Here is a 133,358-nt window from a genome sequence, read left to right as displayed (position 1 = left end):
GTGCTTTGGTGGCCGCAGCGGTGGAGGGGCAGCTCCTCCCGCCGGCGCTGTGTGCCGGCCGGTTGCTGCTGCCCGACCTGCGCAGCCCCCGCTGCGGGGCGGGAACGGGAGGAGTACGCGTTGGTTTTCAGTTGCCTTCCTATGCCCCCGGGACGGCGGAGGAACCGCTTGCCGAGCGGCATGTGTTTGGGTGGATGTGTCCCCGGCGGGAAGGGCGGGGGGCCGGGCACCTGACGGGACAGGTGTGCTTCTGCCAGGGGGTGGTGGCCAAAAGAAGGAGCAAGCCACGGATTCATCATTCCCACCCTCTCAGCATTTTTGCGGGAAGAGGGCAGGAAAAATATTTTCCTCCTTAGGTGGTGCAAACTAGACACAGGACTTGCTCGGGCTTGGGAAGTGCTTGGTGTCTTCAGGTCCCAGCAAGTCACGCGTGCTCGGGGCTGCCTCTTTAGATCTGGGTGCCTTTCCTTCACCTCGTGCTGTCTGGGATTGCTATTTTATTTGCACGAGGAGAAGCATGGCAGGCCTTTGTAAGAATGAAAACCAGCAGTTTTCACAAGTGAACACAAGAAGCACAGACAGCCCATGTCAGCCCACAGGCAGCCTGTCACCTGTACAGCACTTTCAGTGGCCACCCTGGCCATGCAGGTGAAAGTGTCCATTTGGTGTCACCACTGGATCGCTCCGGTTCTCAATTAACTGGTCCTCACCCCGACCCTCTCCCTGGGGCAGGGAGAGTGACCCCATGCCATGATGGGAGCTCCCCAGCCTGCAGAGCTCGGTCTCTAAAAGCCAGCAGGCGTGGAGCAGTGAGGTTCCCTGTTTTTATTTCTAAAGAGCTTGAAAGAGAAGTAGAATGTATTGGTCGTTTGACTAAACAAAGTTTTAGCACCCATCTTCTTTCAATATGCTTCGACAGGGAAAGCAATGGGGTAAGGAGGCAGCTCAGTGGGTTTAGAGTGAAAGTGGTAAACAATATACCGGGGGGTATTTAGGGAACCTGTAAACCACCCATGCCCTTGGCAAGTCTATCTCTAGTTGCCACTGTGATGCCACATCGAGGCTTGCAGCTCTGCCAGGCACCAGCTGGGGCTGTGAAGGGAGTTCCTTTACCCTGCCACAGCTTCTTGAACGCTACTAGGGCTGTGATATTTGCTCCGCTCTCTTTCATCTAAACTCATAAAGACCCAGCTACATGGACCCTGCAGAACATTTTGCCCTCCTTGAGCACCCACCGATGTTTGCTCTCTTTGGAATTGCCTGCAATCATGAGTGGGCCTTGGCTGTGGCCACAGCCTTCTCTGCCCTGTCTGTCTGGGCTACAGCAAGAGTGGAGGTCGCTGTTTCCAGCCTCAGTACTTCAGCTCAGGGCATCCCTCAAAGGTGTGCCAGAATCAGGGAACACTTCAAGGTTTGGGTGTGGGCATGTTCTGCAATGCTGTACACATTTGTCCCTTTCTCATTAAATAAATAAATTGGTAGGCCTGGATTATTGCCTCAAATCCTCTCTCAGGAAAGAAGGGTGGGAGCAGAAAGTTTGTAGTTTGGCAGAACACATGATTGCAAAGAGGATTATGGTTTGTGAAAAGCAATACATTCCTGTGCTAATAAAGGAGGGGATTAACTAGATCTGAAACTATATGTGACTCTCTGGAGACAAGCCTCCTGTAAAGCTGCTTCCAGGCAAGACGTGCTAGTGGACCAACCAACTCTGTTTGCTGGAGGTTTGAGCCAGGCTCCAGCACTGAGGTGCTCCAGCTCCGTCCATCATGACTGTAGTGATGCCAGCAGCCATGGGAGGGACACTTGGTGTGTGGTTGCTCTGTGTGTGCCTCAATGGGAGTCACAGGTGGGAAAGGTTCGGATCCCTATTAGATCAGTCCTGCAGGCTGGATTCTCCGTTCATTTGTCAATGCAACAGTCTGGATGCGGCCTGCTGCTCAGGAAAGTATCACCTGGGGAAAACAGCCCCAGCCCTGTCCTGTTTATTGTGTTCCTCCTGGAGTCCCCCTCCAAGCCTGGGTGTGTGCAGGCTGGGTGCACTGTGCCAGGCACAGGGCTGTGATCCCCACTGGCCAGCTCCACCAAGCAGAGCACTGTTTCTGCACTGAGGTGCCACCAGAGGAGGGACACCTGCAGCAGAGCTTAGATTTGGGAAGTTCCTGAGAACGATGTTAAACTGCAAGCCAGGAAAGGGGCAGCCTGATTTCTCTCTGTGGCCTCAGTCTGCTCTGTCTTCCTCCCTGCTAGCAGAGGAGGTGCTGTGTGCCCTGCTGTGCCAGCCCTGACCTGCCCTGACAGATACTCACTGCAGGTGTTTTCTGTTCGCTCTCACAATATGTTTGACCATGTGCTGAGCAGTTCTCCATTTCTACACCTGCTAGGAAAAAAAGGAAGCTGACATTCTAGAAACTCAGATATTTTTGCACTCTTTTTTTTAAAAAAACCACCATTGGTATTGAAATACCCTAAAACAAGGTTTCTTCAAATGCAGTGTGGTACCCAACAGCAGCTGAGTGCCCTTTACCTTGCACTGGGTGCAGACAGGGGGTGGGAGCTGGCTGGCTACCAGCTGTTGGTAGCTGTAGCCACCTCCCTCAGGCCTGGTGCCCATGTTGTTGCAAAAGTGGTGCCTGTATTGTGGGTGATGCTGAGCCCGGGTGCTCAGGCTGCCCAGCTCAGCCAAAATTTTTTGCAAGAAGCAGAGACAGCCAAAACTGGACAATGGCCAAAGGGGAATGAGGGTTGGTGACTGCTGACTTCTGATCCCTCATCCCAGCAGGATGCGTGGTATCTGTGTGCACAATTTTAGCCCAGTTGAGGCCCACGAAAATCAACAACCATCTCCACCCACCTGGAGATCTCTGCCTGGATCCCAAAGTCTGGAAGCATTTAAACTGAAGCTGCCTGCAGGAGACTGTTGTTCGAGCCCTGCTGTGTCATGCTGTGGGCATGTGCAGCTTGCACCAAGTTGCTGCTTGCTTCTGCCCACTCCACTCCTTGCCTGGCCCGGCTCCTTGCCTGGCTCAGCTCTTCCTGCCTGCAGTTCAGTGCAGGAGGCTCCATGCTTGTCCTGACATCTCGCTTTAGCCTAGCTTCCATCAGGGTTCTCCTCCTCATTGCAGCATGGTATTTTAGGAGGTATTTGTCCCTGTTTCCTCTGAACTCCTGAGGGGCTTGTGAGTCCCCTGACTCGGACTCAAATGACTCCACATTCCTTTGTGCAATACCCCATGATGCGACAGTGTCCCTCTCACAGGATTAATGCTGAGACATATGGGAAGGAAAAGATGGTTTCACTTCAGTTTTGCAGTGTGCCTGACTCTCCTGTGACCGGCTGTCCTACCCACATTTTGGGAAGGCAGCTAAAAAGCAGAGGGAAAACAAGCCGCAGACAAAAACAGACTGGAAAGGATGACCTGTGGAGAGTATTTTAGTCTCCCTGCAGTGAGGAGACTCATCTTTCCCATCACTCCCACCACACACGGGGGGATGTGGATGTGGTGGTACTTGTTACCACTGCTTTACTGCTTTACTTGCTAGAGTTGGCACAGAGGCCCAGCAGGGAGGCCCATGCTTAGACACTGCTCCAGGGGGTTAAAACAGCCTGGCTCTTTTGATGGGGCTCCCTTGCTTGCAAAGACTGGGTTTCACTGGGATTTAAACCCCTGAAGTCCTGAAGACCCCTCTGTGCTCCATCCACTACCTGACTCTGCCTACAGTGAGGAGGGCAGGCAGTTACCCCCGCTTTATCCCTGCTCTGAGGCTGGAGATGAGGCAGCAAAGAGCAAGGCATTGCTGCCTGCCCTCAGTTTAGCCTTTTGGCAAGAAGCTGGCCCTCCATGAGGACAAATCCTTGGCATGTGCAGGGCTGATACCGCTCCTGCCAAGAGACGAGGAGCCCTGGCAGCCGGGGCTGGTGGAGATCTAGCAGGAGTTAATGACCTGGAGCCTCTGGTGGCATGGGGTCAGCCTAGCCAAGCTCCTGCTATCTCAGTGGCTGCACCATGGGACTGTGCCCTTTGTCGTTGCACGTGAGCCTGGCTGCTTTTATCTGGCAGCCAGGGTGGCTGTTGCTGCAGCAGGGGGGCTGGGGGCCTGGGATGAATGTACAAACAAGCTCAGGATGTGAGCACAATAGCCAAGGATGGGCCTTTGAAAAGCAGGGGACACAGTGTGGCCACCCGGGGCACATCAAAGGTCCGTCTTGCTCTGTGCTGCTGAAAAAGCCCATGTGTTTGGTGGCTACCCATGGATCTGCCCCAGCATCACCCGTAGGGCAGAGGGTTTGAGCAGTGGGAAGCAGAAAGGGAAAGATGGCAGCAGGGAGGAGACCCATATGGGAGCTGGGACACAGCCCTGAGGGTCTCTGTCTCCAGATCATGAGTTTCTCCCGAGTTTCTTCAGTCCCCCTTTGTTCTGCCCCTCGCTGTACCTGGTGCACAGCACACAGCCCCTGCCTTTCCTCCAGTGCCCCTCGGGGCAGGCATTTCGGGTCATTCCTGCAAAGTGCTTTGCGTGCAATTTCACACACACTTTCCTTGAATCAGCGATTGTCACACGTGGGGGCTGCTGAGGTTTTTCCCTTCCAGACTTGGTGGTTTGAATCCTAGAAAGCCAGGAATGCCCTCCACAATTTGTGGTGTTTTGATTGAGAAGCTCATGAAGCCAGAAGGAAAAGTACTGTTATCCAACAGCCTTGGAAAGCTGAGCTTTGATGGATGCCTGGATGGAGCCACGAGAAGACACAAAGATATGATGAGAAGACTCTGTTTTGTCTGCTGGACATGTGCCTTCCCTACGGGGGTCCTGCAGCACCTGCTGTACCTCTCTATTAGAATCAGTCCTTCAGGAGTCCCGCTGTGCTCGCTCCTGTACTCCCAAAAGGGCCTGGCAAGGGGCTGGAAAACCTGGGGAAGTTTTGCCTCTGATTTGCTCTGCAGTGTGTGCACATGCTGCTGCTTTCAGATAAAGGACAGCCTGAGCCTGCTGGGTGGGAACCACCCTCCATGATAAGGGTACATGCTGGCACAGGAGATTAGACCTGTCCACTATTTTGTGTCTCTATGAAGTGCATTTATTTACAAAAGAGCAGCCCAAAGGACAAAGAATAATAATTTAAAAAACCCAGAAAGAAACAGCCATACCCTGTGCAGCTTTACAGGCTCTGTGTGGAAAAAGTGTCCCCAAGAGGGCTGGATGATGGTTCTACTCTTGAGAAATGCTTGAAACCTGCAGGCACTGAACCCAGGCACCCAGAAGCTGGGTGAGCCAGTGCCTACTCTGTGGGATTTTGATTGCAGAGCTCTCCTGGCCTCGGTGGCTTTTCTGCATTTGAAGCCATTGTCAGGGTAATTAAACGCCCCCAGGCAGGTGCTGGAGCCTTTTACAACTTGAGATTCGGCATTGTCTTGTCTGCCTGCTGGAAGTGCCTTGGTTTAGGGTGGATTAATCTCTCGCAGCAATATCTGAAAGCAAAGAGAGGCTTTTAATTGGGGTGGGATTAGCACAGCCCAGCTGAGCAGGGAGAGCTTTCTGCCACCTGCTAATTGCCCCTTATCAGCGCTGGCAGTGGCTGTGACACCTGCCCGTGGCTGCCTGTGTGCCAGCTTTGTGCCATGGGGGCCCAGTCCATGCCGTGTGCTGTGCAGGTTTATTTACAGAGCAGTGGGTGAGATGTGATGTTCAAACCAGGGGAGCCCAGTCTGCCTTTGGCAGCCAGAGGATTTGGGATGCTTTTGGTACTCAGGTGCATGGCACCCCCTTGGGGGGGTTCATGCCTTTCCCTTGGGCTGTTGCAGGGTCCCAAGGGCTAAGCTGAAATCTTCAGGCTGCAGTTTGCAGCCAAGCCCCTGCCCCTGGGCACAGGCAGGCAGCAGGCACAGCCGATTTAAACCTGAGCCCGGGGTATCGTTTTCCCCAGGGTATGTGAAGCAGGTCAGTGCCTCAAGGGCTAATCTCCCAGGAGGTGTGTGACTGGAGAAGGGTATAACTGTCCCAGCTCTTGGAACCAAGAAATAAGCAGCCCCGTGCCTTGGCTAAACTGCTGACCTTCCCATCCCTGCCAGTCTGCCCTGTGACAGGCTGCCTCCCTGGGCAGAAGGCAGATGGTGGGCCATGCAGAGCCACAGCCTTGCCTGTCTCTCTGTTTCTACGGGCATCCTTTGGGACCCACGCACAACAGGGCTGGGCCCTGTGAAGAACTGGTCATCAGGGCCCATTTCCAGCACCAGCCTCTCCTTTAGCCCTGCTTGGCTCACTCTGTCCACAAGAACTGCCCCGGGGGCTGCAGAGCCCACTGTGCCCGTACAGACACCCACCCTGGCTCCTTCCTTGGCTGGGTGCAATTGTGGGTTTTGTTCCATGTGATCAATCCCCTCTGGAGAAAACACCTTTCTTTGCCTGTGCACATCCCAGTGGCTTTTATGGCTTCATCCATATGTGAATTCCGAGGTTTTATTTATTACCTCATGATGCAAAAGGGGCAAAGGGGTGCATGGTGATGTGCACCTCTCTGGGGGAACTGGTGCTGCCCCAGCCCTCTTCTCACCACTGGAGACTGGGGGTGAAACACCTTGTCCCTGTGCTTCATTCGTCAGCAGGGACTTGAGGGAGGAGGGGAGACCCAGGAGAGAAGCTGGGCAGGGCTGAGCATTGCTTTGCTGTCAACAAGCAAGAGCCTGTGATGCTGGGCTCCTGCCACCCTCTGACTTGGCTCCCTGCACCTCACAGGGTGCTGTGCCCACAGGGGTGGATGCCAGCCAGGTGGACAAAGCCACATGCACCTAGGCATCTGTGTCTCAAGTATGGACACACACACAGCTCCACACATACACCCTGATCCACATTCACACCCTACATGGGCACCCGCAGTATGTGGCCACATGTCTCTAGGCATGTCCACCCATCCCTCCTCCTGCTTGCCTGCCCAAACAAGAGGGAGCAGGCAGTGGGGTGGGAGTGCTTGCCCAGCACCCTGGCATGGATCCGGCACTGGTGGAGGCAACAGGAAGGGAGGGGAGGTGTTTTTCTTGGTTCCCACTGAGCTGCATTTGGAATGCTTTCCACCTCACTTCTGCAGTGGGGGGCAGCATTGCTCGGGGACAGCCTTGACCTGCTGAAGAAGACCCTCTGAGGGCTGAAGGCTTTGATCCGGTAAGAAGGATGGCTCCCTGTGCCTAACCCATGGCCATTCTGGGTGTCCCCGTGTGGTGGCCAAGGCTGGTGGGTGGATGTCTTGGAGCTGAGAGGGCTCGGGGCCATCAGGGGAGCAACACCCCCCCTTCCACAAACACGACGAGTCTCTGCTGGGTCTCTGGGTTGGTCTGAGGCAGGGCTTTGTAAAAACCTCAGCATCTTCACCTGCGAGCTTCTTGCAAGAGACAGACGAGTATGAAAATAAAACTCTCAACCAAAAAAAATGCCCGCAGCCCACGCTGAGTGTGTTTTTTCCTCATAGTTCTCTAAAAGCAAACACCAGTAGTGACGTACAATATTTTAGGTGGCCGTGGCAGAAAAAAGCTCCTCTGTTTTTCAAACAAGGTGCCTTTTCATTCAGAGGTTGGCGGTGGCTCTAAGAAACCAGTGGTGTTTCACCGGGACACCTGCTGGAAATACAGACGTTGCCTTGTGGCAGCAAAACGCTTCTTTGCTTCCGAACCCTGGGAGCAGGGAGGAAGTGGCGCCTGCGGGTGTTGACTGTGACATTTCCTCAGGATCCCCCTGGCTGGGTTGGGGTCTGCCGGCCGTTTGTTTGTTGTCCCCTTTGAAGGAGACAAAGCCCCCACCATGCTGAGCCCCACGGCTTGGTCGCTTCCGCACTGGCTGAGCGCAGCACCGTCGGATGTGGGGCTGCTGGGAGGAAAAGCAAACAGAAAGGAGCCCAGAAGGGCTGGGCAGAAGACAGGGGTGTTATCAGGTGCCTCATCTGTGAGGCTCTGTTCAAAAGGGAGAAAGCCAGAACCATCAAAGCTGCTCTGATGGCCTCAGTCCAGGTAGGAGAAGGGTTTCATCTAGCTTCTGATGAGCTTCTTCCTGCTCATGGTGGGCTCACCTTCCTCCCAGGCCAGGGACAAGCCCCATCCTCCTTCTCTTCTTCAGCTGGAAGACAGACCCTCAGGGTGACAGTAACAGGATACTGGGCACTGTGAAGGGCAGCACCCTGCCCTGGGCATCCCCTTTAGTCAGCTTTGGGACTAGGGGGACCCTTGAGCAGGAGCAGCTGGGCACTGGTTTGGAAGCGTGATTGAGGCCACAGCTCTGGTGATAAGCAAGCCTGCAAGGACGAGCTCTTCTGCTCCTGGGGGCATACCCACCCCAGCTCACCACAATTTATATACACTACATAAAATCCTATGCAGTATATAAAGTCACATACCTCTTTATAGGTGCATGTGTACACATTATGTATGCCTTTCCCATGAAAAAAAAGATGGTCAAACAGTCCCAGCAGTCTTGGGAAGAGGCATTTTGCTGACATGAATTGCAGAGCTGGACTGCTGAGGGCCTGCAAGCAGGTTCCCTGGATGGACATGGTGATGCTCCTGGTTGTGCCAATGTCTCACTTCTCTCCCCAGCCTGGCTCATCACGGGAGCCTGACTGAGGTAGCAGCACCTGTGATGGCACCCAGACCCGTGCAGGGAGAGGGCAGGCAGATCCCTGGGGTGTCACCAGAGCTGTGTTCAGAAGCCAGCCCCATGGCCACAGCTGGCCATTGTTTCTGAGAGCTGGGCTGGTGGGGAGTGGGGCACGGGGAGGGATTTTGCCCATGCACTCTCTGCACCACTTCTGCCTCCCGAGAGGGCGAGGGAGGGGTGACGAGGCATCTGGGGGCTGGCTTTTCCGTGAAGTGACGTGCTGCCCTGGTTAGCAAAAATCCCCACCTCTCCCTTGCACTCCCGCGTGGGGGGGATGGGTGACACAGCCCTCCCTATGGGTGACACCCACAGGTGCTGCACACCTCCAGTCTCGCCCCACCATTGCTGCCCCATGGCCACCCCACTGACGTGTCCCATTGCCCAAGGCTGTGCAGGGGGCTCTGGGCTGAGGAAGGAGCTCACTTGGTGTGATAAGTGGGAATGATCCTTACCCCCTGGTGCTGGGAGAAGGGGGATTTTCCCTGTCCAGGAAGGGAAGGTGAGGCCAGCAGGAGTCTTACCCTGTCAAGCCTCTCTGAGGACAGTGTGTCTCCCAGTGACCTTGAGGCAGAGGCTGGAGGCAGCCGGTTGGCTCTGGGCGCAGTGTGTCCTCATCTGAAATGCCAGCTCGGTCTATAAATAACACCTGGCACAGGTCTCTCCATGGGCATCAGAGCGATGAGAGGCTGAACCCTCACTGCCCTTGTGCTGCAGGGCTCTTGCCCTATTTTACAGGTCTGAAAATTGAGGCATGATAGGGTCCCTGAACCTGCCTTGCTCAGAGCCAGTGATGCAGCCCTGCACCTTTTGTAGGGCACTGGAAGGTCTTTTCCAGTGGCAGAGGGACTGCTTCCCACTGTGAAAGGGGAGGATTTGAGGGGGTCTGATGCTTTGCCAGCAGATGGTACACACTGTGTACCATCCCAGCTGGGGAGCCACTCCCTGCCCAGAGAAGGGGACTTGCAGCCTCACCTCCCTGCAGCAGCCCCCCTGCCCTCCTTGCTCACTGCTTCACTGCTCCCTCCCAGCCATATCTCCCAGGGATGGTGGCTCCCACCCCACCAGCTGCTCCCCAGGGCAATCAATGGGGAGCACATGGGCCTTATCTGCGGGTCAGCCATGGGCAGGGCTCCCTGCCATCCCTATCAGCAGGGTGAGGGGAGCCAGCCCCATCTCTGCTGTGCAGGGCCAAGGCCAGGGGGCATTGTCATGGCCCCAAGTTGCCCATTGCAGGGGAATGCTCGAGGGGCCTGGGACCCCACTCCAGCTGAGGCAGTTGTACTGGGTGGTTGGGTGTTGTGGTGAGGTGTGTGAGAAGGCAGATGGTGGCAGCAGCCTGGTGTGACCACCAGCAGGATTCGAACCCCCATCCACTTCCACCAAACTCCCAGCCACTCTTTTGGGGGGGGGGCAGGTGGGGCAGGTGGGCTGGGAAAGGTTTTCCTGTCCCTTTCACAAGCCTGGTTGACCTTCAAGTTTTGTTTCTCTTGAGTTGTGCCAACCCTCCTGCTTCCAGTGGCTCAGCAGGGTGCTGCCGGAACACCAGCAGGGTGGGGATGCCACCTCTCCCCTAAACCTCTGGTGTGGGGGGTACCAGGGTCATCTGTGGTCATGCAGAGCATAGGCATCCCTATGGTGAGGGGCCCATGGATTGTGGTTTCCCCCAGCACTGTGTGCCAGGTATCTCCTTGCTCTCAGGGTGCTGGTCATGCCTGGCACAAAGACCAGGCAGAGTGAGGGATGACCCTTGGGAAAGGGAGTGTCTTGGCTGCTCTGCGCCCCTGAGCAAGGTCTGTCCCTCTATGTCTTGGGACAGCAGTGACCACGGATTGCCAAAAGCTTGGGATGAAGACTTTTATTGTCCACTTATCTGGCTAGAACACAGTCTGAGCTGTGAGGTTCTCACTCCTCAACCCCCTCACTGTCCGCCATGACTTCAGGCTCTGGATGGGAGAAAAGTGTGGGTAGGAATGCATTTTGGACTCCTACAGCTCCTACTAGGGCTTTGAGCAGGGATTTTCCTTCCACGTCCTGGCCATGGGAAGGCTGGTGAGCCCTCCATGCCCAGGGGGTAGTCAGCCCCTCTGACCGTAACCACAGAGAATTAGGGACTGGTGGAAAACTGGCTAAAAACCTGTGCAAATATTTGCACTTTGAGTGCTTTTCCAAGTATTGGGGAACGCTGACAAAGCAGCCGCGTGGGCGATGCCTGCATGCCAGAAGGGTCTGCTTGGCTTTTTCTTTTGGGCCGGGTTTCAAACAGTTTTGCTTAAAATAAAAAAGCTAACCAAGAAAACAGGGAGATCAGCCACTGCTGGCCCCTCCAGCAGCTCCTGGGGCAGAACAGCCACCCTGATGCCGAGGGGATCTGGAGCCTTCAAACTGCCCCTGCTGGGTGCTTGTAGGTGCTTGGCTCCTATATCTGTGCTCCATTTTTATTCTCTGCTGAAGGGGTTTTGGGCAGGGAAGGGGCTCCCTGTGCCCAGTGCTTCTCTGCCCTGGAGCATCCTGGGAGTCTGGAGCTGATATTGTTCTGGTGGGGCTTTCCTGGAACCTTGTGTGCTGCCCCCCATGCCATCCAGCCCATCCAGGGGATGCTCACCTGCTTTTGGCTCCTTCCTGTCTTTCCAGCTTTCAGCCATGGCAGCAGCCTGTGTGGAGAAGGGTGCCCATGGAACCTGGTGGCCCCTGAACCACACATCCCAAACATGGACAGGGGCTGGAATAAGGGGAGAAGATGGGGGGGCCCTGTGCTATCCCATCCCACTGCTTTTCCCCTCTCTGCATCCATCTCCGCCACCTCCCCGGGCAAGTCAGAGAAAGCAAGTTGCAGGCATGTCCCATTCTGCTGGCACAGGGAGGGCTCAGGGCCATGGGCTGCAGAAGTAAGAGTCCTCCATGTCCCTGTGGGCAGCTCTGGGGTCGTGACTCCCAGCCCTGCAGCACACTGTTCACAGCAGGATGGTGTGATGGATGTGTCCTGGTCCCATGCTGGGTGGACTTGGGCACAGCGATGGGGCTGGGGGCTTGGTGAAGGTGGAGGTGAGTCAGTGCTGCTGGGTGTCATTTTTTCATCCAGCAGCAAGAGGGGAAGGAGGGGGCGGAATATGTGCAGTGATGGAGCTCCCTGTGCATGCATGTGTGTGCATGGTTGGACCAGCTCATGCAGAGCATTGACATGTGGGGCTGCCCCCCTGCTCTGGGCTTGAGGTCCAGCCATGTCCTGCATCCCCCTCCTGGGTTGGCAGGATGCTCCATGCCCCGCAGCTGTACCTGGCACCTTGTGATGTTCTGTGCTTGGAGGACACAGGGTTCAATCAGGCTGAAGTAGACAGTGGCAAGGAGGGTCATCATGATGCTGGAGCATTTTGTCAGGGACAAACAGTCACAGGTGTGCTGGGCAGGGGGACCACCATGTGCCTCCATACAGTGGTCACCCATGGGTGGTGCTGGCCCTGGGGCTACATGCAGGCAAGGGAATAGGCTCCTGCACGTGACAGCCTGGGTGCTGCAGCATGTGCATGTGGGTTCCGGGGCAGGGCTCTGCCTCCCCAGGCCAAGGATACATGCAGATCATCGCTGTGATGATGGACCACTTGGGGACAAGCACTGGGTAGATGAGGCAGGACAGCAGGACCATCGTGACATAGCCTGCAGTGACCATCTTGAAGAAGCAGGCGCAGCAGATGTAGGAGCTGACGTGTTCCTTCAGCTGTAGGTAATGCTAGTGAAACTGGTGCAGCACAGGGGTGCTGGGTGCAGGGAGCCCCTAGGTCCCATGCACCCCATGGGGCTGGGAGCACCCAGGGCTGTGGACACCCTCCGTACAGTGCTGCATGCAGGGACTGTGCTTGTGCAAGGCAGGGGGGAGTGTGTCTGTGTGTGCAAGGGGGGTGCCCAGGGCTGGGTGTGCAGCATGTGGGATGTATGGGCAGGGGCATGAGGTGCAACATGGAGAGCTGCGTGTGCTGAGCAGGGCTGGGGGCAGGGGATGGTGTGTGGGGCTGCAGGGAGAAGGGCTGGGTGTGCAAGGGGTAATGTATAGGGATGGATGTATAGGAGCTGAGCATGCAAGCTAGAGCTTATGGGGTGCAGCATGCCAAGTTAGGTGTGGGGGAACAGTGTATGGGGCAGGATGGGGGAGTATATAGGGTGTGGGGACAGGGGAACAGGGCTTAGTTAATGGGGTGGTGGGGTGGGCTGGGTGTGTGTGGACATGCACAAAAGCCCCAGGTTCCCAGGGTGCCCTGCATCCCTCACCTCCACGGAGCAGTTGCAGTCAGGGTAGCAGAGGAAGAGAGGCTGACTGCGATGGTGGCACCCAGATGGGCAGCGCCCTCTCACTGTGCTGCAGAGCTTCAGCCTGTCCTCACGGGCCATCGCTGCAGGAGACACGTGGGGAGACTGTCCCCTCCAGCCTCACCCCGTCATGGAGCAACCCCTGTTCCCCTGTCACCCCACCTAGCTGGAGGAGCTCCACATTGTCTGCACTGAGCAGGACCAAGCTGATGAGAACCAGGAAGAAGATGATGGTGGTGACACTGGGGACCAGTAGAGTGCTGTGCAGAGCCAGCCAGCTGAACCTGCCGTGGGGAAGATGGGGAGAATGGGGCTGGGGTCAGGGCCTGGGGCTGCCGTGGCTGAGGTGGAGAGCAGGCAGAGAGCCTTGGGATGCTCAGTCCCAGGGGCTGCTGGAGTGGGGTGGTGGGGAAGAGGACACAGATCCAGACCGTTTGAGCTGATGCCTGGCTGCAACATCTCCAGAACACTGGTGTGAAACAGCAGGACTGCTGCCGGATGTTCCCGGGATGGGGCTCAGCCCACGGCTATGGGAAGACTTACAGGAAGAAGATGAAGATGACCAGTGAGCTCAGGTAAATGATGTTGCTGAAACAAAGGAGGATGTGAAGCTCCATGATTGGCTGGGCAGCTGCAGGTCTCAGGCTTCACAGGACAGATGGCATCCGGCTCCCATGGCAGCCACAGTAAAACAAATCCCTGCATTCCATTCCCATGGCAACCACAGCACCCCCCTATCCCATTCCAATAGCAAGTGCAGCATTCCTCCCATCCCCTCCACCCTGTATTCCATTCCCATGACAACTGCAGCATCCTGCTCCCACAGCAGGGTGCAGGGGACACATTTGGGGTGCAGGGGACACTCTGGTTTCAGCAGGAGCCCACTGCCGAGGGGGGAAAGGATGGGGGGGTTGAAGGTCTCAGGAATCCAGTACAAACCAGTGCTCATTTTCCTTGGGGTGCTGGGAAGACACTGCAGGCATCTAGGACCCATGAGGATGCTGGGATACATCTAGGACAAGGATGCACTGCTCCCTATGACCAGTGTCCTGCGCTCAGTGCGACCCCGCCAGCATCCTCCTGCCCAAGCCCGGGGTCTGCTTCTGTCCCAAGGAGCCGGGTGCTGCTCTGGGCGCGGAGCGTTGGGCCAGCCCTGCCCTCTAGTGTCGTGGGAGCCCCTCTCAGCAGGGCTCAGCCACCTGCCGAGCCGTGCGGGGTCTGGCGGGCCCCCCAAAGCCCCACAGCATCACCTCCCACCCGGCCGCTGCTGCGGAGGGGACACGAGGGCGCGTTCCGGACCCGGCCCGACGGCACCATGGGGACCCCGGGCACCGCCAGCCCCTCTCCGGGCTGGCCAGAGGGTGCGGGCAGTGTCACCCCAGCACGGCTGCCCTGCTCCCCGGGCTCTGGGGACGCGCAGGCGCGACAGCGCGGGTGACAATGGCCATCCCGGGTCGATAACCGGGCGGCCGAGGCTCTCGGCAGGGCCGGGACGCGGGACACGCCAATGGGCAGCGGCGGGAGCGGGAGGGGAGCGCTGGAGGCTGCTGGTTAAACAAGAACAAGGCGCGGCGGCCTCCCCGGTCCTGCCCTGAGGACTCTGACCCCGCGGGCAGGCGAGGGAGCCGAGGCAGGGCCCGGCAGCCCCACAGCCGCGGGGACGGAGCCGGGGAGGAGCAGAGCAGGATGGAGCCCACCCTGGAGCTGGCAGATGATCCCAGGTAGGTGCCAGGGATCCCTGTGTCAATGTGTAGCTTGTCAAATCCAACTTTTTTGGAGCAGGATTTTAGGTTATTGCCTCTGCAAAGGAAGGGAGGCACTTAGGGGGTAAGGTGAGGCGGACAGGTGACCCCGGGGATCCTGCAGGGCTGGGTGCCCTCGTGTCCATGGTGGCCCCGTGCAGCACTCCCCTTCTTCTCTGCAGGTTCCCACGCCCATTGGTGGAGATGCTGATCAGGAACTTCAGCGTGCCAGCAGCCTGCTTCTCCCTGCCGCCCACCTCCCGGCAGCTGCTGCAGCGTAGGTCCAGGGGATTGGGGGGGGGGGGGTCCCTCCTCTTGCCCCTGGCAGGAGCAGGAGGGTAGGAAGCAGGCAGGGAGCAGCCCCGAGGAAGGGGGAAGCAGTGGAGTGCTGCCCAGCTCTGGTAGCCCTCCCTGCAAGGATGGAGGCAGTCCAGGGAGGGCCAGCACGAGGGCAGGTGACATGGGACACAGAAGCAGCAGGGCAGAAGCACCAGATCTGGCTCAGCCAGACACGCCAAGGGGCTTCCCAAACCTGTGGAGTGGTGGGCTGAGTATCAGCTCCCTGCCCTTGCGGCCCCAGGGGAGACAGGAGGGGATAGAGCTGGCTTCTCACCTCTCCCTGGCAGAGCTGGACATGGCCCAACTTGCCATCCTGGGCCTCGCCACCATCATGACACTGCTGTCGGTCGCAATCTTCGTGGAAGAGGCTTTTTACCTCACCCGCAAGATCCGCTGCCCCATCAAGATGAAGACCCTCCGCTGGAGCAGCTCAGCCCCCACAGTGAGCTGGGGTGTGGGGGGCATCACCCTGGGGACCCAGGGCTACCAAAGAGGTGCCAGCCCATAGGAGGGGGAAGCAGCACTGTGCCAAGCTTGTGTGTCCTCCAGGTTGTGTCTGTTGTCAGCTGCTTTGGGCTGTGGATCCCACGCTCCATGATGGTGGTGGAGATGGCTACCACGGCGTGAGTATCACCTGCCCCGGGGCTGGGGCACTGGGGAGCCCATGAGGCCTGACCTGCCCTCTTCCTCTTTCACAGGTACTTTGCTGTCTGCTTCTACCTCCTGATGCTGGTCATGGTGGAGGGCTTTGGGGGGAAGGAGGCAGTGCTCAGCACCCTGAAGGATGTGCCCATGGTGGTCAGCACTGGGCCCTGCTGCTGCTGCTGCCCCTGCCTGCCCCGAATGACCATGAGCAAGTGAGGGAAAGCTGGGGTAACCCCCTGTCCCTGGGGAGGGCTTTCGTCCCCTGCTTCTGCAGAAGTGGAAGAGAAGACCTTGGGCAGGAGCTTGGGGACCTCAGGGTGCTACTGGTCTCTGTTGCTGTGCCAGGAGAAAGCTTCAACTGATGATGCTGGGGACTTTCCAGTATGCCTTCTTCAGGGCAGTTGCTGTCTTCCTGGGACTGGTCCTGGCTGCCGATGGGAACTACAACCCTGCCGATGTGAGTGCCAGGGCATGGGGATGGGCACGTAGACATCCTGGACAAGGATGTCCACCAGCACCCCCCCTTGCCCAGCAGCTTAGCAGCCCAGGTGCATTTTCTCCATGTCCTTCCCCAGATTTCGGCAGAGAGCGTGGCCCTCTGGATCAACACTGTGGTCGGTGCCTCCACCCTCTTTGGGCTGTGGGCTCTGGGCATCCTCTTCCGGCAAGCTCGGCTGCACCTGACTGAGCAGAATATCAAGGCCAAGTTCCTCTGTTTCCAGGTGAGCTCTTGTCCTGCCTGGCTCCCCCTAGGTGAAGGGGACTCCTCTGGTGCAAACATGGTGAGGAGATGTGGGGGGAGATGGTGGGGCAGGAGCCAGTTCTGGCTGTGAGAGAGCGGGAAAGGCAAAGGACAGGAGCCTGGCAGCAGTGTGGCCCCACCACCTTGGCGGTTGGTTGCAGATCCTCCTTGTCCTGACGGCACTGCAGCCAGCCATCTTCAGCATCCTGGCCAACAATGGCAGCATCGCCTGCTCGCCGCCCTTCTCCTCCAAGGCCAGGTCGCAGCGTAAGTTGGGAGATGGGGAAGCAGCGCTGCCTGCTCCCAGAAAAGCCCCTCCATTGCACAGTGGGGTGTGGGAAATGGTCATGGTGGATGAAGGTGGCTTCAAATTATTCCTCTTCCAGAGATGAACATGCAGCTGCTGATCCCACAAACCTTCATCTTGGCCGTGGTGACACGGATGTACTACCGCAAGCAGGATGACAAGCCGGGCTACCAGCCTGTCAGCTTCCCACCCGAAGGCACCAACGTCAAGGCGTGAGCAGGAGGGAGCAAAGGGGGTGCTGAGGGTCAGAGCGAGGCAAGGGGCTGGTCTGCCCTCTACAGCCTTCTCCTCCTCTGGCCCTGGGGAGCTGCCGACAGCAGAGGAGGCAGAGGGGGAAAGGGCACCTTGAGGTGGGGTGAAAGGGTCTGAAACTTGAAGGCCACAAGCCAAAGGGATCCACGAAGCCACCTCCGGCCCAGGGGGCTCTTGTCTGGCACTGAATAAAGATAAATTTGTACTCAAGTCTTGTCTTGGTGATTGGCCTCTGATAATCTCCTGCCCGGGCTGGCAGATGAGGTGGGAGATGACTCCACACAGCAGGAGGACACAGTCCAACACAGCCCTGGCATGATGCTGTCATGGGGTGTCCAACACCAGCCATGACACTGACCTCTGGGTGCTGCTGGCCAGCGTCCAATGGTCAAGGCAATGCCAGGGCAGTGGTGTTTTCTTTGGAGACCCCTGTGTGGGTCTGGCTTGTCCCTGGGGCACATCCTGAGAAGAGAGAGAGCATCCACACCCCATCAGCCTGGGGTCATGGAACAGAAGGAGCCATTAAGCACCTTCATTACTGGCAATTAGTTAATGCTCCCTTAACCAGCCTTGTCCAGGATCTGCTCCAGTAGCAGTACCTGCCCAGCACCTACAAGATGGACATCAGGAGTGATGATGACTTGCAGAAATCTCTGTGTTATCTTCTTCCCCCGACTGAACCATCTTCTCACTCAAGCTGCTGCTAACACTGCAGATCAGGATACCACTGTGGGAGCCAGCTGTGCTTGGATGGGCGAAGGGATCTGGAACACACTGAGCAAAATGACTTTGTGTTTATTTGGCTAAACATAAAAGCCAAAACCTGAGCTCCAGAACAAGCCAGTAAGACACATGGTGTGCACACCAGCACAGCAAACACTGGAGGTGATGCCATGGCTAGAGGTGGGCAGCAGATGCCAGACCATCAATGCTAAGATCAGTACACAGTCATCACCAACACAGCTTTCTAGGTACCAGCAGGAGTGCTGAGGCCCAGCAACCTCATGGTTTTGCCAAGAAGCAACACCCCAGCAAGCAGCAAAACACAGGACTCATCCTCCCATCAGACAACCAGACCCAGCTCCTTACCTACAGCAAGCAGGAAACCCACACCTTCACACCAGGGAGCCCCTGGCAGTGAGAAGCCCACCCTGAGGGCAAGGGCCAAGACACAGGGTCTGTCCCACCAAAGTCACTGCTACTGCCAAGTGTATTTGCTGCTCCACCACCTGGCTCTGGTTACGGGAAAAGATTGCACAATAAAGTCCCAACCCTCTATAAAATGCACAAAATCATGTCAGTGCACGTGTGTGCCGTAATTTCCTCAAGAGATGAAACGTGTTCTCCTGCAGCTCTACACTGTCCCATGTTCTTCATGTCTTCCTTCCACCCAGCACCTCTGGCACCCTTCAGCTTTGCCCTGGTGTTCTTTGTCACCAGAAAATCCTCTTCCCGGGTCTGGCTGCTGGTGCCAGCAGCCTCACACCCCAGACCCACAGAGGAAGCAGGTAGGGCTGTTTTGGAGGAGTCTTGCCTCTGGATGTAGCAGCATCAAAATCCACACTTTCTTCAAGGCATGCTAGTGAAGTTTTATTTTTCCACTCAAATGCTGCATGTTTAATTCAAGCATGTCTCTTTCAGATGCTTCATTTGAAGAGTGTGGGATGGGTTAGGGGTGTGCAGGACAGCCCTGGAGCAGGAGGACTGGGTATATCTGTGGTTAACAAGATGTTCCTGGAGAACCTGGCTCATGTGTTTTGCACAAAGATCAAGCTCTATCCTACTCCTGAAAGGACAGGGCAGTGCTGGAGATGAGGCTGGTCCAGCAATCCAGGAGGAAACAAATAAAACAAAGGATAAAAAGTCTGAGATTTGAGTGTTCAATTTAATTTAAGTGCAAGGAGGAAGCAGGAATTATTGGTTACAAGAAACAGCTCTGTTATTCCAAGCTACATGTAAAACCATGGCTGGCTTCTTACCAAGCACCCTGGGTTTTGCAGACACCAAGAAATTCACCAAGGTCTCTGCAGAACAAATCAGCATTCAAAACACCATTGTTACCCAAATTTACAGAACACTGTTGCATAACTTGTGTTTAAAACAGTAGTAAGGCTCTAAAGCAGCCTGGCCTTTGTGATCCAGCTCAGGAAAGCAACACAACACCCATACTGAGGGAAGGGTGAGGATGAGGGAAGAAAGAATGTGGGTGATGTAAATGAAGTGTTCTAGCACTCATACACCGGGGGGGATTAACAACTGGCTTGTACCAAGTCACCAATATTGCTCTTTGCAGCTTAAAATCCATAGCAGCCAGCCACACTCCCAGAGCTGTGCACATCCCTGCTAAGAGAGGTCCAAGTGGCAGATGAGGAATCCTCAAAATACCCTTTTCTGTATGGGCTCTGGCCTTAACAGAAGCACAGAGTCTCTGTCAAGCCCTTTGGGCAGTATGACAAAGGATCAGCAAGATAAAAGCTAGGAAGAAGTGGCAGCCTGGTCCTACCACAGGGCCCCTGAATCCCCTGGGAGCATCACACTGTGCACAGCCTGAAGCAGTGCTTGATGATTTGCCTCCTTGCACCTACTGCTCCTCAAGCCCTGTATCCAGTTCTGAAGACTTTCCTGCAGTATTGCTCCAAGCTGTCCTCCTCTGCTCTCAGCATCTCAGGAGGATACAGGCAACTCAACCCAGCAGCTCCACCCAGAGACAACGGATATCATAGGCAAACCTGAACAGAAAAGCAAGAAGGAGCTTCACAGCTACAGGACAACAAGACCAATCCCTCCAGCACTGGCTGCCATGACAGGGCATAAAGCTCAGCAGCTATTACAGACACAACAGCAGCACAACTTGGACCATGGTTTCAAACGAGCAGATTACATGTTTAAAATATGAAAAAGCTGTAGTGCTCTCTGGTGCTCTTCCTGACCCACCTCCAGGAGCAGAGTGGGTGGGCCCCGGGTTGTGCACTGGCCATGCAAGCCGGGTAACTGCCCCACGGGGCGGGACCCTCGCAGGGGTAAAACGTGCCCTTCACCTGTGCAGCTGCACACACCAACAGGGACACCAAACTGGCTGCATGAATTCATGGTTTGTCCTTATAGCAGCGACTTCACGGCACCAGTGCCAAGGGCTGCTCCAGCCCTTATAGCACAGCAACTGAGACACAGACAAACATGCACAGAGCACAGTGTTGAGGGGCCATTTGGACAGACAACAAAACTTACTACACACCAGAGAATGGGACAAGGAACTTCTCAAAGGAGGACACACATTCATTTCCTACCTGGGCTCTCACACACCCAAGGAAATGCAGAGACAGCAAGAGCCCTGAAGCAAAGACTCATTCTCTTCTCTCCAACAGCAACTCAGGGCTGAATTTTAGCTCAGCATGTAGCAGTCTTATTAAGGTTATCTGGAAAGGCCTTTCCCCTGCAGCTCCCATACAATATGGAGCTGAAAATTCTCGGAGCTTACGGGGTGTGCAACTCTATGGTGCTGTGAGTTCTTCCAGGGTGTAACTCCTGCGTGCTAAGCTGGTAGCCCCCTACTCAGCACATCCTCACAGCGACACGCTGGGAAGCTTAGCTAAGAGGCACATGAGCACTACAGGGTCTGCTGGATAGATTCCTATCAGCTCCAGCACAGCAGAGACGTCCGTCTTTCCTAGAAGCCTCCCCACATCACCACCTCCTGCGTGCTCTTGAGGAACCAAGGGGTCTTTCCTTTGGCAGCGGCACAGGTACTGCCTGGGGGTGGAGGGAATAAGACAGAGGAGCTGAAGGAAAGAAGAGACAGATGGGGTCTACCCACTCTCCCTCTTGCCTGGAGGTTTAACAAGGAAAAAAAACCAAAACAAAAGCCACGCTTGAGTGCTATCCTTTGCGCTTTAAAAGAGTATTTTCTTAAAATATAAAAACCATCTTCTCGCTGGAAACGACTAGAATGTAAACAATAAAAAGGGAATTTGGGGAGGAGAAGGGAGAGGAGGTTTGAATGTGCTTCCAGGCAGCAGCCCTTGCTAAGAGCAACGGGTACCTCTAAGGCCCTGTGCTCACCGTCAGCCCTGTTCCTATGGCTCTCTTGCTCATTTAGAGTTCCCCAGTGGGTCTGGACTTAGGATTCAGTGATTAGCAGGTCGCAGCAAATCCCGGCTGGCAGCTTAATCCTCTTCATCCTCACTGATGTCATAGGTGACTGCAGACTCGTTCCTGGAGCGGTTGGCGGGTGAGGAGGGAGGAGTCTTGGTTGAAAAGGGCCAGCGGAAGGAGGGAGACGGGGAGCGGTCGTGTGTGGGGCTGCTGCTGGGACTCTGCTTGGGGCTGATGGCCTGCAGCATCCGGCCCTTGCCCTCCTTCAGCATGTGCTTCTAGGGATGGAAGCAGGAAGACAGTTAGCAAGGCTCAAACAGCAATGGAAATGGACACTACTCACCGCCTGTGCTGCGTTTTGGGTTGTTGTGTCCCTTCAGGGTTTCGTGCAATGTAAGAACAGAAAGAGCCCAACCATCGGTTGAGGCTCTGCAGTGTATTCATCACCCATTTTCAAGCACCTCTAACACAAACTGCCTCAGGTTTTTTCCCAGCAGCACAGGAGAGCCTGGTAAAAACGAGTAGCTTCAGACTCATCCCAAGCCAGTGACAAAGTGACTGTCAGTCCCTCTTGGCTGCTCAGTGGCCCGTGTGACACAAGCTGGAGTTGACACAGGCTGGCCTGTGGGACATGGGGACTTTTCATGCTGCAACCGTCACTGGTGTTTTCCAGCTGGCAAGGGTGAGGGCTCCCTGTAAACAGCCTGCCCATGCCTGTGATAACCTCCCTGGAGACTGGAAGCACATCAAGCACTACAACAAACTGTAAACCTTTGCTCTGCAGACCACAGGCTCCAGAAGACCTACGATGACTGCCAAGCTCTCTGAAGTCCCCTTTCCCCTTTTCCCAGACCAGCTCCTTACCAATGCGCCTTCTGGGCCAAACATCTCCAGGAAATTGCCAATGAACTCTCGGGACTTCTCTTCCCACTTCTGTATGAGATCAATACTCTTCTCCTCCACTTTCTGGACAAATTCCTTTGACTTCTCCTCCACGTCCTTCACCCTCTTTTTCACCTTATCCACACGCTCCTGGAGGTGATATTTCTTCTCCTGTACAGTAAGAGGTGGATCAGAATACAGCTCACCAGATCTGAGCGGTGACCACCTCTGCTCTGTGTTATTATATTGAACTGCTGCTTAAGAGTCAGCATCTCCATCAGTCTTGTGCCACTTCTCCTTCGCTTCAGTGACACTTCCTCTCTAGACTAAATGGCAGACAAAGCAGGGCTGAGAGATGCTTTGTGGCAGGCACTGGCACAGGACAGAGAGAGAGACTAAACCCAGAGATAAGCACTATCTAATAGGAGTGCATGGAACAGGGAAATATTTATACAATATACAGATTAGATTTGAGTGACCTGCTGCATCTCTCTTTGAATATCACAAGTCTTTTTGCTGGGTGTTTTTAAACAGAGGCAGAGTTACATGCCAAAGAGAGGTCAAGCAGCCATTACCTCTCCTGTTTCATTTTTGTATTTGACTGTATTTAAAAATATTGGCATCATATCTGAGTGATAATAAAAAATGTTTACTACTTCACTTCTAACATCAGAAATGCCTTCTGGCATGTACTCTGCTTGTAGGCTGCTCAGCACAGGATCAGGGCATGTTCTTCTCTCCTACCCAAGCATTGCTGCTCCTGCAGCTCCAGGAAGGGAATAGTACAGTGAGAACAGGATCAGATTTTATCCTAACAAATGACTACCTTAAGAAGGTGGCTGAGGGAACAGGAAAGAGATGAGACACAGGAGCTGCTGCCAAGAACAATCCACACTTCATTCAATTCAAGAAAACACACATTTTGTCACACACCCTGTCTCCAGCTCTTTCAACAGGTAAAATGTCACCAAGACATTTCTGACAATGGAGCAGTATTAGCTAAACCCCATTTCCTCTGGGTGGGTCCCAAACACAGTTTCAGGGGTGGAAGAAGTCCAATTTCTACTCCAAGGACACCGGTTTGGTGCAACAGCTTAGCTCTGCAGACTGGCCATTTACTGGCATACAGCAGAACTGTGCTACCACTAGACTTGACTCCACATCTCCACACTCTGTAAGATTCTGCTTAGGGCAGCTTCTGATGAGATACACTTCAACTCACGTTGATGAAGCTGACGTTGAGCTCTTTAGCTGTGTAACCCCGCTGCAGGTTCCGTCTGGCATAAACATCATAGTCCCGCACAATCCGGGTGATGATATCCGATGTTGAGATCCCCTCAGTCCTCTGAGTTGGTGCAAACATGCCTAAAGTTGGGGAACAGGACCCAGGACAGCTGTAGCAAGACACATGGCAAAAAGCTGCTGCCACCTCTATTAGGAAACAGTCTCTCCTGTCAAGAGCTCATCTCCTAAATATCCTCACATCAACACATCTTTGTCCTTGAACGTACACCACCAGAATCCTCCTTTCTGGGACTATGAGGAAGGCCTAAGTAAGACAAAGCACGTCAAAATTGTGTCTTCTAAGGAAAAACTCTTCACTTTAGCTGGTTTAAAGACCATTGGCTACAATCCACTGCACATATAATAGTCTGGTGACAAGGACAGGACAAGGGTTCCTACACTTTAATGGGTGGAAATATAACAAGCTCTGGTGGCTGGGTTTGGATAGATTTAAATAAGATACACCCCCACTGAGCTTTACGGTAAACAACTCAAGGAGCAGGTTTGCTAAGTTCATGAGATTCTCCATTTGTGAGAATCTGTAAGCCAAACTGTAGCTGTTAATTCCATCACAATAACTAGACTGGAAGTGGGAATTAATGCTGGGCTATGCGTGGCCTGGGACATGGAACATGGAATAGTCCCAGCCTTATGAAGTAGGGCCCAAAGTTGGGCTTCTCCCTGCCCTCAGAGCCTCCTGGGCAGACCTTGCTCCCACGGGGCCACTGCCACTTCCCCAGTCATCATCCTGCCACACAGGGGGCACAGGAGACACTACAGCAGATCATTGACCAGAAGCCCTGGAGTATTTGACCCAGACCCACCTGCTTCTTTTATATGCTTATAAACATCATCACTGCCAGCAGAAGAATAGGGGATGTCGTCGTGTGCAACAAAATCGATCTGAAAATTAAGAAAGCAAAGCAAGTCACCGTTTTACCTTGGACATGCAGGTCTCTTAGAGGATGGTAACTTTTTGCTCAACACCTCCACGCAGGGGTGTGATAGAGAACAGCAAGACACTTTGCTCTTAAAAAGCAACACAGAGCAGTCCCAAGTTCTCACTGGCAATTGCTTATCAGTTGTAAGCACACACCAGAGGGAAAAGGCTGGGACCAAGGACACAGCTGTTTTAAGCTCCACAGAGAAATGGCTTGTTAATGGAAACAAGAGTAAACTAAGCAAATGCCCCTGGAGACTCCTTCACCTCCCAAAGCTGTTTAACAGATGTTAGAGACTCCTTTCACTTTATCTTACCAACTGATAAAAGACTCTTGAGACAGCTTGCCTGGTCTCCTGCTGCAAGAAGCTGATCTAAGCTACTCCTGCTGTAAGCAAGGAGTTGAACCAGATGCCCTCCAGAAATCCCCTCCCACCCATGCTGTCCTCTCCCTACTGCATTTCACATTCATTTGTAACCAGCATCAACTACTCCTGGAACAGTGAGAACCCACTCAGGCTTTTTCACCATGTCACAATCTTTACCTTATTTTAACATTACCTGCCAGCTCAGCAAATGCTTCTAGTCTCCCAAGAAACCCACTTGATTCCCAATACCCAGCTCATTCTACATTTAAGGAGTTTCAACAGAAACTGGTTGCTCAGGCAGAGGTCACCCCGATGGATGAATTCCTGCCGTAAATAGCAAGCACAGACAGAGGCTAATCACAATTCAGAACAGATCAGATGTCACAAATTACCCTGTGCTCTGCCAGGAACTCGGGGGTGAGTGTCCACGGCGCGTTCCTCACCACCTCATCCACGTAGCGACAGTGCTGCACAGCGTCGTACCGCTCGTTCTCGTTCATCACCGTGAAGCCCTTGAAGTTGTGGGTTAGCTCATCGCTGCAGACTGAAGAAAGAGGCACAAAGAGTGAGCTTGAGGTACTCACCCCAATGCTTTACAGCCACAGGACCTTGCACACACTCCCGCTAAGCCAGGCAGTTCCAGCTGCTGAGGGAGGCTGGAACTGGCACTTTCAAACTCAGCTCTTCCCACCACAAAGCAGCAGGAACAACTTCCTGAACCATACCAGGCAGGCTGTTTGGGGTATTTCTTCCCAAGCTGGAGACCTACACCCCAAGCTCTCAAGGTCTCTGGAACCTACAACGCTTATCAAGAAAACCAGCAAACACAGAAGACAACCCTGCTGTATGAAATGGCACCTGTGTGCCTATCGGTCAGAAATCTGCTTTTAAGCCCATGGATGTCTCAGGCTTGGAAACTGAAGCCTATGAAAAAAAAAAAAAACACTGCCTAAGTGTCCAATTACATAAAATGCCATACCACAGTCTAGGTGTTGGAAAGTTGGATTAAAACAAAAAGTGAAATCACAGTAAATTAAGTCAGCTTAAATGCTCTGAGAAAGCAAATGGACAACTTTTCATGATCTGCAATGTAAGACACTGAGAAAGAGGGAGTTTTATTTCGTTATCAGACTCAAAAGTAAACAGAGCATTACCAGTCTCACTGGTATTGGATGTATTTATGTTCTAGAAAACAGATGATAAAGACTGGGTGAGATTGCTCCCAGCTTGGAGCTGATGTTCACTTGGGCTGTGGCCTCTCATCTCTCTCAGTTCCTGGTGCGAGGGGAGCAGTTCATTGCCCTCCATCTCCTCAACAGTCTTCCAGAGGCAGTGAGCATGATTACACCTTGCTACATAAACATGTTCATAGTTTAACCCGAAGTTGCTTTCCTGTCTGATGCACAATTACATATATGGGGAATGTTCTGCTTCCAAGTTTCTAAGCTCAGAGGGTTTTGCACATTCAAGCAACAACTTCAGCTCTCCTTCTTCCCCTCCCCTCAAGAAACTACTGTAGCACACACACAAAAAAATGCAGAAGTACCACTATAAAAATGCCCTCAGCAGCTAATGAAACTGTGATATGGACCCAAACCGCACAAAGACGTTAGGACTGCTCTGTTGCAGGGTTACAGTTTCATTTTGGTCCAGGAAGTGAACGGCAGTTGAGAGAACTAGTTGAAGGTATTCTCAGCTCTGATACTTCAACATCATTATGCAGCCTCACCAGAGGTCACCTCCTGATGGACACCATGCACAGCCTGACATGCCTTTAAGGCAGGTGAAGGTACAGGCACAGAGGCACTGCTTGGAGAAGGGCCAGCACATGACAGCAGTCAGAAGAAATGGTTTCTTCTGTCTCATTACATTCTTGCAGGAGGTCTGGCTGAAGCACCTCTGCTAGATCCCCCCAGGCAGTCAGCAGGATCCTGGTATAATTTAAAGATAAAATGGGGAACTTCTGTTTCCAGGAATGGGACCAGGCACAATGCCCAAGGAACAACATGCTTCTAGTGAGACCTGTTTGGGATTCACCACAAGGAATCCCCAGCAGAGAGCTGGAGTTGGGGAGGGAGGAGGATTTGGAGGGTGACACAGGTGTGCAAAGCTCAATGAGCCAAGGAGGGACTGTTCCTTATTCATTAACAGTCTCATTCAAAAGCCAGATGTTCAAGTGACCCAAATATATTTTGATACTCAGATGTGAAACTCACCAGTGTCTGTCACAAAACAGAGGGGTCAGATTAGAACGTGATCAGAAACAATTTCCTCAAGCACCCATTTGGTACAGAATATCTTTCCACAGACATATTAACTCTCAGTATGTTGCAATACGGCTCCAACAATGCAATGAGAGCCACTAAAGCCATGAAGACAAAAACTCTGCCCATGCCATCTGTGTGCACAGCCACAGATGGAGGTAAACTGTACTCTTATGACAGCCAAAGTCAACAAGGTGACTCCTTACCTCCAACAATGAGGTATGTGTTTGGGAAGAGGTTCTTCGCTTGCATCAAGGCCCGGGCATGTCCAGAGTGAAACAAGTCAAATATTCCATCTGCATAAACTCTGACTGGACGATCCACTGCACCAAAGAGACAGAGACACATTTGTGAAGATGCCTTCCTGGAGAAGCAGCAGCTCGTGCCCACGTTTGGGATCTTCTGAAACTCATGGGGGTGTTGCAGAAAACTGGCAGAATGCCAGTACCACATCTACCACATAACCATCAAAGCAAGGTGAAAGGAGACCCAAGGGGAAAGTAAACCCTGAACACCACCCTCCTATGGAAATCCAAATGCAGCGTTAACTTTTTGCACAGCAGTGAGCTACCAGAGGGGAACTGGCCAAAATGCCTCATAAATGTTTGATCTTTTCAGCATTCTCCTCTGCAGCTACTGCCACAGCTACCAGTCTGGCCGAGGAACCAGACTGTTCTGATTTCCCACCAGCAACAGTGGTCAAGGATCTGGAGATCAGAGACTGCAAAAGCATGCTGTATGCCAGAAGAGGGCTGTTCCTGGGAGGCCTTTATTAAAGTGCAGTCATTTTCTGGAAATGTGCTGGGACATCCTTCCCTTTTCCTGCACACCTGCAGCAGCTACAGTTCCTGAGCACAGGCATAAACAGCAACAAGGAAGCATGCAGTGTATTTTAGTCTTAGCAGGCAGGAGAGCCATCACTCTTGAAATCAGAGATGTTTGGGCAGGCTCTGAGGACTTTCAGCTGGGAAATTAACGTTGACTGTGAAAAGCACTGGATTTCCAGAACTGCCTGCAGGAAACCACTGCCAGGTCTCAATCTGAGCTGGCTGGTCTCTCAGCAGCAGTCAGGTAGGGAGAAGTGCAGCATTTTGATTGTCTTGGTTTCCATAACAGAGGGGCCAAGACAACTTGCACACTGGCCAGAGGGCAGCCACCCTTCAGTCAGCAGTCAGTCCTGCCTCTGCCTCCTCTTTGGCCTTGCAAAGAGAACAGTGTTTCTCCTAGTCTGGCTTAGAGAATAAAATGACAGGTTTTTGTTGTGGGGCTGGTTTACTGTGTTTAATAACACCGACTTTAATTCAAAACCAGGCTAGAACAGGACATTCTGGACAAGATGTATGTTGGTTTACTTCCTCATTTCAAGTTTCAGAAAATATGACTTCTAAAGTACTTAACTTCAAGCTGCCTCAGTCAAATTAGTACAGAGAAATGTTCAGCTCTGATACTACTCTGTAAATGTCAGCGGCACAGGAAGAGCTGAAACACAAATATCTCTTTGCTTCAAATAGCTCCTCACACATACAAGCTCCAATTTCAGTTGTACTGGCAGGCCCAACTTCACATGGGAACAGGTATCTAATCACCAAAGCATTAACTAAGTCATTGGCTGCAAACCTGGTCTGACACACAAGGTTGCTCCAGTCTCAGAGATATCACAATCCTACCTGCCCCTCCAAACCCCAACACTAACATACTCCCCTTCCAGGTTGTTTTTTTACTTACAAGGGGTCCCTCTCATGGCTTCTTCATATGTCACTCTGACGTATGGCTTGCTGTAGTCGATCTCCACTTCATCTGAAAATGGAGCTGGTTCCCTCAGTCCCTAAAGAGCCAGAGAAGCTCAGCTGTGAGAATGCAAAGGGAGGTGCAGTGCACAGCAGCAGCACTGCCATTGCAGTGTCCCAGTCACCAAGTGACTCACGGTGTCTCTGCATGATTCAGACCCATCTACTAAAAGACTAATTAGCGTTTAACCTCAAAACAGCCCTGCAGGGTGATTAGCCTGAGTTTACAAAGGAAAAGAAAGAGAAGCAGGGTTAAGAAGATGGTAATAATGTTGGATTCCAGAAAACTGGAGGTTCAGATTTGCAGCTGGTAAAAGCAGACTCGTGACAAGCAGCAGCTTGCAGCAGCACAAGTCACCTTCATCAAACCTCACTGCTGCAGCCCCAGCTCTGCCCATCTGGGCAAGACCATCACTTGGCTGCATCTAAGTGAGTGTCTGTGCTGTGATGTACAAATTCTAACAGCTCCTCCGTTTGAGCATATGAACGAGCTGAAGAGCAGTATCAGCAGCAGCACAAATTCCCAGGGAATGTCTGTATTATCACCCATTTCTGAGCAATATGGAATGAGGGACTGACCTCGATCTGTAGCAGAATACTTCCAACTGCTGCAGGTAAAGCTCTCTAATCTGCTAGCTTGACCACAGCAACAAGTTCAATCAGCAGCTGAAGTATAGGTATCATTTCTATTCTCTGAATGAAAACAAAACATCTGCTCTTCTTGGAATAAACAGCTACATTTCTTTCTAGCTGGAAGGTGTTGGGGCAGCCAACAGATGTCTTCTTGAGCCAGAAGACAAGGAAACAAGCCTGAATATCATGACAAGCTGCAAAAAGCTAATCAGGAGTTTCCTTTCTGGCTTCCTGTCCCACTCCAGTATCCTGCCACAGTGTTGAGCACCACTGCGACCAGATAGATCACTATTATGTCATTCCTCATTAGAGTGCTTAAAGTGAAGTGCACAGGAAAGCAACCACTGACCACCACATTCAACCAAACTAATACTGCTGAAAATCTCCTTCAGCTTAATGAGGCTTCCATATGGCATATTCCCATGGAATAATCTGCACACTTCCTTTCAGTACTGAAATGTGGGGTCTTTAACGGGGTAAGGTGGGTTTTGGTAACAGTCAAGGATATAAAGGCTCTGTGGGATAAGTCATGCAACAGCTCAAGCCTCCATTCCCAGTGCTTGCCTCCTCAGTTCTCACTGCTGGTGCTGCTCTTATTTTGTTACCATCTGTCAAAATGCTCTGAGACAGGACTGAGGTCTTGCTGAAGTGCAAAACATTGTTATCAAAGAGGAGAGCTGCAACACGTCACTGTATTTTGCCAAGGACTATGACTCCAGTATGACGTGGCAGGGATGGAAGCTGGCTTTTGACAGAGATAAGGAAAGACAAGCTAGAGCACACGACATGCAGGACAGCTCCAGGAAGAGGGCAGAAAAGAGCTGTAAAAAGGCATCACCACAATATTGCAGCAAGGACACTTAAAGTCAGCCCTTTACTCTAGTGTTGACTGGCAAAGACTTTCTTTAGAAGAGACCCCCTTTAACTTGTTAAAGCCAAGGTTGATCTAGAAGGAGAAACCCTTCTGGTTGTGTTTTTCTTTTTTTTTTTTTTCTGAACAGTCCAAAAAATACCAGTAACTTAAATGCAGTCTCCTGTCAGACCAAGAGAATCAAACAAAAGTCATCTTCCCAGTGTTTCAGCGAGCACATACAAGAGATTGCTTCTGCAGGGTGCTTACAGACTTCAGACTCCTCTGCAGTTCCCCTGACTTGAACAGGACTGCTTTCTGTGAGGTACAGGAGTTCTTGTTTGGAGTATTACCCCCTCCTGCTGGGTCACCTAAGGAAACCCTCCTATGAGAAACAAACACATCTCCACAGATACCTACATGCAAACCTGCTCAGCTTCAGCTTAAGTGACTAGGAGCAAGCTGGACACACAACAAAAGCAGCTTAGTGATGCTTGCCTCAGACCTAATTTAAGCTCATGTTGTAAGCATGTTATTAGTATGAACAAAGGAAGATTTTTAAACTGGCTTTGCAAGAGGAATAGCTACTGTCATTTGCTTTTTTGTCCCTCCACTTGTTTTCTGCATCCATAGAAAAGTCATCACATTATCTTTCTGCTGTTACAGTTCAATGTCCTAATCTCACAGGCACCTACAGCTCCTATCTCTGCTTACTTACGAGTGAGCGTCGGGACATTTTTGGAGGGATTCCATCCAGCTCTGCTGCCCCGTTGGGGCCAGATCCATCTTTTCTTCTCTTTCGGGAATTCAGCCTGGAGGAGGTCGGTGGCTCCATCTTGCCAAACGTGTCCAGTAAGAACTGGAACAAAATGAAGGAGAGGGAGAAAAGGAAAGAAATAAATCAATCTGCTTCTCAGCTTTTCCAAAGCAGAATCAGTCCACAGCAGACACAGCGTACAGAAGGTCAGTGCAAAGACACAGCAACCTAACAAGGGGCTTAGCCAGTTGTATTTGGCATCAGCTGCCAAGGCTTGACAAACAGTGCCTGGTGGGAATACTGAACCATTTAATGCAACTCAGAGCTGTTCTGCAGAGCAAAGTGTGCAGCAGTCAGCTGGCTGGAGGGAAACTTGCACAAGGGTTGCAGTGCAAGCTATAAATCATTACTACAAAGCTAATTATGCTATTTTAGCATCTGAAAAGAAAACTAAGGATTAAGGCATGCCCAGACTACATTCAGCCCTCCCCGAGCTCTCACTCTGATGAATGCAAGTACTCTTCTACCCTTCTGTGCCTCCCCTCCCAGCCCAAGTCAGCTGGTGGGTTTACTGCATCCCTGTACAATCCTGAAGAGAGGAAAGAACTGGTTTAAGCAGAAGGATACAGGTGAGGGAAGGGGTGCAACCTATCGTCATAACTTAAACTGCCTGTTGTCTGCTTTTTTGCTTAAGACCAAGTTGCAGCTCCTCAGTGGGGACAGTTCAACCTTGGGATGGCTGCCACTGTGCTGCCCTCTTGTCCCCTGTCCCCACTGCAGTGGTGACTCAGCCGATGGTGAAGCAGCTGCTGACACCACATTAGGATACACTTCTGGCACTTTACATACCAAGTTGTTATCAGTGGTGGTTCAGTTGAACTACTTCTGTGATGAACTGACAGATGGACAACCAGTTTGGAACAGAAATCACAACAGCTATCTGGAAGTAAGCTATCTGTGCTTTTGAGCTGGAGTCATTGAACCTTCCTGAAATGGCCTCAGAGAATTAGGAAACCCAGCACTTCACAGAGCTGAAGCAAAGACAGGGATTTATAAAGGCAGGGCAGCAAACTTTCCCTTTTCAGCTAATGCAGAAGTTAGAAACGGGTGCTAGATTTGCAAAGTTTATAACTAAAGAGCAGTATTATCTCTCTTCCTGACTTGAAGAGTGCAGCAATCCAGTGCAGCAACTGGCACTTCTGTCCTGCCACTCCTGAGAGCAGCATGACCCCTGTGCTCAGGAATGATGCTTATGTGCGTGCCTTAACGCCCTCATAATAAGAGCTACGTGGAATTGAAAAATGTCTCCCCACCCAAATGCAGTGGGTGTGCTGGAAGACATTAGGTGGGGCAAGTGGGAGGTATGAGAAAGGGCAGATGTCCCTCTGAACACCAAGCCCCTGAACACCAACCCTCTGAGTTGGGACTGTCCTCGGTAAGGGCCACTGGGCAGAGCTCTGCTGTTCAGCAACCAAGACATGTGGGCTTTGTGAAAGAGCTGTTACGAAGCAGATTTAGTGATCAGACTAACTCAAGCACAAACGACTCCAGGTTAAGGAATGTTCCAAAGTGAGGAGGCAAATGCAGTTCAATAACACGACAAAGATACTGCTCTCCTCACCTACCATCAGTGAGATGATATCTTACCAACTGTGCTAGGGCAAAACGCAGATGAACTGGTTTTGGGCTACCTTCATGTGAGCATCCCAAACTGCTCTGTTAGACTGAACACAATGCACTAAGAACAGGAAAAGAACCTCTTAGGTGAATGGGAAGCAAAAAAAATATTGAGAAGAGTGACAGTGAAGAGCAGCCAAAAGGACATTTCAGAACTGCATGAGCCACACAGCACTCACTCTGTAATGCTTGTGAGTCAATTTTGCCAAGTTTCTCCCATTCCAGTAATTAATTTACTATTTCCTAACAACAGACAAACATATGGGAGTGTGCAAAAGCCATCTCAAGCAAAAATAAGTCTGTAACCCTGAGTTCCAAGTCTTCAAATGCTTAAGCAAACATTTAACTTTTCAGGCAAGATCTGTGCTATAAAGGCAGCAGCTTTCAGAGAGGCTCTGTGAAAACACAGGGTATGATACAAGTAATTCTTTGGGTTTGCAAGGTGCCATCTTGCAAGCACATGCTGTGTCAGTTATTTACTTCACCACTGTGGTTCTATCAGAAACCGCTCAGATCATAAAAAGCAGCAGAGCTCTGTCTCTGGTTCAAGTAACCCCATTGTTCGTGGAAACAGTGGGTGGAAATAGCAGCAGATTTTCTTGTTATTTGGTGAAAATAATTTTCCTGTGCTTCAAGGTCACCTCTTGGTCTCTGACCACTCACTTTCCTTCCCTTCAGAGAATTAAAAGGTCTGTTTATGTGCTGAACGCAGCCATTCTGAACCACCACCCAGCAAAACATTAAAAAGCACTGGCAGAGGCTTGGGTGCTGCAGGATGGACACAGCAGCCTCCACACACAAACAGGTGAAGATCTTCCCGTATTCTTGGCCCACCAGAGCAACCAGACTTCTGTACACACAAATACACTCTCTGCTGAGTGCCAGCACCTTGCTGCTGGGTGCAGAGCTCACAGCCAGCCAGAAAATCTCAGGTTAGAGCACAGGGCAACACTGTGCTTTATGTGGATGTACAGCAGCACTGTCTGACCCCAGGAGAAATCCAACAGCTTCTTCCAACCACTTCCAACACTCAGCCACCCACTTTTCTCCACCCTAACTCACTTTTCCACTTCTCAGGGTATACGTAGTCAAATGATGGCAAAGTGAATGGATTTGCTCTGCATTAAATAAGCAGCAGCAGTCAGACAGCACCAGCCACCCAGCAGCAGCTCTACCTCAGGTACCAAGAGAGAAACCTGCTTCGAGGATGCCACAAATATGCTCTGTCTGCTCTGATCTTACAGGCTTATGCAGCCTGATGTTGCTGAAGCAACCTCTGCAGTGTCCAGAGAGCTGGGCTGGGCACTTCGTGAGTGATGCAGCTTTGCTAATTACTCAAATTAATGCAGAACTTAAACAATAATTTTGTGACTCTTCAGAGCTCTAAAACCTCTATCCTGTGGCTAGTGTGTTTCTGGGAAGTCCTCTGAGCACCAAACTTCCCTGCATTAAAAACTGGGAACAAATTCTTTTTAAAAACAAACCACACCTTACTGTGAGAAATCTGCTATTCTTAAAATGTTTCATTTTGACCCAAATGACTAAAATAGCATCCCAAACAACTAATTCCTAACAATGGGACCCAGCATCTGTAGCTGAGCTTAACACATGAGTACACAGCTTTGCTTCTTCAACTGCACAAAACACTGACTGTTCTAAAATTAATTACATTTGCAGCAGATGGGGAAGGGGAAGATAACCCTCAAAGCTCATTCTGAAAAACTCCAAGATAAAACCTAGGCATAATCAGAAGAAAGAGCCCTGCTGTAAAACATTAGCATTGTTCTATTTTGTTTAATGTGTCACCCTTCTGCATTACTTAGTCTGTGCTGAACATGACAAACCTCTTGCTAGGAGCAAAGTGAAGAAGTGCCCCACTGGGGAAAGCCATGAGCAGACCACAGTCTCAGCAACACTTGACAAAACACTTGGGGCTTTGCTTCTGAAACTGACTCCTTTGGTGCACATTTTATAAAAAATATATAGGCAGAGAAGGAATTTAAGACTTTTCCCTTACTGTGAGTTAACTACACCATCATCTGAGATAGAATTTAACCACAACACGAAAGTTCACACTTCTGGCAGATTGAGAAGGTCAGAATAGGCACACCAAATCTTCTTGCTTAGATAGAGGCCTTATCTCACTATGTCTGCATCTTCATGGGCAGTCCTGATGTTTTGTTTAGCCTTGGTGGTGTCACAGAACTGCTGCCTCACACTACACCAGAGTAGCAGACATTTCTGCATGCTAAGCACACTGATGGCACGAGGACTTGGCCCACCTGCATTCTCCGTGTTTTATGTCCCAAGGAATTTATTGAAAAATAGTACTATCTGCAAATCTACATGGAGTAGCAGGATTTCCTATGCCACTTCCACTACTTTATGTGCCGAGGCAAAACAAATCCTGCTACTTAAATTCCAAGCCTGTTCAAAACAAGAGCTGAGTACAAGAGCTCAGTGAATGCTCCAGCCCAAAGCTGCTGCATTTCCCATCAGGGATCCAAGTCAGCAGAAGACTGGCACACCAGGCCAGCGAGGCCCCTCCGCCACAGCCTCCAGGCTCCCCAAGGCACATTGCCTGCTCCCAGGCTCCCCTACCAACCCTCTGAACTTGGAAGGCGTTGGCACAGTCAGACATGACTGTCATGTGCTGCTTTGCCTACAAGATCATTCCACTTTATAGGAACAAGCTGACTCATCTGCAGGCAAATAGGACTAAACTTTGCACTCTGCCAGCTGTCTGCAGAGAAGAACTGCCTTGACATATGGACAGCACCTCAGCGAGAGCCTCAGGGACAAGGAAGTCGTCCTGTCACTTCAGATAATTCCCCTGCTAGGGGTAAAGTACCCAAACGACCCTGCATTCCTAAGTCACAGGAAGGAGACAATTCTTTTCCTCCTGTTCTCCCTCACCTCCAACCCACAGTCTACAATTCACCTTACTGGTGTGCATCCCTGTAGAGATCTGTTGTATGCAGAGAGACTCAAAGAGGTTAGTAATACAAGACTCATCACGTACTCCTTGAGAAACCGATGAAAGCCTGTGCACAAGATGAGGGTTAACCTGTACATAACTACTGGGAGAGATATGGTCTCTTCAATCCATGCTTAAAAATCTTGCTCCATCTTCAAGGCAACTTCACGCCCAGCCCAGGTTCACCAGGTCCAGCTCTGTCTCAACCTCCAGACTGAGAGCATCTGCTTAAAAACTGAATGCTAATGGCCGTGAGCCAGCCTGCTCCCATTCAGAGGTGACTGTGACTCTCCACAGCATGGCTGCTCTCCCCACAGTCAGCATCTGCTCCATCTAGACAGTCTAAGGCCTGAAGCCCCTCACAAAGGTTACTGCAGGATCTGGCAGAGTCCTGTCTACACTTAAAATGACAGGCTGCTTCAGCTAGTCTGGTTGAGCAAAAGCAGCTATCCTGCAGCATATTAACAGCCACTTGAACATATGAAAGGGATTCCAGTTCAGCCAGTGCAACATACTGGTCTGACAGCATCCAGACCCAGACCTTTGCTATACTGGTTAAAAAGGCCCCAGGCATTGCACCCCCTACTGCTACAGGCAGGCTGATAACGTTTCCTCGAGCAGAGCCCGAGCATGCTGAAGATCTGGGACCCCTGGCCTGAAATCAATGAAAAGATGCTACTTCCCACCAAGTCCCAAATGGCTTAAGATAATTTTCTCTAATATCACCACAACTGAAAACAGTGCAGTGTGACCACCTAGGCAACGCTGCTACAAAATCCACACACACAAAAACTGTTGACAAGACCTTTTCCGTGAATTCACAGCCCTTCTGGTTACATCACAACCCCAAGGCACTGAGCATCCTGGCATGCTCAGTCTCTGCTGTGGTTAGCAAAGCAGCAAGAGTAGGGTTTATGGAGAATACCAGAGAGCATTTAGAGCCTGCCGAGGAACAATGAAGTACAAGGACAGGTGATCATTCTGTCCTGACTTCTATGTCACCTTGCATCATGTTTTGTTTTTACAGCTTAACATCAGAGCCTTTTGAGACTTCAGGAGGCAACCTCCTTTAGTAGGTTTACACGTCAATACAAAAACTTTGCTCCCACAATTATTGTGTGTGGCTCATTCTACAGTAATTTCAAGACAATTACAGTCCAGATCTTGGACCAAAAAAGTTCCAAGTCACAAATTCTAATAATTCTGTATACACGGGAAACTTTTTCTGGAAATAAAGTATGTGTGTTTGCCATTTGAGTTTCAGAAACAAATATGGCGGCTGTTCTCAGGTCCTGCAGTCTTGCAGGTGGAATCCCACCAATACCTGCTTCCGACCACGCCAGTCTTTGCCTGCAGCTGGGGCACAGGCTGGGGACAGAGGAGGAAAGGCCACCTGCAGCATCCTGCACCTCCCTCCACAGCAAGCAAGCGAGGGCTACTGAGAAACGTGGCAGTCCTCAGAATTCCTGCAGACTTTAACTCTAATTACACAACCATTAATCAGCACAGTCTGGACTTTGGTGGACAAAAAAAGCGGGTTAGAGAGGACGTGTGCCTGTACAGCAGCTAGGTCACACCTTCCCCCTTCAGAGTCAGAGCCACCTCCTTGCTGTTCTCCTCTCTCTCCAGGCCTTGGCTGCATCCCCTAAGCGGGGGGATGTACCCCAAAGTCCCCATTCCCCAAGCCCAGGGGGTGTACTACATAAGTTTTCCAAAGCATTGGTTGCTGCCCCCTCTCAGCCTGCTCCCACTGCAGCCGGTCCTGCCATCCCCTGAACATCCCGCCCGAGCCTCAGCCTCTCCCCCACACGCCCCCGAAGGGGAAGCAGCACACCATACACCCTCCCGGCAGACACTGCCCCCCTGCCCCAAACCAAGCGCCCCAGGTCCCTCCCTGCCACCACCTCCCGGAACCCTCCTGCCGCACAGTGAGCCCGGACGGTGCCACAGCCCCTGCTGGGAGAGGTGCCGGGGGGCCCTGCCCGGCCCTGGGAGGTGCCCCCGGGTGCCTCCAGCAGAAACCCACCCACCTGCCCCGGCCCTGCCGACGGGGTGTCCCTCCGGCCCCACAGCCCCTCTCCATGCTGGGCCCTTCCCCACACAGCCCCCGGCGGGGCACCTGTTCCCAGAGCCGCCCCACAGGGACACCCCCGCGGCCACCCCGCTGCCCGCCACGAGCCCCCCGTGACAGCCCGCACACCGCCCCGGTACCAGCCGCCCGGAGCCGCCGCTCACCCCTCCGCGCAGCCCGGCCCGCTCTGCCCCGGCCCCGCTCCCGGCCCCGCCCCGCTCCCGCCAACGCCAACGGGGCGGCGGGCGGAGCCGCTGCGTGTCGGGCCGGGGCGGCAGGAAGGGACCGGCCGTGCCCCGGGAAACCGCGCCCGGAACCTCCGTTCCGGCTCGTCACGGGCCGCCCCCCCCCCATCCCCCCGGGGCCGGTTTGGTAGCGGGGTACGGGAGGGCGAGGCGAGCACCCCCCGAGCAGGGCGGGCTGCCCCGGGGGGCACGGCAGCCCCTCCACGCTCCGCACCGCCGGTCTCGTCCCGCCCGCAGGGCGATGCGGGAACACCGGCCGGTATTCCCGCGGCAGCTGCGGGTCTTTCTGCAGGGAAAGCACAGCCCCGTTTGCCAGCCCAGGCCACGGCCAAGGGTGGCGGAGCCGAGCGATCAGGCTCCAGCCTGCTTCCTACAATGTCTTTGGGAACAGGTGTTAAAAGCCTCCAAAAACAGAGCGAGCACAAGGGGAAAAGTCGTCATTAGATCGCCGTGACTTGGTACAAGAGTCAAAACAAGAGTCTGAGGGCGTGTGTCATCTCCTGGCAAGTGGCTTTATGTGGGGTATTCACTGTTCCCCAAATCGTGAGCTCCCAGACTCGTGCAGAAGCTGAACAGGACCATGGCATCATCTCTGCAGCTCCCGTGACAAGGGGCAGCCACAGGTAGTGACCAATCCGCTGGAGAAGTCATCCTCTGTTTCCCATCAGAGGAAAATGAGAGGAAACCACTTTCAAACAAATGTAACAGAGAAACAGGAACGTGCTTCCTCCAGTAGAGGAGCCAAGAGTGATTCAAGAAGATGCATTGTCAGCTGTTAGTTCCCTGCTTTCCAAGAGCTGCTGGGCAGAGTATGTTCTGCTCCAAGTCAGTGAGGGCAGGATCCAGGATTCACCTCAACCGACTTCAGCACTCTGAAGCCATTCATGCCACTGAAATGGTTCAGCTGCCCTTGCTCCTTGGTCAGCACAGAGAGAAAAGGCATCAGAGCAACTCATCCCATCTTCCAACAGACACCCGAGATGCACTCGTGTGGCACCCCATCTCTCAGGAACCAGCCTGGTCCTCTAACTTCTGGGGAGATAAGAGACTTTAGCACTCCTTTTCTGATTTACAGCAGCCTTTTCTGCTCCTCCTTTCCGAGGCTGGACTCCTAACAAATTTGGGCTCCAAACATCCACTCTTGTATCCCAATGGCAGACACAAAGATTGAGGAAGCACTGTGGAATCTGCTGAAGAGGGCAAGGAGCAGGGATTACCCACAGCATCCACAGGTGCCAAATTGCACCAAACCAATTAGGAGTTACAGCAGGCAGTCCTAGGGTGTGCAGGCTGCTGGCCTGACCTCATGTTCTAAATACCTTGTCTTCCTATCAGTTAATACCATCTTGTGTGACGCAGCTGGGATCCACAGCCCAATTGTCATGGGAGTCACAAGAACAAACGTGGATAACCAGAATATGGCTTCATGGATTAATTTAGAAAGAATCTTCAGAAAACGCTCATCTGAGAAGCACAGACAAGCAAGGCTAGTGCATCTTTTAGAGTGGGGGAAAAGGACATGGAAATGGCAAGGGTCAATCCCACAGGAGAGGAAGTATTAAATACATAGATTTATTTTGTTACATTTCCTATAAATATCATTCATTTCAGAAATTAACAAAAATAAAAGCAGCAGAACCCTTTGAGAACAAAAGTTGAGTTTCTCTTAGAAACAACAGCTATTGGCAATATACTTTTTTAGGACAAAACCAAAACACTGTATAAAAACAAAGGGTCTTTTAAATAACGGACCTAATAATACTGTGCTTAAAGCTGTATCAATGACCACAAGGAAGAAGGAATGCTGTAGTGTGCAGAACAGGTGTAGGACATGCTTTGTAGAGCTGTTTTTTTTGTTAGGTACTAAAGGAAGAACATGATGCTTTTGTGCATGTTAACAAAAAATAGCCCAAAGTGTTCTCCCCCACCTCTGTCCTTCTCTGCAATGTTCACCATCTTCAATAGTAGAAGCAGCCAAATGCAGCTACCACACAGAACAGGCTGTCCTGTGGAAAACAGGCAGGCTCCATGTTAGTGAAGGCAAGCCCTTTGCTAGCCTAACTGAAAAGGCTAATCTAAGGGAACATTTAAGACCACAGCACCACCTTCTACTGCAATATCTTGCCATTTTTTCTCTTTTATTTAGCTTCCTATTAGCCTATAAACCTTGTGGTTTAACCCAGGTCAGTGTGAATGCCAGAAGTGCCTCAGTTTACTCTATCCACACACCCACAGGTGTTTAGGTGTCAGTTTAAAATATAAATTACTATTATTGAGTATCATTTGGGTATTATTGGGATATAATTTAGGTGTTATTAATACCCAAACCCCCTGACTTTTGCTCATTCCTGGACTCCAGCCATTCTCCATGACAGCATTTCAGCAAAGCATGTAAGAGAAGACTTTACCTCGCGTTTCCTCTCTCCACCTGTAAAATGGTGGGACTATAATGACTTTTTGACCTAGTCAGGAAATCAGTTTTATTATGTTGGGCATTATATCTAAGTCTGTTTTGTGAATGAGGACATAAATAATACTATTTCAGTAGAGGTTTGGCTCCTTCCCTCTAGTGGTTGTTTTTTTCTCTGCTCCACGTTTAAGGTCATTCTGCCTCTCATCCAAAAGCAAGTAGCTTTACACTTCCCCAGGGTAAAGCAGCTGATACTTACATTCATGAACACGTCGTGGGCATAGCTGTCAGTGTCAGCATCCCAGAAACATCGTGCAGCCATACTAGACAAAGGAGACACAGGGGAGCCATCACCCAGAGTTAATGTGTAAGGACCTAAGTGATCATAGGCACTCTCCTCAAAAAACAAACTGAGCTTCCTTTAAAGATAAAGGAAATGGGAAGTGTTCTGAATCCTGAGCCTAGATCACCACTGTTGAATTTCACATCCTCTAACTCCCTGTGTATGTGGATCAAGCTCTATATTCAAACTCATCAGCTATCAAACCTTGCCACCTCCACCGTGCAGCAGGGCTTGAAACCTCATTACTGTAGTGCTTCAGAATCTTTTACTTCTGGCCTATGCATCTCAGTGGCTAATTTAGCTTATTTGTTCTTGTCCTTCACCTCCTGTACCCTCATGGTACATACTCCCAACTTATTTATAGGGAGCTATCATATTCCTTGGCAGATGTCGTGTTACTAGACCATGAGCTAAGCTCTTCTAGTCCTTCCATATCTATACTCTCTGTTCCCTGACCATCCTGCTGGCCTTTTTCTATACCTGCTTCAGTCCCAGCTTTAACTTGAAGACAACCAACTGGACTGTAACAGGATATGACAGATGAGACCTCACTGCTGCCTTGTCTAATGTCATTGACCCCCACCTTTCTGTGCTGCAAATCCCCAGTTCCTGGCCTGCCCCAGTCAATCCTGGCTGACAGGTCCCTGTTTGTGCCACAGCATGTTGTTCCTAGTCCCTACACATACGAGTTATTGTTATAAGATTGTTGAATTTAATATTTTTTCCCCTATTACCTTAGCCTGCAGGGTCATTCTGTTTGGTGTTTTTTTAAAATTTATTTTAAAAATCAATATTCCACTCTGTCCCTGGAATACCATGGTTACCCAGTATGTTGCACTAAGGATGTAAGTGATCATGCTTCTTTTGCCTTCTGCCTATTGCAAACCAGAGAATGTCCCCCATTGCTCTGTCAGTCTGTGTTGCTGGGCTTTGCATTTCAGATCAGACCACCTCATTGCACCATTCACCCTGGTGCAGGGCTCTGGAGAAGTCTGCCTGCAGACAGACATTCCTGACAAAATCCTGAGCAGCAGGTACTGACATTCCTTCCTGACCTCCAGAACATTGAAGCTGCAGATCTGATTACAGCTCTGCTGCACTTATCTTCTGCTGGAGTACCAGGCACAACAATAAAGATAAGCCCAGCAGATAAAGCAGTCTTGTGGGCTGTTCTCTTTTGTCTTCTCCCTACTCACTAGTAATGGAAAGCTACAGCCCACGACTGCAGCCAGGAGGAATTATTTCGTCTGATTGCAGGTATCTGGAGCTGGACTAAAAGTGCCCAGCACCCACAGCCAAGGCTCATTCCCATGACTGCAGCGGGATTATAGAAATCTAAATTTCTGAAAACTGTCTACCTGGGGGGGATTAAATGCAAACAAAGTACTTCAGACAGGAACAAGTTACGCTGGCTCTGGTGTTCCTTGCAGGATCTTGAGAGCAGACTGGGTGTATGTCTAGTTTATTGTGAGTAAAATGCCTCTCAGCAGCACTCCTCACAAATGGTTTTCAGCATTTCAGCTTGCTAAGAGCCACCGTGCAGCCACTTATCACCAGGCAATTCAGTCAGCCACAGTCCAAGCCCTCACTTGCCACTTAAAGAGAAACGAAAGTGCTTTACGCTTTTCTCATCTGCAGAGAGATCTGTACTTAGGGAAGTTGGAAGCAGCTTCCAGAGAAAAAAGACCACACTCAAATACAACAAAAAGGATAAACATACAATTTAAAAATGCAGAACTTACTTCACTCCTTCTCCTCTCTGCTCTCCAATCACAACCTGCACCACCATTTTGTACCTGTCAAATCCCTCGTCTGGAATGAGAGCAAAAAAATAATAATAAGAGCAACAACTTATTTAAAATATGAGCCCAAAACAGCACCCAGAAGGCTAAAGAGTTCTGGTTATAAAGAAACTGTTCTGTACAAGTCCATGCAATTGGCAAAGTGGTCAGACTGCCTTGCAGCTTCATTTTCCTAGGTACAGAGGACCATGGTGTTACTGGAGTTAAGCTGAGAACAAGAAGAGTATTTGGCATCCATCCAAAGATGCATCAAAGGCAGAAGACAACCCTGAACAGCCCCACCATATGTCAGCATTCTACTTTGACAACTTTAAAGAACTGGACACAAGAAAAGACTGTAAATAAGGCTGCTGGTGGACAGAATCCAATCTGAAAAAAACCTGGCTTATTTTAAAACTGTTCTGATGCAAAGGGATTGTAGAGGTTCTTCTGCCACGTGTTTCCTTTGCTTCTGAGCTGGGATTAAAGGCCACATAAAAAGCATATGCAGGTCTACATTATGTATCTGCAAATATAGACTGTTGTTTTACAATAGTAAAGAAATACCTTTGGGGCACAGGCTAGATCCAATCAGGCCATGGCAATGCTCCAGAAGCTGAACCAGAACAAGCACGTTTAAAATAACATATAGATCCTACTGCCTGTCTTCAACACAGCAGTGTCCTGGGAAGACTGTGTTGTGCTGTTTCCACTGAAGAACTGAACACAACGTGCGGTGTCTGGTAACATCCTCCATCTCGATGCTTTTCAGAGATGTCACCCAGTACAAGGGCCACACTGGGCCAGACTTCCTTTGGGCTCCTGAGAGTGTGTTTGTAAGTCACTGAAGCCAAGCCCTGTGCATATTAGCTCAGCATCCACATGTGCTGGGACTGCAGCTAATGCTGGTTTTAAAGCAGGTGTGTAACTCTGGGAGAAGCATAAATCCACAGTATGTCTGTGTCACTGTGTCTGGCCAGCCCAGCAGATGGAAGCAACAAGCTGTCCCCAGGAAGAAAGTGGAAAAAAAGTGGCCGTGCCAACTCACATCTATGTACTTGTTGCAGCACTGAACACAGGAAACACCTGCTGGAGCCTGAAATTTACTTCTCGCACTCAAAAATGTTGGAGGGCATCCTGCAAAGCACCACCACGACCTTTCCCAGTGCTGCAAGGCAGCAGTCAAACCCCTTCTGTGTTGACTGTGTTCCTAATTCTCCCCCTTTGCTGCTCCCACGGGGTCATGTTCTGTGTTCTTCCTGCTCTTTCACTCTGACCCAACTCTGATATAACTTACAGCAGGAAAAAAAAGCAGGACTGTTTCTATTTATTGAAGCAAGAAGCAATGAAGGATCCTTTCTTCCTTCTCTCTAATAGAGCTTCTTTCCCCTTGCAGCCCCTCCAAGGCTGACATCCCACACCAGCCAGTCTATATGAAATCTTGTCTGCTTGAACAAGGTTTCTAGCCCTGCAGGCAAGGAATGTATGGGCCAGAACGTTTCATAATAGCAGACTTGAGTCAGTCCATGGGGAAGAGAGAGATTTCAAGAATTAAGGAGGAAAGAAGGAATTTTTCAGTGGAGGAGGAGACAGTAAGAAAAGAAACTACTTCCCTAGAAAAACTCCTTACCTTTCAGTCTGTCTTTTATTGCCTCTGATAAAGACTGTGTAAGCTCAGGCATTTCATCTGGGATGTACTGCACATTGGCCAGCCTCTCCATCAGTATCGCATGGATGCATTCTTTTACTGTGGATGATTTAAATCTATCAGGGAAAAAAACCAAACAAACCAATCCAAACAAAACAGCAACAGAAGGATCAGAATGTTCACACACGGTGTAGAAACAGACAGAATCCCACCCAGGAAAATATAGCTTTCATATATTAAAGAAAAAAACGACAAATGGAAAACCATGGGGGAAAAAAGAAAGCCCAGCGTGTGCGGAGATTCGTAACCAGCCCTGCCAAATGCCAAACACCCACTACCACAGCACGAAACCAGCCCCATCAGGGGTTGCCCCTTAAGCAGCGTCCCCCACCTGTGCTCCCCTCACCTCCCCACCCCCCTCCCCCTGCATCTCGTATCAAAGCTGGTCTGAGAAGCCGGTGCCCCTCCAGTTCCCAACCCCCGGGGGGGCTCCCCTATTCCCAACCCCCCCTTCCAGCCCCCATAGCCCCACACCAACCCCCCTTGCCCCGGCACCCCCCTCCCTGACGGTGCCACATCCCCAGGCCCCACCTCCAGACCCAGATCCCCCAGGGCACACCCAGCGTCGCCAGCCCGCGCGTCCCCCCCAGGACCCCCGCAGTGCCCCAGCCCCCCCGGGCTCACCGGCGCTGGATGCCGGGCCTCAGGCTGTACGTGCTCCCCGCCCCGTCGCCCGGGCCCAGCTCGCCCATGGCCGCACGGGCTGCGCCGGCGTTGGTTGCCCCGGGCAACACGCCGCCACTTCCGCCTTGCGTCACGGGGCGCAGTGACGTCACGGCGCCGCGCGACCGGCGTGTGTGTCGTGCACGTGGCCGTGGGGAGAGGTCTGGGGGTGCGGACCCGGGGGGGGGGGGGGGGGTCTGGGGAGGGAGGGGACGCGGGTTTGTGTGTTTGTCAAAAGATTTTATTTTTATTTTTGACGTTTTTTTCACAATAAAACGTTTTAATACAATAAAACGAACGGCACGTAAACGGTGGTTACACTGGTGATTGTAGTGGTGGATAAGGAGGGTGAGGGGGGACCCCCTCGGTCTCTGCACCTCCCTGAAAGGAGGCTGCAGTGAGGCAGGTGTCGGTCCCTTCTCTCCAGGATGAGAGAAAATGGCCTCAGGTTGTGCCAGGGGAGGTTTAGGCTGGATCTTGGGAGAAAATTCCCCGTTGAAAGGGTTGTCAGGCGCTGGAACAGCCTGCCCAGGAAAGCGGTTGAATCGCCATCCCTGGAGGTGTTTGAAAGTCGTGCACGTGTGGTGCTGAGGGACGTGGTTTAGCACCGGACTCGGTCGTTCAGGTTCAGGGTTGGGCTTGATGATCTTAAAGTTCTTCTCCAAGCAAAACGGTTCTATGTTTCCATGAGGCTGCTGTGCAGCCACCCGTGTGCATCCCCACCCAGCCTTGCTCCTTTCCTCCAGGAACTTCTGACATCTTCCAGAAAGGCATAAAATCGTCTCTCCCTGTCCAGGTTTTGCTGATGTAGAACTGTAGAACCAATCTTCTATTCAGGGAGGATACAATTTCTGAGAAGGTTGCAGCACCCAGTTCTGTGAGAGCAAAGGTGATAAGACACTTCATTTAGTTTGTGGCCAGCCACAGTATGTGGGTTTTCATGGTGATCAAGATCTTCAGCAGTTCTGAGCTAGCCAGGTGATGGGGTGAGGAGGAGCAAAACCCAGGGCAGCTGACCCGAGCTGGACAACAGAAGTATTCATACCATAAACGTCACTCCTGCTATAAATTGGGAAGTTTGCTGGGGATGGGGCTCTTCCTCAAAGGCTGCCATCCCTGGAGGGTCTCCTTAGTCGTTCTGCCCCCCAGGCTCTCCCTGGAGCTGTGGTGCTCACAGTGTTGGACACGTGGCACCCACTGCTGGGAGCACACAGCTCTCCAGCACTGCATGGGCTGAGTATAACTTTCTGTTTCATACAGCACTGGGATTAAGAGTAGTTCTCTGTTATTGTTTCATTAAATCTGTTTTCACTTCAACCCAAGGGTCTCCTCTCTTTTTTCCTGATTCCCCTTCTGGAATGGGGAACTTCCATCAAGTGATAGAACACTAAATATAGATGCTCCCCACTGTCCTCTGGTGCTCTTTTCCCTGCTGGCAGCTGCTGTCTGTCCCAAGGAAGGCTGGTGAGCAGCAGCTTGTGTGCAGCACAGTCGCCCTGAGGCAGACATCCTGCTTCCTCTGCTGTTTGTCTTGATGCAGCAGCCTCTGCCGTCGCATTTCCTACATGCAGCAGGTGACTCTGCTGAGAAAGGTCCCTGGGTGCTCCAGCCCGCTTTGAATAGAAACAACCTGAAGGTGCAGTTGGTGCTGGGGATGAGGGGCTGGAGAGGCCATCACGTGTGGCAGGGCTGGGGGGCACCCAGGACTGGGGCTCTGCAGGCCCAATGCTGCCTGGGATTGCCCCTTGGGTGCAGGAGGGTGTGAGGTTGCATCGGGAGGCAGGAGGTGCCTCTGCTGGAGTTTTGCTGGCTCCAGGTCCTGCCCTGACTGTCTCTGGACACAGGTGGGTTGCTGAGACCCTGGGCAGCAGCAGCACCTCCTGTTCTCCATGGGCTTTAGCAGCACTGCTCACTAAAGATGGTCCATCAGAGCCCTTAGTACCACCAGGCTGGGCATCAGCTCTGTCCTCCAGCAGGAACAGCACCCTGCTGTCATGCTACAGGTGATGGTAGCCCATGCCATACCCCTGTAGCACCACTGGCCTGCCCAGTCCCTGCAGATTTCTGCTCACTAATGGAACAGTTTCGTGCCTCTGCTCCGTCCCTCCGCTTACTCGCTGTTTACTCACTCCTCGCTTACTCCTCAGGGCTGCTGCGTTTCCCCACAGGGCAAGGTGGTGGTGTTCATGCAAATCATTTGCAGGGGCCTTCCTAATTTCTGAGAAGTATCTGAACGACCTCAACGCTCGCCGTGTTTATTTGCAAACACTATTAATCTTTTCCGCTTCTTGCCCCAGCCACGTCGCCTCCTGCCTGGGTCTGACCCACGGGTGTGAATTCAGTTAAACCAACGGGGGAGGGATCTTTGTAAACCTCTGATTTTCTCTTTTTGTAGGCATTTATGACCTCCATCTCATTTGGGAAGCTTTGCTTTCCCTGGGCTTTGAGGACAGGCTACAGGAAAGCTGAGGAGGGGTTTTTTACAAGGGCATGTAGTGATAGGACAAGGCGGAAGAGAGTAGATTGAGATTGGGTATTAGGAAGAAATTCTTTACTGAGGGGGTGGTGAGACACTGGCCCAGGCTGCCCAGAGAAACTGTGGATGCCCCCTCCCTAGAAATTTTCAAGGCCAGGTTAGAGAGAGCTTTCAGCAAGGTGGTCTAGTGGAAGATGTCCCTGCCTATGGCAGGGGGGTTGGATCTAGATGAGCTTTGAGGTCCCTTCCAACCCAAGACATTCTGTGCTTCTGTGCGATTGAGCTCTGAGCTTCATTTGGCTCCATCTGAGGTGTTTGGTCGTTACTTTCCTTTTCACCTTCCAGTTTTTCAGTGCTCCTTAGATACCCTCAATGCTTTTAAGCTATTTTGGGACTGACCCTAGATTCTTGAGGTGCCTACTCAGTGCGGTCGCTGTGTATCCCGACAGCGACGGCTGCAGGAGACCAGAGGCTTGTCCAGGTCCCAGCTGCGTTGGTGGGACCTTTGCCTATACATTGGGCCAGCTTCTCCTTGGCAAAAAAAAAAGGGACACTTGTGCTTTGGTGAAGTGGTGTGACATGTTCTTGCTGAAGTTCCCGTCTCTTAGTTTTGAAGAACTATTTTCTCACTCCTCTTTCTCCTTCCTTTTTAGCCCTTCTTTTGCTCATTCAGTGACCAAACAGGACTGTCCCATGCAATTCACCATATCCCATCTCAGAGAGAGAGAATTTTTTTAAGCATCAAAGGAACTTTTTCAACCTCTCCCCCCAGCTAACCCAAGATGTACCATCCACCCCATTGGGCTGGAGGGGATTTACCAGCATGAGCAGGAGCTGCAGCACGGCTGGAGCCAGGCGACTTTCCTTGGTGCTGGAGAAGCTGGTGCAAGAGCCAGCAGGAGCTATGTTGGTCTGGCAGGGTGCAGGCAGGGTGCAGGCAGGGTGCAGAGCCTGCCTGAAGCCCGGGGGCTGCTTCAGGGCAGGAGCCAGGCTCCTCCATGATGCTGGCACCTGGGGCACGTGCTGGGCTGCTCAATTTGCTTTCCTCTGCAGTGACTTCTTAGCAGTGAGACTGATCTTTTCTTTCATTCTTTCCACCCATTAATTTTTATTATTTTTTTTAAAATTTATTTTCCCCAGCAAAGAGGGAAAAAGCCCCTTCTTCTCAATCTTGGAGCAGTGCAAACTTTCCACCAGCCTGCTGCCAGCAAACTCCCGGCTTGTCCTCCCCTGCAGTTTCTGCTGCGTGCTCTGCGAGCTCCCTGGCACTTTCTGGCCTCATCCTCCACCCAAAGCAGCCTGGAAAGGCTCCAGCGTTGGTGCCAGTCCCCAGCCTGCTGGGACATGGTTCTGGAGGAACCCGAGCATCTGAAAACATCACCGCATGGTCTTCATCTGCTGTTGCTGGCTTCTCCTGGATGCAGCAGCCTTCCCACCCCGGGTACCGGCTTATGCCCGTTTCAAGCGTGCGTTGGAAAGTCTGAGCAATTTGTGCTGTGATTTTAATCAGAACCCTCTGCTGCCGTGCACGGCGGGGGGACGGTGAGCCAGTTTTTCCTGCTGATTCCTGCCTCAGTGAGTTGAGATCTCACTGGTGATACCTGTCACATCTTCCACCTCTAAGAACCAAAACATGTTACAAGTGGCAAACAAGCCTCCCCACGTTTGACCTGGGATGATCCTACCCTGCCCCAACTCAGAACCCCCTCCTTGGCCATCCTAGGGAACATTGCTGGCAGGGAAATTAGAGAAGTCTACTGCAAAGGTCACCCCAATAACAGCACCCTGGCCCCAGGCACCTGCCCCTGATCTGTCTGTGGAGAAATACACCTAAGGAGGCAAAACCTCTCCTTCATTCTCCTTCTCCATCTCCTTCTTCTCCATCTCCTCCCTTTCCTTCTCCTTTTCCTCCTCATTCTCTCTCTTCCTTCTCCCTTCTCTCTCATCCCTTCCTGGTGGGAGCAGCATGCCAACAGGTGCCCCGTGGCTCCTCAGACCCTGCGTGGCTGCCCGCTGCCACATGTCCCCCAACACCTCACTGCCAAGGGCACCCGGTGGGAGCACCTGTGGGTGCCTGGGAACCCAAGAAAGCCCTTTTAATTATGGGCCAGGCTTGGAGCTGAGGACATGTCGCCTTGTTGTTCCTGCCTGCTCCATCCCCAGGAGCTTTCCCCAGAAATGGTGCAGGCTCAGGCTCCTCAGTGCTCAGCAGCCGGGTGCCTGTGTGGGAGCGCGCAGGGAGGGGAAGGGGCCAGGCATGGCTCAGCTGTTCCCTGCCCCCGTGGGGAGGAAGCCGGGGGTGGGAGGCAGCCCGGGTTTCCCTCTAGGGCGCAGATGGGCACGTTTCATTTCCAGCCCAGCCTCTGCTGTGCACACTGGAGAAGAAGCTGCCTCTGCGTGGAAGGAAGCGCGGAGAGAGCCAGGGGCAGCACGGCACGGCGCGCCTGCCTGGGCAGGGGACCAACTGACTCACCATGGCTCCTGGTGCCTCGAAGACGGCATGGGGCAGCGTGGTGGTGTCCCTGACCAGCCTCTGTGTCCTCCTGCTCTGCTGTGGCCCCATCCTGGCCGGCTGCCGCCAGGGTAGGTACTGGAGCACGACACTCGCTGGCACAGCCTGTGTCGTCTGCAGGCAGGGGAAAACGTCTCAGGGCTGGGAGCTTTGTAGTTAAAAATAGCTCTGGCATCAAGAAGGCAGAAAACCTACAGTTTCTGGGTAAATGCAGCTGAAGTGAAGGAAATGGGGATGCTTGGGGCAGAGACAGGGTTAAAGGATGGAGAAGGGGACAGGTCCCCAGTGGATAAGGGGGCTGGTCCCCAGCCAGTGGTGCTGGCACCAGAGCTGCGTTGTGGGCACATTGGCCACAGTCGGGGGTTGATGTTGATCCTCTAGGTTTGTCAGCACCATGTGGGGCTTGGGGTTTTCTGCTCTGGCTCTCGTGACTTCAGGCTGTGCCTTCTGGTTTGGGCTTGACCATGAGGGAGCCAGGGTCCTGTGTGTGGTTTTGCTCAGAGTGAAACTTGGGGGAGAAGGGGGAGCTGGAGGGGAAGGGATGAGTCCAAGCAGAGTGAGTGAGTGAGAGTCCCGATGAAGCTGTGTCCTTTCTTTTCTTCTACTCCGGCTCTTTCTTTGGTGGCTTTGGGCATTTTCTGCCCCAGGGTGGGCACAAGGCTGGGCATCCCTTGCAGCAGATGTTAACATGTGAATCCAACCTCTGCTTTCAGAAGTCCTCCGAGTGCTTCATTCACTGCTGGCAGCAGCACTGGGTAGGAAGCAAAGCCCTGAGCCTGCCAAATAGTTCCTGTTAAACACTAGAAGCTCAGAACACTGCAAAAACTGTATCTTTCTGTGTATGCACTGCCACAGCCAGCTCTGTCCATGGGGTTCAGGACTCTTCTTTCCCTTCTGTTTGGTCTCATCCCTTCTTTCTCAGTTCAATTTTCCATCTAATCCTGTATCTATTCAAGGAATCGTCCTGGTTCCTTCTCTGATTGGTGATGCTGAGGTCATGGTCCTGTGACCTCAGGCCACTTTTGAAGGGACTTTCTAACTGTGCCTGCAAGCCCTGGGGCTGCTGGCAGTAGCAATTTCTGAAAAGGGAAGATAAATTTCTTAACAGCAGGGAATTTTCAAAGCATCGGGGATTTGAATTTCTTGGTCACAATAACCATGTGAAAAATGCTTCTTCCTGCTTTTTTTATTGCTCTGAAAAAAAGTTGATGCAGCAGGTGGCTCATCCTGCTGGATGGGGCTGGCTGAGCTGGGATGGCCCATGTTTGCAACACCCCCACTGCTGGGGGAGATGACCCCACGGGGATCCTGGGGCAGGAAATGTGGTGAAACAGCAGGGCTGGTGCTAAGAGCCAGGGGGCTGTGGTGCTGCCTGACTGCCCTCTGTGCTGGGGGCAGCCTGGTAAGCCTGGCCAGGACTCCCCAGGGCTGGGTCCTTGCCCAAGTACACACGGGTGGACAGGCAGCTGGGAAGGGATGGCTTTGTAAGCTCTGGGTCACTCTGCCCTGTCAGACCATCTCAAGGTGGGGGTGGCAGATGCTCAGTGCTCCTGTTGGAGTTGTGGGAGAAGTGGGCTGAGCTGGAGCACCCTGGCAGGCAGCCAGGCACACGATGGGCTGCACTACCAGTCCTGGCCTGGGACCTTGTCCCTCCACTTGTTTTCAGAGACAACATCAGCCAGAGGAAGGATGACTCACATGTGAAAATACCACATAGATTTAAAAATAATACAGCCCCCAAAGCCTGTTTTCTGTGATGCAGATGTTCTGAGTTAATTTTAGGTAGCCCAGAGCACAACTTTCTCTGCTGAAACCATTTCACAGTAGAGTTACTGCCCCTGAGGCACACCCTCAGGAGAGGAGACATCTGGGCTGATGTACCTCCCTGTGATCCAGGGTGATGCTGAGGACTGTCCAAGTGCCAGGCTTGCCAACATTGCTGGCAAACCCCAGAGCCTGGCCAGGGGTGAGCTGGGTGCTGGCCATGGTGTGGAGCTGGGCTCACAAGTGTTCAGCTGCAGATTTTTATAAGTCCTCTCAAGGGCTTTCAGGAGCTGAGGATGAAACAGCAGAAGCTGGAACTTCTGGTTTTTGAGGCACAGGAGCCTCTCCATGGGGTGTGGCACTAGCAGAGGTTACAGTGGGGTCTCATCCTCTTTCTATCCGTGGTTCCTGCACAGGGTGCACAGCTGTTTCTGAGACCCATGCCCTGCTGTAACCATATCTGTTCTGTGTTTCCTCCCTCCCAAACAGTGACCTTGTTCCCAGCCATCTTAGCTGTCCCTGCAGGAGGCTCAGCCACCTTCTTCTGCAATGTCTCCATGAAGAACAACTCCAGTTCAGAGTACAGCATCAACTGGTACAAGGAGACCAACCACAGCCAAGCTCAAAAAATCGCTGAGATTAGTGCGAAGAACCCCCAGATGAAAACAGACAAGTACCTGCTCACCAACCACACTCCTTCCTTCAAGATTGAGATCCTGAACCTTCACCAGAATGATTCAGGCTCCTACTACTGCGGGCTGATCAACTTCTTTGAATCCAATAAATTGACAGAGAGCAACCGGTCCCACCTGGTGGTCACAGGTCAGGCTGGGGGCTGAGCTGATGGGGTCAGGTCATTGGTGTTATCTCTCCCCAGGTTTAGGGCAGTTGCAGGGCACAAGGCAGGTGGTACCCTGCTGGGAGAGGACCTGATATGAGTCAGGAGAGCACAACTCTGCCCTTTTACTTCTCTTTTGCATGTCTGGCTGAGGTCCAGGGCCACAGGCTCTCCTGCCACTTCTGCAATGTGCTGAATCTGGTCCCGAGGCAGGAGTTCTCTATCTTGCTGGGGCTGTGTCCTCAACAATGCTGTGGGGATCACTGAGTCCATATCCATGGATGGAGATTGGAGATCAGCGTAGGGAGCTTCTTTCACCCCTGAACAGATCCTTTGGGGACAACTACTGCATTTGGGGTGACAACCAGGGCTCAGACCCCTTGAACAGCCAGTGCTGGTGTAGATACTGTTGTGGCATCCTGCTACAACTATGCCCTGGGTGGGTTGTGTAGCTGCATGGCATAGGAGGCCGAGATCTCACAGCAGCATCTTAGAATGCCCTTGCTTGGCAGCATGGAGGCCTCATGGGGCTGACAGTAGCCTTTTATAAAAAGGAAGAACACTGCAAAAGTCACTGGCCTTCACAACATCTCCTCCCAACATGAGCTGAAGCTGTGCTGGCCCCAGGACGCAGAAGCAGCAGGGAGGCTTGGGGAAGCCATGTCCTCCATGGGGCTCTGCTGGACATGGGGTTATCTGCACCATTTGGAATAGGAAGGACTGGGACCTGGTCAATCCATCTCCTATGTCAGCCTAAATTCAGGGCTCCTGGAGGGATGGTGGGGCTGTGGCAGCCTGCCTGGGACTGACCCCTTTTTGGGGACTGCCAGTGACTTTCCTAGGGACTATAGAGGCCATTTTAGACTTCTGACCTGCTGCTTTGTTCCCCCTTTTTTTGATGGCTATTACAGCAGCCCTTGAGAAGACAAACACCACTGATGAGCCTGAGATAGAGGAAGGCAACCCACCAGACAATGTCAAGGCCATGCTCCTGGGCATCCTGCTGCTGACTGGGGCAGTTGTGCTGCTCATCTTTGGCTGCCGCACCATCATGTACAGGAGAGGAGGTATGATCCCCCACGGGAGCTGTGCTGCACCAAGGGGCTGGGGTCTGCCAGGGAACCTGACAGGGTGATGCTTATCTGACAATCCCAGCTTGAACCAGGGGGCACCCAGGTGACTGCCACTCCCAGGGGTACACAGGCAGGTTCAACATGCTGAGCTCAGCTGTGGCATGTCCTCATGGACAGGTATCTTCATGCCTAGGGGAGAATCATAGAATCATTTTAGTTGGAAAAGACCTTTAAGATCATCAATTCCAACTGTTAACCCAGCACTGCCAAGTCCACCACTAAACCATGTCCATAAGCACCACATCTACACATCTTTTAAATACCTCCAGGAATGGTGACTCCACCACTTCCCTAGACAGCCTGTTCCAGTGCCTGACAACCCTTTCAATGGAATTTTTTTCCCTAATATTCAATCTAAACCTTCCGTGGTGCAACTTGAGGACATCTCACTTCTCTTAATGCTCAGGGTGTTAGACCCTGAGAGGTGAAGAAGATGCATGGTGCAATGGTTGCAGTTTCCAGCTCTCTCCCAGGATGTGGGGCCTGGGTCCACCCCAGATCCTCATGCTGTCTTGGCACACAAGCATCTTCTAACCAAACATGTTACTTTGCAGATGTGCAGAAACCACAAAGTGAAAACGTGCCAGTGGTGAGTTTTCCATCTCTGACACCCTGCTGTGCTGCAGGGGAGCATTGCAGCATTGCTTGGGGTGCTGAGGCTGCAGGGCCTCCCTTTAACAGCCTTTCACAGGCTTCTTGCTTCTCCTGTCTTCTGATGCCTCTTGATCTTTTTTTTTGCACAGCTACAACTGCTTTTTTGCACCTGCAGCAGAGCCCCATCACAATCAAAAAATTGCCTGAGATAGGGTGGGATGTTTGTAGTCCAACACTTGCTCAAACCCAGGTTATCTTTGATAGTGGATTGTGTTGCTGTAGAAAATGGGAGGAAATGCTTCCCACCCAATATATAAAGCTAAAATTTCACTTGCTGCAGCTACTCCCTGTTTCTTCTCTTCCTTTTGCCAAGCACTGCTGGCAGGAGTCTGGCTCCATCTTCTCTTCAACCCCATTAGGTAGCTAAAGGCAGTGAGTAGGTCCCATCTCACTCTCTGGGCTGAGCACACTTGACCCCAGGGTCTCCTCATGCTTCCTGTGTGAGCTCAGAGCCTAGTGAGGAGGTGGGAAGAGGGCTAATAGCATGACCATGCCTTCAGTGGCCAGCAGGCAGGGAGCTGAGGCCCCAAGTGACCCCAAGGCTCATGGTCTGGTTCCTCTGGGCAAAAGCCATCCCAGGTCTCTACATCTTTGTGCTTCTTACTGCTCTTGCCTTGCTGGGATGCTTCAGAGCTGTTTTCAGCTCCTACTGTAAAAAGGGGGTTTCTGCTGGGGATGGTGCATAACAGATGATGAATGTCCCCAATGGGGTTTCCTTGCAGAAGGAAGAGAAGCCACCTGTGGTGTCCGTGTCCACTGTGGATTATGGCGTGCTGGAGTTTCAGTGGGACTCATGCTCCCATGTGCCCCCCAATACCCGGCCAGTTGACCAGACCGAATATGCCACCATCATCTTCCCAGAGGAGAAACCCATCACCCCGGAGCGCAGGAAGAAACACCAGGAAGAGAGGACTCGGCAGCTGCAGCCCTGCTGAGGGCTGGGGTGTGGGCAGGGACAGGTTGCCCTGGCCCCTCGCTCCCACCACAGTTTGCAGTTGGGAAAAATCCAGCATGCAAGGATTGGAGTGACAGAGGCCCTGCTGCTGTAGTTGATATTGGACAGTCCTGGCCACGGCTGGATCATGGCTGTGGGAACCACAGAACAAGGAAGGTCCCTGCTGGGCTCCACATGATGCCCCTTGGCTCAGGGCAGGGAGGATGGGCTGGGGCAGAGCAGCGATGCCAACAGGTCTGTGCCAAAGACGATTTGCATCTTGCTTTGGTTTTCTACCTCCACCTGGGGCTCTCTGCAGTGGTCAAGCTGCTTCCCTTGCCTGGGACTGACCCAACCAGCAAAGCACAACTCTGGGAGTAAATGCTGGAGGACAGAGCTGGAGCAGATCCTGGGATATGTTACTCACTGAAGACCGAGGGCTGAGGGCTTCTCCTCGCCCTGGGCAGAGACTGTCTTGTGAACTGATATTTAAAGAAAGCCCTAGGAAGCAGGTGTCTGGCTTTTCTTCTCTCTCCAGGCACTTCCCTCCTCCGCAAGAGGCGAAATCTGCGCCCTCATCCCACCCTCCGCAGGTGGGAGATGGATGTGGCCCTGGCGGGGGAGTTGAATAAAGGGCTTCACGTCCGGGGAGCTTGCAGACTCGTGATGGCAAGTGCGTGGGCAGGCAAATAACGGCTCTCGGCAGGCGCAGGCGAGAGCCGGGAGGCGGCTGCGTCTGTTGTGGTTCCCGGGCCTCTCCGTGCGATACACAAGCTGCTCTTAATAATTTAGAGAAGCCTCCGCTCTTTTTCCTCTCACCCCTGTCTGGGCCAGCCCCCAGGTGCAGCTGAAAACCAAGCACCCCCTTACCAGGCTGGTGTTGGGGCATCCTCTCAGGCAGGGATGACCCCGGCGGCTGTGCCAAGGGGCCTGGCTACCATCAGCCAAGGCAAAGCTCACATCATGGTGCTCGGTGCAGCTTTCTGGCTCCAAACTTACATTTTCCATCTTAAAAGTGATGCCAGAGCTGTGCTGCCAGTCAGAAACCAGAACAGGAAGAAGTGACAGCTGCTTGAGAGGAGAGAAGGAGTGGCTCTGGAGACAACAGAAACCTGCCAAGGGGTCATGAAACCCAGTGGAAACAGAAGAGTCACTTGCATCTTTCACTTTCATGGTGCAGTCAGCAGGTTCCTCTTTTTTCCCCCCTTACTCCCAGTAAGGCTAGCACAGCTTTACAGGAGCCAGCCCAGGCACTGTGGGAAGGGGTTAGGCAAGCCAAGCACCACAGTTTGTCCCTGGCAGGGGCTGGAAAGTCCCTGAGAAACCTCCAAAGGGTACCAGATGGGATGATCATCCATCTGGGATGGCTTTCACCCTTTCTCAGGGCACGACAGTGGATGTAGTGGCCCATTCAGTCCCTGCTGCTGCTGAAGGCTCCAGGTAGCCACCGCAGGTAGTGCCATAATCCCTGCAAGCCAAAGCACAGCTCAGCCTGTTGAGGCTTGTTACAAGCAGCAGCCCCAGTCCTTGCCCCAGCAGAGACCTGCTGTGGCCAGCCAGGCCCAGCTCACCCGGAAAGCCAAGGCAGGAGGCAGCTGCAGCAGGCAAGGAGCTGGAGCTCAGTCAGCAGTTTTGCTTTTGGCTTTCCCGTCAGACACGACACCAGCAAGAGGGTGGGCCCCGCTTCATATTTTCCATCCTGCCTCTCGGGCAGTGAAGGTGTCAAGTCTTCAGCCCTCCCTGCACCCCTCAGCTGCAGCCATGACTCCTCCAGGAGCAGTTGGGGCCGGCTCACTTCTCCATGGATGGTGGTCTGCAGGCAGCTGGAGGCTCCCAAGCCATCCGGTGGGGTTGGAGATATTGCAAAAGCATCTCCTGCTGTGTTTTGGGATAGGAGAGTACCCAGCCCACAGCAGTACCTGTGCCCCTCCCAAAGCAACCTAGCTGAAATCCAGCCCCTTGCAGGGAGCAGGGACCTGGTTTGGTCCTCAGCACCCATTTTGGAAGAATTGAGGATAACAGCAGTGCAAGCAGAAGAAGGTGGCCTTGTAAAATTAAACAGCACCTGGACCTGACTTTTCCTTGCTCTCAGGATTTGCCATCCCTGGGAGTGGCTCCTGAAAGGCTGGGGGGGGACAGGGTGTAGGTTTGGGTCTGCCCATCTCATTCTTACTAGCATAATGACTGCGAGGGATAGAGGGTGCTCCTGAGAGCCCCTTCCCCTGTGCATTGTGCTCACAAGTGTACAGCAACCAAGCTGGTGGAGGAGTCCAAGTATTTTTTTTCCCCTGTATCATGCCAGAGCAAGTATCCCCAGCCTGACCACACACCCTTTTGTACAAGCGCCCACAAATGCTGATGAATACACCCATGTGCACATCCAGATTTACACACCTGTGTGCCAAATACATACCCACACCCTTTACCTGTGAAGATGTGCACATCCCTGCAGCCACCCCATTCCTGTGCTGTATCTCTTCCCATGTCAGGATCTGGGTGCAGCCAAGGTGGGGGCTGTGGGTGCTAAAGCTGCTGCATTTCCTGCACACTCTGGTCTGGCAGTTGGAGCAACCACTTCCGACCACAGACACCCAGTCATCCCCCAAAGAGTGGCTGCCACCAGCACCGGTGCCAAAATGCTTTGTCAGCTCTCTAGGACTGCGAGCCAGCTGGGATATTCAGAGAGCAGAGTCCATCCTCAGTCCCACACTGGGGTCTCACTGATGGGAAATGGCCAGAACTTGCTGTGAGACCACAGAGAGCAGTGGCTGGTCCCAATCTTCATCTGCAGGAATCCAAATGTGCAAGTTCAGCATAGCTGAACCACACCTAAGCAAGCAAAGCCCCCTGAAACAGAGCCTCAGAGTGAGCCTGGCTCCTTATATACCACAACCTTGATTGAAGGTGATTAGGAACAACATGTGAGCAAGCATCCCTTAAAGGAACCTGAGCTCAAAACCAGATCTCAAGAAAACTGGGCAGGCAGATGAAGATGGAGAGGAAGCCCTCTCCTGCTGCTTGCAGCAGTGTCTTTGAGGAGATCTGTGCCATGGAGCACCAAAGCACCATTCCTGCAAAATGGGACATTGCAGATGCCAGGAGAGAAGGGGTGGTCAGATCATGTAGCAGTAAGGTCGCTTACAAGTGAGGGTTGTCCTGCTCACTGGGAGGTCTCAGAGGTGTGTTTTGGTTTTGGAGAGGTTGGGCTGTTGCTGCAGTGGGATGTGTGGATTATTTGGCCCCTAGGTGAATGGAGTGATCTGTGCATGGGACTGGTTTGTCAGGCAGTATGGTCTGGGAGTGTTGCCATGGCCTTATCCTGCTGGAAAAGCTGACATCAGTCCTGGAGGGGACAGGCTGGGGTGAGCTGGTGGGCACAATGGGTGGTTGATAGGAGGGGTGGGCTGCTGGACCGGCTGTCTGGACCCCTAACTGCAGCCAACTTGCACAGCTCTGATGTGTCTTGAGGTGTCCAGGCCCACAGCATCTCCTCTGTCTCATCCCACCAGACTCACCCTGCCTGTCGCTGAGCCTGCTGTAGGCTTGCAGAACATCTACGTTCCCTCCCACTACCCTCAATTTGCTTTCTCTAGTTTTGCTTTGAGTTGAGCAAGGTTTCTGCTTCACTCTCTTCCTCCCTTTGGCGGGATGTGCTGCTCGAGGAGGACACTGCCAGGCCAGATCCTGGTGCGCAGGGACTGGGAGGGTGAGTGAGGCAGACTGTGCCCCCCAGGCCACCACCAAGGCCGAACCCACCACCTGTGGCACTGGGACAGAGACTTGTTGCGGGGGACTGAGCTCTCTTCTTACACTTGCAGGGACCATCATGAAGCCCATGGGATGATCAGAGTGCCCAAACCCATTTGGGGTGTTACTTGCTCACATCTTCACAGACATGTCCTCCCTTCAATCTCTTCCCATTACTCAGCATTCCTCTCTGTCCCAGAAGTAAAGCACAACAGGGCAATGTCTCATCTCTAGACAGGATCCTCTAGAAAAGATCTCCTTGGTGTCAAATCCACCCTGGGTCAGGTGGATGCCTCTACTCCAAAGGCTTGGCTATGAAGACAAGGGAACCTGGAAGGGATTCTACAACCATTGTTTGTCCCTAGAGGTGGTGGGTTTCACCATGATGGGGTGACAGATGTTCACCACCAACAGTGGCAATGTTGGAGGGGAATAGGGGTGCAGAGAGCTGGTGTGGAGCTGTGTCCCAGGAGGATATTGATGCCCAATTCACCATCTGCTTCGAGGAAGGGGAAAAAAGAGGATCCAGGAAACTCAGCCAGCCTCCATACCCAGAAAACCACTGGAACAAATTAGTAAGGCCACCAAGCAGTGAACACCAAGAGGGCAGTGCTGGGGCTGAGAACACAGAGATAGCAGGAACAGGTTGTGTCAAACCAACCTCATTTTCTCTTCATTAGGGGCTAGGTACTGCAGGGAAAGCAGGAGTGATGTCATCTTCATGCTGCCTTATGTGACATTCTCAAAAGCAAATTAGGGAAATGGGAAATTCTGCTGCTGTGGGTGGATGGCTACCCAAGAAGCCATGTCCCACCAGCACGTATCGGTGGCTGGTGACAGCAAACATTTAGCAGAGGCTTGCTGGGGAAGCCTGCCTCAGGTGAAGGGAAGATGCTATTGAGGGAGAGCATGGGGGCCATCTGGGGGGAGGGTTAGAAATCAAATTCACCCCAGTTACCTGGAGAAAAGAGCAAAAATGCCCTGGAAGAATTACTGATGGAAAAGGATTGGGCATGTTTAGTGCAGGAAAGGATGAGGGAAGTCTTCAGAGAAGAAAGCCCCAGTATGAAGCAAGCAGTGAAAGACAGGGAAGTGTTCCTGGTTATGCCCTGTTGCTCAGGTGATAGTCCATCTGTCTTGCAAGCCTTACCATGCCCGTGGACACAGCATCCCCTGCTACAGAGGGGATATCCTGCTCTGTGGTCCTGCTTGGGAACGGTGGTTGGATGTCCCTGTCTACCCCTGCTGTCAAGATGGAATCACCTGGCTGTGGGGTGGTCCCAAAGGGAAGGGATATCCCAGTAGGGATGGGATGTGCTTGGACAAGCAGGGTCCTCGTGGTCAGTGAGGGCACTTTGTCCCTGGGCTGCAGGGGTGGGGGTGGTGAGGCTGACACACAGTGAGAGGTGGAGAGGAGGGTAAGGAGCCTCGGGAAACCTTCCTCTTCTCGCTTGGGCTGCTCAGCCAGGGGTGGGAACAGGGAGTGAAAAAACAATTTCAGGCTGTGTGAAAGCAGCAGGGAAATTACCGCCCGGGCTGCACCGTGTGTTTGCCTTCTTCACGCATCCCGTGGAGAAGCCACGACCGGAGTACCAGGATGGAGAGGATTGGCAGGGTCCTGCTCCTGCAGGGACTCTCCAGCTCAGCAGGGTCCTCTTGGGGCTGAGACAGGGCTTGTCCCTGGTCCTTGCTAAGGCCGGGCATCAGGGGGACCTGCAGGAGCAGCTTTTGTTTCCAGGTGGATGCCGGTAAGTGCAAGGTGCTTGGGCAGCGCCAGGAGGTGTGTGCGAAGTGGAACACGACGTCAAAGCAGTTTCTGCTCCGTGGGTAGTTCTGGGAAAGTCCCATTAGTGAGAGCAAGTCAAAGGCTTTAATAGGGAGACCAGCGCCAGGCTTCTTGTCAGAGATGACTGTGAGGGCTCTGTGCATCATGAGTTGTGTTCTGAGTTGTGTTGCCATGATGTAACGGGGGGCTGTTTTCCATCACAGCTGGGCTTTGAAGGCAGGGGCCCCTCCCGGTGCTAGAGGTGCCACCGGACCTCCATATAGCCTGGGGGATAATTTTTTGTCCCTAGGGGTGGGCAGCATGGAGGAAGAAGTGCCTGATCTGGTGGGGAGCATCTCTCCACCCCATAACAACAGCCTCGGGCAGGAAAGGCTGGCCTGAAACCACAGATCTTTCAGATGAAGTGATCAGTTTGTCTGGGTGAATATGAAAGTGCCAGGAGAGAGGGTTGTCTCCCGCGGGACTCCTCTTCAGAATAGCTTGAGGTGTTTAATATGTGTGGCTGCCCTCAAAGTGAAAAGGAGGTGTCAAAACCTTTAAGTTTTTTCTGCATTCAACACCCTGGGGTAAATCTCAGACCCAGCACAGAAGGGTCCAAGGGAATGGGCAGATCCCACAGAGCAGGTGATCCTATCCTGGTCATCCTGATGCTGGTGGCTCCCCATGCCCATGCTGTGGCTCAGTGATGCCAGGCACTGCACTGTGCCAGGTTTTGGCATGAAGAGATAGGCAGCCCTGGAGACCCCTTTGTGGTGGGGTGCACAAAGGGGTCTTCTATAGAGATCCTATAGAAATGAGGGACCACTGGTCTGGGAAAGAAGTGGGGGCCAGGGAGGTCTGCTGCTCCCTCTCTTCCTCCCCACACACCAGACCTGAGCCAGGGATGTCCCCTGGTCTCCACCTGTGAGCATCAGAAGTGTTGGTGGGATGATCACTCCTTCACTGTCCTGCTTTTAGGACACTGCCCCCACCCAAGAGGAACCACATATTCCAGTGGCAGGACTCTTGGACAGGGGGTGACTCAGGTCCTAGCTTTGCTACCTCTTCATAAGGATCCTGAAAACACTGGCTTTGCTCCTCTTCTTCTAGGAAACCTCCTTTTCTTTCTTCTAGCCCTGCTCCAGATGAGAGCATCAAGATGTAATTAAGGGTGGGAGGACTTAAGGTCCCTGAACCTTGAGGCTGAAGATGGGCCTTGCCCCAACACATCATTACATCCCTCCACTCTTGCAGGAGGGGCAGCACATGGTGTGAGGGTGCTGGAGGGCTCTTGGTACAAATGACTTTCCAGCTTTTCCCTTCCAGCAGCAAATATTGGAGGCTCCCTGCCAAGCTGTGGCTGTTGGGACTTATCTGCATCACCGGCCTTGCTTTTGAGATCTGGAGGATGAGATATTTTGGTACCTTCCCTGGGTGCTCTTGGCTCAGAGCAGCCCTCACCTCTTTCAGTTTTACATGCAGTGCCATCCTCCCTGACTTTCCACCCTGCGGTTGCACGTCAGGCCTTTTTCTGCCTGAGTTGGCTGAAAGTTGTTAAAAACAGCCCGTGCTTGGTGGCAGCTATAGAGAGAGATAAGGCTCCTTTGGGCTTTCTCAACTGCTGAGTCCTGTGTTTTGCTTCTGTTATCTCTACAGTGGGCACAAATGTCTGCTGGTTTGTCCCAGCAGTGATGGGCATGGGGGCAGCCTGGCAGGGGGTTGCTTTTCCAACCTCTCTGCCTACAGACAGCAGCATCACAGAGCATGGCTTCAGCTGGGCTGGGGGCTCTTGTGTGGGGCATGAGAAAACCCACCTTGTCCTTGTTTTGGGGGACATTTCACCTGGCCAGGACCTGGTGCAGTGTCAACAAAACCTGTTGACACAGGGATCAGGTGAGGGCAGTGCTGTTCACACAGGAGCAAAGGTTCCCGTTTCCAAGCAATAAGAAGTTGTGCAACAAGGAAAAGTTTGGGGAAAAGAAAGTTGCACACGTATATTAGCACCTGGAAGCTGCAACCATGACCCTGGTCACTGCTTCTTCCCCAGCTCCAGGGGGGACCATGGGGATCTGGCAGGACATTTTTGCAGCAAAGATTGCAGACAGGCACTTAAAGGAGTCATGGGTTCTTCAAGAGGATGATACCCTGCAGATCCATGCCCCCAGGTCTGGCTGGAAGGAGTTTGTGCAGTACCGTGCACTTGCAAGGTAAGGAACTGCTGACTTGGTCCCCATCAGCAGGGGACCAGGGATACTGAGCTGCCATGTGGATCTTTCTCAAAGTTTGCTTGTAGGAAACAGCTTTTGACATGAAAGGGGCAGTCTGGAGGCGAGAGAGGCTGGAAGGGCTTTTCCCATTTTGTTCCAAGCTTCATAGGTTATTGCCAAACTGGAAAAAAATAATGATAATTGAAGGGGAGGGGAGTGTGGCAGCTCCACAGGGCCAAAGGGCAGCTTTGGCCAAAGGTTCTCCACATTTCTGTCAAGATCCGAAGAGCTCATCCAATAAGCAGGGGTAGTTGCACCAAACTAGAGGCAAATCTTCCGGGTTTGCACCCAGAGGATGAGGAGAGGGAGAGCCACAGTTGGATGGGACACAGGGCAATGCCTGAGCAGTCCTTGCATCTGCACCAGGCTGCAGGGGCCTGGAGCAGAGACAGGCTGTGGCTCTGCACTGGTGATGAGAGGCCCCACACCAACCATTTCAACCTGGGGCAGGAACCTGAGCATTGATCAGAGACCTTGCCCAGGTGGCAGCAAATGGAGCCCTTGGCTGCCAGTCCCCACAGAGATTGTGCAAGATGAAGTGCTGTGGGTTACATACCTTTGGACTCCTCAAGACATCTCCTCACCTGCCCTGCAGCCTCCACCTACACCTTCCTTCTGTTTTTCTTCTTTTTTTTCCACTTTCCTGGCCCTGGGCTTGACGCTAGCTTTCCACTGAGCTGTGATGAGCCAACATGGTTGAGGGGCTAGAGACCCAAATAGACCTGGGGCCTGATTCTGCCCTCCCAATAACCTCTGCTCCTGACAGCGGGGCCAGGATGGGACAGGAGAGGGGACCAGGGTGGTCTCAGCAGACAGCCTGACTCCTAAAATCTTTATGCTGGTGCCAGCCCTGAGCTCATGTCTGTGTTGAACTTCCCAGATTGGCATCATGCTGTTTGGGGGAGGAGGGTTTGGTGTACTGCTTGCACGAGTGAAGTTAATCCATCAGCCCTGGCTGCCCTGGTGCCTCTGACTGTGCAGAAAGCACAGGAAGCCTGAGAAGAGCTGATCTCTTCCATGCCTTGGCAGGTTTCAGTGCTCCCAGTGCTTTCATGAGTGGTCTTCAGCCAGAGTGCACGTCGTGTTCCACATGTGCAGGAGCAGGAGCCGGGGCCGGGGCAAGGTGAAGATGCGAGTCTTCCGCCAGGCGTGCAGGCGGTGCCCTGACCCCCAGCTGGAGGAGCCTGAATTCAGCCAGGAGACCATGGAGAGGCTTCTGCACAACCTGGTGCTAAACATCCTCAAGGACTTCTACCACATGCCCATCCAGCCCTCCGACCTCATGGAAGTGGTGGTGGACGCTGTGGTGGCAGGGCCACACGACAGCACCCGCTGCGAGGGCTGCCAGCTGGGCTTCTGCAGCCAGTCAAGGCCAGCCCTGCTGTCGGGCTCCTTGGATCCCTTGGTGGTTACAGGCAAGGCCAGGACCCATCGCAGCCCGAAATGCCAGGGCACGAGGCACTGTGCAACTCTAACACACCACTCCTTCAACAGCTTCCCCTGGCAGCGCTGCTGCTTCTTTGTTGTCTCTCTGCTGTGTGTTTTGGCAGTGCTCCTCTTCATCATATTTTATTTCACCAGGCAGTAGTGGGAGCTGGGGTCAAAAAGAGTAATGGGTGGTGGCTGGAGGAGCTGATGGAGCACCTGGAAAGTTGGGTGTCCAAGATCAGCTCTTGCTTGTGGCACAACGGGGCTTATTTGGCTTTTGGGGGGGCATGAACACATCAGGGTCCTTCAGCCAGACACCTCATCCAATAGCCTCGGGAAGCCCAGTGGATCTCGTGGTTTCTTGCAGGAAATATTCTGCATGAGGACAACCTTCAGCTGCCCCGTGCGGCAGCTGGAGTGTACTTGCAAGAATAAGGGAAGCCCTTTCTCCTCAGCACAAGGATACATTTGAAAATAAAAATAGCTATAAAACCCCATGTGATCCAGGGGGCATGTGGATTTTGTTTTTTGAGTGCTCTGTCCTGTCCATCCTACCGACTCTCCCCCTTCCCCAGCACTTTCCCTTCTCTGCAGTTTATGCAGCCCTGGCCGTGGAGCCAGCAGATGGAGCTGGAGCTGCGAGATCTGCTGCTCTGCACTGGGAGGCGCTGGGACTAGTGACCTGCCAGCCCTGGCAAGGGTGAGCCATCCCCAGAGGGGTGATGCCTCCCTCCCCATCCCTGTGCCCAGCTGTTTCCCTGTAGCATGGTCCCCCAAAACCGTATGCTACATGGATATGGTCGTGGTCTGTTGATGAGCTGATCTCTTGCTGTGGTTTCCCAGTCTCAGAGTACTGGAGATGAACATATGATGCAAAGTGCAGGACCTCAGACCCCTCCTGTCCCCCAGCTCTGCTTGGGGACAGTGATGCCACCAGCAGAGAATGCATGAGCATTTTCAGCAGGGGAACAGTGGCTGAGGGAGTGCTTGGAACCCAAAGGGTCTTGTATCTAAATGTCCCTGTCTTTCTTCATGAGGCTTCTCCTTGCTTAGCTGGGGAGGAGGAGGCTGATCCTGCAGCCTGGACCAACTCCCTTCCCTCCCTTGGCTCCCCCCGTGCTGGGAGCAGCCCGCCCTCTCCCTGCTGGCGTTATGTCATGAAGTGGAGACATGGCCAAGTTTCCTGCTGCCATTGCCCATAGCCCTCTTCTTTCCGTGCTGAGGTTTTCCCAGCCACAGTCATCTTGTCTGGTGTTTGTACGGGGAAAGGGGCTGAGGGATAAAGGATGCTCTCTCTTTCCATGGGCTCTGGGCAGGTCCCAGCTGTCCCCGGCTGGTCCATCTGAGGTTGGGCTCTGCCACAGTCAACTCTCAGCTCATGCCTAGCACTCACACACAGCCAGGGATGGGAAAACCTCACTAAGGGACATTTTGCTGGCCTTTCATCACAGCCAGACTGATAAATTGCCCGTCTCCCTGGAGAGAAGCTCTCACCACTCCAGCAGGTCGTGAGGTGCCAGCAAATATAAAGCCTGATGTTGTTGCTCTCACTTTTCTCCTCCACTGCCTGTTCCCAGCCCTCCCTGCAGCCAGCCATAGCAGCCACAGGACACAAGGAGTTGGCACAGGGCAGCTTGGTGAGCAGGGGTGAGGGCTGAGTTGTGTCGGGGGTTTCCCGGCAGAGCTGTCAACGGGAGGTAGAGGAGAGTCTGTATTTATGACTGATCTTTCATGGGGCAGCAATATTTTTTAACTTCCCGTGGAGCTGCCTGGGCTCAGATCCTGCAGATCATGGTTTAATGCTCAGAGGACCATTGCCTTGATTTTGCTTTTTCTTTCTCCTCTCCTTCACCTCTCTGATGTCTCCGACCAGTGAGCCAGCTAGACCAGCCACCCTTCTCCCTGCTGTCAACTCAGAGGAGCCCAACACCGTTATATCAGTTGTGTGCCATAGGAAAATTGGGTTCAATAACCCAGCTCTCAGCCCTGGATCCAGGCACATGTTGGGAAACAGTGCCCACGATTGTAAGCTCACTCCAAAGGCTGGATTGTCACAGCCTGTGATGCAGAGAGGAGATGCCTGGCAGAGCTGTGTCCCTGCCTCAGCTCCCACCCGTGCTTGCTCCAAAGCCTCTGCTGTGAAGACACACTCTCTCAGTTCAATAGCTATAGGGGACAGGCTGATTTTTCACCTCTTTTAAGGAAAAAGTCACATACCTGTTTTTTTTTCCATCAACTAGACCTGGATGTAATTGCTATTCTCAGCATACAGGTTGCTGCACCCTCCTCCTGCCACCACCCCCGTCTCAGGGATGTGCTAAGGCTATAAGTTACTGAAGGGCAGGATCTCACCTATTGCCATTTTTTGCAATTTGTATTCACAGCTGGGGAGGGTCTGTCGCAGCCTGTGATGCTGCGTGGGCCAGGGCTGAGCAGCTTTGGGGTCAGGGTCGGTGTGAGAATCCCCCTGGGAGCACAGGGCAGAGACTACCAACCAGCCTTGACTGTGTTCCTCTTGGAATAAAAGTCTCAGAGCATAAACTCATAAAATATCAAAGTTTTATTTTGTTCTCAGCAGGATGATTACACAGAACCATCCTTACATGACATCAGATATTTTACAGAATGTAGTATCAAAAAAGAAATATATATTTTAATATATTTTTATATATATATAAAATTACCTTGCAGTTGCATGACAGAGCCAAGAGTATAGTTCTTAGCATGTCTGCAAATTTGACCTTCCTTAGGCCTTCTGGTCCTCTACATGCCCTAGAAGTGGCTTTTTGGGTGATAGCAAAATGGCAGAGTGGCTTATTCACTGTTGACTCCTTCCTTGCATGGCAAAACCAAAGGAGGAGGACAGGCCCAAAGGAGGCTACAGGCACACAGAGAGAACAGCAGGCAGTTTTGGTGTGTTGCTTACAGCTATAGGAGGGCTTTGCTGGCAAGTGAAGGAGATGATGTCCCTGCTGAAGGAAGGTAAGCTCACCTGACCTTGTTTTTTGGGAGGGCTTACTTGTCTGCATGGGCCATGGAAGGAAGCTGGGGAGATAGGAATACTCCTGGTGTGTTAAGTGAGTTGGAGTAACTTGGACACCTGAAATAGGCCAGAAGAGCCATGAACAAACAGTGAACAGCATCACTAACCTGTAAATCAGCCAAATCAATGGATTTAAAAGCAGTTAAAAGGGATTAGGTTCTTGCAAAGATGAATCCACTGCCATGCAGGATTACCCAGGCCCCTAAAGAAGAGGTGAAACTCCAAGGAAGGGCATTTTGTCTGAAATTATTCTGCTGAAAATAAGTATTGCTTAGGTACAGCAGATGTGATGCTGTCTCATGTGTTGGAAAGCTTTCCTTGGGAGGTCTTCTGTGGCTGGAAACCATTCCAAGAACTAGTGTGGGGGTAGAACTGGAGAGGGCTTGAGGTGATGGGGGGGGTTGGAGGAGTTTTGGTGGCTGGAGGTGAGGGTGACATTGAGTCCAAACCCCATTCCCTGTCCTTGTTTCATCTGTGGGACACCCATGCACCATGGTGGGGTAAGGGTAGCCCATTTGGGTTTTGGTGCTGACTTGGCAGCCAATAGCTTTCCAGCCATGGCTGAAGTTTAGGGCTAATGTGAATGTATCTTCACAACCCCAGGGCCAGGTGGATATCACCTATGATGCCATCAGGCAGGGACGTTTGTTTGCAAATAAAAAGAATAGCAAACTCCCAGGGCTCTTTCACTTCTCCTTGCACAGAGAAGGTGTTCCACAGTGTGAGGGACCTGTGAAGTCCAGGCCTGCCCAGCTGGGTTTCCTGCACTGTCCATAGCCTCTGTAGCTCCTGCAGTTGCGTCGCTTGATGGGAAGACCTGTCTGGAGAGCCCTGTGGCTGGGGGCAATTCCCTGTGTGTGACCCAAGCTTTGGTGGCAGGGAAATGCTGCCTTCATTGCTCTGCCTTTGTCCTGGCTCGGAGGGAGGCTCCCAGGGACTGTGGGTGAGGTTTGGAAATGGGCAGCACAAGCTGAGGATGCTGGCTGAAATTCTGCCCTTTGCTGCCTTCCTCCAGCTCCCTAGCAAGCATTTCCTAAGAGCACAAGTGAAGGGATGAGGGTCCAAGTGAAACAAATGACGTGGAGGGTTAGCAGAGGCCTGGCGTGTGCTGAGCATCGTGGCTACTGCTTGCGAAAGACCAGAGTCTGGAGCACATTAAACAAGAACAACACGGAAGGGAGCTGTGGCAGCAGGCTGCTTAGTCATTCATCTCCCCAGCTCCGGGTCCAAAAATGTCCACCTCTCTGAGGAGCCCGTTTTCTTCTCCACCCAGTCCACATAATTAGAGACTTTGGTGTACACACCGTACACCTGCTTGCTGCCGCACTCCTCTGGGCCACCCCATGAGACCAGCCCTTGGGCCACCCACCTCCGAGTTGCCGGGTCCTGGATGACGAAGGCTCCCCCACTGTCTCCCAGGCAAGTGTCCTTCCCACCTTCATAGTAGCCAGCGCAGAACATGTTCTCGGTCACGCTGTAGTTCCCCGACCGCGACTCGTAGCTGGTCTTGCACTCTGCGTGCAGCACCACCGGCAGTTTGACGTACTGCAGGATGTCAGACAGTGTCCTCATGCCTGAGCTGATGATCTCATCCACCGTGATGTTAGGGTTGGAGATACCCCAGCCAGCCACCAGCCCCAGCGTGTTGGGGTGAGGCCCCTCCAGCTCGTGTTCAAACTGGGGCAAGCAGACAGGCATGACATAGTTCCCCATGGTCACCTTCTCCTTCAGCTTGACCAGAGCGATGTCGTGATTGTAGTTCTGGATGTCAAACTCCTCGTGGAGGATGATCCTCTCTACCGTCCGGTTGATGGCCTCCATCTTGTTCCTCACATCGTGAAGGGCCAGGTAGACTGTGACGTGCTCCTTGGAGACAGGAATAACAGTCTTGTCTCGCCGCTGGGAGCGGAGCACGTGGGCGGCCGTCAGCACCCAGGAGTCTGAGAGCAGGGCCCCACTGCCAAACCATTTGTCGTTGGGCACCCTGGACATGTCCTCCACCACGATCAGGGCCTGCCAGGGGAAGAAGCCGGGCTCTGCATTTCGCCCGCCAATGATGCGCTTGATGATTCCAGGCAGGGAACGAGCCGGACGGCCACACACTGGGGACAAAAAGGACAGGACAGTTACTTCCAGCACTTATCTAGGGAACAAATGAAAAGGGACATCCCTGTAGATTATGCCACATGGCTGGTTATCTTCAAACCAAGCACTTGTGTCTTTTTCACAGAGAGCAACTCTTTTCTTTTTCTCTGTGGATAAAGTCCATCCTCCCTGCCACCTTTACCTTCTCCTGGTAGAGCGTGCTTCAGAGCTTGGAGCAGGCTGGGCACTACACCCCATCTCTTACGCTAACAGGTCTGTGGAGGTATGTCTGAGAAAGGAACGCGTCTGTGCTTGTGGAGGGTTTTGCTTCCTAAAGGCAGCCCCAGCTCCTTTTGTGTCTTCCTTGCCTGCTGGAACCATTTTGGCGGCAGCAGTTTGCCCTCCTGGAAGAGGAGCAGTCTATTGCAATTCCATGATGATTGTGCAGTGACCTTGTTCAGCCCTTGTGAAGCTAGTGATGAACAAAGAGACCAGTCTGAAGCCTGAATGGGTTGTCCAGTTTCTTCTGTGAAGTAGAAGCCACCCTATGTTTTTCAAAGCCTTAGGGTTAAACAAGAAACCAGGAGACCTCAGTGCTAATGCTGTCTGTCATCAGCCTGCTACTTGACTTTGGGATCTGCCCCTGTCTCTGCTGTCTGAGCTATTTCAGCCATCCTTTTGGAGCACAAAGCATATTTCTTTGCTCACAGCCCCAGGCTTTCCAAGAGTTAAAAGTATCCATACCAAGATCTCTGGATGTCCCATACTTTCTGTGACTGTGGACGATGGGGCCCAGATTAGCAAAGTGTCTTGTCTATGGATCAGTAGAACCTTTTGGTGTCAGGATTTGGGCCCCCTTTCTCCAGGTGCCCATGGAAACCCCAGTCCTGGTACCTGCTCCTACATGGCACCCTGGGAGGCCCAAGGGAGGATCTCAGGCAGTTGTCCCAGGAGACACCACTAAGCCTTTGGCATAATCTACCTGCAATGATGAATGCATGTTGCTCAGCACCATCCATCATTGCACCTTTGGGGCCTGCAATACCTTTGTGGTGGGGCAGTGGGTGGTCTGATCTCCCCTTGCATCTCCCCAGCTCACATGCATGTGGAGTGTGGCTGTGTGGCTCCCATGGTTATTGCAGTTTGCCCAGAACAGGCCATTCTTCTGTTGGCAATGAGACAGGACTGAAACCAAGTTAAGCCAGTAGACCCCATCCTAGACCAGGGAAGAGGCATCTTCAGAGCTGGGATCTCCCTGCTTCTGCTGTCCCAACTCTGTGGGAGTCCATCCTGGGTTTGGTCATGGCAATCAAGGCCAAATTAGTCCCAAAAGTTTGCTGAAAAACAGTAGCCTCCCAGCTGCCACCTCCTTCCTTACCCTTGTTATAGCCTGTGAAAGGAGGATGTGAATGTTCTTGATCATGAGACCACGGACTTTCTAGGCACACCTCTGGCTACAAGCCCTGATGGGTCTCAGGCCCAAAGAGTGTCAACTGAGCTTGGGAAGGGTCAAGCCCTGTCAGAGCAGGACTACAGCACATGTGGCCCGATCACGAAGGAAGGTGGAGAGTCCTTGAAGAAAAAAGTGTGCTTGTGCCAAGGTCCCATGTGCTGCTACAGAGCCTGGAGGATTTACCCTGAAAATAACAAACTCATCTGATATAAACAGAGACTTGTTGCCCACAGGGCAGGAACATGGATAGTCAGAATTGTGTATAGCACACCTGGGGGCAGTGGAGGCTTTCATCCAGGGTTAGCTGCCCCAAAACTCTACCCGATCTGACACTGAAGTCAGGCGTGAATTCAGCAAAACATGTGAGACAGAGTGGGACTTCAAGCACTCAAAGTAGTATCAGACTTAGTCTTGGCTTACATCTATGTGATCTGTGCTCCAGGTGGGGACCATGGTGCTACCAGATTCCTTGGGGGATGGCAAGTGGAGGAATCCTTCTGGTATCTTGAAGAGCTGGCAGATGCTATGATTTCTGCCAAGCCTGGGTTGTGGTAAAACAGGACTGTGATTAAAGGGTTGTTGTACAGTTGAGCTGAGAGGTGTGACAAGGAGACAGCCTGAGGGCCAGCCAGCACTTTGTAATTCCTCACTTTGCAGTTCAGTTTCTGGAGTGATTTGACTGGATCCACACCACTTCAGAAGCAGAAAGACCAAATGAGTAATACTGCAGCCTCACCGTGCCCTGTGAGCTTGCTCAGCCCTTCCCAGACCATCCAGCTGCTTGCCTGACTCCTGCCGAGTGAAGAAACCCAGGGGAACACCGGTGGGAGGACTGGAATCTGACATCAGCCCAGCCTCACCCCTCTCTCTGAGACCTGTCACAAGATCTGTGTTCTCACAGCCATGGCATTTGTCCTCCCGGAGGAGCTGTGGCTGGAGAAGACTTGGCCATAAGATGTTGCCTAGCACTGTGGACTTTACTCATACATCCAAAGTCCTCACTACAGTTCTGGCAGCCAAACCAGCATCCCTCTGCTCAGCTCCTCAACCAACTCAGAATTAATGTCTGAGGAGCCCTGATGTGCTGCCTGGTTTGCCACCAGAGCTTTATCCAGGTGCAGTGACCCAGCGTGAGGAAGAGAAGGGACTCAGCATGCTCAAGGTGACTCAGAGAAGGTTGGACAGGTACAATTCTGCCTCTGGGGGAATTAAGCCCTGGGACAAGGGCAGTGCTGGTGGGGCTGGTTCATGCCTGTGGCAGCACTGTGGAGTGGGACTACCAGGGTGGTCAGTGCTTGGGGGTGTCCATGTCACTGGGAGGTTGTGGGAACCAATTTGGTCTTATCCTTCCACGGCTGAACTAGTGTGGAATCCCAGCAACACAGGTGCTGGTCTCATCCCTCTGAGTCTGCAAGGGGAATCCACATCCTCCATGGAAAGTGCCGGGATTATGCCCTTAGCCTGTATGCTGGGAATTAGGGTCTGACCCCCCAGGGCAATGGGACTGGGGCTGACAGTCAACCTGGAAGCCAGGGCAGGAGCACCAGGAGCTGCTAACATGGATTTGTTGCAGATGGGTTCTGTTTCTAGGAAAACTATGGCTCTGCCAGGGAGGGAGTGTGTCTCTGTGTCTGCTCCATTCCCCTGTCTTTCCCAGTGCGGCAAGGAATAGAAAACATGCTCAGGCAAAGAATTCCTGCTTCCCAGCTCAGCTGCTCAGCTGCACCAAAGCTGACGGCTGTCGCAGAGAGATGGTTTTAGAGGAAGCTCATCCAGCCAAATATTTATTCTATTAAATTACATATAAAAACGCTGACCAGGCTGCAAATTCTCCCACTAATGGTAGAGGCAGAAGGAGAGTGGCCTGGAAGAGAAGATTCTATTGATGGGGAGGTGGCGTGAGACACGGGGAAGGTCTGAAGAGCAGCTGGCCAGCTGCTGCCTGCAGATCCTGATCTCAGGAGAACTTCACCCTCTCTCTGGGATTTTCCATTTTCCTGAAGTCTCTCTGACTTCTGTCACTAATCAGGAGGCCTGGAAGTGGCCCATGGAAGCAGCTATGGCCTCAAAAGATGTCCCCATATGCTCCCAGCTCAAATTAGTTCAGGCTGAAACATCAAGGAGAGATGCAGGGAGCAGCTGCTGCAACAAGAGCAGCCACAGCCCTGGTCTCAGAGCTCCCTGGACTGCTGGGAATCTCAGAGCGTCCTTCATCTGGTCTTGCAGTCACTCAGTGTGGCTGGAGAGCAGATACCCTTCATGGGGCTGAGCCAGCTCCAGAGCCCCAGGATGGCTGCAGCTGCTGCAACCCGATCACTTCACCTCAGTGGAGAACTGTCCCTGCACATCCCACCACAACCCACACCCAGGCCTGCTTCCAGCCCCCCTGCCTGGCAGCCAGACCTGGCCCCACGCTTGGCTATGGCCAGCCAACATCCCAGGGACTTTTGTTTAATCCTGAACGGGCGAGTGGCCTGGAAATTTGCTGGCTGCAAACATTGCTGCTGCTGCTCAAAGGAGTTTTTGTGGATGCTTGTCAAGGACTTTTCCTTCCTTGCAAAGTGTTTTTCTGTGAGGGTCCTAGAGGTGCTAATTGCTCCTGCATGTGGACTCGCTCCTAAATGGGAGCTGACAGCCAGCAGCACAGGACAAGTAATGATCTACCCTTGGCTGGAGCCACCTCTGGTGATGCTGGGGGCTGAATGTGGCCAGTCGGCTCTGCCCTGGGGCTGCTGGTGTCCTTGTCTGCTAGAGCACAGGAAGCCCTGACAGCCAGGATGGCTGTGACCCCACTGATGCTCCCATACTGCTAGAGAGACATACCCTCATCACTTCTGCCCAGTGCCACCACTGCACCCTGACCATCTGGGCCAGCAGAGGCAGCAGGAGGGCTCTGTCCCCATCACCCTGCTGGCTATGTGTTGCAGGAGCTGGGCACATATGGCCGAGACATGTGGTGCTGTCACCGGGAAGTATGATCCCTGCCTAGGGAAGCAGCAGGTCAGGCATGGAGGCATCCCCCTCCCCACATGTCTCTGCTCCACACCCCTTGTCCCAGCAGTGGTACCTGGTCGGCAGGATGGCAGCTCAGTCCCCAGCTCCTCACTCCTCCATACCCCGGATGCATCACACGTGTAGGTGGCTGGAAGAGAACAAAGATTTAGCTCGGCTATGGCCCTGGCATCTTGAGGTGTCTTTTGCAGCAAGCAGATGATGCCCAGATGCCAGGACCCTTTGAGCCCTTTTCCAGAGCAGGAGGTGAATATCCTTTTACACTCATTGTGCTCCATTCCCTGGGAGGCCCTGGCAACCCTGTCCTCATGCAGGGGACGTGCCACCATCCTTGGTTTCATTGCCCTGAGTTGTCCTGGCTGGGACCTGCTGCCCCATTAATGCTGCCTGTGCCTGTTCCACTAATGCACACCAGAGGCTGGGACCAGATGCATGGGGCCAGTGGGTGTCCAGGGGGCTGTGAGCAGCGAGGGAGGGATGTGAGGAGGAAGGAGGATGGGTGTGTGTGTGCCCACCCCTTCTGCTGCCCCAAGCTGGGTCTGAAAGGCAGAGACAGTGGTGCTCAGCAGAGGAACTTGTGGTGTCTCTATAGTTGTGGAACAGGGGGATAAGGTGGAAACGCAGTCTGCCATAATCCCATGGGCCTTGTGGAGCCCTTTCTGAGGCTGCTGGACCTGGTGCTCTCTCTAGCAGCAGCTCCTTTCACAGTGACAGAAAACTTCATGCGCTGCATGGAGCAGGTGGCAGGATGAGAAGGCAGAGCTCAGGAGAACAGCCACACTGCACCAGGCAGCCCTAACACCATCCTACCTCATTACGGAACAGGAAACAGCCAGTCTGACATTCCAGTGCAGTGCAGATGCAGGGTACAGTGTGTGCAGGTGACCTCCACAGCCTGCTGCTTGCAGAACATCCCAGTGCAGCCATCCCAAGCTCCCCCCGCAACGCACCCAGCCAGGCACCCACCCGCACCGTGGTGGGGCCCCGCGCTCACCGCTGCTGTTGGGGGCCATGTGGTAGTAGGGGTGCTGGCAGTGGAACTGGATGGCTGCTCTGTAGGTAGTGAGGTTGTTCCTGGAGGAGAAGGTGACAAAGCCGTGCTCCAAATCCGGCGGCGCTTTGCAGTCAGCAACTGAAAGCCAACACAGAGGGGGGGGTTGAACTCTTGTTTAGTGGGGTGTCCAGCCAGCCAGCAGGCAGCTAACGTTGGGCTCTGGTGTGTGGTGATGATCTTATGGGGCAGAGCGAGGGCCCATATAGTCCTGTATCTCCCTTCTCTAGGGCACCTCTGCCTGGCCCTGTGAAACTCCACCATGGCCACCCTGCAAAGACAGGGCACGTGTCTGACACTGCTGAACACCAGTGGCATTGTTTGACCACAGGCTGTGTGGCCAACACTGACCACCATGCTGGGAGCCTCTTCTGAGCACTTAATTAATGCCAGATTTCTCTGCTGTACCTTTCAGAGGTGAAGAAACCTCCACTGGCAGGTGAGAACTATTTGGAGATACTCCTGGAGTGTCTGCATCCCTTAGGAGTGGGCAGTGAAAGGCAGGCAGTGATTCACTGACCTACACCATGCATCAGGGGAACTCCTCTATGCAAAGGCTTCGCTGAGATCATGGCCTCATCTCTCCTCCTCTGGGTCTTGCTCACCAAACAGTGCTGGTAAGCATTTACAGCTCAGGATGAGCAACCGTAGTTCCTGGCTGTCCTGTGATGGCAGGAGATGAGGGACATTGAGAGCATAGCTTGGCTGGTCTGGGGGCAGGGGGAGGCCAGCAGATGTGGGTGATATCCCACCTGCTTCATCCCCCAGGCCTTGGGCAGGTTTGGTTCTGCTTCACCTATCCCTGATGTGGGCTCAGGGTGCATTGGAGGGAAGTTTTCCAGGGTGCCATTACTCTTACCATCATCACCTGTCCGTGGTCCCCTTTCTCTCTCACTTCCCTCACAGTGGCCTGCCCAGCCTCTCCTCCCAGTTTGTCCCCTGGATTGGGCTTGTGCCACCCACCCCAGGAAGGACCCCAGACTGCAAAGTTGCTCATCCACTGAAGCCAGGAGTGGGAGCTGTGGCTCCCCTCTGGGTGTGCAGTTCACAGCATGCTTGGGTGATGCTGTGTAGCCTCCTCCAGTCCCATCTCGGAGGATTTGTGTAAGGGGAGGGCAGGAACCAGAGTCTGATCCTGCCCGGGACATGCAATGCTGTGGAGCTGTGGTCTGTCACATTTCAGGAGGGTTGAGTAGGGATGGGTGACTTTGCAGAAAGCAGGTCCTGTGGATCAGGGATGTTTTGAACTTCATGTGTCTCCATGTGCTCCAGGATGGGAAGGGGCTGATGACAGGAGCCCTAAGTCCTCATGCAGTGATCCAGACTAATGAAGAGACAATCCACTAGAAGTAGTAGCTGGCACCAGGGACATGCGCTGATGCTCAGGGTTGCCTCACTGCTTGGGTGAAAAAAGCCTGGTTTATAGCGAAACATCGCAGCTCACCATTCACCAGGGTCCCCTCAACCCTGCAGGGACAGCAGGTGATGAGATGGGTGTGTGGTTGCAGGCAGGTTGGGTGGACACTCTGGGTACCTGTGCCTTGCAGAGGGCCAGAGGAGTGGACACAGACCCTTCTCACCAGCCCCAGGGTCCTCAGCTGGCCTGAGCTTTCCTGCTCTCTTCTCATAGTGCTTGGGCACAAGGTACTCCTGTGCTGTGGTGCCAGCAGCTGGACCAAGCTCCCCAACATGTACCTCCTCCTCTCTCAGCCTCTAATCTACATCCCAGCATCCTCCCAGTGAAGCCCCCAGTGCCTCAAGGAGCCCGGAGTGTATGCCTGGTGCTCTTGGGTACGTGGATGGGGTCAGACAGCGGGGTCTGACCTTCACCCTTCAGCTGCAACAAGGCTGAGACCAGCCTGTCCTCACCTCTGCTGGGCCAGCATTGAGAAGCAAAGGGGAGATGGAGGAGCACCCATCCCTTGTGCTGGTGCCAGGGCTTGCTGCCTGCAGGAAAGGGCTGGCGTTGCCAACTTATCCTCCAGGCCTCCTTGCCCAGAGGGTCTAAAAGGCGCCAGGATGCTTCGAGAGAGGAGAGGAAGGACTGTTTCGTATTTGTGACTGCGGGCAGGGAGGAAGGGCAGTGGAGGCTGAATCCAAACAACCAACCAAGCCACCAGCCGGGCAGCCATGCCGTGCTCCTTGCGCAACTGCCGCTTTGCAGGCGGAGCCGAGCCGGGCTGAGGCGTCCGAGCAGGGAGGGAGGGATGCGGGGGACATGCCTGGAGCTGGCAGCAGCACCCGGTCCCAGCGCCGAGCAGGCACCCACCCCGCAGGGCGGCATGGCAGCAGGAAAAGGAGGGGGAGGCTCGACTCCAAATTTCCTTCCCCCTTCTCGCGGCGGAGTTAAGAAAGCACCAGACGCGGAGAGGTTAAGAGTGCCATGCCAGTTAGACAAGCCACGGAGATGGATTTGGCAGCCGGGCCAGGGACAAAGGGGACCTGCCCTGGGTAGGGGCCAGATCAGAGAGGGGCACCAAGACCGTCGGGGGGCACGGCCCTGGCGCCAGCCTCATGCGGCCACTCGCTCCAAGCCGGCTCTTCCCTCTGTCTGGTTGTCGGCTCTATCCGCAGCTGCACCGAAAGCAGAGGGGAAGGAGGAAAGCAGAGAGAGAACGCCCAATTAGTAGATGAGCAGAGAGAGGCATGCAGGAAACCCAGCCCCCAAAATACCAGGAATCATTAAGGAGCGCCCGGGCAGCCTTGCTGCGGTGCCGCAGCTGCCGGCAGAGCCACGGCCGTGCCGGGGACACGGGGCTTTGCTTGGCCCGGGCGACGTGGGGACAGCAGGTGGGAGAAGCTGTCACGGGCTTGTGTTTAGCCTCGCCAGGCCACGGAGCTGGATGTTATCCACCTTGGCCGAGAAGTTTTCTATTTTCTGCACTGCTTTCTAAAACTGGTTTTGCTCATGTTCTGCCTCTCCCAGGCATCCCGGGGAGGTGGGAGGCATTGCAGTTTGGAGGCCTGAATTGCCTATTTAGGGGCTTCTTGGCTTTTCAAAAAAAGTTGTAGAAATTTAGTGCAGTGAGCCACTTCACAAGAAGGAACCAGTTCCAGCCTGGCTGGAATCATGCAGGTAATCATTTCCATTTTCTCAAAAAAAAAAGCAACACAAAAAAAACCCCAAACAACTCTTTGGGGTTAAAAATATTTACCTAGGGTTGTTGTTTTGTTTTGTTTTTGTTTTAATTAGTCAATGCCAATTTTGGTCTGATCTCTGCTCAAGCTAGATAATATCAATGGGAGACTGTGGCAGTGAGAGTGGTGGGAGTGGGGAGTTCCTTGGTAGGGTGGAGGCATCACACACGTTTTAAGGAGTCCTTTCTGGTATGCATCTATTTAGCAGCTCTGATGGCCTCTTTGTTTCCTTTTTGAGTGAGAAATAATGAATTAGAACCCCAGAAATACTCTCCTAAGGCAGGGTCCATAATACCATTAAAAGAAAAAGGATCTGCCCAGATGAGGAGAGCCTGGATCCCAACATCCCTTGAGAGCATCTGGTCCTGCCTCTTCCAGAAGGTCTAAGGACCTTCTGTGAGCATGTTTGCTGGTTTTTCCTTTCTTGGCCAGCTTCACAGCAGAATGAGCAGCAGTGAGAGCCCCACCCTGAGGGCTGAGAGTCTTTTGGAGAAAGGGAAAAGGTGTTATCAGGTCCTTTTCCCAAGACTGGGCTGAGAGAGGAGCTGCGTTAGATGAAAGAAGAGATGATACAAATAGTCACCCATCCTTTCAAATGGCATCTCCTTCCTTCTCTTGTTTTCTCTTCTTTTGAGGCTTGGGGCAACTTTTCTCTCCCCTTTCACTTAGCTGAGCAGCACCCAGTTTAGGCAAGTACCCAGGAACTTTCTAATGACCTAGGTCTTAGCAGCCTTCCAATTGGGAAGGAAAATTTGACCAGGAACTATATTATCCCAAACTGTCCCAGATTTATCCAATGGAGCAAGCTCTCAAGAGCCAGAGTTACTCTTTCTTTCAAAGCAAGACAGCAAAGTGCCTCACAAATCAAGTTATATGAGTAATCTAAATAAAAACACCAACCTCCTGCTGTGGCATTTGGAGCAGGCCCTATTATGTTATCCAAGAACAAGCCAAAAGAGCTTTGCAGAGTTATGGAGCCTCTCTGGCTGGGTTTGTGTCCCTGAGTAAGAAATTCTACTCTGGCAGGGCAGCTCCCTTTAGCATGAAAATATTTCAGCAGGAAAAGGACATTGGCAGGGTGGGGAAGGGTGTCCTTACTTTTGCAGATAGGGATCTTGTTACTCCAGGTCCCATCCTTTAGACACTCGATCTGGAAGGAGTCACTTTCCAGGTCATCCTGTGCAGAAGACACCAGCAAGAAAAGCACCATCAATGTACAAAGCAAGGAAATTAATCTCTCCATAAAACATCAATTTTTTGGTGATTGAATCAAGATATAGCCAGACCCCCTGGAAGAGGGCTTTTCTGGCTAAAAAATGCAATAAAATCATAATTAAAAACTGGGTGAGTTTTCTTGTTGCCAGCAACTGGGTGGCATGCTGAGTGCAGGAGGACTGGAGACATTTATTCCTGCTCTAGGTGCTGGGTTGGGTAAGAAGGCTGCTCTGCATGAAGGATGAGTCTGGGAGGAGATCAGAGAAATACCCAGCTCCATGTCAGAAGTCAAAGCAGGCTACTGGTTTGGAGGGAAGACAGCTACCCTGTGAGTCACCCGTGCTCCCTGTGGTTCTCAGCTGTTTCCCAGAGAGGGCCTGCCAAAATCCCAGCCCTCTTAACTTGATGAAGCTGTCCTAGAGTCCTGGAGGACTGCTTGGGCTGTGGAGGCTGGTTTCTGCAGGGCTGTCCGGGAAGCTGAGACAGTGCCTGCCAAGGTGGGGAGCAAGGCAGAGCCCTGCCAGCTTCTCTGGGGCTTTTGCTGACTTTTTCTCTGGCAGAGGTGCCAATTCTGGCATACTGTGAGCTGGCCAGCTCCAGAGGGACGAGGAGAGTCTAACTCAGGAAAGTGCCATCTCCTCTTTTCCTATGCATCTTTGGGAAGGAATGTTGGTGGCTCTCAGAGGAGGGTTCATCCTTGTCCCTGGGGTGAGGATGGTGTGTGGGTTGCATTCACTCTCAAACAGAGGTGCAAAGGCATTGGCAGGAAGGATCCCCCCTTTCCTACCCAGGTGCCCAGCTCTGCACTGTCACCCCATACCTTCAGTACTTTGTATCCAGTGTTGCAGCTGATGACGACCTGGTCTTTGAAGGTGTATGTGGCTTGGGAAGGCTCGATTTTCCCATTGATTGGTGGTTGCACCAGGGGGCATGGATTTCCTTTGAATAAAGAGAAAACAAAGGGAAACAAAACTCAGCTGAATAAAACCTACATCAATAGGGCTCAGCCAGGCTCTTCAAGAAGGAGTGGGGGACCCAGGTGTTTCCCCTAGTCCTGGGTTGCTTCTGGCTTTGAGCATTATAAGGATGGGAGCTGGTAACAGTAGTTTTTTAAATTATCCTGCCCAAAGCTGCACTGCTTTGCAACGTGGTCTTGTTTCACAGCCCATCTGGCATAGCAAAACCCCAACAACAACGCCCTTGGAAGGGCTCCATGTTATTTTATTCCTCTCTTGTGATTTCTGGGACAGACATTTTCTGGAGACAGGATCACAGACCACCAAACTCATGGCCTCTACCTGCAGTCCAGCACTGCCCAAGTCCAGCAAATGGAGGAAAGCAGCAGGAGTTACCAATTGCTGTGTATGACAGCTTCCAGCCCCTGTTCTCTCCTGAGTTGTCACTGTGGAAGAGGATCTGCACACTGTTGGTCTGGGTTTCAATGCGTCCTGGGGACTTCTCTCCACAGAAAGGGCCAAACTCCCTATGGCCAGCTTTGATCTGTCAAAGGAAAGAAGAGTGTGTGGCTTGAGGAGGATCTTTGATCCCACATGGTTGCTTCACCCTGAGGCTGCAGTGGGGTCAGTGGGGCTTAAGCACCATGTATTGGGAGGATGTGAACTGGAAGAGGGCCACTGTTGGCTGAGAAGGTAAAAATCAGACATGGTAACAGACATGGGTTCAGCTAAGGAGAGGGCTCTTGCTGGCTTCATCACCCCTGTGCAGACTGGGGCAATTTTGGTCTCATCACCAGGGCACCAGGAGAGCAGGACAGGAGGAATGTCTAGAGCCCAGCTCACCTTGATGTAGTCATATGGACAGGTCACCTCAGGGTGGTCTTCTATGTCAAAGCTGTCCTCAAAGCTCAGGGTGATGAAGAAACCCTCTTCCAGCTCGATGCGGTACAGGCAGTCCGAGCTCTTGGGGTAGGGGCTGGGGAAGTCGGCACTGGTGACCACCCCACTCCTCTGGGTGTAGAGGTTGTCGCTGCACTCCACTGAAACACAGCAATGACTCCCTCAGGGCCCTGCCAGCCACATCCCAGCCCTGAGCACACTCAGGAGCCCTCCCAGTGGAGTGGGGTCTGCTGTGTGGTCCATGGACCCTGAATATGAGTCCATGCAAGGAGAACTCCACACAACCAAGCTGCAGGTATGCCTGTGGCATTAAGGGTCCTGTGTTGTGTGTTAGTCCCAGCTAATCTATATGATGCAGATTAGGAGGAGAGACTAAATTTTTCATTTCTCTGATTTGAGGAGGTCCATAGGGCTTAGCTGAGGGGAATAGCCCATGGGAGAAACCACATCTCCTTCCCACACAAGAGGGCTGTGGGTCTTGTGCACTCCCCAGTCTCAGGCTATTTGTTTGTAGGCACCTCAGCCCTCCTGACAGCAAGAAGGGCAGTTTTGCCTGTGTTAGGTAGGTGTATTTCCTGCTCAGGGACCCCTCTGTGTGACTGTCCCCACGTTCAAGCTGTGCCTGGGCAGTACCTTTGCAGGTCCTGTTGTCAGAGTGGAGGATGTAGCCGAACCTGCAGGAGCAGTAGTACCCCCCCGATGTAGTTGTGGCAGTAGTGATCACATGCCAGCTCCTCATCGCTTTTCTCCAGGCACTCATCCACATCTAGGATGGAGGTAACAAGGAAAGGAGGTCACTCTGCAGCACCCCCCCCATCACTCAATGCAGGGACATATGCCACAGCATTGAGAAATTAGTTGTCCTATGTGGCGGCTCACACAAACATCCAGTGAGTCCCTCATGGCCCGAGGACTCCTCTTGCTAGTGTCCCCAAGGCTGGCCTGGGATATGATCCCAGCAAATTTGTTATGCTGCCCCAGCAAGCTTGTCCTGCAGGCTTTACTGCTGCTTACCCACGGCAGTGTAGTGGGCATCGAAGCCAGTGAAGCGTTCCTCATTGGAGAAGTCAGACCTGAAGGTGAGCCCCATGTAGGGCCCTGGGGACAGGATCACTTGCTGGCCAGGAGCCTGCTCCGTGTCTGTTGTCTCCCTGCCACAGAAGGTTGCCAGTTCCTGGTCCTCAGCTTCAATCTGTCAGTAGAAAGAAGGGGTGAGTGCTCAGCAGGGCTTGGGACTTGCCGCCTGGACTCTGCTGAGCACCTGGACAGTGAAGGAGTTTGACAAGTTCCTGGGATGCTCCCCAGTGCCAGACATCACCCTGGGGATGCTCACAGCACAGCAGGTCTGACTCCCACTGCTCTGGCTCTCTGAGGTGCCGTTACTGCAGTAAAGCCATTAAATAGCTTCTGCAAAATGAACCCAGGGACTCAGGTCTGCCCACTTGTGCCTGTGGTCACCCTCTGAAGCAGATGCTGAGGAAACAGGTAGCATCTAGGATTTAGGGAGGGGCTGGGGACTATCAGGGGAGGATACAGGGAAGGATCCTGTTCGGGAGGTAGGGTGAGGACGTGAGCAGGCAGTGCAGAAGGGGTGTGAAAATCAGCTCCAGGCCATGTTGTTCCCACTCAGAGCGGTTGGTACCTGAGATGCTCCCCCTCATCTCCTCCCCCAGCCCAAATGCTGATCCAAGCAGCAGCATCTGTGTGAGGACTGTGCTCTGGGAGGGTGCTGGGACCCCAGATGAGCCCCTGCCCATGGATTTTGCATCAGCTCAAAGCAGCACCTGTAATTTGGATGGTGTTTCTGTGTCTGTCCTGGGCTGGCTTGGACAAGCTCAGTCCTGTCCCTGCCTCACAGGGCCCTTGTCTGGTTCCATACTTGTAGTACCAGGCACTGTTTTGGACTCAGACAGCTACAGGAGAGGACCAGGGGGCGAATGTGTCCTGTCATCCTGCCAGCACACTCACTAGCCCCTGTGTGCACCCCTTACAGCACAGCCATGCCCGTGCCTTCAAGCACTGTAATACCTGTGGAACCCCCTCTGATTTTCCCTAGAAACCCCCTCCCTTCCTTTTTCCTCACTGTTTTCCCCAGGACCATTTTAGCATTGACCCCATCTCCTCTTACAAATTCCAGCCTGAGCCCTGCTCTCCACCACAACCTCTCTCAGCTCATTCCCAGCACCCTGCCTGTTTTCCCCCAGGAGATCTGAATATGAATAACCCCTCTGCCAAGGAATGTGACGCCACGGCAGCTCATGCCAAGACAACACTATTGAGGCCATGATGAAGCCTGCAGCCCCCCAGCCCATGCCCGGGGAAAAGAGGCGCCTGCTCAGGGACCCACAGGGTCCCAGAGGTGTTGCCATGCTCTCCCTGGCTTGCACAGCCTCAGCGAGGTGTGTCCCTCCTCCAGCTCCATCCCCATCTTCTGGAGACCCTTGGGATGTGCCAGCTGGGGAGGGTCTCAGGCTGAAAGGGAAATTTCCCAGGGTTGAACAAGCAGGCGGAAACTCGATCACACCAGGGAAAGCCAACGTGGAAATGGCAACTCAGCATGCCTTGACATTGCCTCTAGATATTTTCCATCCTCTCATACAAGCTCGAGCTGGCCAGAAAAGAGAGACTTTCCGATGATAAATTTTGAGAATTTGGAGAAAAACACGCACCCAGCACTGGGACAAAAACCCAATTGAATTTCTTTTTTCTTTGTGAAACAGCATTCTGAAAAATAAAAAAATAAAAAAAAAAAGGAAAACAAGTAATTTGGGATCCATCTGGTTTCAATCCCTTTGAAATATATTGTGGTGCTCTAGAATCTCTTTTAAATCTGCAAGAAAGATTGTTTTGAAATGAAATCGTGTTTCAAACTGAAAAACAGGAGCACCATCACCAAAAGTGAAGGAAAATGGTGTTTCAGCCCCAACATGCAGCCTGTTCTGCAGAAACTGCTTTTTCTTAAGGAAACCTGTGTCAAGGAGCAATTTCCAGCCAGCTCCCGTGCAAGGCTGGTGACTGTCACATGAGCCACTGTGTCAGCTCCCATCCCTCTCCTCCAGCCCTGACTGGTGCTGGACTCCCAGCACGGCATCACCAAAGTGCGGGAGAACCTTCCTGGTGCCCCGTGTCTTGCCCTGAAGATGCTCCCACCACAGGGACAGCCCAAACACTGCCCCTAGCATCCCTGGAAACAGCCCTGGAGCAGCAGGATGAGGCCCGGGAGAGCTGTGCTCTCCTCACTGAAGGTATCCACAGTCCCTTATCTGTGACGGGTCCCATGCCCCAAGCCACAGGGAGCAGAGACAGCCCTCCAGCAGTAAACTAAACAGAGAGGTCATCATCCCTGGTTAATATTTGCTGCTTCTGCTGAGGACTGTATACTTTTTCATAGATCATTTACATCCAGTGAGCAGGCTGGTAATTAAATCCTGGTTGTTTGTTTGGAGTTTCTCCCTCTCGGGTCACGATGTCGACGTTTTCACTAGAGAAGATGTGTCCCTGAGGGAAATATCAATTGCTGCAGAGAAATTCCCTATAAAAATACGCTGAAAGAATCCTCCTTTGAAAAATAAAATACAGAGACACTCTCGTGCCTTAAATTTACTCTTGCCACTACATCCTGCCATCTTCCCTGTTTCTCCTCGTTCCCTTGTTAAGATTTCTCTCCCTCTGGATGGAGATGGATGGGGGTCCCTCCCTGGCTGTGGCTTTGTCCCCCTGCATTTTGGTTAGGGCTGTGGCTAAGTGAAGTTGGTGACACAAGCCCTGTGGCCCCCAGTTCTGCCCCATTCTGATTTGCCCCCTTTGGGGCAGGAGCTGGGGTTCCCCAGCCTGGCAGCAAAGAAATGCTGCCCCAGGGCATGGGCTGCTAGGGATGCTGGAGCAGCGATGCTCCAGAGATACCTCCTGCAGTGGGTGAGTTAATGAAATGCCACCAAACCAAGGGGAATTTGGCCCGGCAGTTCAGTGTCTGTTGCTGGAGGGGACCAGGCAGCCAGTTATACGGAAACACAGCCGCCAAACCCCCCCTCTCCAGCCCTCCAGGAATGCACTAATTGGACTGATGAAGGCCAAGCGTACCACTTGTAATATATATAAATGGCTCATTAGGCAGAGAAATCACAGCGCTGGGCTGAAGACACTGGGAACATGACACAGGGAGGAGACACTCAGGGAAGGGCATGGATCAGCCCCAGCCAAGCTGCCTTGCAGTTGGAGAGGAGGCAATGACCAGATGAACGGGTTTTTTTTTTGCAGAATGACTGCTGCTGCTGCCTGTTGGAAATGAAAGAGGGATGGGACAGCCCCCAACAGGAGCCTCCATCTAGGTCTCCTGGAGATCCTCTCCCCAGTATGCATGCATCCCCCTCCCCATGTATGATATATGTTAAGGGTCCTTTTGTGTGCAGACATGCACCTAATATGCTTGGGGATTTACTTGTGAAGGTCCCTCAAAAGTCAGGATGTCATTTCCTATCTCTCTGCCTCTGCCACAGGGCTCCTCAGTGACATTAGTAAAGTCACTTAACCTTATTTCCAGGTCACAGCTGTGGCTTTTGGGGTGCCATGGCCCAGTGCTGGAGACTTGTGTGCAAAAGTGCCGGGTGACCCAGAGAGCCCAGCCATCCAAAACCTGGGGAGTGGCTGTCTCTGACACACTGGGGACTGGAGCTCAGCTTCCTGAGGTAGCATGTGGTTCATGTTTCCAACCTGCACTCTTTGGGTGAGTGTTTTTGAGGTGACTGTTCCCCCATTCCTGCTGGCTCACTTCCTTATGGAAGCAGCACTCCCCCTCTCTGCCATTCCCATTTGCACAAACAAGCCTCCTTGCTGGCAACCATTTCTTTAGGCACCATGTTCTTTATATATATATACACACACACACACACACGCATGTATATATATGTGTATATATATAAACAAACTGCTATTGTTTTAATTAGCCATTGTTTTAGAGCTCTGGAAACTATTCCCTTCCGAAGACCACCCCGAAGGCAGAGATCTGCCTGGGTTTACAGCTCACCCTGGGCTTGTCACTCAGTATGATTTTCTACACTGCTCAAGAGCTTGGGCACAGGAGCAGCCAGGGAGGAAAGGACACCACAGCCCAGGGCACAGCAGCTTTCTGCCTGTCCTGAGCTGGGTCCCCACCTTGCACTGGGGCTCCTGATCCCCCTGTTTGACCTCCTTCTTATGGGAGCCAAGATGATGAAGACCCTGATGAAGAGCCCGGTCAGACCCATGGTCAGAACAAACACAAAGGTGTTTCTTCACACACACGCAGGTGTATAATCATGTATTTAACCTGCACAACTCTCTGAAACAGGATGTTGCACAGATTAAAGTCACTGTGAGTTCAGAAAGCAGTGGTACGAGTTAATGGAGAAGGAAGCCATTGAGTACCGTGGAACACAGAGATAGCACCTGTGGTTTTCTGAGCATCTTCACTGGGACTGGCAGAGCGTTACAGAGAATCATCTATATGTGTTGGGTCTATAATTATACTCTATAGCCATGCACTGTTGCCCACGGTCAAAGTGTGGGCTGACTCTGTTTTTAAGTCTTGCACAGCTGCAGACAGAGGTTGGATGCACAGACCCAAGGAGGAAAACAGCCACAGAGTCACCTGCTGCTCTCCTGAATGTTTTCTAAGCTGGTGGTTTACCAGCATCAAGATTGCACCCCTACCCAGCAGAGAACCCTCCGGATCTCCAGTAATCCGTCCATTTTCAGCACTTTTCAAATGGAATTCTGTGGCTCTGCAAGCTCAGTTACAGCCCCGAGCAAATTTATACAGCTGAGACCTAAATCCCTGTGAAAAATGCCGCCTTCTTATGGAAATCCAGCGGCAAGGAGAGCTATGGTGCCAAGTTGGCACCATGGCCAAATAACAGGGAACCTTATGAAAAAGGAAAAATGAGCAGGGGGTGAAGGGTGGGAGGAGGGGTAAAACTTGGAATGGGGAAAGTTTCCAAGAAATCCGCTCCGTGAGCTTATTGGGTTTTTAAAGCAATATATCTCTATATATGTCCCTAGCCCTTGTGCTTGGACAAGATCCAGGAGAAGCAGAAAGAACGAATCAAACCTCAATGAGAGCTGTTAGTAGCAGAATGAGTGCCAGCACAAAGGGGAAATTAAAGCAGCGAATAACAGATCCTAGCTGAAAAAACACACAAATGTTTGCTCTGTTTTCTTAGGGCAAGAATAAAACAACAATTTCAATTAGCTGGCAACTAGCACCAGGGGTCTGCAATTCCAGACAACCTCCACCTGCATCTGTGCGGAGAGCAGGGTGAGGCTTGTGCCAGGTGATGGGGTAAGACATGCTCAGCCAGGCAAAGCACCTGCTTGCTACAGCTGTTCTGTTAGAAGCACCAAACCTGACCAAGTTCAAAGATCTGGAGAACCCAGCTTGTCCTGGATGCAAAGGAAAGCCCTGCTTGGAGAGATGTGTGGTGCATGAGGCAAGGATGCCCTGTGGCACTGCAGCGTGTGGCCCATCGCAGTTACTGCCCAGCAATAAAGCAGACTGAAATCCTTTGTGGTTTTGACCATGGGAACCTCTAAATCTTGTTTGTGATGAAGGTATTTGCCAGCAGTGCACCTGAAACTTGTATCCCAGCTGTGAAATGGGCTTGCATTGAACCCAAGGGAGTCTTTGGGTTTGTGCCCTGCAGCTTGTGGGAGGCTCTGCTTGCAGACCCCAACTTGCAGCTTCAAACCATTCCCTTTTTCTTCCCTGGGGGCTGGACGGGGTGTCCAAAGAGCCTGCCAGCCACAGCCATGGTCTGGCAAAGGGTGCCAAACTCAAGGGTCCTTCTTGCATGTGGCTGGCATCAGAGTGGCACAGGCTGGGGATTCAGCCACAGGGTTCCATCAACCCAGAGGTGTGTAAATCCCATTGTGAGAATTAAGTGCCCAAATGCTTTCAAAAATATGGTCCTCTGTGGGTAAGCTCTGAATCTGGCATCCCATTCACTGTTAGTTCAATGGATGTTGAATTGCTCTTACTATTCCACCAGACTGACAACTCCCATGCCTAATAAATGGGGAAAACCAGCTTGTTCCCAGCTTTTCCAGCCCTACCCTCTCTCAGCTGGCCCAACAAGTCTGCTGTCAACCCCACCATGGAATCATAGAATGGTTTGGGTTGGAAGACACCTTGAAGATCATCTAGTTCTAATCCCCCTGCCATGGACAGGGACACCTCCCAATAGACAAGGTTACTCAAAGCTCCATCCAACCAGGCTTAAACCATGTGCCCCATGATATCACAGCTCACCTTCACATAGTCATATTCACAAAGGTATGACGACTCCAAGTCAAAATGCATGAAGTACAGCTTGATCTTAAATCCATCGGGCACAGAGATGTTCCATGTCACTTCTGAGTCACTGGGATAGGAATCAGGGAAGTTGGGAGACTGGATCTCCCCAAACATGTCTGTCAGCTCAATGGCATCTGCTGTGCAGAGCAGCAACGCACAAAAGGACCAGGTCAGTGGGTACCTGGAAAACACATGAGGAGATGAAATGAAATTCTGGCAATGCCCAAATCTGTTGAGGGCTCAGTATCTTTTCCCAAGTGGATTGCTTAAAGTCACACACTTGAAAAGGCTGGAATAGGAGGTGCAGCATGAGGTTGTCACCATTAACAAGCCCCTCACCAAGTTAAGGGGAGGTGGAGGTGGAGGTGAGGGTGGGAGCTACGTGTGGCTCCCAGGAGCTCCCTTGAAAGGTGGGTGACACAGGTTCCACATGCCATGCAAAGGCATCTCCACAGCTCCCAGCCAGCTCCAGGAGCTGTCAAGAGCTCAGTGTTTCTCATGTTTCTTGGAGGAGCAGCTGCTAGTGGAGCTCTGATGGGCAAATCTTCATTTAATGGAAGAATAAACATAAGGATGCTTAATAAAATAGTGATGCTTTCTAAATCATTTTAATGAAAGCATCATGGCAAGAACTGCTAAAGTACCATTATTATTATTACTGCTTAGCCTCATCTTGCCAAATTGGGATCATTGATTCTCAATGAACAGCACACATCTGCAGCTGGGCAAGGATGGGCCAGGGCCTCAGCAGTGTAACCCAGCATGTTACTCGCCACTATTTTCCATTTTTTCTCTTCTCTTTCTATTACATTCTTAGGGTACCACTCACGCCAGATGGAGAAGCACACAGAGGCTCAGATCCTTAGAGATCTTTTGTCATCAAACTCAGCTTTGAAAATATCCCTGCCTAAAGAGTTCATCCCAACTTGTTACCAACTTGTTTGTCCCAGAGGAGAGCAGAGAGAACAGGTAAATCAGTAGCAGTCCAGCTGACCTCACACCAGCCTTGAGGTCCATTTGAGCATGAAAGTGAGCATAAACCAAGTATTTCTCTGTGCAAGGGGAGAATGCTGCCTGTGCCTCATGGGCAAAGACAAAAGCCTGTGCCACGACATGGGACCCAGAAAGTGGGGCAGACCTCAGGCTTTTTACACCCAATGGAGTGCAGAAACGAAAAGAAACATGTAGGAAATTAGAGCCATTACAGATGAAAATTTCCATATTCTAAAGTAGGTACTAAGGCCTGGCAAAGGCTCATAGGTGTGTGTTACAGGCACTGGAAACACTCACATGTACACGTACACCTGGTTTCAAAATCAGGGCTTGATTTAGATGTGCTGGTAAGGAAATTGAACCTGTGAGTGGATTATTTTTAACCTGTGTTCTTTCAAAACCAGGGCAGTAGATTTCTGGGGTTCGTTTGTGTAGTGCCATCATTTTTCACAGCTCTTCACTACAAAGTGAAGTTAATGGCAGCTGAGAAACTTGGATCGATTTTTCTTTCAAGCAGAGTGAGGCTGAACATGCCTTTTTTTTTCCTGACGGCTTCTCTGGAACCACAAAAATGTGTGAAGGGAAAATCTGTTTCTCCTCTGGTCAGAGTACATGAAGGGGCTGGATGCTCAGCTGGTGTAAATGGGCATCACCTCCTCGACTTGAAGGGGCCGCTTGCCGGTACAGCTCTGCTTTCCCTTTTAACCAGGCGAAGTCAAGCAACAAGTTTCTTTCCCATGCCAGGAAAGTCTTCACCTCTCATAAAAGTGATAAACGACCATGGCGCAGGCAGAAACCTGCAGCCCGCGCGGCACGTCCAGCCTCACGCACACCTTTTGCCCACGGGTGATGGGGGAGCGGGACGCCCGGGTTGGGTGCCCGGCGCCCCAGGCTCCCCCGGCCCCGCCGGGATGCCAGCACGCAAGCCGGGCTGCAGCACGAAGCCCGGGCGTGAGCAGCGCCTCGTTCCATCGCCGGTGGGGAACCCGAAGCCGCGGTTATCAGAGGGAAAAACCTTCTTCAGCGGGACACGCGCCCCCCGCCCCCCCTCCTGCCCGGCCGTGCCCCCCCAAACCGCGGCGTGCGGGACGCCGGGATCAGCCCGTGGCCACCCAACTCACCTCATTTCCCCGCCGGGAGGGTTTGGCGAGGAGGGTTGCGGGTTGGGTGGCGGGGGACGGCTTTGCCTCCTTCCGAGCGCTCCGCCGGCCGCCTTATCTCCGACCGGAGATTTGTGAGCGTGTGCGCGCCAGTGTGTGTGTGCGTCTGGAGTTGTCTGGCATTTTCCATGCAGGTCACGCCTTCCCCTGCCTGCAACCGCTCCGCACATCCCCGCAAGGCAGGCAGACCTGCCTGCAGCGGAGCCCAACTCCCCGCCGCTCCCGCCTCTCTCGCCGCGGGGCTGCCCGTGCGCTCCAGCGAAAGCGGCTGAATGCCCCATTCAGCGAAGTTTTTGTCTTCCCTAATCTCCAGAGTTTTGTGTGTGTGTGTGCCCATGCACATTGTGTTTTCTCTCTCTCTTCCTTCCCCCCCCCCCTCCGCCCTGTACTGCCTGCTTTGCCAGATGGCTAAAATTTGCCTCTCAATAGGGTCGGAGGCTCCAGCAAACACAGAAGGCAAGAACGTGTGAAATAAAAACACAAAAAACCTGTGCGGGGATAACAGCTTTAGTGGTGGTGCTGCAGCTGGGATCGTTGCTTGGGACTTGGTTTCTGCTTCTCTGCTCAGTGCCGTGCAGTGCTTGGGATGGGAATCTGGTTTCCAAGAAACTTTGGAGTTGTGATAGTCCGATTAAGATCAAGACCTAGTTTGTAGCCTCCTGCAGAACTCAGGAGGAATTGCTGGGTCCGTCTTTTTGTCCCGGAGCAAAAAGAGCAGCTTTAGATGCAGACTCTGCTCCGAAGTGACAACGTCGAACTGTATAGTTACAGTTTTTGAGCCCGACTCTCTCCTTTTGAGGAAACAGGTAGAACCGTGATCACTCTCCACTAAGCCACAGAAGATTAATTTCCCCTCCCCACGCCAGGCACAAACCAACCCAAATCCCTCTTCCCTGGACAGCTAAACGGGAAGATTTATCTGGGCTGCAAACGAGGGAATAGCTCGTAAGAAGTCAAAGGATGCAAGTGACTCCCTCGTCCAGAAATTACACCCTTGGAGACATGAAGAGCAAAACTTTAATAGCTGTTTACCAGCTTCAGCTTGAGCTGGTTAATGTAAACCCTGCAGACATCCACTGGCAGGCACGGATACATGTGCGGCGTGTTAAAACAAGAGCATGGAAGAGGCAGGGAAACAGGGATGTGCTGGCACCACTCCTGGAGCAGCAGCTCCCAGCCCTCCCCGGACTCCCCAGCTCGCTGATGTCAGGCTGCTGTTAAAGGGGCGATGTTAACTCCAGGCTCTGCGGCTGCTGCCCCTCCTGCCATCCCGAAGAAGCTGGGAGGGGAAGGGAGAGAGTAAAGAAAAAAGGTTTTCCTCTTTTTCCATTTCTTGCCTTTGTGCTCTGGGGGATGACAGTTCCTTGGCTTCCCATGCAGAAGCTGCTTCTCTTGCTCCTGTGGATCTCTGGTTCTGCACTGGGGAAGAAATGGTACCTCGGAGACTAAGACAAGTAAAACAGAAAAATATGAGGGGAAAAGCACTAGAAAAACAGCAGAAAGGTTGTGGGCAAAGGGAAGATCTCAGTCTGCCATTTTTTGTACCACTATTTGAGAAGTTTTAACAGCTTATCACTGTGCAGACGTGAGTTCTCACCCATGCTAACACACCCAGGCAAGCTGATCAAACTAATTAATATGAAAGCAATGTGTCAAATCGTGGCTTTGTTTTTGCAGGCAAGTGTGGTCTTGTCTGAGCCCTGAACACACTGTGATCTATTTTTTCCCCTGCATGTTCTGCAGGGTGGGACCTTCATACACTCATTTTCCCAACACAACAGCCTTCTATAGCTTGTTGAAACAGCTCCTTCGGGGACAACAGTAACTCTGAAGTGACATTTTCTTGGTCTGATGATGCCTCTTTTGAGACAAGTTATTGAGGGTCAAAGTCTGTGTTTACACCATGAGGCTGGACTGGGACATGTGAAGCAGCAACACAAGCTCAACATATTTTTGGACCACGTTGCTGGTTGTAGCATGAGCTTAAAGCATGAGCTTAGAGCTGACCCTGTAGGCTCTGGAGAGCAGCAGGAGATGCCTAAGAGGCCTGCCACTGTAAACCTCACCAGCAGCCCTCAGGGCTGATTTCCCTGCCAGACTGCCACATCCTGGGAGTTTTCCTTGCCCAAATGCTTATCTGCATCCACCAGCCTCCCAAACCCCGTGTGTGTGCAGAATTGTAGTTCCCTGCAGGTTCACGCTGACCAGATCAGGGATTTTTCTGGCCAAATCTGACTTGAGACAGCATGGGCTCCTAAAGCAAGTTTAGGAGTAGCTGAAGGGCCAGAACCTCATTTCTGCTGTCCCCAAGCTGTCTGCAGCCTCCTGCATTCCCATTCCCTCCTGCTCCAAACTCCAGCCCTGCAGTGTCCCAGTCTTCTACTAGTCCTATTGGAGCCCTAATTAGCTGGCCTGGGTAATTGCATTGCTTCCCTCGGTTAAAACAGATCAGCCCAAACAGACTCTGCACCCCACTGCTGCTGTGGGGCTGGGCTTCCATGCAGGGTTCTTCCCACTGAGGTGCAGTGGCACCTGGCAGCCCTGTGGGCTTGGCCCTCTAGGTTGTCCCCAGCCTCTGTAGCAATCTAAACCCAGTGTTGCAGAGTCTGCGGGTGAGGAGATGGACAGGGGCCTGCAAAGGGAAGAAGGTGGAGAATCTGCTCCTGTTGCAAGGCCTTATCCAGCATTATTCACTCCTGTCAGAGAGGACGGTCTGCTGTCACCAGGCCTGGCCACTCACATGCTGTGTGAAGTGACCACCAAGAGTAAGGGCAAAAAAAGGTCCCAGAGAGGAGGATGTGATGCTGGCCAAGCAGGGTGCCAGGCAACAGTCACCTTGCCTCCTATTACCTGCTCTTTACCTAGGCCATCCAGCTAACACATACCTACCTTAGTGGTGCCAGGGATGTTTGGTCATGCCCTGACCTTACTGGGGGATTTGCAAAAATGTTATCTGAGTCCTCACCACACAGTAACAGGAGTGAGCATGCTGAGTCTTTAATGAGAAGTGTTTTCTGCCCCAAGTGCTAACAGGACAGTGGAGTTTGACTGTGACAGAGCAGCAGACAGACTTGAACCTGTTTTCTCACCAATTACTCCTATAATTGAAGAAGTAATTCCTAGACTTACTTCTGTATGTCTGTGATGCTCAGCAAGAGTGAGCTCAGTAGTGTTATCCAAAGCATTTCTTTAATGTTAGTATCAAATTCAACTCCTGGAAAGAATACACCTACACTCAGTACAGTTAGACAGGGATAAAACAGGTGTGAGGGATAAATGTGGACCTGCAGGAATAAGACTGTGGGATGAATCCACAGCTGGCATAAACGATCATACACTTTTCCACCCTGGATGCTGGATGAGACGCCATCCTCCAGGAGACGCAAGCTCTGCTCCTGGCTCCTCTCCTCCGGCTCAGATGGGTTCCTGGAGCCCCCTCGTGGCACTTAGTGCCGAAGAAGTGCCACCAAAGCCATCCCTGGGGAGCTGCTGGCGGGGCTCACAGCGTGTTGCTGTGATGTTGCTGTTGATGGTGTGTTGCTACAGATCTCTTCAGGATTCCAGTGCTAGGGAGGCAGCAAGACCCACCTTGGGGGTGTCACTGGGGGATAGGGCACAAATATGACAACAGAGACACTCAAGAGTCTGAACAGGGCAGATAGTCACATTGCAAATCTACCTCCCTGCTTTGTGAACTTGGGATGAGAGAAGTCCTTCGGAGGCTTTGCTGACCTCTGCCCTTGGAGTCTGCTGCACAGTGAGCTGTGACGGTCCCAGGCAGAGGCGGCCCAGACCTGGGGGGATGGAGAAGGAGGATGTGTGAGCATGGGAAACGGGAGATATATGACAATGGGAAAAAGAAGGCACATAGAGATAGAGAAAGGAGGCTGCACAGGGGTGCTGAAAGGAGGGTGATGGCAAAGGGAAGTCTGTGGAGAAGGGGGAACAGCTTGGAGGCAGCATGCCCAGAGGTGATGAGCATAGGAAGGGGTAGGGTGAGTATAGGTGGGATGTGGGGACATCCGTGCGTCCCAGGGGCCCCGCCTGCCACTAGATGGCACTTGAATCTGTGCTGGGGAGGGTGGCGGGGACAGCGGCCCCAGCGCGGTGCCACACGGGGGTCCCGGGGACGCGGGGCAGGCGGGATGCGCTGGGCTCCGGGGGGGCTTCAAACCTGCCCCTTGCAGGCAGTTCCCACGGGTAATTCTACCTTATGGGCTGGATAGGGAGAAAATTTTGGAGGTGGGATGGCTTTTTGAGACAGAGGAGTTGCACCCCGGGTTCCCTCCCTGCCTCTGGGCCGTGCTGGGGCTCGTGCCACAACCCTTTGCAGAGGTGACTTGCTGAGGCAGCACACAGCATCCACTAGAAGATACCCAAAAAATACTGTCTCGTGCACTACCAGCACAGCCCAGTGGCTATTTGCAATAAATTGATGCTTTGTTCAGCTGCAAGAGAAAAGCACAACCATAATGCTGTGAATGGAAATATTGAGACCTCGTTTTCCCTTTTTTCAGCCCCATCCTCTGCTCCTGCATGCAAACCCTGAGACACAGATCTAGGGACAACAACCTGACTATCAGAGCACATTAATTGACTGATTTGTGATGGGTTCAGCAACCTGGCATTACCTGCTCTCTTGAGACTGGGGGATGCCTGGGAGAGCCTAAAAGGGTGCCTGGAGTTAAAAATGCAAATAACACCAAAACAAAAGCAGAGAAATCAACATGTTGTGTCACGTATTGGCCCAGTCAAATTTATCTTCTACTGCTGGGTCCCAGCCACTGTATCACTGGCTCCTGACAGCTCCCAGAGCTGTGACTTTGTGCTGGTATTTGACCATGTGTGCTGACCCTGACTTTGATGGGTATTTTGGCATCGGTCCACTTTGTAAATCACTGAGGGAGAGCCCCTAAATGCTTTTGAGAATGTGAGGTTGCAGGTGCTGAAACATCATCCACCATGATGGGATACAGGCTGGGCTGTGCCTGTGCCACTGTTGAAGGACAGGCACAAGACCTGTGGGGGATTTAGGCTCTTAGTACCCACAGATGGAGGCAGCAAAACATTCCTTGCACACCTTCAAGAGAAGACAACCTCTGAAACTTTCTTGGAGCAGTCCAGAGGAAGGCTCAGGCAGAAATAGGCTTTGAAGCCTACAATCCTGCCTCACAGCCTCATGCCTCACACCATCCACAGTCCAGAGTAGCTCTTGGTATGGGAAAGGGTCTGTTTGCCATCCCCAGGTGCCCAGACCTAGCACCCTTTGCTTGTCCAAGCCCTTTTCTTGGTGGAAAGCAAGTCACGGGGAAGCTTGGTACCCTACAAGCATCCCACCACTTCCAACCCCTCTTGGTGCAAACCAGTGTCCTTTGGAAAGGCAGAGTGCCACTGTAATGCTTTCAGACCGCTACTGCTTCGCCCTGACTGAGCGGCCGTGAAATTGCAGCGGGGGTAGAGGGGGGTGTGACCGAAGCGATTAGGCGTGTGGCAGGGGCTGATAACAAACCTTGGTGCTGGAGGGGACTGCGCGCTGTGCCGTGCGCCCGGCTTGGGGAGCATGAGCTCCATCAGGACCTTGCTTCTCTGGGGAAAAGGAAAAAAAATCCCAACAAAACACAAGACCTAAGAAAAATCTCAGAGCATTGTCTTCTCTCTCTCTCTCTTTTTTTTTTTTTTTTCATTTCCAGAAGGTTGGCCTGGTTGAAGCTGGTGGGTGTTGAACTATGAGGTGAGTCATTGCTGGCCCCGACAGTGCCAGCCCCTGCTCACATGCCCTGGGTTCACTGTGATTTGTAGCTCGAAGGTTCCAGCATTTGGGTCTGCAGCCCTGGTTCCAGGTGCAGAACTCTCTGCCCTAAGTGAAGCCTCTCCCTTTTCTTGGGAAGCCTGAAAATCAATGGCTTGGAGAACCCAAAGCTTTTTACCACTAGGAAATTGATGTTCTCCTTTGGGAACAAGTAGGCCCTTCAAAGCTCCTGCAAGGCTAAGACCTCTCTACTGAGAGAGCTGTTTGCCTGCCTCTCTGCTCCTCCACGCCAGCCTGGGAGCAGTCATTCTTCATGGGAGCTGTCTGGGTCTTGCTGTGGAGTGTTACCGACAAACAACAGCTTTGCTCTCGTTAACAACCTGTTAATCACCTGCTGCCTGTCGTTCGGAGGTGTGCAGAGACCCTGCAAGTGGCAGGCAATGCATTACATGTTCTGTAGGCTGGAGGGGGAACACAGCTTATAGATCACATAGCTGGAGGCAGGAGTGGGTGGATTTTAACAACCCGCCTGCACTTAGGAGACTCAGCAGTGGGCCGTCTTCAAAATCTGATGTCGCTTGTGCTTTTATACACAACTGCATTTACAATGTCATCCAAGTCACATTTCTGTTCTTAACCATGCCACAACCAACCTCTCCAGGACACAAAAACTCAGCAGATGATGAACTGTAGGTTTGGGGGAAGCAGAGGTTTGTTAGTCCTGAGGACGGCAGCCGGCAGAGAGGAATGGTGCCCTGGACTGTATTTGTGGAGGTCAATTTCTGCATTATTCATTCACAAATGAAATCTTTGGGTGTGTATTTGAGCACAAAAATTGATACTTAATATTACTAGCATGACAAAACAATTTGCATACAGGTGATTTTACTCTCTGTCAGGATGTGACCACTTCTGGGGCAGAGTACAGGTAACAAAAGCCCATTACCAGTGCTGAGACTGAGCAGGGGGGTGATGGTGTGTGACCTTGCTTACAGATAGAAGAAATTTAAACATCAGCTTTAGACAAAGCTCTGCAGCCTCCAGGGTGGCTCAGGGCTGTGCTGAGCAGGGTGCTGAGGGTGGCTGGAAACCCTGGTCTGACTCAGATGTATTGGTTTTGCCTGGGGACCAGTTAGAGCGAGCCTGGAAATTGCACAAATAGCTATGGAGCAGCTGGGGCTTGTTTTGTTACACTGAGCCCTGTGAGGGTTTTATTTCTGTATGATGGTTGTGCTCTTCTTCCTTCCTCTGTTGTTTCCATTGGCATCAGGCTCAGGGCACGCAGGAGCATGAGCAGCTTCTTGAAAAGCTAAGGGATGCAGCTTGAGTGAGGTGTGGTGTGCCTGGTCCTTAGGAGAGCTTGGTGGTGTGGGTGCGGACACCTGTGACCTCCTGCAGGAAAAGGAGATAGGCCATGGCCATGTCTTGCCATGGAATGTTTTCTTACAAGCCAGCTATGTCCATTTTATCCTTAATGGTATATTTATAGAGCTTGTGGGGGCTGAGCTGGGACACACAAACTTTTGCTCAGTTCCCAGTCTGGGCTCCCTGAGGAAAGCCAGTCTGTGATGACTGAAGGCTGGAGGGTGTGATGTGCAGGGGGTGATGAGCTGTATCTGTAGCCAGTGTAGGTGGGTGGAGATGCTGTGTGCTACCATGCTATAAACAGCGATAAAGATACCAAACCCACACAAACAGGTCACTGATGAGACTCCAGCAGCCTTAACAAGAGACTGGAAGGACCATCCAGCCCCATTGCTTGCAGCAGCTGCTAGCAGTGAGCTATGCTTCATGTCTCACCAGTGCTGGAGGAGTGCAGGAAAAGAGAAGCAAAAGGTGAAACCAGGGATGGAGAAGGTGGAAATGGAGCCAAGTCACACTTTCTGTCCAAGTGAGAAACTCCTAAACACATTACAGGACTGTGAGGGGATGGGGTTGGATCACTCAGCAGGTTTTGGGTTGCCCCTCAGCAGCACTGGAGCTCAATGGACTATTGGTGCAGTCAATAAGAGCATCAGCATCAGATTGAATTCTAGATCTGGGGATTGACTTTACCAGACACTTGTGCATCAGTGCTGTGGGCAAAGGTGAGATGACTCCCAGCTCCTGGGCCACTTAGTGCTGGATTAGTCAACATGGGAATGTCCTGTACCTTCCTTTGAAGCAACTAACTTTGGGGCCTGGGTGATGAGGAAGGACATGGCAGAGGGTGTCTGACAGTTCCAGCCTGTCCCAGATGTTTTGTGCCAAATTATTTTTATTTTTTCATAGCTGAGTAATTTATAAAATGCTTAAGTGCCAGCCAGGATCAAGACCTGCTTTTCATTTTCTGTTTCTGCTTAAATTAATATTGATGCGGTGTTTATCTTTCTTTAATGTTAATGATGATAAAGGACTTGGAGCCATTCACTTTTAATTACACCCTTCTCCGGGTAACAGTCTAGTGCAATTAGAGAGCTTTCAGAGCATGAAAGAAAAACAAACAAACTTTTTGCTTCTCCTTTCAGAAGTGCCAAGAAGGGTCCCTGGGGGCATCCATTTTCCTCTGCCCTGGTGGCCTGGGAACAGGGACTTCTCTGCAGGGCTGCCCTGGGCTGAGCTACCTTTATTTTTTTCAGTGATCTCAAGTCTGTAAAACTTGCTAACCATTTGCAGGTCTCCAGTATGGGGCAGTGGCCTGAAGGGCTGGGAAGGAGACCAATGCACAGCTCAAGAGAATGGAAATAGGTGGCTTGGAAAGGAAAGCAGAACTTTTGGCTTTCCCACATCTGGAGTTGAGGTGGGATTTCTCTTTCTACCCTTGCAACAACTTTCCTGTGTGATCATAGTCACTGCCTCTCCATGCCTCAGTTTCCCCAGCAATGGGGAGGGATGGGACCACTTTTGCTGCTTCCCTCCCTTTTGGCTGGACACAGTTTTCCGGCCGTTGTGCAGCTTAGAGCAAGTCTCTGTTCTGCTGCAGCAATAATTAGCCATTTAAATAAAATCTGGCAAAATGATCATGGAGCGATGCCTTGATAGCAAGGCAATGACCAGCTTTCCTTTATAGCACTCAGGCAGCATTGCTTCTCCCTCTCCTGATATTATCCATGAGCAGATTTTTATACTGAGCGGTACAAATTGCCCTGGACTTTCTGCTGGGAGCCTGAACTTTCTTTGACACATAGAACTAATCCTTCTGAATATGCCTGATGATCAAACCCAGTCTGGTGAGGAGATACAGTCTCTCTTATCAGCCCCTCTTTCAGCAGCTGGGGCAGTGGTGGCTTCTGCTCCAGGTGTGGTTGGAGACAGGAGGCAGCAAGCCTGGGGACTTTACACGCACCTTGATGGCTCTCCTGATGTCTCAGAGCTGGGTTTTCACTTGTCTTTGAAAACCAGAGCCCTGAAGAGTATCCTGTGTTACAGCTCTGGAGACTCCTGGGCCAAAAACCTCGCTGTTCTTGAGCTGCCTTTAGATGAGCAACTGGACATTACTGGTCACATCGTGCTCAAAAACAGCAAAGTGCTACGTGGGGCTTGCTCATATTTAGTGCTTGCTTTCAGCAGCAATGTCCTTTGGCTGAGACAACTCCTTAATGAGAAGCTCTTTTTAGTACCTCTGTTCTGTTCTGTGTGAGTAGGGCTGAGCAACAGGTTGATCATTTTCATCTTGTAAAATATACATAATTCTATTTTACATAGGGGATAATCATTGCAGAACTGGCTCTTTTTTCCATCCTTTTCCTGCTGTAATTACTGTCCTCCTGCTGATGCCAGTCCATGACGAAACGAGTGAAAATTTAAACTGCCCTGGGTGATAGGACATAGACCTTGCTGAAAAATTTAAATGTCTCCTATCCAGAGGAGGCTGGCCCATAAATAAAGGATGAAGTCCCCACAGCAGGAGGGGAGAGCAGTGCAGCTCCAGACTTAACGCCTTCCTTCCCACCTCCAGCCATGCCTAGAGCTGAGGTTCTTCTTGCTGGAGTCTGGAAGCATATGGGAGCCCCAGGGAGTTGGGCTGGAGACACAGGGCTAGAAGACTCTTCTGAGTCACTGTGTCAGAAGAAAGAAGCCTTGAAGTCTGGAATAAATTGAAAGCAAATGCCCTTTGTTTCAGTGGTCATGTTGATCCATTTAGCTTAAGAGCTAAAGCCTGTGTACCTGCAGAGCAGAGAGGAATAGCTACAGTAGAAGTGAAAGGCTTGTTGTCTCCATTGGAAAATGTGGGGTACAAGTAATTCATCTCCTTGTAACAGGGAGAGGATGTTGGGGGCAAGAGATGATAACATGCTATGACCACTATTATGAATAAATCAGTATCAGTGATTTTCAGCGGAGGGCTGTGTTTCCATTCCCACATCTCTTCGGAGGTATTTTACAGTTGTCTTTTGCAGATCAGCCCAGACAGTCAGAGATGAAATGACAGTTTGGTGAAAAATTTCTCCCAGTAGAAAGCTGCTATTGCTGTCAGTTACTGACTGTGCAGCTGAGTTCACTGTGGAACACAGGGGTTAGAGACCTGTGGCATCATCAGCTTCAGGGATCCCGCCTCCATCTTCTGCTGCAAGCGAGGGCTCATCTAGCATGCAGACCCGAGGCTCAGTCTCTCCCTGGACACTCACTCTCAGTCCACACTGATTTGAGCAATTGCATGGAGGAGGAAAGTGTGTGGGATGGACCAGCGTGTTAGCAGGAGACAGTGCCACTTCTTGTTTCCCAGGTGGGAATTTACCCTGGATGAGAAATCTCTTATTTTCCAGCTTCATGTCCTGGGAATGAGATGAGGAGTTTGGCTCCCTGTCTGTTGCCCCAGCCCCAGGTGCCTTGAGCCAATTGCCCCGTTTCAGGCAAAGCTATCATGAGCTCCTCTTCAGCTCAGTTAAAGGGGGAGGAGAAAGACCCAAATTAAGGTTTCAAAGGGCGGAACTCACCAGCATTATATGTATGTGAACCCACTTGGGAAAGTCCCTGAAAAGCCACCTTGTGGAACTCTGCCCATGGAAGGAGGAGTGTGAATAAGTAGGATACAGATGCAGGCAGGCCACAAGCTGTGCTTAGATGGCTCCATGGCACTTTCCTGCCACCAGCTCTTGGGGGTGCAGAGGCAGCAGCAAGGCAGGCAGGACCAAGTACCTGCTTCCATTAAGGTGGGTAATTGCTTTGTAATTCCCTTTTCAGAGCTGGGTGCAGTGAGCTGTGAAGAGTGGATGGAAATTGCATCAGCACAATTTGAAGGTGATGTAGAAATTAGCTAAGCTGCTGGGGCAGCCTTTGCTGGGTGCCCTCTGCTGCAGTGGGAGGGCAGCAAGAGCTAACAAACCCTCTGGGAGATGGAGAACATGGGGTGGGATGGGCAGCAGGGCTGAGGGGTGTGTGTTCCTCAGGCTTTCTCTATAGGGAGGTCTGCGTGGGTTCTTGCAATTAACCCGCTGTGCTTAATTAGCAGGAGCTCTCTGTGGAGGCAGATAACTAGGTAATGGACTTGAGAGTTGGTCCTTATTAACTCTGGGTTAGGATGTTAGATGGGAAAGTGGAGGATGCTTTGCGATCTGCTTTCTGAACTCTGGAGAAACTCTGCTCCCATCTCCTGAGTGTCCCTGACCCCAAGGTGAGCAGTGCCGTGTAGTCCCTGAGAACACTGTGTACTCTATAAGGTGTTGCCATGAAGTGGCTCATTCACATCCCAGGACCCATGGGCCTGTGCATGGGGACCTCTAGAGATCATCTAGTTAAACTCCCTTGCTGAAGCAGGATTGAGCAAATTACACAAGAATGCATCTCCAGAGATGAGGACTCCACAACCTCCCTGGGCAGCCTGTCCCAGGGCTCTGTCACCCTCACTGTAAAGAAGTTTTTCCTCATATTTAAATGGAACTTCCTATGTTCCAGCTTGTGCTCCTTGCCCCTTGTCCTGTCACTGGGAACTACTGAAAAGAGCCTAACTCCATCCTCCTTACACTCACCCTTTTGATATTTATAGACATTAATAAGGTCTCCTCTCAGCCTTCTCTTCTCCAGGCTAAAGAGTCCCATCTCTCTCAGGCTTTCCTCATAAGGAAATCCCCCAATCATCTGTGTTGTCCTCTGCTGGACTCTCTCCAGTAGCTCCCTGTCTCTCTTGAACTGGGAACCCCAGAACTGGATGCAGTATTCCAGATGTGGCTTCACCAGGGCAGAGTAGAGGGGGAGAATGACCTTTCTTGACCTACTGGCCACACTTCCTCAGAGGTGGAGCATTGCCCTCAGGGTGCAACCAGCAAAGCTCATGTTGCTGGTCTGGAACCTTTGAGGAGACCTGCAGTAACAGCCTGGTGCAGATGCCCGGAGACCCCTGACTGTCCCGTCTTCCCTCATTCCATCTATTGCCTGTGCTGGAGACTTTGGAAAAATTTCGCAAGAGGCTGGAGCAGTCTGTTCAGCTCTTATCCAGCTGCATTCTGCCTGCAGCAAGTAGTTTGTGAAAGCTGTTGCCTGTAACAGCATCTAGCCTTTAAATGTCTGTTCCCACCTCCCTTGGGGTGGCCCATCCTCCCCATGCGCAGTGAGGCAGCCCTTTAATTTTGCAGCTGCACCGTGGAGAGACAAGGAGCTCTGGGTTTTTATTAATTTTGAAGAAACAGATATTTTGATTGTCAAGTCAATCTTGGATTATTTTGGGCGAATGCAGTTTGACAGACCATTATTTTGAAGGGACATGGATCATTTAACCAAGTCTAATTGCCTCTGTGTCACAATTAGTCACTTGGGCTGAGGAGGAATTGGTGTCACTATCATTTTGTATTGGGAGCCAGTGACTAAATCTAATGAAAGTGTTTGAATCAGAACTTTTATGTACGTACATTCATTATGCTGCTAAATTGGCTGTATCTTCTCGCGAGACTGGAAGCTGGATGTGAGAGCCTGGGAGCTGCTGCATGGGGGAGATGAAGTGCTGAGGGTTTGGAAGGGGCTGAAAAGGGAGACTGAGATATTCAAGTGCCTCCTTGGCTGGAGGATGCAGGGCTGATCCCACAGATATGGAGAGTGGTGCTGAGTGTGAGTGTTGGGGATGCATTTTAAGAAATGATTAACCTTCTGGCAAGGATGATGAGCTCCTGTCTGCAGGACAGATCTTGGGGATGGAGGGAAATACCCAGAGGTCTAGGGAAGGAAAACGTTCAACAAAACCCAGACTGCTCCATCATCTGGTGGAGTCACCTTGTAAAGCAAGCCAAGGGGCTTGGCTTCAAGGATTTGAGGTTATTCCTCAGGATGTGGTAAATAATCTGTCCTTCTTTATCTCCAGGGGATAAACCTCTATGGCTGTGTCCTGACTCTGCCTTCTCCCTGGCATTGGTCAGGACTACATGGCAGGAGGGACAGCTCACCTCCATCCTCACCATCACAGTACAGGCTCACGTAGTACTGAGAGGGATTTGTTTGCTATTGATGTTTTAAAGTAATTCTATCAGGTCAAACCTTGCCAGACTTTAAACCTGTCAGTCATCTGCTGAGTTCAACAGTCATCACTGTTGAGTTCAGTGATAGGGAGGTTGTGAGAAGGAAGCTTGGTGCATGGTAGGAGACTATGAAATTGGGGCAGCCTGAAGGTGCTGGGATCTTGTCCTCCTGGCTCACAAATCCCAAAGTTTTGAAAGTCTTTTCATTTTTCAGAGAACACACAGACTGTCAGCCACATGTCGCGAACAAGCTACGGAGCCAGGAAATGAACTTCTCCATGAAACAAAAATCAAACTGACTCATTTGTTTTCAAGGTTCTCTACCCTGGCAAAATGAAAGACATAATCATACAGGGAAAATAGGAAGATAAATTGGGTGTTATTTCAAGTATTGCTGGCTCACATAATTTTATTGTGATGTTTGCAAGAATGAGCATTTGTTTAAAGCTTTGGATTCTGGATTCAGACGGATTCTCGTGACTCTGAGCTTTTAGTAAAGAAAACAACATTTTATGCTTTCTAACCACGGAAAACAGCTTGAAAACCTTGGTCTGAGATTGACTTCAGAAGTTCAGCAACCAGAAAGTGAGTAAGGAGAGTTCAGAGGGCACACTCCTCTCACACAGACCAGGAGGTCTTGTCTTTGAACACCTCTGCCCACAGTGCAGTACAGATAATGAGCCAAATGTCTGGAGACATCAAGTTGTTGGATACAGGGGCTGACCCTAACAGAACTGGTCTCCTGGGAAACTCATTTGTCTGCAGCATCTCTGCACGTTGAGCATACTAGGAAGTGAGGAACAGGATGCACAGGAAGATGTTGAGGGAGCTGACAGACCCTGTGACCACCAGCTTTCTGACTTTTTTCTGCCCTGGTGCTGTTGTCAGATTAATGGGGTGAGTTGGATACAGCTCTTGCTCCTCCTCTGAACACCTGTGACAGCATCTCTGAGCAAAACAAACCTATGTTGGCCTCTTTCCTGTTTTGATCAAGAGAAATTCTTCTGTACATTTAAACAGTTGAACCCACAGAAGATTGAATTTTGGGGACAGATCAGGTAATCTGTGTAACTTGGAACAATGTAGGAGATGTGCGTCCAACACAAAAATCATTCCATGCTCCAACCAAATACCTGGACTCACAATGGCCTTGGGGAAAGGGAGTGAAGGGAAGACAGATCAGTTTGGTACAGGTAAGGTAAGATTGGCCCAGACTCTCTTGCATCTCCATCCCTCTCCTAGTAGATGGGTTCCCATCAAAACAGGACTCTTGCATTACACACATAGTTTTGAAATCAGCCAAGGTGGATGAAACCTCAAATGACAGCTAATGTGCCTTGCAGACTTGTGCCCCCTCTTCATTATTAAGATTTAAATCCCTTTCAGAAGCATGGCCATTATTTGTGCCATTGCCTTGGTGTGGAAGAGCCAGCACAGACAATGTGGAGCATTCCTGGGGGCAGAATGCAGAGGTCTGGCCCAAAAGAACCTCTCTCTGCCTGTGCTTCGGTGCCTTTCTCATCAACACTGTCCAGGCAGAGGTGGGTTCAGCTTGTTGTGTGCAGGTGCTGCTTGTGGGAGAAGGTCTGCTTCAATGAAGAAGAGACAAATGTCTCGGTGAATGAAGAGGATAAAAGGTTGTAGCTTGTCCCTGTCCTCCTCCTATCTCCTCCCCTGTAACCCAGCCAGCTTGTTCAATGGCTTGTCGGGCCATTGTCCTGCCTTATCTTGCCTATGATACATTTCTGAGGAAGGTGGCTGTAATGTGTCACTCATACCTTTGAAACCATACATTATTTCAGAAAAGAATAGTTGTAGAGTAGCAAAGAACAGGATCTGGGGCTATAAGAAATAATCCTACCAGGCTTCCATTCCTTTCCAGCTCCTGTTTTGTCTAGACAAAAGGGAGAAACAGTCAAAAGGAACAAGGAGACATTCAGCAGGTAGAATAAAAAAATTCACTGATATGTCCATGCTCCCTGGCTGGTTTTGGCCAACCAATTAATGTTACACAAGTGCATCCCACTCTGTCTTGACTCTAAGCCTCTTAACAGAGAATGCTCCCAACCCTGTAATGATTCAGTCCCAACTGATAATCACCTTCACTCTCCTTTCAGTACATAAAAACTGAACTTGACTGACTTCTGCTCCAAACTATAAGACTCTGTGCTTTCTCCCCTTGCAAGATGAGAAACGCAATTAGAGAAGGTGCTGCAGATCTGATGGCTAACTGCAGTCAGCCTCATGGCCAGATCTGTGCTGGGGCTGGAGCTATTTCCAGCGCTGCCGATGAGCCCTGTGGACATGTGGGGTGGGATATGTGTCTGTTGGTAGCTGTGGCTGCACGGGCAGGGCAGAAGCCTGTGGGGCTGGAGGGGCCGATGGAAGCAGGGAGAGACTGCTGCGGCAGCAGGAGGGGAAGGTGTCAGCCAGGGCACGGGGAGCCCGAGGACTAATGTTTATGGGCTGCGGGGAGAGCAAACTTGCCCCGAGCGCGGCTTGGGGACAGGTATTTCCTGGCCTGCAGCCACTAGAGGCTGCCCTGCTCCAGCTGCTGAGCCCTCGTCTGCGGGGCTCGCAGCGCTCCCTGCCTGTGCTCTGCGAACTGAGGGAAGGTGGGGGGAAAAGCCCTCAAGTCTTTTATTTTTATTTTTTTTTTAACTTCCTCCTGTGAGTGGATTGAGCAGATGCGGCAGCAAACCCGAGCCCTCAGGGTTATGGTTTGTGTCCCTGTCTCTGTCCCTGCACAGAGAGAAACTGAGGCACAAGGAGCTGAATGGAAATGGCTGATGGCAAGCCAGCTCTGCAGCTCTGGGTAAGGGGGACATGAACACAGGCAGAGCTCTGGCTGCTGCCACATAGGGGACTTACAGATGTGACATCCACACACCTCCAAAGAGAGCTTGGAGGGACCTTATTCTGGATACAACTGGGCAGACCTTCTGGTTGGCAACTGGCCTGAAGCAGCAGAGCTTCTCTGGGGGAACTGTAGTGTCTCCTTGGTGCACATGCACCTTGGATCCTGCACTGGGACACCCCTACAAGCCCAATGCATGTGGTGGTGTTTTGGGGGGACCTTGGCCTTATCTTAACTCCTTGCTGGGCATCCACTGTCAGCATCTGTTGTCCCACTCAGTGGAAATCCTGCCCATACAGTGCCCACTGTTTTTTTCCCACATGGTGGCAGATGCAGAGGTGTAGAAAGGTTAAGACCTGAGCTGCTGAACAGGTTGAATACAGTCCTGCTGCCCTGAAAGTCATGGTGATGGGGCCAAGAATTACAGTCAGGATGTAAAAGCTGATCCCATGGGGATGCTGAATGCCAGAACAGATTATCCTGATGGTCCCTCACAGCCTTCAGATGCCTCAAGTGCTGCTGGGTTGATATCACAGAATCGTCATGGTTGGAAAGGACCTCTAAGATCACTGAGTCCACCACCTAATGCTCAGTATCAAACCTTCCTGTTTATTCCTGTCCTATAATGGTGCATGTGGGTCTCAGCTCTGCTTGCTAAACTTGCTTTTCATGGTGCTGCATGAGACTGCGAGTTTGGCTCATGGGCCAGATTTAGCTTCATTGGACTTGGCACCTTTCTTCATTGTCCCAGCCAGCCCCAGCAGGAGCTGTTTGCAGGCAAGGACCCATGTGCCCCCCACTTCTTCAGCAGGGGCAGCAGGCATGGCAGCGCTGGGGATGGTGTGGTACCCAGGGCAGGTTTGGTGGTGCTCATGAGTGAGACCCTCTGTTTCTCCTGTTTCTCCTTTGATCCCACTCATTGCTGCTCTTCCCTTTTCTCCTTGCCCTACAGAGATGGTCATAAATCTCCATTCTTGCCCTTCTCCTAACAGGCTGCCTTGTCCAGAGCAAGCAGGATCCTTGGGTGATGTAAATTGGTGTAGCTGCCCTGTGATTTGGGTCCTGGCACTGAATTAGCCCAGGTGAGGATCTGCTCCATAATCTCCATTTCATTGTTATCAAAGCCCAAGCATTGCTTCTACTGCCTGAAAATCACTGTCTTCTATCATACTTGGTCTTTGGCAGACTGATGTGTTGACAAAGACATCTTTGTTTATCTTCTCCGTGCATCCGTTGCAGCCGGATGCTTCTCTGACCCTCACGTTTTCAATAATCTTTTCCCTTCTTCCCTCCAGCACCACAGAGCCTCTTATTCATTGAAGAGATAAGTATTTACGTATGTGTTGGTAAGGAAAACTTAATCAATAATGCTCATGAATAACGTCTTTGTGTTTTACATCCACCAAATCTCCCCTCTCCCTTTTGTTGGTTGTTTTTTTTTTTTTTGGGGGGGTGTTTTTGCTTGGTGGGGTTTTTATGTATGTATATATTTATTTATTTCCCAGGCAGGATTCACATTCTGCTCAGGCTTTTTGTTTCAAAGTTCAATTGTCAGGGAGAGAAAGCCAACTCTAAGCTAAAACTGTCATTTTGGAGACACTTATCAGTCCCCTCCCCTCACACTGTGCCCGTCCTGTGAGGCCACCGAGGAGGGGCAGCCTGTCCTGTTGCCCCCAGTCTCTACCTGAGGGATGGGACAGTCTTTCCCTGCAAATTCAGGGTGACAGCTCCTGACCACTGACTGCACCATTGGGAAGCAGCTCCCCACTTCTGCAAGTTTCAGAACTGACCAGTGTCATGCAGCTGCAAAATCCTTTTGCACAGGTTGTATTTTTTTAACCTTGAATGCTTTTAAAAGCAAGGGACAGATTGTGTCTTCTGTTCCAGTGCAGGGGTCTCATAAGAGACGTTCTCTTTGCAAGGGCAGGGTGCTGTGGGCACCAAGGCCTGTTGGCTGCTCAGGGTGAGCTGCAGTGAGCTGGGACAGCCCAGAGTCTGTGCTGGGATGCTCTAGCTCCTGCAGTGACCCTGGGGCTGGCTGGGGGGGACCCTCTGCTCCCTCTGCCACCCTCTCTCCACTGTGTTTTCAGTGCAGTACCTCTGCCAGATGGGTGTCAAACAACCCACACTGTGCCAGAGCATTGACAATTTGGGTCAATCCTTACCCACTGCTTCAGGTCAGTGCTTTCACACCTGCATTTAGCATGTTCCAAGTGATGGGGGCATCAACATCCCTGGGGATCCTACTCTGCACAACTCTGGACACTGGTGAGGGACTTTCCCAGAGCCCCTGGAGCAAGTGTGACTGTTACACGTGCAGTCTGGCCTGTGCCTGTGCTAGTGACAGGGAAGCTTGTACACCAGGGCAGTGGGTGTGTGTTTGTGTGGAGCAGCTCCAGGAAACTAATGGATCATGAAATTATCCAAGGAATGAAAAAAACCCAACAAACTGCTAGAGCAAACTGCACTGCACCCACAGCCCTGCTCCCCTCACAGCCAGCTTAATGCAGTGGCAAGGAAGATATAGTGGTCTTAGGTTGCAGACAGGAGGGACTGGCAAAGGGCTCTTTTCAGGTTATTCAGTGTCACTCTAAGCTGGGAACAGCAATCACCTGGTGCATGCTACAAGGAAAGGTTATGGGATTAAAAATCAAATAAAATAAGGCTTTGGAAGTTTCTAGCCTGGCTTTCAGGGAAGGATACTCATCAACAGCCTCCTAATATTGGGTGCACTGATCCAGAAAGCTTTATCCCAAGGGATTCCAAAGTGTGTTCCCAACCTATGTATGCAGCAATTCCTTCCTGTTTTTCCAGAGCTCTGCTTCTGGCAGGGGGAGCACACACAGGGGCAAAATGTGCTTGAAAACTCAGGCTGCAGGAAGAAACTGAGAGACATGGTGCAGCTACTGAGAGAATTCAACAGTGGAGCAGCATCCCCAGGTGAGAGGGGAAGAGGTTGCTCAAGACCCTGAATAGGCACAGAGAGAGCTGCAGCAGTTTGTCATCACCAACCTGCTCTAAGCAATTCTGTTTTCTACATTCCTGCCATGGCAGTGTCTGAGATGAGAAATGAAACAATCTGCAGGAACTAGAGATGTTTGGGAAATGTGCCTTTTTTTTTTTTTTTTCCCCCATCAAAAAATGCCTAGTGAAAACATATGTTTTTGTTGAAGCAAGGAAAAACCTCTCTGATTTTTATTTATTTTTGTCTATTCAAAGTCTGAAGCTCAGAGTTTCAGGTTTCTGGGATATCTATTGGAAGCAGTGCATTTCCCAACTCACAGAGAGGAATTGTCTGTGGAAATGCAAGTGTCAATTTGATCAGAAAGCTTTGTCATTTCTGTGCCACTCCAGGAGCAGAGCATGACCAGTCTGATTCTTCACTGAAGAAGCACTTGGAGATCATGAGTCCACCCTGCTGCAAGATCTACCTGTGGTGGTGGCCTGCTATGGCTCAACATCTCCTTTCTCCCCAGGTTTTGCATCCCCCAGCACAGACAGGGACTGAGTCCAGGGCTCAGCATTGCCCTCCAGCCTGGCTGCAATGGAGAGGCCAGGTCTACAGGGACAGCAGAGTCCATCTGCTTAGGGGCTTCTTAATCCTGATAGAAATAATCGTAGAGGGAATTTTGACTGATAAAAGAGAGCTGAGAGATCAAGAGGAATCTCTGAGGCTGTTTCGTGCTGCTTGAATCTGCGTGGTAATTCAATTTCTCCAGCACAATGTTAGTTTGAAGGGTCTGAAATGTGTTTGCTGAGTTAACTCGCTTGCAAACGAGATAATTGAAACCAATGCTACAGCTTAAGTGCTACATGACAGGATGTAAGCACATGTGAAAGGGCAAACACCCCCCCCACCAAGGAAATGATGGTGACCATGTGCTCTGCTAAATACAGCTCTGGCTGGGATGTGGGAAGGGGAAAACACGTAAATAAGAAAGAGGTGGAATTGCCTGATGCAGTTGCTTTGAGTCATGCACAAAGGCAACTGCAGGAGGTGGACAGGCAACCATCACATGTGGGTTTTCCTCCACACCTTCTCTATTTTCTTTTGCAAAATGTTTTGCAGAAAGTACCAAAAGAAATCCACAGTAAGTGAAGCTGTACTGGAGGTCCGAGGTCCTGCAGCAGGATGAAGCTCTCCCAGAGCTCTTCTGACTGAGGTCCTCTCCTCTCATCCAGCCAGGAAGACCAGCTCATCTCTGCAGTGCTGGTCCCCTGTGCCGGCAGGAGAACCGGTCCAAAGTCCCCCAGACACAAAGAGATGTCCTTGGCCAGTGCATCCACCCTGTCCACATCCCCATCCAAGCCTGGTGGCCCCAGCTGACTGGTCTCAGGGCAATGATGTTTTCCAGCTATCTGCTGTGTGACTCGGGTGCAGATGAGCTCCCTTCCCCTTGTGAATCTGCCTCAGATTCATCCTCCTGAATTCGAACAAGCAGTGGGTCCTGCTGTGTCCCCACACTGGAAGCAGCTTGGAGCAATGCTGGGTTACACCAGCCTGGCACTGCTCAGCTGGGCACAGAGCCCTGCTCTCTGCTTATGAAAAGAAAGTTATATTAAAAAGGCCTTTTACCCAGATACTTAATTAAAATAATATTGAAACAAGCAAGACACACTGTGTGCTAAGCGCACGGTCACAGCTTCCCACAGCTCATTTGCAAGAGTGCTCAATAATGGCTGTGGGTAATTATTTTTTAATCAGCCAGTGTAAAGAACGATTGGCGTGTTAACAAATGGTACTTATTTTCTCTTGCTCCAACAGGGCGAGATCACAGACAATGTGATGCCAGCCAGTGAGTATCCCCTGGCACAGCAAAATCCTTCAGCTCCCTGTGGCTGGATCTTCTGCTCAGAGATGTGACATCAGGGATAGCTGGGCAAGGTCAGGAGCAGGTGTGGGGTTGTCTAAAACGGATGGGATGGAGCCTTGAGGAACCTAGTCTAGTGGAAGGTGTCCCTACCCATGCGGGGGGGCTGGAACTAGGTGATTTTTAAGGTCTCTTCCAACCCGAACTATTCTGTGGTTCTATGAAAAGCACCAGGATGCTTTGGAATGAGGCTGTTTGTGCAAAGACAGATGGAGGAGAGCTGGACAGATGTGCCTTTACAGCTATCGGGATCTTATCCTTCCTCCTGTGTTAGCCAGGGGATGTCAGGACAGTTTTGGGGATACTGGTTTACATCTCACTGCAACTAATACTTCCATCTGGGAGACCTGGACCAGTTTGTTTGTTAATTAGCTGAGATGTCACTTCAAGGGCAAGATCAACATTGCCAGCCGGTGGTGAGCTCTACTCTTGTGAGTATTTAGTCCCTCCTAATTGCCTGCTGTCCCACTTGCTGGAAGCCCATGGTGGCTCAAAAGCAGGGCAGCCCTGAACTAGTGCAATTAGACCGTTTCCTCCACTTTTAAAAGCCAAATGTTGATGCTATTATTATTATTATTTTTTTCTTCCAAACAGAAGAGACATCAAGAGGGCACAGGAACTTTTCTCCAAGGTTTCTGCTTTTCTTCCTCTGCCTGCCCCTGAGGACAAGCCTGGTTGAGCCCTGAAGGATGCACCCACTCAATTCTGGTGTTTCCTCCCCCAATTTATCAGCCCTGCTTTGACTCTCAGAGGGCCTTTTGTTCCTGACAGTGCTCTGGTTACTTTGAGCATTAATAATTCTGCTTGTTCTAAAACCACACTGTGGGTGCCATGAAAATTAATGAGGGACTCTATGGAAATCAATTTCCTGCTGTAAAATCTCTCTGGAAAGCTGGGTGCTGTGGACCTTCAGGGGTTATTTTGGGCAGGTAGCATTATCTTTGGGAAAAGGCTGTACTGTCTTGGGCTTCTCCTGTGGAAAGATGCTCCCTGTTTATCTGCTGTACATTTTCTTCTTCCTTTACATGGGAAGGGAGCAGGGTTTGGGAGTTAGAGCCTTGCTCCAGCTCTTTGCTCTCAGTTTATTCAGTCTGCTTGGACTTTGCTGAGTTCCAGGAGTCTCTCAGTCTTTCCAGGGTGAAGCCATGCTGTTTCTCCCAGCCTTTCTGCATGACTACATTTCCTTCTTCTCATCCCACAGGAATCAGCACCCCAGATTTTCAGTTTCTTCTCCCCTTAGGAGACACAGCAGTGTCCCAGCAGGTCAGGAGGAACAGGGTTCCAGCCATAACGCCCTGAGATTGCTGCTGAGCTGAGCAAGAAATTGCCTTTTTGTAGCTCAGTGGCCAATGCATTCCTGAAACCTTAGCCCCAGAGGCTGGAGAAAGTACAAATACGCTTCCTGGCTTGTAAAGTTTGTTGTCATCACCCCAAGGGCAGCTCTGAAGTCTTCCAGATAAGATCTTGGCTTCCCAGCAGCTGGTTTCATGTGGCCTTTGTGTTCCTGTGAGACTGTGTGGGCTCATCTTCATCACTTCTTTCCATCTGGTTGATTTATTTAATTAAGTTACAAAACTACAACTGACACTTTCCTCCCACAATGAAGTTGTTTTTTGGGGTGCAAAAAAATTACTTGTCATACCACCCAAGTGCAGTACCTATAATTTTCTCATCCATGCAGATGTGCTTGATGCCTCTGGAATTTCAATATTTGCATTGCCACAGACAGTTTTCCACCAGCCTCTGTCTCCAACATCTTCATTGCAGAACGTTTCCCAGAGGTGGGGAATGGAGATTTCCCATTCTTTTAGTGCATATTTAATTTATTTTCAGTTATGATTATGCTATTTTTTTTGTCTGGTTGCTCAGGTGCAGTGAGTTCTTATGTTTGTCCTTCCCAGAAAAGCCTCCAACACAACCCAAGCAGGGGGCAGGGTCACAGCAGGGAGCTGGCTAAGGGGGTGCTGGGCTGCAGCTGAAAGCTGATCCCACTGGGGCTGATTTATGGGTCCCCATTTGGAGCCATTAAGCCTTGAGATGGATTTGAGTCTGGCTCCACCAGCCAGCAGATGATCTGTCTGTCCTCTTCCCTCCATTAATGCCACCCCTAAGATGAGATGCAGTCTGTTTCCCACCCCTTTCCTTCCCTCTGAGTCAGCATATTGCACAGTTTTGCCCTCATCTTTGAGGTGCCCAAGGGTCAGCCTTTTCAGAGAGATTTTCCCTTCCTGCTTTTTAAGAGCAATTTGATTAAAACAGTTCTCTAAACAGTGCCCTTGCCCAAGACCAGGGGTCCCAGCCAGAGCTCCTCTTCTTACAAGTTGATTTTCTCTCCTGCTCTGTGCATGAAAACCCTTTCCCCCACTGGAGCTGTTCAGGGTGAGAACATTTTGCTGTATTAACATGGTCATGTTTGTTTGGGAATTGGAAAAAGAGATTTCTAAGTGGATTTTATCCCTGGAAACAATTCTGTGGTTCTGGCTGTATGGAGTTTATTTGGTGTGGAGGTGAGATGGCTTTGCTGGGGAGGCAACCCATGAGGACTCTCTGCTCAGCTGGCTCTGAGGAGATGCTCAGGGAAGTACAATACTGGCAGCTGGTATTTTGAGGCTGCTGTATCCCTGGTCCCAGCCATACAAGCTCCATCCAAACTGTTTGGAAAGGTATCCAGGCTGCCTCCTCCCAGAATAAACACTTAGGTGTCCCTTAGCAAATCTACACTTCAGGGAAAGGTCCAAAGCTGGGTCTTGACCTGTGCCAGGCTGAGTGTGCAGACAGAGACACGTTGAAGGATGCTGTGTGCTCACCTGGCTCATGGGGTGGTTCTCTGGCAGCTCATTGAGATTTTTCTAGGACAGCCACTGAAGTCATGGACCAAGGAGAACCACACACACCTGGGCACATGCAGGACACATGCACACACAGAAAAATCCCATCCTTGCCTTAAAGATCACACACTGATGGGCAGAGTCAGCCCCTGCTCCCCAGCCAGCACTCAAGCTCTCAGCAACATCTAATCTCCTCCTGTTGTTAGTGACGATTATTGTAAATAACCATGACTTGAATGAAGGTGACTTCAGCCAGGCAGTTAAATTCTCTTTGTTTGCCCATGATTTAAAGCCTACCAACCTTGTCTGTGTCAAAAAGTGTAACAATTCTGCCTTTCCCTGCTGCCCTCTGCTTCTTCGTAAGGAGATTTCTAGCTGGGGGGAACAAAATGCCTTGTTTGAAGTAAAAAAAGGATAATATTGAAATAACTACTGTCAGAGGGAGATACATTTTTCACACATGTCCTCTGCTCAGCATGAGGCAGTGACTGCCTGTATTTCAGAGCATTATGGTACATTAGCCTCCACATGCAGTGTTGGTTGCTTTATTATTTTAATTTCCAAGCCTCTAGCAGGGGTAGATGGTGCTGAGGTGACAGCATGGAAGGAATGAAATCTTTCCCTCACTGTGCTGAGGGGACAGGAACAGAGGAGGCATCACTCCCCAGGCAGCCAGCTCAGTAGGGATGGCAGGGAGTAAGGCACTGACACCCTAACAGCAAATGTGGCAATTCCTCCTCTTTTCCTGAAAAACTGATTACCTGGAGCCTCCAAACTTTGTACAGACACCCCAGAGTCCTAGCAATAGGGTCTTGCATAAGACATTGCCCCAGCTACTTCATCTTATCTACTCCAGAAGAGGAGCTGGCTCATTAACTGAGTGGTAAGGTCAGTGTCTGGCTGTGGAGAACAATTTGGGTGAGCTAAAAAGGAGGATTTTTTCCACTTTACAGGACCAGCACCCTCTCCTCAAGACCTCTGTGCTCCCCAAGTGAAAACAAATGTAGGATAATGTGATTTCCAGTCAGCCCCCATCTTCCACTAGATCCTGTGCAGATGGGTTTGTCTGTGTTTTGTTTTAATGTCTCCAGAAAATAAGGGCAATTTTTGAAGAAAAATAAATGTACCTTGTATCATGGGGGAAAAAAAAAAAAAGAAAATGTTTTGACATTCTCTCTCTAAATGCCCTCCTTTCTCCTCCACCAAGCCTCCTTACTGCATTTGGCTTGAATTCTCACATAGCTCCAGCCCTCCTGAAAGCCTGCTTTTCAGCAAAAACACCCTACACCCCTCTCTATTCACCTAAAAACATTGCCCACCTCCACTCAGAAGACTGCCCAAAGGCTGCTCTCTGGATGCTCCAGGGTGCCAGGACCTCACAGTGCTGCTGGCTTCCCTGTCACTGGGTCAATTAAGCTGAATATTTATGATTCTGCCTCTGCCCCTACCCCTGGGCTGTGCTAAGTGTGGACTGCTGTCTGTCCCCCTCCATTGCTTGGAAGACCCCAGAAGATGAGAAACTTGAGAGATATCTTGCTCCTCACAGGAGCTATTTGCAAATATTAACATAAAGCTTATTTGTATGCATTCAAGGACAAGACCAGTTAAGCTGAGTTCCTTTTATCTGATGTGTGATTAGGAGCATTTCCCAAGGCCCAGTGAGCTCAGGGGGGAGCTCACAGTGCCAGATGGGGGGTGGATAGGGCTGAAATGTTGGATTCATTAATGGTACTTTTGACATTCCACCCTGGTTGTGGTATCAGAACAGACTTGCAAGGGAATGCAGCGAGTAGGTAGCAGAGGTGCTGGGAAAGCAGGTCTGTTTGCCTTTGCAAACACAGACAGGAAGTATCAATCAAGATAAACTAATCCAAACAGCTGTAGAAATGGACTTGATTTCTGGTATCAAAATGAAACTGGAAGAAAAAAATTCTCTTTTAAGGCAAATGGTTTGACAGAAAAGGGCCAAGCAGCTCTCGCACCTGGGTAAGCAGCTGCTGGTGTGTTGGCCACTGCCTATGCCAAATGACCAGTGGTCCTGGCAAGTTGTTTTGGCCATCCCTCATGAACACCAGGTGCCCAGGACACAGCTGTGATCACCCAGCCAGACCCCCTGGACAGAGCATCCTCTGGAAACACCTCTCTCCCCACTGACTGCAGGAAGGACAGGGCAGCTCGCACAAGCAACAAGCCTAATTCTCAGGCAGCCAAATTTTGGAGAGCAGAGTCTCTCCCTGTATTCAGTACCTTAATATATCCCAAGGGAGTTGCTGGGAAAGGGATCTGGGGATCCAAACGTGAAAGGGGCAAGATGCACTTGGCTGCAGAGGGCTGAGAGATGCCTGTGTGCTGGTGCTGCCGAATGCCAGCCCGTAGCAACCACTGCAGGTGAGGAGGTAAAGAACAGGAGCAAGATGGCTGTTGTGAATAAGAAGCACATGGAGAAAGGCTGGCTAACAAAGAGTGCTGTTCATCTCGTTTACTGCCTGCTCCCATCAGCTGGAGTGGGGAAAGCAACTGCTCAATCCCACTTGGTGAGAAAAGCTTGCTCTGAATATTACTTTCAGCTCTTCCAAAAGAGCCTGATACTAAATATAAATCACAGTCAGAGGGGGATGAAACAACACGTGTATGTGTCCTTACTGTGGTATTGTTACACAGCCCAAAGCTGGGACTTTGGAGCCAAATACTTCAAGTTTTGACACAAAACTTCTAGTCTAACCTCCAGGTACTGCTTCTGGATCAAGCCGGCATTTCAAACCCAAAAGGAATGGCTTTGCTTGGTTTTTATTTTGGTAGGACTGTAATTGGGGAATATGAAATCACATGGACTCACCAGGCAGCTGAAACTCAAAAATAAAATCTGTGTTTCCATGGGGAAAGGGGAGAATTTTTAGCAAATGTATTAAGGTTTGCAAATCTCAAGCCCCTGTTTCACTTTCTTTACAAAGCCACATAATTGCAGAGAGAATCTGGAGGAGCTGCAGCCACTTTAGATTAATGATTTGTAAGGAGAAACTAGTTTGAATTTCACTTTTTAGAACTGATGAAGGGGCAGGTTTTGCTGGTTTCTAATGCAGTGTTTTCTAGGTATGTTGTATAACTTCTTCCAAATCTCAAGTGGTCCATAATGAGCAGTTATAAAAGGCTAATCTTATTAAAAGGAAAATCTCCTCATTCATTTAATTCTTAAATCTCTTTCTGTTTGGAGGGGAATATTTAAATGGGCTTCCTCCCATTATAAAGTTACCTTATGGTCTGTTCTTCATCACAGTTAAGTCAGAACAGGGGCATGAGGTGCTTTTACTTTAATCTGTTTTTAATCTGATTTTCTTTATATGAAGTTGGATGATTTCTGGTGCAGAGCCCTAGAAGCCAGGGAGATGATGAGTAGCAAGAGGTAATTTATTCTGCTCTACAGTCCCAACACGGATCCTAAAGCTTCATTAGTGATCATTGCAGTCATAAAGAAACACATTAATTCTACCCATTGGCCAATAAATGCTTTATGGTATTGAATAGAACTCTTTTTAAAGATCAGAGGGACGAGAGCCCCGACAAGGGCTGTCAGCAGGGAGAATTGCTGTCTGCACATCACAGGGGGGTCTGGAGAGAGGGACCCAGGGTGGCATTTTGATATCCCCCAGAAGCCATGGCAGGGAATGGGGAAGTTGGAAAGTAATGGAATGGAGAGCAACACCCTGACTACGCACAGGAGGTGGTTGCTGACTGCACGCTTCGTTATCTGGGCTGTGCACTCCATCGGCTGCCAGCCTGCATGCCTGGATAGTGCTGCATTGTCTAGGCCAGGTTCGTCATCAGGCCTTTCTTCTGCTCCCCTCCAGTCCCTTATCAGCTGTCCCTGTGCCTGCTTCCCTGCGGGTGATTTTGGGAGACAAGGCTGTGCCCCCACAGCCGCCCCCTCCTCTGCTCAGGGAAGGACTTGGCCTCCCTGGCCGCTCAGCAGGGGAAGGCAGAGCTCAACAGGACAAAAATCAATCCTAATAATGAAGTAACAAACTGCTCCAGGAGAAGAGAGTACTTGGAATTACTTTTAATTCAGAAGTCAGCCTGACATAAGATGCCAGCCCAAATGCCAGCATGCTAATGTGGCTCCTTTAGCAGTGTGCACCGCCAGTATCTCTACCCCTCTTGTTCCACATCTGTGACAACCTGTCTCTCCTCAGCACCAGAGATACATATTTTGCTTAGAAATTAGAGTAAATCATGCCAATGTTTCAATGTGAATTATTAAAAAAAAGCCCAATGTCCTTATGACATCCTCTTTCTCTCTTTCCGTTACCCCCATCCCTCTGAGCTTTGTGACCATCACATTGTCTTTGGAGGTGACTCAACATTTTAGGGTTTGACTCCTGCCTTCCATTCCGTCCACTCTCTAACTTTCCAAAGGGAAATTTCCAGAGTTTGACCTGGAGGGACAGAAAATATTTTGCTAAGGAGAGGAAAAAAAAGAATGGAGGGTTTGTTCAAAATGATAAACTTCAGCATGATGGGGACATGATTTAAAATGGTCCAGAGCAAAACCCTAGGCCAGGACACCATCCAAAAACAGCCAGCATCAAAACTGGGACCTGGACCAAAGTGTTAGGAATAGTTTCTGTATCAATGAGCCAGGGTTGGCTGGGAGCAGGGTGCTGGGTACAGCCATTCCTCCCTTCAGGAGGGATCCAGGTGCCTGGTGGTGGGCAGGTCTGTTCCCTCACAGCCCCCTAAGCCTTGTTCCCATCAATTTTGTGGGTCATATCCAATCCTTAAGCCCTGTTTTTTTCCAAGAACAGAATTTTAGTCTGACCGTTCCCCACACTATCACCACCCACAACTTCTCCTTCCTCTGTATCATTTAATATCTTTGGCTACTCTTCCTTTCTACAGAGAGAGACAGCCTGTGGATGCTCTGCCCTCATCCCCACAGGAAGAGAGGAGATACACAGAGGCCAGCTTCAATCGTTATCTTGTCTAAAAGCACTTTCAGACAGTCAATCCTGCTTCTCAACAAATGAAATATTTCCTCCCCAGTTTATCTCCCTGGACTCCAGCAGCCGAGACTGCTAATTGACAGCAACCTCTTCCCTCAGCAAAGCAATCCTTTCTCATTCATGGATTGTTCTCCTTAAATTTGGTCATGACAGCAATGGAAATCCATTTTTACAACTCTTGCTTTTTCTACAAGAAAATCCTTTCCTGTTGCTGAAATGAGTCCTGTTTTAAAACCTGCAGACAGACCTCTTCCTCTCTTTGGGCTTGATTAATTTAAACTTTAAGTTCAGGTGAGTAGTTATTGATTGCAGGACAAGGCTGGCTATGGAGTTTAGTTTTCTAGGAATCATCATGTATCATATGCACAAAATGAAAAGAAGAAGGAAATATTGTGAAACAGTGTGTTCTTATTAGGAGATCCTCCAGTGATGTTTTCATTTTGGTATCAACAGGGAGCCATTATTATTGAAAGAGTAACCTTAACCAACAAATGACTGTGGTAAGATAGACCTTTTCCTTCTGCAGGTTAACTCCCTGGTCCAAAAAGGTGACTTTAGTTGCAGAAAACAACTTTGGAAAATGGTTTTATTTCTTTTCCTCTGAAAATGCTGACTTTCTTGAAAAAAACAAGCACTAATCAAACACACAAAGAAATTCTGTTGATAAGTGCAGAAAACATTTCAAGTGAAAATTACCCAATACCATAAAAGCTCTGACCAAACCTGCAAATGTCACTTCTAATTTGGAACAGAAAGAGAGAAATATTCTATTTGAGAGGAGTATTCTAACTTCCTAGAAGAGTCTAACAGTACTTAATGAAGCTGCTTGACTCTCAGCAAAGCATTCTTGCTGGAAAACTTCTGTGGTGCTTGGAAAAGCCAAAGGCCTCCATGCTTGCCCAGGCTGACTCCCACTGGCACAGACAGAAGTGAAAGGACCCCGAGGGAAACATTCTCCAGCCCTCCAAATCAAGACAGGAGTATTGACCAGATTAACCTATTCCTAGAACATTTAGGGATGGAGGGAGGGATGGGTGGGCAGGTGGACTGATGGGCAGGCAGACAGACAAACAGATGGATGGATAGATGGATGCTCAGTCTCCACAATTATTAACTCTTTTCCCAGCCTGGCCAGTGATGTTCCAGCTGTATGTTGGCACAGCAGCTGTAGGGCAGCTAATTTTTGGTCATCAGGAATGCTCAGCAACCAAGAGGAAACCAAGTAAGTGTAGCCTTGCCCTGAGATCAGAGCCTGCGTTAAATCCCAGCCCAAGAATCTCCAGCAGGATAAGGGCTACATTTAAGGTGAAATCTTTGCTCCTCTCCTGCTCAGGACCCCAAGGACCAGAGGTAAGCCTGTGAGAATGTAGGAGATATGTTGGTGAGACCATGTCAGAGCAGCCTGACAGGATGGCAGAGCTAATCCTGCCTGTCTGTCCTCCCTAATGCTGAGGCTGTGGGACCAGCTGGGGCTGCTGCTTACACTCCTTTCTTCTGAGAGCAAGAGTGCTCACAAAGATGTCTATTTTTTCCAAGTACACAACCTTCTGCCTGCTATTTTTGCTGTGCTGTCTGATCTGCTCCTGTGGCATGATGATTTTCCTGTTTTTTCCTTTACAGCATCTTCCCTGTCAGGATGCACTGTGCCCTGCAAACATCCATAGCCACATGCTTGCCTTTTCCAGAGAGAAACCGAGGCAGGGGGAAGAGCTGTTACTACCAAGAGTTACTCAGGGAAAGCAGGAGGCTTCAGGACCTTAGCTCTGGGTTCAGTGCTTTAGCAGCAAGTCTTCCCCTCTGATCTGGGCCACTTGAAGTTGCCTCCGCGGTTTATTCTGTACAGGATTTTCGTCAGACGTGCAAAGTAAATTAGCACCGTATTCACAGCCATAATCACCTACCAATGATCTCATACATGTGGCACAAAGGAAAAGGATCTGCATGGGATTCTGTTCTGCAAGTATAATCGGCCCATAGCCTTCTTGTTAATTAGCTCCTCTCAAGCATCCAATCTGTGGCAATTATAGCAATCAAAAATGCATTCAGAGCCCCCCCTCCCTCCCCCCATCAGCACCTGACAAGCCGGCAGGCACATTATCCCAGCCCATGGCAAGCACACGCTGATAGGACACAAACCTCCCTGCTGCCTGACTTAGGATTCATCACCCACAATAGCAGCCCCAGCACAAGACCTTACATACCAGGAATTATTAAAAAAAAGGAAAGAAAAGGAGACAGAAAGAGACAGACTTCAATTTTCTCCCATAGTTTTCAGAAGCCCATAGAAAACGGAGTGAAAGGCACTATTTAGCCCCTTGGGCTCAATTGGCATCGTCTTCTTCCTTTTTTGCTGATGCCAATGGAAAAGTGAATCTCTCTTCTTTTTGGTGTTGTCTGATTGAAAGCACCACTCCCCACGTGGCGCTGAGAGGGCCAGGTGGGATGAATGCCTGGGGATTGCTGCATTGTGCTGTCCTCCTCACCCTCTGAGGAGCACTTGGTGAGAGCAGCAGTGAGATTCCACTGGGGGTTTGGGAAGCCCTGAGTGGAGCCCTGCTACAAAGATCTGCCAGTGAAATGCAGCTCCCTCCTCCTCCTGCTGTTTCCCTGGGATTCGTGTTCCAAGATCCCAGCAGCATGTGTGCAAAAGCAGCTGCTGATGGGGATTCCGGTTTGAAGATGGCCCTAGGGGTACCCCTCACTCCCCCTGGAATCAAGAGCAATGAATTTCTTTGGGAAAACACTCTGACTTGCATTATGGATCAGTAAAGCTAGAAGGAAATTTGCTCCTTAGCTTCCTGTATGGATTTGCTGCCCAAGTTTGCTGATAACACAACATCCCAGGGCTGTGTAAAGGATGCTCTAGACTTGACATCCATCCTGTCTTCCTTGGGTCCTGGGCTGGACCTTGCTGGAAAAGCAGTGATATAGGGTGCTGTTCCACCTTCTCATGCATCTGGTTGCAGACCCACTCCATGGGTACTTGGCATCTCCTGCCTGCTATTGCTGCCTCTCTCTCATACTGGTACAGGTGTTTGGGGGGCACTTCCACCAGGCAATTATCTTGATCAAGCTAAAAGCCTTCTGAAAAAAGAGGACATTTTTCAGTCCAGGTGCTGCCACCAGCCAGCCTACAATCAGTCCCAGTAGCCATCCATGGCCACCCATTTTCATATTGCAGCATCTGCCTTGGATGCACGTGCAGGCAGGAGCTCCCAGCCACAGCTTGGGAGGATCACAGCATCTCTGGAGCTGGCCCAGCCATGGTGACACCAGTGGGAACCAGCTTTGATACAGCTGTTGTCCAACCTTAAGATCCAGCAGAATTTCCTCCTCCCTGGCATTGCCAAGACATTTTTATCTCCATCCAGTAACCCCCTGCACCCTGCTGGGCATTCCTTTCTTTCATCTCTCCAATTTCTAGCCCATTTTTCTCTAATTGGATTTGTCACAAAGCCATCCTCACTGCAGGTCCTGCTGGCCCCAAGCTGCACCTGCAGTTCTAGCTTTGGCCATCTGCCATTGGCAATCCCATTTCCCTTTGGTTGCCCAACAAATAAAGACCCTGCACAGAATCACAGAATCATCATGATTGGAAAAGATATCTAAGATCACCAAGTCCAACCATCAACCCAGAAAAAAACCCACCATGCCCACTAGAGTATGTCCTGAAGTGCCACATCTACAAGTTTTACGAATACTTCCAGGGATGGTGATAGTTTTCCAGTAATTCCATCACTCAAGGGGACCCACGTGGCAGCTGAATGTCACAAGGAGAGCTTCTCAGTTATGAAATGACTTCCCAGGACAGCACAGTTACCTTGAATCTCTGATTTATCTCCATTTGTTTAGGGGTTCATGAGGGGGGTTCTTCCTTCAAGCACAAAGCCTGTTTACTCTTTCCCCTCCTCCCACACATTTGTGATGGGGGAGAGAATAAACTCACATCCAGGGATGCAAACTCTGCAGGATGAGGGTTGGTGGAATGAAAACTCTGCTGCCTGTATCCTCCCTGAGATGGATGCCAAGCTGGGGCCTGGGGGTGACACTGCATGGAGGTGCAGGCACCTCTGCAGAGGATGCAATTCTATGCATCCGTGTGGAAATGGCTGGAGAATGGGAACTAATTAGTATATATGGAAATAATGGGAATATTAGCTGAATTAGCTAAGCTGTTATTCAGTTTCCTATTTTACTTCCTGCTTTCTTTCCTTCCCAAGCCAAAAAAGCTGGTTTACATTCTAATGGCTTTAATTACTTCATGAAAATGTGAGCGGATGGGGAAGCGCTGCCACCAACAATGTTTTAATGGTCGACTGAATGCAATTTGAATTAATTTGGTCGAGATGGCTATTAGTGCTAATACTCCAGGGCCTGTCTCACTGGTGTTGCTGTAAATTCCTGTGCCCCTTACAGAGCAGAGGGTTCCAGGCTCTTGCTCAGTCCCCCACCCGCCAAGGCACCTCTAGGAGAGTCAGGAATTGCCCTGTCTCCTTATCGTCTCCCTCCATCCTGAATTTGTGTCAGTTGGTGACTAGAATCCTGATTTTGGAAATGTCTTGGAGCTGTCTCTAAGCCTGTACCAAGCCACAGAGTCACCTTTCCTGTGCCTTTGTTCCTAGCAATTGCACTCTCTGGCATTCAGAAAGGTGTGAAGTCTGTCTGAACTGCTTCCTAGCTTGGCTTTGCATCTGTATACATGCACGTGTGTATCCTCTGTTGTCTACCAAGGGGTTGAACTCCAGCTGCTTCTCCTCTGTAGAGAAAATCATAGGGTCCCCTTCCTCAGTCTAGTCATCCAGTTTACAACATTTGTAGGGACTTAATGTACCTAGGATCTCTGTCCCTTGGAAAGCCTTGGGCTGGAAATGGCCTGAGGAGTTACAATCTTCAGAGACAGGGGCTGGCAGCACTTTGGACAGCAGGTCTACACAAACATCACCACTTCAGTAAGCCAAGGAAGAGGCATCAGCTCTGGCAGCATCATGGCAGCAGCTCCACAGCCAAGGGCTGAAACTGGTTGCTCTTTTCTGTACCCCAAGACCCCCTTTTATCCAGCCCCAGGACGGACTTAAACCCCAGTACCAGCCACAGCCACTGGTGGCTTCCTTCTCTATCCCTCCTTCTGCATCCTACGGAGGATCAGGCCACAAGTGCCACCTCACAGACAAGCCTTGAAGGCAAGAGGCAACTTGACTGGCACGGCCATGTTGGCAGTAGGTGACATCCAGACCTGAGCAGGTGTGGATTGCCCAGGATATTGTAACTTCTATTAGCACCTCTCAGGGCTGTGTTTGCAGCAGGTCATCTGGATCAGTCACAAGAAGCATGAGCTGTCACTGTCTTTTATTCCCTCCCCACCCCTGACACATCCCCCAGCCACCCTCTGCTCTCAGGCTGCTGTGAGAGATGTGGGGTGTGTAGATGCCTCAGTCTCTCTTGCCCCTGATTTTCACCCACCTGCCATCACATTCAGCCTGGCCCCTGACACTGCTACAACAGCCAGCAAGAGGGATCTGGCAGGGTGTTAATAAAGAGCCTGAAGGAGAAGGAAATTAAAATAATCTTCTGCTTTGTGTCCTTTCCTCTACCCCCACTGTGCTCCTTCCTCCCTGTCTCCACACAGACTCTGCTTCTTATTGCAAATGCTGTCTCCTGGGATGGATTTTCTTTGATCCACCAGCAACCAAATCCTCCCAAACGCCATCAGCTTCACTGACTTACAAATCTGTCATGCAGGGATGAGCTGAGAAGCCTGCTACTGCTTTGGATTTCATGTCCCTTTCATGAGCTTCAAGTGCAAAGAGCCAGCACTGGGACCGTCTAAGTCTCTGCTGGAGCCTGGTGTTACATATCCTCCCCTACATTATCTGAAGTGGCTGTTATCTGTGTTGTGATGGGCTGGCATTGGGATCAGCAGTGCTGAGGCTAGAGATGCTGGTGAGACCTGGAGGGCTGGGATTACTCCTTTGGGAGTCTCTGCCAGGTAGTTTTGAGTTGGGACATTGCCTTTTGTGCTCAGTTATGTTTCTCTTCAGGCAATGCTGACCCAGACTCTTTGGCCACCTGGCCCAGCCTGTCATCTCCATTTGGCTTCCCTCTCTTCTCCTGCATCTGCAGTAGCCAGGCCATTAGCAGTGACTCCAGCTACTCCACAAGCACAGATCTGTCTCACCCAGCAGCTGTGAGCTGCTGGGGTCCCTCACCTTTTGCCCTGCTCATGAAAATTTCATCTCAGCCCAAGAATATTCAGCTGAGGCATCTTTCTGCCTTGACACTGAGGTGATGGGAGAGGGCAGCAGTGGTTCTCCTAACTAACATGGGCTCCATTGCCTGAATAAGTGTCCCAAACTTTGTCTCAGCTGTGTCCTCCCATCAGATCCAAGCTGCTGCCTCTGCCTGGTCATCAGGCTGTCCTGGTGCAGCTGGGGAAGGAAGGGTGTCCTCAAAGGGTTGCCCTATTTGGCTCTAGCATCTCTAGGAAAGGATGAGCTTCCTGGGGTGGGCTGAATTGATAGAGAGTCTTCACAGTAAGGTGGATCACTGGATTAAATATCCAATACACCCTAGTGCTGAGGAGGGCAGTGGGTCCATTCCAGGATCTTTGGGTGCACCAGTGCTTGGTGTGAGACACCTGTTTGGGCTCTAGCCTAAACCTGAGGCTGGGAAGGTTACAGGCTGTGGGGGAAGCTGCTCTGGTTCCAGCCCTGCAATTGGATGTGCTGGAATACAAAGGGCACAATCAAACATTAACATTCAGCCTTGAGTGCTGGTGATGGACTGATTACAGTCTGCAAGGAAGATATCAGACTGCTCACGGCAGGGTCAGCTTTCTGAGGTATGAAAGAGATTATTGTATATCTAAAATACAGACTTTGAAAAATGTTTTCTTGGCTCCAAGAAGAAAAGCTTCTTTATTTGTGGAGTTAATTTGCATTTACTGTAGCTTGCATTAAAGTTACCCATTTCCTTTCATTCAAGGGACTTCTCTTTTGTTCACATGAAAGCAGGCAGATTAACCATCTGCAATGCACGTGTTCCTCCTGCTAATTGCCTATGGGATGTTCCACTTTCCACTCCCCAGAACAACTTCCCAAAGACTAAGCCAAAGTCACCACAACTTGCCAACAAGATCACCTAGGAGGGAAGACTGCCCCAGCAACATGAAAATACTGAGTAACACTGGCACAGACTGGGCCCAACTCTGCTAATATTCTCTATGTTACAACAGCAATCACAGGCTGTGCCTGTCAGACATCCCTTCCCTGCTGGCCCTGTTGGCATCCTACAAGGAGATCACAGGGGAATGTCAAGGCAGCTTTGAAAGAGCTTGTGACTTCTTGGGTGCACATGCAGCACATCACCAAGTGTGGCAGTTCTGCCAGCACCCCTGCCTGGCTTGCTAATGAGAAGCCCTTTGTTTCAGCACCCACCTTTGTCCTTGGTGGTATGTAGCAGGGCTTTTAATAACATTATCAGGCAGGCTACATGCTGTATATAATAAAAGAGACTTCTAGCTCTAAAACATTTACAGACTGAAAAGACCATACAAAAGACAGAGGCTAGAAACCCAGGGAAAAGAAGACCCAACTTCACCAAGGTATTTCAATACTCCAGGCACTCAACAGTGCCAAGAGATTTCCCCCAGGGCACAGCAAAACTGGCACAGCTCCCAGATGGGTATCCCATCAACAAAAGGGGCATTTTCCCCTCTTCTGAGCAATGCTTGGGAAAAACTGAGAAAGGAAGTGACTCACCACAGTACCTGCTTGGTGGGAAGAAAGCTTTATGCTTTGCTCCTGGGTCTGACTGTCCTTCTGGAGATGCCCTGTTCACCTCACCCACATCTGCAAATGCTGGTAGTTGACGTCTTTGCATCTAGCCCTTCATCCCAAAGCTGTGTGCTTAGTCACAGGGTCTCACAGGACTCAAGGAGGACACAGACGGTATGGATGGTACCACTGCTGTGTCCTGCTCCTTAAAGAGAGCACATGAGCAAACCCAGGTGCTTTTTAAAGCCCTTGGTCTGGGAGGGGCTGCCCAGCTGAAAAGCTTTAGGCTCAAAGGAAGAAAAGCAGCAGTCATGGGAACTAGAACATCACAGGTGCCCCAAACAATCTGGTACCAGTTTTCAGCAACCAACATCCTTAAACCCCCTGTGAGAAAGGTTTGTGTCTCTCATTTAAGAGAAGCCCAGGATGAAGATTTAATCTAAAATGCTGCATTGCCTTTGTATAAGGGGATTTGTAAAGAACATAAATCTCCAAGTAATCCTCCTCATCTTAATAAAAGGGTAAGACAAAGTTGCAAGTGGTCTGGGGAAAATCTAGTTAGGCTTCACGTTTGGACAGGCAGCTTAAACTGGGGGGATTAAAAGCAGTTTGACAGACACCAGTATTTGTGCCTTTCCGAGTTATTTTGTGGGCAGAGGACAGCAATGTAGATTCTTAGATGCCACTGGTGCTCCACTGCCCAAGTTCCTTGATTTCCTTCCTGTGAGCAAGTGCTGGTTCAGCCTCTTGGGTGGCACAGGCTGCCTTCTCCCCTCTGCTGGGGGGGAACCCAGCCAGCCCAGGCCTGCCGAGCGCCTGGCTCGCTTTCTGAGCTCCAGGGTTGAGGATAAGTGTCCTGGGAGAGTCGTCACTGAATGAACCTGTGTGCTCAAGAGAGACCATCTGCTTTCACTGGAAACACTGCAGATTAATTTCTCCTAATGGTATTTAATTTAGATTCCATGAGACCTCCAGTGGGTAGCTCACAAAGGATCAAAAATGCATTTTTGAAAACATTGCCGTGGAGAGGTAACAAAGCTGCTGAAGCTTAGTGGATGGAGGTGTGTAAACACTGCTCAGCAAGCTCTGAAGCACAGCCTTGGTTCATGCCTGCACAGCAAAAGCCAGCAGAAAGCTCTTAAGCTTTTTGTCTCATCTCGAGGCTTTCCAGAGGATTGTGATGATGAGACGGCTGCTGGAGCTCAGTGCAAAGACTGCTGGCTGCTGGCAGGGTTTGTCCTTTTCCTGGAGCACAGTAGCAGTAGCATATTATTGACTTAATCTTGGTGAATTCAGACCAAATAGAGAAGAAATTGGAATGTGTTTCTAAGGAGGAAACTGGGTACCTCTTTGTGAATGCTTAGCATCTTGCAGGTCCAGTCTCAGTCTGGAGATAAATAGGTTTGGGATGCATCCCTGGGGATTGTCTCTGCTTTTAGAGATTGTGTCTGCAGGTCTTTGGCCTTGCTGGGTCTCAGCCACACTTATGAGAAGACCACCACTGCTTGTTTCATCCAGCATTCACCTGACTTCTTATTGCCTTTCTGAGTGAAATCCTCAGTTCTTCCATTTGCTGTAATAAAGGAGTCACCATGGGACTGCCAGGAGTCGTGCTGGACCAGCAGGCTGTGTAACACTGGATTTCATCATGGAGAAACCTTCTGGTAGGAACATACCAAGGTTTCACTGTTGTTCCTCCATGCCCTTCCACCAGTGAGATTTCCTGCTGGAGCAATACAGTGCTGTACAACCTATGTTGAGTTCACTGCTGCAAAGGTACTATAAATCCTCATCTGAATGCTCCAATTATCCCTCCTGGTGTATGTCTGACTTCAGAATCCCATCAGACAACTTCACTTAAATTCTACTCGCGACAGAGTCGTTAAGCACAGTCTGGTCACCCTAATTCACTTAATAATTTGATACGGGCATTTTTTCACCTTTTTTATGCCTATACAGGGAGGTGATTATAATCGGGGAAGTGTCTTGGTTCAAATGACATAATTGGTTTTCATATTTATTCCCCCTCACTGATCTCAGTTCAAATGTGCTCAGCTCACAAGTCAAAAATATGATTTCTTCTAATTATCAGTTCTGCAGAGCTCATCTTGGGCTCTGCAAATCCAGCTGTATCCTTTGTGCCTTTACCCTGCTGTCACCAAGAATAAAGTGTTTGCAATCAGGACGCAGCCAGTCATGTTGTGCTGCTAATGTGCAAGGCAGAACGGAAGCTCATTTGCCCCTTCTCCCTGCTGCTGCTGAGCCAGGAGGGGAGAAATTTGGGGAATGGCTGCAGGAGAGAGATGCAAGGGGGGACAACACAAAGGGGATGTCCCAGCCTCCAGGAACAGCAGATGAGGTGAGGCTGACAAAAGGCATGGTGGATGAAATCACTCCTGAGTCAGTCTCCCTGACTGTGAAGTTGAAGGGCTGTGTCCCCTTGCTGGAAACCTCCTGCTCTGTGGGCTGGGCTTTTACAGCAGGATCTTGCAGTCTTTGCTGACTCTTTCTGCAAGGAGGAGTTTGGGTCACACAGTCATATTTATCAGCCTGTGACACAGTCCCAGAGCTGAGGCCATTCTTGAATCAATTGACATTCAAGCAATCCATGTCATTGATATCATGGACCTTCATCACTGAAGCTGTGGTCTCTCTTAACTGAGTTCCTTCTGAACATTCAGACTTGCTTTTGTAGACTGAGACCTAGTTGTGTTTCTTGAGCACCTGGAATTGGTCTACTCTTGCCATGGGAATGGGAGGGCACACATAACAGAAAGGCCTAGCAGAGAGAGCCAGAGACCACTGCTTTTTCTCCTTGAAGCTTCTGAGTGAAGTTACTTCTTCCTTATGGATGGAGTGACCACAGGCCATACTCTTACCCATCTCCTGGCAGCAGTCACGGTCAGTCTGACTCTGTGTTGTCTTTGCCAAAGGAAGTGATGGGTCCACAGCTCTTATGCCATTCTCATCAGTTTGTTGGCTGAGCAATAACTTAATTTGTGCATAGAGCTGGCCCTGCTAATGTCTTTGACAGACAGCTCATCAACATCCAGGGCTCAAATGGGCATTTGCTCAGGACCTCAAATTTAGCGTGTGCATCTGTTGCGTGGATGACACAGATGGTAAAAGCCATATTTCAGCAAGACCTCTGCACATCTCATCACCTGGCAGGCTTGGGGGTGAACTGATGGCAGGGCAAAGGGGAGAAGCACTTAGTGCTGGAAGGCTTTGTGGGCAGGTGGAGAAAAGTGACAGAGGAGCAGGTGGCTGGGGGCTGAAGGCAGATGGTTCGATGAATCACACATTTTTAGCAAAGTGGCTTCTACCTGGAGCAGCCAGCCAAGGAGCATGGTGCCTTCTCCATCTCCCAATGCTTTCTGACCCAGGTTGCAGGTCCTGCTACTGCACAAGGCTGGTCAAATATCAGATGGTTCAGCACAGAGCAGCTGGGCAAACCCCTATGTGATAGGAAAATTCTACATGACAAAGGGGGCTACAGAGATCCAGCGTCCCATCTCCCGAGCCAGTCACCTCTGAATTTCCCCAACAAACCTGCTGCAACTTCATACATTTGGTGACACATTTGCCACCTCTTCTCCCCTCTCCCTGAGTCATCTGATAGTTGTGGTTTTGTTTTCTGACACAGGCCCAACATCTATGGGGACATTGGGGTGTCAGACACGTGGGATGTGGACAAGATGCTCTGGGGACTCTCCTGCATCATGTGACTGCCCTGGGGCTGCAATTGCCAGGGATGTGGCTTGAACACCCTTTTCTTCTCTTCCAATCTTGTGTGCCTAATTCCTCTGAAACAATCCTAAAAGGGCAGTCAAAGATTTCCATAATAAGGAGCATTCTGAATAAGGAGTTTCTGTCTCTGCCTCATCTGTAGGCTTTTCTTAAGACAGCAAGTAGTTACTTCTGAAAGTAAGAATAAAAACCGAAAGAAACCAAACTGAATTTATTTCCTTTAAACTGTTGTAGAAAATTGTAATTACAATGATGAGCTTGTCATGCTTTGTGTTCCTTTCAATGTTTCTACTTGGAGGGAATGGGTAAATACTACCTATGCTTAAAGTACAGACAATTTTGTAGACTTATATATATACATACATACAAATATATATACATATATATAAGATATATACTACTAAGCTTTCCTGATCTTGCCTACAGCCCTTTTGGAGGAAGCTTGTGTTAGTCTTGCAGATGTGGAAGGGAATTATACCACTAAGCTTGGTACATGATGCTGTAATTTTGCACCTGAAATAAAGATAAGGGAAACCATTCCCCCAGCTCTATTAATAATTTTCCCAGTGGGAAGAATAATACTTATCTGTTAAAAATTACTCGTTAAATTGACTGAGTAATATTCAGGGTTTTATTGATTCATAGCAAGTAGAAAGCGAGCAAAAGCAGCGCTGGGTGACAGGGGAGTCTGCGCTCCACCACTGCCACACGCTTAAAACAAATCACTAGTCTTTTATACTCTTCTTCTTCCGTATTCTTGCACTTCTGCTTTCCTTTAGTGTTGTACTCTGCATTTTCTTCCTCCTGGTAATCCCATATATGGTATGGTTTATATAACATTTTGCTTAATACATACTTATTGGCGGCAAAGCATACATTGTGCAACGCTTATAACAGTTTACTTAGTATATATTTAACAGCGGCAAAGCATACATTGTGCAAAGCTTGGCAGTTCCGCATGGGTGTTTCTCTGTTAGTACTTCCCTTTTTCTAACCACAGTATAGGGGTGTTACAAAACTTTTAGTTTATTGATAGTTTAATACACATTATCTGTTTCTAACAATTCCCCCCTTTTTCTTTTTATCCTATGTTATTAAACTATCTCGTCTGCTTCTACAAATCTTTCACAAGCTTCACATCTCCTATCACATCCACAAGGTTGTTTACAATTACATTCGAGATATACATCTTTATAAGTACCACAGGTACAATATGCTTCTGGTAGTTTTTGTGGCACTTGTTGATATTCAGTTCTAGAAGTCAAAATCATTAATTTCGTAATATCAAATCTTTCTTTTACAAATTGTAACACATATTTTATAATACATGGTCCAAATATTAATCCTAATAAAACTAGTATCAATGGTCCAGCCAGAGCAGACAAAAGAGTAGTTAGCCATGGTTTTGCACTAAACCAATTTTCATACCATGTTGTACCGGTCTCTAGATCTTTTTTTACGTTGGTCTAGTCTTTTTCGAAGTTCTGCCATTGAATCTTGGACTACTCCAGTATAATCTATGAATGTGCAACATTCTTCTTGGAGGGCTACACACAATCCTCCTTCCTTGAGGAATAACAGATCTAAACCTCTTCTATTTTGTAAGGCCACTTCAGAAAGAGACTTGACCGAGGTTGACAATTGATTAATTGATTGTTCTATTCTAATTAGATCTTCATTTACTGCTATTTGTAATGCCTGCATTTGTTCACTCTTAATAATTGAGGCTATACCCGTTCCAGCTCCCACACCTCCTGCAATTAGCAAAGTAGCTAAGGAAATTGCAGTAATTGGCTCTCTTTTTTGTCTACTGAGGCCTTTCTCAAAATGATGCATAACATCTTCCATTGAATGGTACATTAAACGTGAAATGATTATTACCTGAACACAAAATTGAGATACATTAAACACTTGCAATGATATACACGGTGTCACCCCAATATCTGAGCACACCCATTTTGCTCCTGTAGCCGGTATTGCCCACTTGTAGGTTTCATTTCTCTTTTGCTTTATTCTTGTCTTATGAATCGTACTATTACAAAATTCTTTATATTGCTCTGGGACAGTACCAATACATTGTCCTCTTCCTGTTACATGCTGTAATGTCATTCCCTTGGTGTCCTGCTTGTCCTCACTCCAAGGACATTCTGAGGGATTTGTTCCGTTTGACCATTTAATTTTATCTGATTGTCCTACTGCTTCATAGTAAGGTGGTCTAACATTAAAACATAACCAACATTCTTTAGTTAAATTTGGCTTGGTGTTGTTCAATGCTAAATAAGACGCTTGCATTATTTCCCACAAGGGGTCTTGAAAGTTTTTATGTGGTGTTATCACTATTTCTGACCTATTTTGTGGATCAGTGTGGTTTCTTAATTCCATAATGGTTGATGAGGGTTTCCATGTACACTGTTAAAGTATAACGTCAATATGACTAGGGTAAGTCCAAAAGAGCGGAGGCCTGGCCAATTATTTGCTACATTACCACTCCTTTCGGGGCGCTTGGTGTGATCCCATCTTAAATTCTGTTCTCCACATTTTTGTACTCCTCTGTCTCGCCCGTC

At 50.9% G+C, this 133,358-nt stretch overlaps 6 protein-coding genes across 13 annotated transcripts; 3 read left to right on the top strand and 3 right to left on the bottom strand.

The window, feature by feature from the left end:
- Nucleotides 1–10,539: 10,539 nt before the first annotated feature.
- Nucleotides 10,540–13,701, bottom strand: LOC127387792 (uncharacterized). Its single transcript, XM_051626566.1, has 7 exons — nucleotides 13,480–13,701; nucleotides 13,099–13,220; nucleotides 12,898–13,019; nucleotides 12,204–12,349; nucleotides 11,911–11,995; nucleotides 11,240–11,288; nucleotides 10,540–10,580 (listed from the first exon to the last, which is right to left on the bottom strand). The coding sequence occupies exons 1-7, from the start codon at nucleotides 13,551–13,553 to the stop codon at nucleotides 10,540–10,542; spliced, it is 639 nt and encodes a 212-aa protein (XP_051482526.1). The 5' UTR covers nucleotides 13,554–13,701.
- Nucleotides 13,702–14,481: 780 nt separating this feature from the next.
- On the top strand, nucleotides 14,482–17,173 carry SLC51A (solute carrier family 51 subunit alpha). Its single transcript, XM_051626838.1, has 9 exons — nucleotides 14,482–14,657; nucleotides 14,861–14,955; nucleotides 15,305–15,459; nucleotides 15,567–15,640; nucleotides 15,716–15,874; nucleotides 16,008–16,119; nucleotides 16,238–16,384; nucleotides 16,566–16,671; nucleotides 16,791–17,173. The coding sequence occupies exons 1-9, from the start codon at nucleotides 14,623–14,625 to the stop codon at nucleotides 16,925–16,927; spliced, it is 1,020 nt and encodes a 339-aa protein (XP_051482798.1). The 5' UTR covers nucleotides 14,482–14,622; the 3' UTR covers nucleotides 16,928–17,173.
- Nucleotides 17,174–18,829: 1,656 nt separating this feature from the next.
- On the bottom strand, nucleotides 18,830–49,796 carry PCYT1A (phosphate cytidylyltransferase 1A, choline). Of its 7 annotated transcripts, none has more exons than XM_051626828.1 (12): nucleotides 49,645–49,796; nucleotides 43,955–44,088; nucleotides 42,286–42,355; nucleotides 40,460–40,523; nucleotides 30,782–30,922; nucleotides 28,519–28,618; nucleotides 27,000–27,116; nucleotides 24,922–25,073; nucleotides 24,046–24,124; nucleotides 23,160–23,302; nucleotides 21,920–22,108; nucleotides 18,830–21,333 (listed from the first exon to the last, which is right to left on the bottom strand). In XM_051626828.1, the coding sequence occupies exons 2-12, from the start codon at nucleotides 44,043–44,045 to the stop codon at nucleotides 21,127–21,129; spliced, it is 1,353 nt and encodes a 450-aa protein (XP_051482788.1). In that variant the 5' UTR covers nucleotides 44,046–44,088; nucleotides 49,645–49,796; the 3' UTR covers nucleotides 18,830–21,126. The 7 variants fall into 7 exon arrangements, with proteins under 7 accessions (XP_051482788.1, XP_051482787.1, XP_051482789.1 ...); XM_051626827.1 differs by lacking the exon at nucleotides 49,645–49,796 and adding an exon at nucleotides 44,657–44,754; XM_051626829.1 differs by lacking the exon at nucleotides 49,645–49,796 and adding an exon at nucleotides 44,657–44,733 and having other exon boundaries at nucleotides 43,955–44,071.
- PDCD1 (programmed cell death 1) lies at nucleotides 49,404–55,657 on the top strand. Of its 2 annotated transcripts, XM_051626843.1 has the most exons (5): nucleotides 49,404–49,754; nucleotides 51,937–52,269; nucleotides 53,197–53,352; nucleotides 53,973–54,007; nucleotides 54,795–55,657. In XM_051626843.1, exons 1-5 carry the CDS (start codon nucleotides 49,646–49,648, stop codon nucleotides 55,005–55,007), a joined length of 846 nt encoding a protein of 281 aa, XP_051482803.1. In that variant the 5' UTR covers nucleotides 49,404–49,645; the 3' UTR covers nucleotides 55,008–55,657. The 2 variants fall into 2 exon arrangements, with proteins under 2 accessions (XP_051482803.1, XP_051482804.1); XM_051626844.1 differs by lacking the exon at nucleotides 53,973–54,007 and having other exon boundaries at nucleotides 54,795–54,986.
- A 6,839-nt stretch (nucleotides 55,658–62,496) lies between these two features.
- LOC127387932 (receptor-transporting protein 3-like) lies at nucleotides 62,497–64,703 on the top strand. Its single transcript, XM_051626853.1, has 2 exons — nucleotides 62,497–62,725; nucleotides 63,815–64,703. Exons 1-2 carry the CDS (start codon nucleotides 62,538–62,540, stop codon nucleotides 64,371–64,373), a joined length of 747 nt encoding a protein of 248 aa, XP_051482813.1. The 5' UTR covers nucleotides 62,497–62,537; the 3' UTR covers nucleotides 64,374–64,703.
- A 2,052-nt stretch (nucleotides 64,704–66,755) lies between these two features.
- Nucleotides 66,756–90,746, bottom strand: LOC127387913 (mannan-binding lectin serine protease 1-like). Its single transcript, XM_051626815.1, is given in 12 exon segments — nucleotides 66,756–69,358; nucleotides 73,862–73,936; nucleotides 74,801–74,938; nucleotides 79,094–79,172; nucleotides 80,031–80,149; nucleotides 80,563–80,710; nucleotides 81,010–81,206; nucleotides 81,700–81,763; nucleotides 81,765–81,832; nucleotides 82,081–82,258; nucleotides 88,349–88,574; nucleotides 90,508–90,746. Coding segments are annotated over 12 exon segments (2,397 nt in total). The 5' UTR covers nucleotides 90,717–90,746; the 3' UTR covers nucleotides 66,756–68,462.
- Between the last annotated feature and the right edge of the window lie 42,612 nt (nucleotides 90,747–133,358).

The sequence above is a fragment of the Apus apus genome, chromosome 8, assembly GCF_020740795.1.
Source record: "Apus apus isolate bApuApu2 chromosome 8, bApuApu2.pri.cur, whole genome shotgun sequence".
In the NCBI taxonomy this organism is placed as follows: Eukaryota; Metazoa; Chordata; class Aves; order Apodiformes; family Apodidae; genus Apus; species Apus apus.
This window is presented reverse-complemented; position numbering and strand designations above follow the sequence as displayed.

Excerpts from the sequence above, each read along its gene's own strand:
- LOC127387792 (XM_051626566.1), bottom strand. The coding sequence starts at position 13,553 with ATGGAGCTTCACATCCTCCTTTGTTTCAGCAACATCATTTACCTGAGC. Across the intron at positions 12,350-12,897 it reads ACTGCAACTGCTCCGTGGAG|CTGAAGGAACACGTCAGCTC; the intron begins GTGAGGGATGCA and ends CATTACCTACAG. Across the intron at positions 11,996-12,203 it reads ATCACAGCGATGATCTGCAT|CATCATGATGACCCTCCTTG; the intron begins GTATCCTTGGCC and ends AAAATGCTCCAG.
- SLC51A (XM_051626838.1), top strand. The coding sequence starts at position 14,623 with ATGGAGCCCACCCTGGAGCTGGCAGATGATCCCAG. Across the intron at positions 15,460-15,566 it reads GGAGCAGCTCAGCCCCCACA|GTTGTGTCTGTTGTCAGCTG; the intron begins GTGAGCTGGGGT and ends TGTGTCCTCCAG. Across the intron at positions 16,385-16,565 it reads CCAAGTTCCTCTGTTTCCAG|ATCCTCCTTGTCCTGACGGC; the intron begins GTGAGCTCTTGT and ends GGTTGGTTGCAG.
- PCYT1A (XM_051626827.1), bottom strand. The coding sequence starts at position 44,724 with ATGGGCGAGCTGGGCCCGGGCGACGGGGCGGGGAGCACGTACAGCCTG. Across the intron at positions 42,356-43,954 it reads AATAAAAGACAGACTGAAAG|ACGAGGGATTTGACAGGTAC; the intron begins GTAAGGAGTTTT and ends CTCTCATTCCAG. Across the intron at positions 22,109-23,159 it reads TCAACGTCAGCTTCATCAAC|GAGAAGAAATATCACCTCCA; the intron begins GTGAGTTGAAGT and ends CTTACTGTACAG.
- PDCD1 (XM_051626843.1), top strand. The coding sequence starts at position 49,646 with ATGGCTCCTGGTGCCTCGAAGACGGCATGGGGCAGCGTGGTGGTGTCC. Across the intron at positions 49,755-51,936 it reads CCTGGCCGGCTGCCGCCAGG|TGACCTTGTTCCCAGCCATC; the intron begins GTAGGTACTGGA and ends CCTCCCAAACAG. Across the intron at positions 54,008-54,794 it reads AAAGTGAAAACGTGCCAGTG|AAGGAAGAGAAGCCACCTGT; the intron begins GTGAGTTTTCCA and ends GTTTCCTTGCAG.
- LOC127387932 (XM_051626853.1), top strand. The coding sequence starts at position 62,538 with ATGACCCTGGTCACTGCTTCTTCCCCAGCTCCAGGGGGGACCATGGGG. Across the intron at positions 62,726-63,814 it reads CAGTACCGTGCACTTGCAAG|GTTTCAGTGCTCCCAGTGCT; the intron begins GTAAGGAACTGC and ends ATGCCTTGGCAG.